The 144,179-nt window shown below is 51.6% G+C and overlaps 1 protein-coding gene and 1 long non-coding RNA gene across 2 annotated transcripts; one reads left to right on the plus strand and one right to left on the minus strand.

Annotated features, from left to right (window-relative positions):
* Window positions 1-41,906: 41,906 nt before the first annotated feature.
* SH3BP4 (SH3 domain binding protein 4) lies at window positions 41,907-84,950 on the minus strand. The gene is given in 9 exon segments (XM_032637134.1): window positions 41,907-43,780; window positions 43,782-43,811; window positions 43,813-43,953; window positions 44,986-45,005; window positions 45,008-45,026; window positions 45,029-45,175; window positions 55,030-57,377; window positions 62,162-62,409; window positions 84,311-84,950. Coding segments are annotated over 8 exon segments (2,877 nt in total). The 5' UTR covers window positions 62,280-62,409; window positions 84,311-84,950; the 3' UTR covers window positions 41,907-43,726.
* A 12,981-nt stretch (window positions 84,951-97,931) lies between these two features.
* Window positions 97,932-102,037, plus strand: LOC116756553. Its single transcript, XR_004350680.1, has 2 exons — window positions 97,932-99,386; window positions 100,522-102,037. It is a non-coding gene; the product is annotated as an uncharacterized LOC116756553 (long non-coding RNA).
* Window positions 102,038-144,179: the final 42,142 nt, after the last annotated feature.

Raw genomic sequence — 144,179 nt, forward strand, 5'->3', positions numbered from 1 at the left:
CACCACATAAATTCCAGTCTGAACTAGAAACAACTAGAAATAGCTAGAGACAGGCTGCAAATCCAGCATCCAGCAAGTCACCCTGCCAACCAAGTCCACCCCTGGAACCTCAGTCTTCCCCCAGAAACCTCGTGGAAGTTCTGTGCTCACCACTGGGCGGCAGTGGGGCTGGACCTGCCCCTGGAGTGACAGGCGGCCGTGTGACACTGTAAAGTCACACTCCCTACTGCTCACCCCGCACGGATATAAGTATAAACCTCCGCTCACGTGTGATGCACACACGTGCATCCTCACAGCAAATTTCCAGGAACACTGACAACAAATTCTCACAAACCCACAGGCTGAGATACCGCCATTGATTGTATCGTCCAGAAATCAGAATCCAGCCTGGTTGAGAGTCTCCCAAAGTCGGAAGCAGGTGGCAGTAGGGCCAGGTGCCTTTCTGGAGGCTCCGGATAAATGAGCTGCCAAACCCACTCAAGGTTTGGACGAATGCAGTTCCTTGCTGGGTGGAGGTCCCTGCTTCCTTGCTGGCTGTCAGCCAGGCGCCAGTCTGTCCCTCAGAGGCTGCCCACATTCCTTCTCGTGCTTTCCATGCGGCTTCCCTGCCAGTAACAGGGATGGACCTCCCATCACACTCCACCTGGCCCTGCTTCCTCTTCTGTGGCATCTTCTGCCTCGGAGAAAATTCTCTGCTCTTAAGGACTCGTGTGATTAGATTGGACCTGCCCGTATAATCGAGGATAACCTCCCTATTTTAAGGGGCACCACTCTAATCACTTCTGCAAAGTCCCCTTTGCCATGTCGTGTAATATAGTCACTGATACTAGGGGTTAGAGTGTGGACATCTTTGGAGGGAGAGTGGATTCTGCCCCCAGTGGGTTTGGAGCAAGATTTTATGGACCGCACTGATTTGAGATGATAAAAATATTTTTCCAGGTTGAACGTGGCCTGTAAGACTCCCCCACTTTTCAAGTCTTTTCTTCAAACAGATTCTAGTATTCGTGGTTGCCTCCAGGGAGGGAGGATGGGGTGGTCAGAGAGAAGCAAGGCAGGCGACCTCCTTTCTCTGTTTTCTTTTTTGTATTTTTTGACTTATTCCACAGCACTTTATCACCTGTTTAAATATTGTTTGTTTTTTAAGTTTTTTTTAGTGGAGCATAATTGCTTTACAACGTTGCATTCGTTTCTGCTGTACAGTAAGTGAATCAGCTGTCTGTATACCAATATCCCCTCCCGCGGGGACCTCCCTCCCACCCACCCCCATCCCACCCATCTGGGTCGTCACAGAGCACCGAGCAGTGAGCTTCCTGTGCTTTATAGCAGGTTCCCGCTAGCTATCTGCTTTACGCGTGGTAGTGTATACATGTCAATCCTCATCTCCCAATCCGTCCCACCCTCCCCTTCCCGCCCTGTGTCCACACGTCCATTCTCTATGTCTACGCCTCTATTCCTGCCCTGCAAATAGGTTCATCTCTACCAGTTTTCTAGATTCCACATATATGCATTAATATATGACATTTGTTTTTCTCTTTCTGGCTTATTTCACTCTGTATGACAGACTCGAGGTCCACCCGCACCACTACAAATGACCCCAGAATTGTTTCTTTTTTAAATTCCACCTTCTGCATGGCTATGATTCATTTCTCATTATCAATGATGCCCTCCCCCAGAGGATACACCCCCCAAACGTGACTGCTATTTGGAGTCGAAAGTTGTTGGCTTTCATAAAAATTGCGGCCTCTGGTGTGGGAGGAGGAACTGTTTAATTCTTTCATAACTATTAGGATACCGACTCTTACATTTATTTTAAAAATCACTTAGGGAATTCGTTGAAAGTGTAAGTTCCTAGACTTCATTTAGGAGCCCTGGAGGTTCTGATGCAGGTGGTCCACGGACCCCACTTTTAGAAATGTTACTTGGATGAGCTTTTCACCGCTCATCCCAACTAGCTGTGAGACCGGACAAAGTCTTCATGTCTTCGCATCTCCAGGACTCAGTTGCCTCACCTGAAATATTGGGGTTAAAATACAGTTGCTGCCTGTGAACAGGGGGACGGGCTCCAGATGCAGAGCACAGGGTCCCGGCACCACCGGTCTGTGGTAAGTCAACACAACATATGCTGTCTGGGGGAACTAAGACACCCAGGATAGGGATCCTTCACAGGATGGTTCAAGAAAGAACAGATTAGCAAGTGACTCACAAGTTCAGAAGCAGAATGATCAAGCAGCGGTTCATTGTAGAAAACTGTCTTTGGCAAAGCAATTAGTAAGAAAGGAAGAGAGGGAGAAAGAAAAGCAACCACGCTGGATGATTCAAGTACGGAAACCATAAGAGCCAGGGCTTTGCTCCTCTGCGCAGTGTCCTCGGGCGTCAGTGTGGAGTTGGGCATCAGCCAGCGAGCTGGGAGAAGCTGGTCAGCTGGTGAGCGCTCCTCTGGGGCCACATCCTATGCCCAGAATCCCGAAGCATCCCTGGAAGCCACGCACGTAGACTCTTCCCTTTGAAGTGAGTTTTCCCAGGATGCCATCTTCCTCTTCCATAGATAAGCGTTTACATCCTCCCTGTCCGCATGCCTTAAATAGAAACACTGATCAACAAAGTCCAAACTTCAGCTCTGTTGACTCAAACATGATCCCCCGTCTCCGAGGGCCAAGGAGAGAGCTGGACTAGGTCCCATATTTATGCGACTCGGCTTAAAGTAACTTGAAATGCCCTGATTAGATCTTCTCCTCGTTTATCGGTCTAGTGTAAAACAAAATAAAGAAGGAAAAGAAAACAACCCCCAAGAGAAGGCCAGCTTGAGACACTTCTCTGCACAATAATTTCCTCTTCAAGAGAAATGCCTGCCTGAAAACTGCCAGATGAAACACATGTTACCAGGCAGAAGGACTCAGCCCTTGGCATCCTCGGAAAAACATGAATTCAGGTGTCAATTCCTCCAAGGACAGATGTGCGTCCCCCGATTCCTCACACCCGGAGAAGGCTCTGCTGTCAGAGCGCTGCCTTCTGACGGGAGCTCCCACTCCCCTGATTATCCTGGCCTTTCTCTCTAGGACCCTCGGCCTCTTTCTCATCAGAAGAGGTGGGAGGGCAGATTGGTAGGAGTTTAGAAGCAATTTCCCTCCTTTTTTCCTTCGCAGACTCCATTTCTTTAAATGCAGAAATCAGCATTTAAGAGGTGGAGGGCAGGGCTTCCCTGGTGGCACAGTGGTTGAGAGTCCGCCTGCCGATGCAGGGGACGCGGGTTCGTGCCCCGGTCCGGGAAGATCCCACATGCCGCGGAGCGGCTGGGCCCGTGAGCCGTGGCCGCCGAGCCTGCGCGTCCGGAGCCTGTGCTCCGCGGCGGAGGGCAGTTTCTTAGTAGCGCGCTGGGAGCTCTTGCCCTGCATCTCTGGGCGGTGTTACTCTTTACGGTGGACTGATGTTTCACAGGATGCCGGGAACTAAGTCCATTGATTCAAAAGTGGTACCTTTGCCCCATAAATAGCATTTATGGACAGACAGTCTCAGGTGGGTAAGAGTTGTGAGTCTGCTGTGCTGCAGGGGAGGGAACAAAGCATTCCTGGATGTTGGACAAGGAAGGGCCCGGATGATGCTGGAGGGACCTTGGAAACTCTTTAGCCCCCCGTCCCCAAGGATCCTTTGGTCATGGTCCTTCCTTTACAAAGAACCTCTGCTGGACAAACGTTCTTGTTAAGTAATAATTATGTGTCTGTTTCCAATGCCTCAGTTACACAGGTGAAGGGCATAATAAGATAACCAGCATTAGATCAGAGCTGCTGTGGATCCAGCCCCAAACAACAAACGTCAGGTTTAAACTGGAATGTCTTTGCTTCTCTCATGTGAGCCCCCCGTGCTGCCCCACCGCCCCTCACCTCCGTATGGAGGGTCAGGAGGGGCAAGAAACGTCTCCCACTTGCAGCTGCCCTCAAGCTTCCTGGCCTGTCCCACCTTGGACCCTGCCTGTGTCACACCTGCTCGTTGCCCGGAAGTCCAGGGTGGCCCCCTTGAGGGCGACACGCCCACACTTCCCGGCAAGGACAGGGCACGGCGTGCGGTGCGTGGAAGGAGCGAGTGGCTGGGATGAACGTGAGCCTGGCGCCGGGCTCGCCACGGACCCCTTGTTCTCTAACTGTCCCACCACTGCCCCTGGGCTGTGCCTGATAACAGACGGGGCGCTGGTCATGACTCTACTACGGGGAGACGCTCCAACCTGTGATTCTAAGGATCACTCTTCCCAGCGTCCAGGAAAAATGAGATTCGCCGTGACGGAGGAGTCTAAGGAACCTCCCCCTTTCTTCCGCCTCTAAGACACGCCTCTTCTGAGGCCGTCAATGCTTTTCCCTTCCCTAGGGCACATCACCCCTGCCTCTGGGGCTGGAATCCGCCTAGATCAGTTCCCCTCCCTTCAGCTGTGCGTCTGGACACGATCGTGAACGCCCAGGACAGGCCATTTCCAGAGTCTTTGAGTAACTGACCTAGGAAGCCATGTGGCACTTTTGCACTGCGGAGCCCCTCGGCTGGCTGGGGGCCTCCCAGCCTAGTCTCCTGGGGGGTTTACCAGCCCCTCAATCTCCCTCTGCTTTCCTTGTCTTCTGTGGGCAGCTAGAAATACACACACACTCCCCACATATGTATATACACAGAGACCACACATATGTACACACAGCTACATACCTACCCTACATATGTACCCACACATAACCACACACCCCACGTATGTACACACACATAACCATACACACTCCTCACATATGTACACACATAACCACATACGTACACAACTATGCACACAGACCACACATAGGTTACACACAGAGACCACACATATGTACACACACATCACCACCTGCACCACACATACACATGCACATAACTACATACATGCCCCACATGTGTATACACACAACTACCCACACCACACTTATACACACACAACTACCCACACAGACCACACATATATACACACAAACCACACATATGTACACACACAACTGTATACCTATCCTACATATGTATACATATAACTACACACCCCACGTATGTACACATAACCACACGCACTCCTCACGTATGTACACACACAACCACATACACCACATATGGACAAAACTACACACACAGACCACACATAGGTTACACACAGGAACCACGCATATGTATACACACATCACCTCCTGCACCGCACATACATACACACATAACTACATACCTACCCCACATATGCACACACATATAACTACGTACTTACCTGACATGTGTACACACACAACTACACACAGCACACATATATGCACACACAACTACACAGAGGCCACACATATGTACACACACAACTACACACAGACCACACACACAGACCACACACACAACTACATATATGCCCCACATATGCACACACATATAACTACATAGCTACCTGACATGTACACACACAACTACACACAGAGACCACACATGTGTACACACACAACTACATACACAGGCCACACATACATATGCACACAACACACATAGTACGCACACATAACTACATACATACCCCATATATATACATACACATAACTATACACACACCCCACGTATGTATACACACATAACCACACAGATGTACATATACATGTGCACACTCACACATGTATACACACACACACACACACACATACACCCCTCAGAAGAACAGTAACACTCAGAGATAGTACAGTCTAATGTTCCTTTGAAGGAAGAGAATATGTTTCTGGAGGCAGCATGCACTACAGGTCTCTCCCCACAGAGGTGGTGGTCTGCACCCCCGCACACGGTCTTGCCCAGCATTTTCTCTTCCTCAGCCTTTGACCACGTGGGAAGACCCACCTTGCACGAGGGCCATTGCCTTTCAACAGCAGTCCCTTTTCCCTACTGACCCTCTCAGATACACAAAGCTCAGTGGAAGCTTTGGCAGGATGGGCTTCGCTTTACATGGGGCTGAGTCAATGCTCGGGGACCCCAACAGCTCTTCACAGCACTGACAACTGGTCTCTTTCCATCGCTATTTTGTTTGTGGAGCCCGCGTCCCCAGGTTGGAAATCACTGCTTGAGCCCAATGCCTTCCTTGGACAAATGGGAGAAAGAAGGCTCAGAGAGGCACAGCAATTTTCTTGGGGTTGCACAGCAAGCCAGTGGCAATGAAGATAGCTTATCAGTAATGGGTTGGGACTGTCACCCCCTGAACTACATCTCATCATTTGGCAAAGCTCTCTGATCCCCTTTGAAGAGTAACAACTTCCTACCATCGCTCAACAGAGGCGGTTACTCGGGGACTTCGTTCCTTTTCAATCATAAGTACTCCTCCCAGGGACAGTCCCCAGGACCCAGGCCAAGCTGCTTTAAGCTGTTCAGCACAGAACGATCTCGGTTCCTACAAAATCATGGAAGCTTCCCGCCCATCCCCCCACCCGGCCTCCTGCTGCTGCACCGCCACATGCACAGCTGGGCCTCGGTCCACGCCGCTCCTGGACGCCCTCCCCAGGGGTCTGCGTGGCTGCGACCTCACTTCTCTCAGGCTTTGTCCCAATTCCATCTCATGAGAGAGGGCTTCCTGGACCACCCTGTCTAGAACACAAGCTAAGAGGGCAGGGGATTGGGTGGTGTTTGCTCACTGCTGTAACCCCAGCATCCCATGCATGAGCTGCCCAGTGGAGGTGCTTAATACGCGATCGCTGGATGGATGAACCGTCCTATCAGGAAGACAAGGCAGCCTTATTGCATATTTCATAGACGAGAAAAATGAGACCCAAAGAGGTTATGCAGCTTGTCCGAGGCCCCTACTTGGTCACCTGTCAGGGCCAAGCGGTGGATGCACAGGTGTGGAAAGGGGCACACGCATGGTGGGAACGGACGGACAAAAGACGGGCTGGAAACTCGGACGAGGCCACGTGATTTGGACTTTTAAATAAACCAGAGGAGCTGGCTGCAGCCAGGGTTTAAGCAGGTGAGTGAATGTTCACAGGAATAACTTACAATTGAAAGAGACAGGCTAGGGGGTTATTGACAGTGTTTTAAAACAAGAAGAAAACTTAGGGAGCAATTAACCTCATTTCCTCATTTAATAAGGTGTAAAATTGGCACCAGAAGTAATAAACTTACTGGTCCAAGTTAGCCTGCCAGTAAAGAAAGGGCCAGACCGAGGTTTTTTAAAAAACTCTCAACACGTGCTGTTTGTTGTATATGATGCATTGAGATTGTTCCAGCTTTTAATCGAACACCAGCGATTCTCTGTCCTATAATAGATACATACAGTTCTTTTAAAGAACTCTTACTGAGATAAATTGTGCTGGCTTTCTGATGTGACCTGTGTTCTTTTTCTACTGTCATGTAAGAAACTGGGCCCCACTCGGCAGCTCAAAGCAGCCCCTTTCTTAACTCGTAGTTTCCGTGATGACGGTTGGCTGGGTTCTCTGCTCAAGGTCTCACCAGGCTGAACTCAGGGTATGGCCACAGGGGCTGACAAAGTCTCAGGGTGCTCTTCCAAGCTCTCCTGGTTGTTGGGAGAGCCCAGTACCAGCCGCCTATAGCCCCGAGGCCCCGGTTTTCTCGCTGACTGTCAGCTCCTGGAACCTCCCCCAGGTCCTTGCCATGTGGCTCACAGCTGTTTGCTTCTCACAGTGGTTTGCTTCTTCCAGGAGGTGGGGAGCCTTAGAGAAGGTCACACAATCACCTTGTCATGTAATGTAACCAAGCATCCATCCTCTCCCCCATCCTCACGCATCCACCGGGAGGGGGTGTCAGTGAAAAACAACGTTGCCTGCCATATCAGTGAACAAAGGACGCTGCAGCCGTCAAGCCATCACATTCCAGCCATCCCAACGGCGAGCCCCAAGGGAGCTCAGGATGGAAACAGAATGCCTGCTCTGGAGGCATCAGCCACTGCAGCCGTCCCTATCCAGCGCACCCTGGGGAGACTCAGGTTGAGAAAGCTCAGGAAACTGGCCCCAGGGAGCTGAGCTGCATATCAAAGGAAGGATTTCCAAGAGCCCAGAGTTTTGCATCCTCCCATACAAAGAAAAGCACTAAATTCCTTATCTTAAGGTATCTGTGGTTTTATTTTTTAATTTATTTATTTAATTTATTTTTAAATTTTTGGCTGCGTTGGGTCTCCGTTGCTGCACGCGGGCTTTTCTCTAGTTACAGCGAGTGGGGGCCACTCTTCCCTGCGTTTCGCGGGCCTCTCATTGCGGTGGGCTCTCTTGTTGCGGAGCACGGGCTCCAGGCACACGGGCTTCAGTAGCTGTGGCTTGCGGCTCCAGAGCACAGGCCCGGTAGCTGTGGTGCCCGGGCCCAGTTGCTCCGCAGCATGTGGGATCCTCCCGGACCAGGGCTCGAACCCGTGACCCCTGCACTGGCAGGTGGACTCCCGACCACTGTGCCACCACGGAAGTCCCTGGTTTTCTTTAATTAACAGTAATCTTTTGATGTTCCTACACCTGGTCTTTGTTGCAAAAACTCTAGCTCCTGGCTTCTCCCTTCCCTCTTTGGAGCAATCCCTCAGAGCTATGAGAGGCCGTGTCCTGGGCTTAAGTCCTCAGTTTTGTCTGCCAAATAAAACATAATTCTCAGCTTTCATGTTGTGCACTTTGTTTCAGTAGACAGGGGTTATACCCAGGAGTACCCCGGCGGGCTGGAATCTTGCAGGCACCCTAAAATCCTGCTATAACACAACTGGTGTAAGTACTCTCCTTCTGTAGCATTTCATCAGGATTCTTCTGAGTTCATTTCCTACCTGATTTCTGAGAAAAACTTCTGGGGGCAAATTGATGAAAACCTCCAAGTCGACCTTTGCAAGAATTTAACAACATTCCTTGCGGATGTTAATGCTGACCTCTCCTTGAACCTCAGTACATTGACTCCCCACCAGAAACGGCATGTTTGGAATGCAATTTTGTTTTATATCATCCATATACCCAGCTGCTGCACCAGCACAGGTATCTCTCTGGGCTGCTCAAAGCTTTAACTTTCAAAACCCATTTCTACCACATTTGCCAGAGCCCCCGCCCCTCTGTGAGTCTGTGAGTTGTCCTGCCCGCTTCTGGGGGCCCCTCCGCCCCAGGTTGACCTCTAGCCTCCTTCCCTGGTGGAGGCCTCGACCGGAGAGGAAGATGGGGAGAATGAAAGAGCTTCTGAAAACTTCTTTGTTCGCTTTGATGTTTTGGAAATTCCATAAGGAAGGAATACAAAGTTGTTTTGTTTCTAGGGCACTTAATTAATGAAGAATCACCGAGAGGCAGAACTGAGGGATTAAACCAACAAATACCGAATCTAGGAAGCAGATGCCTGGGCAACCTATTTATTTATTCAGCCTTTGTGCTGTTTGTGACTGCGCTCCATAAACGCTCTTACAAGAGGGGGAAATCCTCCACCAAGAGGGTTTCATACAAGAGAGGGAAAGAAGAGTCTGTTCTCCTGTCCCTCCCGGCTTCCCAGATGTTCCTTTGATGCAAACACCCTGGCTCTGTGTCCCTACCTTCAGCTGATGACCCAGCTTGTCACAGTAAATGCCCCCGAGAATAACGCAGCTTATAAACAACTACAGTGGCTTCTGTTTGTGTTTGTCTCTAAGAAGAAACTGTATTTCTCTATTAAAGTGGTTATTCTACCATAAACTATCTCCAGCTAAAATTATTTTAACGGAGTATTAAGCAATGATTTTAGAAAGTTTAAGGAATTATGGGGAGCAGCCATTATAAATCCGTAAAAGAATGATTTTTAGGGCTTCCCTGGTGTCGCAGTGGTTGAGAGTCCGCCTGCCGATGCGGGGGACACGGGTTCGTGCCCCGGTCAGGGAAGATCCCACACGCCGCGGAGCGGCTGGGCCCGTGAGCCATGGCCGCTGAGCCTGCGCGTCCGGAGCCTGTGCTCCACAACGGGAGAGGCCGCAACAGTGAGAGGCCTGCGCACCGCAAAAAAAAAAAGAATGATTTTTATTCTGCAGCTCTGGATTGATAATAAAATCAAACTCTGATTCTCAGAATGCTTTCTGATTTGATGCTCTGGTTAATGTAATTTTCAGGTGACATAAAAGCCAGTCTAAATATTTGTTTCAGTGCTGATGTGGAAACCGTTCCTAAAATGTGACGGTTGGAAAACGTAGACACTCCCCTTTTGGAAAAGAAAAGGTGGTTAATTCTCTTGCCTCCCAAGTTTACTGGACTGAATAGGAGCCCTTTAAGGACTTTTGTGATAGCTACGTTTTAGGATGTCTTCCCAGCTCAGAAGGACTGCTTTACACTGTCCTACCCTGGTGAGCTCTGGCCGTGCTTACGGAAATGACCTTGGCCTCTGGTGGCGCGGAGCAAGTATCCACCCAGGAGACCCAGGCAGAACCTTTTCCCTGGGAATTCGGGACTAGGACCAATAGCAAGAGGTCAGCTTCTCCCAGCAGCAGTGATAGCCCGTGAACTTGGGAGCTGACACAGCCATTTTCTGTAGAAAGTCCACCGTGTGAGCTAAGGAACAGAGAAAGCCGGTCTGTTAGGGAAGAGGATTGAAATAAAGGTGAAAGTCGGAGAGTGTGTTCACCCTGGTCCCAGCTCCAGCTCTTCCTGAGGCCCAACTGAATTTCTGCCTCTACCTTCCATGGTCCCCCTTCTAGCCTTCCAGGAAATTGCTCATTTCCACTGAAGCTCATTCCTGTTACCTGATGTTACGGACGTTACCAGCATCCCAAAGGAAGAGAACCCAGTCCCTGAGGCCGTCATGCTGACCGCTAGTCCCCTGGGGGGCTGGGTTTAGCTCCTCTTCCCCGTCCTCTGTTTTCTGGTTCCACCATCTCCCACCATCCTGGCATGAAACTGGGATGTCGCCTTCAACGTCTCCCTCTGTCCCAGAGCCGATCAGATGCCAGGACCCATGGATTCCTCCTCTCTCCATCTCTCCCTGTGCCGACTTAAAATTTTTTTTTAGTTTGAGATAATTGCATACTCATAACCAGTTGCAAGAAATAAGACAGAGAGATCTTGTAAACCTTTTAGCCATTTCCCCAAAGGTAGCGCCTTGCATAACTATAGTATAATATGGCGCTGATACAGAGACACAGAGGAGACCATGGGAAGACCAGGCAGAGGTTGGCGTGATGCTTCCAGAAGCCAAGGAAGCTGTGGCCACCTGAAGCTGGAAGAGACAAGGATTCTCCCCGAGACCTTTCAGAAGGAGCACAGCCCTGCCGACACCTCGATTGCAGACTTCTGTCCACCAGAACCAGGAGAGAACAGCCACCTGACTGTGCTGGTTTGTCACAGCAGGTCCCAGGAAACCGATGCTAACCTCACTCAGGGTTCCTCACTTGTGAAATGCGCCGTGTGTGTGCTTTTTTTCGTGCAATTTTATTTCGTGTGTAGATTCGTGTGACCACCACGATAAGACAAAGAAAAATCAAAGAAAAATCCCATCCCAAGGATCCCTTGTGCTGCCCTGTCATAGCCAAAGCCACTTCCCTCCCTTCACTCACCCCGGTCCCTGGCAATCACTCATCTGTTCTCATCTCCATAACTGTGTGCTGTAAGGAATACAATATAAATGGACTCACACAGCATATAACCTTTGAGACTGGCTTCTTCCACTCAGCGTGGCTCCCTTGGGATCTTTCCAAGTTGTGTGGGTACCAATGGTTGGGTCCTCCTTATTGCTGGGTAGGATTCCAGGGTATGGACGTGTCTCCGCTTTTTAACCATATTCACCTGTGAGGGACATTCTGTTGTTCCCAGTTTGGGGTATTACGAATAAATCGACAATGAACATTTATGTAATCATGAGTGTGGAAAGAAGTTTTCGTGTCTCTGGGATAAATGCCCAAGAGTGCAATGCCGGGTCATACGGTGAGTGCATGTTGAGTTCTGTAAACAGCTGCCCACGCTCTTTCCCAGGGTGGCCGCGTATCATTTTACATTCCCACCAGCCACGTGTGAGTGACCTGGTTTCCTCTCATCCTCATCAGCCTTTGGTGCTGTCATTATTTTTTGTTTTAGCCATTCTGGTTGGTGTTTAGTCTCCTAACTCATTGTGGTTTCAGTCTGCATCTTTCTGGCTAACGGTGTTGAGTATCTTTTTATGTGTTTATTTGTCACCTGTATGTCCTCGACTGTGAAATATCTGTTCATGTCTTTTGCCCATTTTCCAGTTGGATTGTCTATCTTGTTACTGATGAGTTTTGAGAGTTCTTAATTTATTCTAGATGCAAGTCCTTTGTCAGATATGTGGTTTGCAAATCTTTTCTCCCAGTCTGTAGCTTGTCTTTTCAATCTCTTAACAGTGTCTTCTGCAAAGCAAAAGTTTTAAATTTTGATGAGGTCCAACTTTTCACTTTTTCCTTTTATAGACTGTGCAATTGATGTCAAGGCTAAGATCTCTGCCCATCTTTAGATCCTGAAGACTTTCACCTAGGTTTTTTCTAAAAATATTTTTTTCTTTCTTTCTTAGATTGTTTTTTTTCTGTTTGTTTTGTTTTTTGTGGTACGCGGGCCTCTCCCATTGTGGAGCACAGGCTCCGGACGCACAGGATCAGCGACCATGGCTCACGGGCCCAGCCGCTCCATGGCATGCGGGATCCTCCTGGACCAGGGCACGAACCCGCGTCCCCTGCATCGGCAGGCGGACTCTCAACCACCAGGGAAACCCCTTAGATTGTTTTTTAATTGAATTATAGTTAATTTACAATGTTGTGTTAGTTTCAAGCGTACAGCAAAGTGATTCAGTCATATATATATTCTTTTTCTGATTCTTTTCCCTTACAGGTTATTATAAGATATTGAGTATAGATCCCTGTACTATACTGTAGGCCCTGTGGCTTATCTATTTTATATATAGTAGTGTGTATATGTTAATCCCAAACCCCTAATTTATCTCCCCGCTTCCCCTTTGGTAACCATAAGTTTGTTTTCTATGTCTGTGAGTCTATCTGTTTTGTAAATAAGTTTATTTGTATTATTTTTTTAGATTCCGCATATAAGCAATACCATAGTATATTTGTCTTTCTCTGACTGACTTACTTCACTTAATGTGATAATCTCTAGGTCCATCCATGTTGCTAAAATGTTTTAAATTTTACATGTTAAGTCCATGGTCCACTTTGAGTTAATTATATAAGATGTTAGGTTTAGGGAGAGGTTTGTTTGGCTTTTTGGTTTTCATGTCCACAGTTGCTCTGTGCTAACTTTTAATAATTGGTCCCTGTCCTGTTAGTGTTCCTTTGTATTTCACTCCCATAAAAACCCCTTGCTCTGCGTGTGGCGTGGAGGGTCAGGAGGGTGGAAGGTGGGATGAAGGGATGGGAAGGAGAAAAGAGGAGCGGAAAAAAGGGGTGACTAGCTGGTCATGGTTCAGGCATTCTTGAATCAAATGACATAACATTCTAACCCTAATTCGTGAAACTAACTTATAACCATACAGCCCTTAGCAGACCTGGAGTTCTTTTTGTTGTGAGTCCCGTGTGTGGTCAGTCAGTGTTATAATGGAATCCCACCGGGTCACTTACAATCCTCCCGTATTTATAAAGCACACTTCTAAAGTGCTTTCATATACTATCTGCCTTTGCTCTCATAGATATTTATTCATTTTCAGTCAAAAACATTGAGGCTATTACTCACCCATCCATTTATTAAATGAGCATGTAGTGAACACATTTTTTGTGCTTGCAGTGAAATAAGAGGGAAAATAGACACAGGAAGCAAAGTAAAAGGACAGATATTTACAAAAAGAATTGGAAATGTTAAAAAAGTGATTCTTCAGTGATCAGACACTGAGTTTCAAGGGCGAGTGAATGGCCTCCGGGGCTGCAGAGTTGGCCACACAAGCAGGTGCCCCTGGGGGGCTCTGACTCTGGTGAATTCTCTGTACTTGGTTTCCAGTTCTAGTTTCCAGAAACCTGATTCTGTTACTGCCCTGAGAGTGGTTCTATCTCGCAAGGACAGACACAAGTTAACTAGACTCACAGCGACTGATGTATAAACCTGAAACCGCTTTCCCCGTCAATCATGGGAGATGGGATTGTTGAAGGGGTGGCATGTCTCAACTTACAAGGCTCATTCTTCTGCAGGCTGGTCCCACGGCAGCTGGATGACACACGCTGCTCTGTCCAGATAGAACTGAAGCCAGGCCGGTCTGGGGGTGTGGAAGGTCTCTCAGCCACTCCTGGGCAGTGAACCGAGAACGCTTAGCCAAGCTCCCCTCACCCCCGGCGGGGCTGGCGTGGTCCTGCCCATGTTTGAGACCAGATTTCTATGCCTGATCAACAGCTTTCTTCCTCTGACACGGCCTGATACAATTCATCAGGTTTCTGTCGCTTAACTTAAAATCTGGTCTGCCTCGCTTCCCCCGCCAGTGTCTCCCAGCTCATCCTCCTTCCGATTTGGGCGATCCTCCAGGTTGGCTGCCTCAGTGGCTGGTGATGTCCAGTGTACGGAATTGACCAGCTCGACCCCTGGCTTTTAGGAAACCGTGTCAGCGCAGCCCTGAGTTCTAGCTACAGATTGACACACAGGGTTTCTATTACATTGGGATAGGCTTTTCAAAATGAAAAATTGGGACTTTGGAGAAGCTGTGAGCTTTATAACAGCACTTTCTCTTCTCTTTTTCACCGCCATGTGTGGACCTCTAGGGATTCATCCGTACGCCTCGTTCCAAAGCAAGAAGAGGTACACGGGCTGAGAAGGAAGAAGCACAGGGGTGCAGACAGACAGGAGGGCCGGCCGCTCTGGAGGTGCCCATACGTTACCTGGCGAACACTTTTCCTTGTTTATGTCAAATCACTCTGGCGCCGGGCATCTGAAGAATTCCGGCCATTAACCCCAAATCCGGATAGGACGGCTCCTAGGAAGGCTTCACACTGCGAGGAGACCCACCTCTGACTATCACTCACTTTCTGCCAGAGACAGGCATCCCCTGCGGCCCGGCTGCAGCTCTATGTGCAGAGAAGGAGGCATTTTCAAATGCTCTTTCACTAACTTATTTCACTCAGTTTACAAGCGCCCCAAAGGGCAGACAGAAGTATCCATCACATGCGAGAAAGTAGGGCACTGTGACTAAAAAAAAGATTGCCCAAGGTCACTCTGCAGCTGGGACTAGAGTCTGAGCATCGGGTCCCACTCTCCTCGGGGTGACCCGGGGAAAGCCCTGCACGTTCTCAGTCTGCCTGACCTTGACCTGATGTGCAGGGCAACAGCAGAAGTAATGTCATTTGCCTTGTCTACATGGCCTTCCTGCCGATTGGAAAATGTTTGCTGGTGGGTGTGAACAGGAGCTGGGGATGGGGTAGGGTGCTGGTGGACACCATCAAAAGTCTGTGTCTTGGGACTTCCCTGGTGGGACAGTGGTTCAGACTCTGTGCTCCCAATGCAGGGAGCCTGGGTTCGATCCCTGGTCAGGGAATTAGATCCCACATCATGCCGCAACTAAGAGTTCGCATGCCACAACTAAGGGGCCCGCCTGCTGCAACTGAGACTCAGTGCAACCAAATAAATTTTAAAAAAAAAGTTTGTGTCTTTGCAAAGTTATTAAACTTGTGAAATTTGCACAGTGTCCAGCAGATATATATTGCGATTTGGGCCCTCTTCTGCCAACACGGGGTCCTAAGAAAAACTAAAAAATTGGAATGGGGATTCTAAACGGGCCTGGAGAAAATCAGCCGAGGATCCTCAGGGTAGAGTCTTCACGTCCTCCTTCTGGGGCAAATGGGTCAGGGGCCTGTGGCCGCTCCCTTACCCTTCTTGGGCCTTGAGTGGAGGGTTTAGAGTTGACTCCAAGCCCTCAGTGGCACCCGCAGACCCAGTTTTCTGTGCATTTGAGCTCTGGGCTTCTTTGCCGCGTGGCTTTCCTGGTGTTGTGTGTGGGGAGGGCTACCATCTGTCCCTGTGCCCGTTTTCAAGGACTCTTAGGATGGGAAAACCAGTGATGCGATCCTCCCACCTCTGACCTGCATGCCTGAGCCCTCACACATACAAAGCACGTGACGAATCACACTTGCCCGTGTATATGGGGGTGGGGTGGGGGGAGCAGGGTGTCACCAGGAGGTGCCGGAGGCCAGTTCAGTTCATGCTCAGAAGCTTCTCATCCCTGGGCCCTGCCGTCCTTGTCCTTTCTTGGCCAGCCTGAGGGTGGGCACCAGCTCCCTCAAATCTGAGTTACAGAGAAAGCACCTCTTCTGTGACCTGTAGGACGCTGTGTCAGGGATATGAAAGATAAGATAGCTTTCAACTTTCCCAACTTTTTGTATTGAAAATTTTCTAACTTACGGCAGAGTTGAAAGAATAATCTTGACATTGATTCATCACTTAACATTTGGCCTCATTTGTTCTCTCCCTGTATGTGTGTATACATACAGACATTATTTTGCATATATCTTATGTATGTATATGTACACGTACGTATGTCTGTACCTATATATCTGTATGAACTTGAACTACTTGATATTTGGAAGTCACAGGTATCCTGATGCTTTACTCTTAAATATTGGCTTGGCCAAAAAGTTCGTTCGGGTGTTTCGTAAAATGTTACGAAAACCCAAACGAACTTTTTGGCCAACCCAAACTAAAAATAAAGACATTATCTGTTATCACCATTTATACTACTGTTGCACGCAAGATGTTTAACTTTAATATAATAATACTATCTAATATTCAATCCATATTCAATGTGCCCCAATTATGTCCTTTATAGATTGTTTTAAAATCCAGGATTCAATCAAGAATCATGAATTATATTCAGTTGTCATGGCTCTTTCACCTTCTCTAATCTAAAGCAGCCCACTGTTCTCTTGTCTTTCATGAATGATATTTTCAGAGTCCAGGCTGGGCTCCGTTTTTTCCCTAGTGTCCCATAATTTGGGACAATGTTTTCTCATGATAGATTTGAGGATGGACGTTTTCGGCAGGAATGCCACATGGATAAGGTGTGTGGACAAGTGCACCCCACCAGGAGACACACACGATGACATGCGTTTGTCCCGTTGTTGGAGACGTTAAATTACCATTTTAAAATATACCTTATCCTTTAGTAAGTAATCTGTGAAGTGACATTTTGAGATGATGTGAATATCTTGTTCCTCAAAAGCCTTCTACCTAATGGTTTAAGCATCAATTATGATCCACACCTGAACGGGTTATTACATCAGTGGCTCTAAAATGGCGCTTTTTCTAATTCTATTGTTTCTTCTCTATTAATTAGCTGGCTTTATTCCTTAAAGAAGACCTGTCCCTTCACCACTTTTTAAAGGTATTATTTTGGAATCATGTGTACTTTTCTAAAAAATTCAATGTGTTACAATCAAAAATCTTTTTACACCCAAATCATTCCAAATTTGTACAGTGAGAAACCCTTCACGTCTGCTGTTTTCATGTGCCCTCATACGTCTTTAGACACTTCCTTCTTTCTGACATTGTAAGAGGTTTCGGACTGACCTTGTACTTTCCCTGATCCAGGCCTGGAGTCTCATTTTTCCCTTTGGTGGAGAAAAGTGTTTAGAAACCAAGATCTGGGTACTAGGTGTGCTCCCTGCAGCTGTGTCATTGTTTCCTTCTCTCTTCAATGGAAAAGGACTATATATATATAGATAGATAGATACATAGTTTTTTGGGTTTTTTTGTTTTTGTTTTTGTTTTTTTGCGGTACGCGGGCCTCTCACTCTTGTGGCCTCTCCCGTTGCGGAGCACAGGCTCCGGACGCGCAGGCTCAGCGGCCATGGCTCACGGGCCCAGCCGCTCCGCGGCATGTGGGATCTTCCCGGACGGGGGCACGAAGCCGCGTCCCCTGCATCGGCAGGCAGACTCTCAACCACTGCGCCACCAGGGAAGCCCCAAAGTATATATTTTTTTAAAAATCATGAGCTCATACTGATGGTGCCTTTACCTCCAATGCAATGTCAGAGGGTTTGTCCTCACATTCCCACACCTCATATTAGTTTATCTCCCATCACAGCAAGAATCCTTGTTTCAAGAATCCTTGTTTCCCGACTTCCCTGGCGGTGCAGTGGTTAAGAATCCGCCTGCCAAGGCAGGGGACACAGGTTTGAGCCCTGGTCCGGGAAGATCCCACATACCACGGAGCAACTAAGCCCGTGCACCACAACTACTGAAGCCCGCGTGCCTAGAGCCCGTGCTCCACAACAGGAGAAGCCACCGCAGTTAGAAGCCCATGCACCACAACGAAGAGTAGCCCCCGCTTGCCGCAACTAGAGAAAGCCCGCGCACAGCACTGAAGACCCAGTGCAGCCAAAAATAAATAAATAAATTTATTTTAAAAAAAAGAATCCTTGTTTCCGACATTTATATATTAACTCATTTGCCCAGTCCTAGAATATATGCAAAATAGGTTTGTAATTACTACCCCAATATCACTACTGAAAACAAACTTATTAAGTAAATTCCAACTTTTTTGTGGTTCTTTTGTCCTTAAAATATATCCCACTGGAGGGTCCATAGTCAGAGAAAACTTTTCAAAGGTTACTTGAATTCACTGTTTTTTTTAATGTGGTTATGATATCAATTTGATCTATAGTTAGACTCACCATTTCTGCTTGTAGTCAATTGTATTTGATCCCAGTAACAAAAGCCCAGAAAAATAGAATCACTTTATATAAAATATGTATACAGCACCATGACAATGAAAGATATTATTCAGGAATTTAAAATTAATTTCAAGTAAACAGAAGATATTTCTCAAGAGGTTTGGTAACATAAGGTTGACCAGACTTAGAGGATGTATTTTTCCATCACTGTTCTTGTTGAGCTATCTTTGGAGGTGTAGGGACACTTCCTAAATAGTCACACAATAAACAAGGGCAAAGACGAATTTGAGATGCAGGAGTAAACCCTCAAAGATGATCATGGACCAACCGAGAAAGGAAAAATAGTGTCTGCTGAAGGAATACGCAAGCGCCTAGTAATCTCAATGGATGCAAAATAAAATAAAAGAAAAGAAACCCTAGGATGCACTGGATATTAAGACTTGCCAGGCATTTTGTATTTTTTTTGACTGGTAAATAAGGTATAGAAGTAACTGACAAGATAGGGTCACAGTCAGGATGGTCTGTATGAAACATCAATGTTTTGGGTCATTTTTCCACTGACGTAATATGCTGTTGCATTGTTTCTGCTGGAGACGCTGCTGCCTTTCGATTTACAAATTGTTTTGACCAAAATTTGGCAACTCAGTGACTACCTTACATCTTTATTTTCCCAAAGTGTGATACGTAATATTAATTAAGATTTCGATTCTCATGTGATTCATAAATTCCATAATTTTTTAAACTTTGTGATACAAATAACTCCAACCTCCCCAAGGAGCTACTGCACATACAATAGAATTAAAATGTCAGATGTGAGTGAAATATGCTTTTCTGCCTTAATAAATAACTGAATACATGCGTACTGTGAATTCAAATAAATTTCCCTGTGCCTCTTCTTCAAGTTACCTAGCAAGACGGTGATTCATCATCCCGGGTTTCCCTGGAAACCATTGATAAGATTTCAAAACACTTCAAAACAGTATAACCCTCCTCTTGAGATGTTTCCTTGCTTGCCTAGGAAACCTGTCTCTTATTTTGACTCGGGAGTGGACGGAATGGAAATTCTTATGCCAGGAGCAAGACGGTTTCTGAAAATTCCTGAGAGGAGGGTCAGCCCCGAGCATGAGGGTCCACAGATGTTTCCATCTCTCCACCCACTGGATTTAGTCCACCGCCCTCCTGTTAGGGGCCTTCACGTCCAGGATGACAGGGCTGTGGGAGATCTCTGCCCCGAAGGCCACAGCCCTCATTCCTCACCATCCTCCCGCACAGCTGGAGGTGTCAACTTTTGGGAAACATGGAGGTGATGCAGTGTGTAGTATCGTGGGTCCCTCTTCTAGGTTTCTTGCTGTTACCCAGATAATTCATAGAAACCAAGCCCGGAAAAGCACGTCCCACCCTCTCCTTCTCCTCCAGCCCAGAAGCTGTGTGGTAGGCAAAGGTCTGGGGGAGGGGGTTGTCAATCAGAGCCTCCCCTGTCCCTTCCAGCCAAGGTCCGGTCCATGCTCCCAGCTCCCCAGGGAGTAGAGGGAGTGCAGCACTGAGGTCAAGGTCAGCCTCTCCCCCTGGTCTTATCAGAAGGTGCCTCAGGGCTGCAGGGTGCGCGAAGGGGGGGGGGGAGGGCGTGGCGCGTGTCCCGTGGGGATGAAGACAGGGAGACAAGTGGAGGGAACTGTGTGGAGACCCGACCGGCCATGTGTGTCCAGGAGTGGGCATGACTGGGCAGTGGGCCAGGACGGGCTGAGACCAGGAGGAGAGGAGTCCAGCCGCCACTGGTGGGAGGCTCCATGGGGGAGGGGAGGGAGGGAAGCCCAAAAGGAATGTTCCAGAAGGAGCTGGAAGCATCAGTTTCCAGCCACAGGGTGAAGAGCCTCCTTACAAACACATAAATCCCCTTTTTAGAGAAAGCACAATGATTTTCAGGAAAGTAAAACTGTGTCACTCAGGCTCAATTTTGGTTTTTTGGGTTTTTTAAAGATTTATTTCTTTTCTTTTTGAGGTGGACCACTTTTAAAGTCTTTACTGAATTTGTTACATTGTTGCTTCTGTTTTATGTCTTGGCTTTTTGACCACGAGGCAGGTGGGATCTCAGCTCCCCAACCAGGGATCGAACCCACAACCCCTGCCTTGGAAGGTGAAGTCCCAACCACTGGACCGCCAGGGAAGTCCTTCAGGCTCAATTCTGAGTGATGAGTTTGCCTCAGGGTGAGGCCTGATTCCCGGCCGCCCCAGCCCTGTCAGAGGGAGAACCAGGGCCCCGGTGCTTGGGAGGGTAGAGGAGGGTTTGGGGAGCCTGGCTGCCCCCGGGCACACAAGGTGACCGGACACCACTGAGTCCTTGGGAGACGTGGGTGGGGACCTGGGGAGCCTGCGTGTGGGACGCAGCAACTGCAGGAAGCCTGAGGTCGTATGAACTGTTTCTTACCTTCGAGAAGGAAGGAAGACACCCCCGGAGCAGCGTGTTGGAAGAGTTGAAGGCCCAGTGTCTGGAGCTCAGGGTTCTGAAGGGGGAGATACAGGTGGGTCCCAGCAGGTACAGCGAGCCTTGGGGTCCCTCTGCAGACAGCTGGGGGAGCCCACAAGCCTGGTGGTGGCTTAAGGGTGGCTGAATGTGCCCTCCTTGGAAAAGTGGGAGATACTCCTTTCCCCAGGAGAATGGGGATACAGGCTGGATTTGGAGGAACTGCAGGCAGGTGGAGGGCATAGCTTGCGTCTGGGGCTTTTCACATCCCTGCAGGTGCGGCCAAGTCGGCCATGCGCCCGCAGGCCGGTGTGTAAGGGAGCCGCGAGGTCTCAGTTCACACCTGGCACCACGCTCCCCTGATGGAGGACCACACCTGGTCAGGTGGGGACGGGCTCCTTCACAGGCGGCTCTGCTGCTTGGGAAGGAGAGTGGGTTTGCTCCCCTAGCTCCAGGTCACACTCCCTCTCACCTCCTCAGGGATGTCAGTCCTGAATCTCCCTTGATCCTGCATCCTCCGTGTTTCCAGCTACTGGGTGATTCCCATTAGCAAATAAACTAAAAACAAACACACACAAAACCACCTGGGGACCTTACCTGCTCCTCTGGCTGCTCCCTTGTTTTCTTCTCCCCTTCACTGCCCAGCCTCTTGAAAGAGCTGCTTTTTACACCTTCTCTCCTCCCATATCCATAGTCTCCTTCTGTGCCCTGTTGGGCCTCGTGGACACAGAATCGGATTCACCACGGTCCCCGATTCCTGGCCTACCCTCGTGGTCGATCCGTGGCTGCCCCGCACTTGTTTATTTACTTACTAGTTATTGTTAAGCACCTTTGAACTCACCACCCAAAATGAAAGCTGGCACATTGACAATGACCTGCATGTCACCACATGGTCTTTCTACACCTGCCCATCCTCCTGGCTTCTGCCACCGGAAGCTGATCATCACCCTGAACCCTGGGTGCGTCTTTCCCCAGCTTTCCTTTCTGTATAGTTTTATCACCTTGCTGGGTAATAATGAAGAGGTCTCCTCTCCCATTCCCACGTCTTTGCTAAGGCCCTAGGGCCTCAATGAACATTCCTGTAAAAGCTTCCTGTTGTATGCGAGCACCGTCTCCAGGGTTTGTCTCTCTTCTTTTTAAATTACTTTATCCAGAACTATTTTCAGTGAGCACATATCTGTCTCCCTTAGGAAATGCACACAACAGCATGTCCTGTTTCTACTGTCCTCATGTAAAGTTGTCACAAGGTCCACTGCAAGGATGTGGCCCTTTACCTGCCACCTTCCTTACTGGATGGCTCACGGCTGACGCAAATGACTCCACCATGAGCGTACTGATGGCATAACTTCCTCTGAACTCAGAATCTTTGAATCCAGGATCTTCTGGAAGCTTCTTCACGCACACGTCTGGTGCTTGGGCTGGGGTAATTTGAAGGCTGATGTTTGACCAGAGCTCTTCTCATGGCCCCCCGTGTGGCTTGGGCTTCCTGCCAGCATGGCAGCCCCACAGGACCCCGTACATGGCAGGATTTCAAGAGCAAATGTTCCAGAGAAATGGCAGAAAGTAGGTGGTCCCTTCTGTCCCGCTTCAGACATCACACAGCATCACTTGGCCATACTCTGCTGGGTGAAGCAGTTTCAGTTCTTGTAGCTTCGAGGGGAGGGTGCAGAGAATGCACATCTGGATGGGAGGGGTGGGTTGGTGCCATTTTTAAACCACAGACAGCAAGGGAAGGAAGCTCAGTCTGAAAGAAAGGGCAGCTCTGCTGTTCTGAGAGTTTCAGGAGAGAGCACGGTGGGCTGGAGGTGGGGTGGTGGGAGCCCAGCCTGGGAAACTCTGCAGACTTGGTGCTTTGGTCACATTCTCCCAGAACCTGAGAGCTGGGCAGCTCCACAGTGCCCTTAATCCAGCCACACAGGCAGAAGGACCGACTGTCCAGACTCAAAATTGCTGAGGGGTCCATGCCTCGTGCCCTTCAAGTGTCTTCCCCACTGTCATCGGGGCTTGACAGCTGCTCCCAGAGTAAGATCAAATGAGTTGAGATTTACCTGGAATAAATCCATTCTAATGAGAAAGAAGAGGATCGGGCAACTCTAGCAAAAGAGTGTTTGGGATCCATTGGCTGTTTGTCTGGAGAGAAGGAAGCAGGCTGGAGCTGGCAGAGGGGAAACAGACTGAGGACGGGGGCGGCCAGTGGCCTCAACGGGGCCGTGGGGTCAGGAGCTGAGCGGGAACTGATAGTTTCTTAATTGTGAAAATGGGAACCAACACCTCTACATTACTTTTCCAAAGATAAAATAAGCATCTATGTGAATGATTAGTAAGAGAATCCCGTGTCCTTCATTTTGCTGTTTTTAAAGTGCAAATAATTTCCCCTTGGGGGCCTCTTTGAGAGAGGGGTCTGGGACCCAGGGCCACTCAGTGACAAAATTCTGCCTTCACAGCACTCCAAACTCAACCGTTATCCCCCTCTGTGCTCCGTGGATGTGTAAATGTTACTGCTGCCATGGTCACTAGCTGGAGTCCATCCCTGTGCCCTTCACCATTCAAGCGGGGACTCTGTATGGGAATCCCCTCCAACCAGTAGATGCCAAAAACTGGTAAAAAACAAAAGACACCAAATTCCAAAACATGTCCTCGATCAGGACCTGTAGTTCAAGAGGGTTTCTCGTGGCAGGGAACGGAAATGCCTGCCTCGTAGTTGTTCTCCACGCCCCCCGTGCGTGAGGGGTGGGTGTGGGCAGCAGTCAAAACAGGGTTTCTCAGGTCTTTCTTTCCTACAGAGTCCCGCGGGGGATTTTCAACATTTTTCACAAAGATACCTGGATTACTAAGAAGATTTCTTACATTGTTTTCCTTTTAAAAAACCTTTTGGTAGCAGTGCCTCACAGCTCTGAGAATACCGACCACATTGCTCTATGTCACTGTTTAGTGGGGACAGGGTTCCCGAGGCACAGACTAACTTGTGCTCATCCCAAGAGTCAGACAGATTTGGGCATGTCTCTGTGGACTCTGGGCTGATGTCACCAAGGTCATGTTCGTTGAGAGCCTTTGGAGCTTCCTGGGAGATAAGTCGTCTGAAGGGGAAGAGCACGGGGTGACCCAAAGCCAACTCGGGAGGGGAGGGGCCGTTGTGATGCAGGACAGTGTCTATTCCACAAACTGCTCATGGCCCAGCCCATACAGACTCATGCCTGTGTCTTAGAAAGAGGATCTGGAAATTAAGAAGTGAACTAGGAATGAACAGACTTAATGTTCCACTAAACTTCTCCCATTCTGCAGTGTGGACCATGACAGGGACAGGATGTAGAATTGGTGGCTTTGCAGCCTGTCCATCAGTGAGCTGGAATCAGGGGCTGACATCTCATACCTACCCGTGGCTCAGAGTGTGGAGACAATTCCTAGGAGCTGTGCATGGAATGGTTTCTGCATCAGGCAGTTCAAAGGGCTTGAGGAGAAGGGCAAGACAAGGAATAGGCCAGAGATGATCAAGACCCAGCAAGGAGACCTGGCAAGGAGGCAGGGAGATGAATCGTGGAGGAATCCCTTGACTTGAAAACTAAGCAACAAATAACATCAACCAACTAAAACAGACGGCTCTCATTTCTCAGCTATCCAAGTGGCAAAGATAATTTAAAACGATCATTCCAAGGGGAAGCTAAAACCATTAGGTGAAGAGTTGACAGGCTAACAGCTGATGCCTTTCATCTACCTTAATGTTGCCAAAAGTGGGGCCACTAGTCATCGTGTACCCCCTGAAGCTCTGCAATAGGAAGGTCTCAGACCCACCTGAGAAGTACTATTGTTGATAGATCGAACCTGAACCCAGTCAAGCCTTTAGACCTAACTGCCCATTCACAGCAAATGGGAAGTTGAGAAGAGATTTAAATGATGCCCCAATGCGTCAGCCAGCCAGAGCCAGAAGTGAGACATTCTGCTGGACAAGTGACCCGGAAAATGATCAGATTGTTTCTAAGAAGTAAGTGGCATGGAAAAACCAGAAGAGGAGGTAAACTCTTAAGATTACAAAAGAATTAAGAGTCATATTATCTGAAAGCAAAGAGTAGGGCAAATGAACCATAAAGGCACTTCTGAGACAATCAGGAAAACTAAAGGTAGATTGGTTATCAGGCAATACAAAGAAATTACTGCTAAATTTTGGGTGTGATAATGGTATTATGTGTGTGTGTTCAGCTTTGATCAACTATTTGGTAGAGATGAACACTGGAGTATTTATGAGTGGAATGATATGCTATCTGAGATTTGTTTTCAATACTCCAGAGTTTTTTAAAAAGCTTTAAGAGGTCAAATGACACACAGTAGAATTTGGGTGAAACGTTGACGTGAGTGGTGAGCTCAGGGAGTTCATCATACCCTTTTCTATACTTTTGTGTGTGTTTGAGATATTTTCATATTAAAAGGTAAAAAGAAATTAGTTCCTCTGGATTAGCAAAGGTGTGGAGAATGTTTTGGTCTCTCCCGTTGCGGAGCACAGGCTCCGGACGCGCAGGCTCAGCGGCCATGGTTCACGGGCCCAGCCGCTCTGCGGCATGTGGGATCCTCCCGGACCGGGGCACGAACCCGGGTCCCCCGCATCAGGCAGGCGGACTCTCAACCACTGCGCCACCAGGGAAGCCCTATTTCAGATCTGTATTATCCAGCTTATCAGTTTCCTTTGGTTTTATCTTCTATTTCTCTCTTCATTATGTTCTTATTTTCCTTAAAATTCTTAAGCATATTTATAACAACTGTTTTAAAGTCCTTCTCTGCTAATTCCATCATTTCTTCATCATCTACATCATTTCTGGGTCTGTCTCCATGAGTGATCTTTATCACGGTGATGTGTCACATTTTTTCACACCTTTGCATGTAGTGAATCTTGACTGGATATTGGACATTGTGACTATTGCATTATTGAATGTCCAGTTTTTTGGGGGTTTCTTTGGTCTTCCTTTAAATAGTATTGCAGGGCTTTTTGGCAGTCCGTTAAATTAATTTTGAATCAGATTGATATTTTTGAGTCTTGCTGTTAAGTTTTTAATGACAGGTTTAGAGCAGCCTTTACTGTTGGGCTAGTTTTATCTATGACTAATGCATGACCTTTCTGAGCTCTTTTCTGAATGCCCTGTACGTTCTGTGAGTTCTCTCCACTTGACTGGTTGGAACTGTGTGAGGTCTGGAAATGGTTAACCTTACAAACCCCCTAATAGTTGTTTCTCTGACCTTGGAGAGTTGGTCCTATGCAGGCATGTTATGATTTTCACCCAGAGACTCAAGGGCACGGAAGGAGGCCTCGCAAAGAGCATTTTTTTCTGTGTAGCTCATTCCACTCCAGTAGTCTGCTCCACAAATTCTGGCCTCCTTGGCCTCTCTGAACTCCAATCCCTGATGCTCAAGTCAGCGAGATCTTTACGACCTGCTCGGATTCCCTCTCCCTGTGCTGTGGTCCAGAAAGTGCCTCCCGGTGGAAATCTGGGGCAATGGTGGAATTCACCTCATTTGTTTTCCTTCTCTCAAAATCCTGCACTGACACACTGACTTTGGTCCAGTGTCTGAAAACTGCTGTTTCCTGTATTTTGTCCAGTTTTCTCGTTGTTTATGGTAGGCAGGCAAGTTCAGAGCTGGTTACACCTCCTGGCTAGAAACAAGAGTCCAACTTTATCATTTCTTTTTAAAAAGTCATATAACCAGTGTAGAAGCTTCTTCTACAAAATGAACCAAGAAAGAAATGAGATCTAGTCAAAAATAGAATCAGTGTTTTATGTCCAATATGAGGGACACCGAAGGGAAGAAGTGACCATGACTCATTATTTCTTCATGTGTTATCTTTACAGGAAGAAAAAAAAAAAGTGGACGAAACGAAACAACAATAAACCAGAATAGGAGACGGAATCAGTTCCTATATGCCTGAAAGACTTTTAAAGAAATCCATCCTTAGAATGAATAATCAACAAGCTCACTGGTTAAAAACAAAACCAAAAATAGAAACAGACGTATCCTTTGCTCCCCAGCCACTGACCAAGAGCAAGTCCGGAAGACTTGGTCTACTACCCACATATAATAGTATCTGGATTCAATACATTGCAAACTTGCATTGATCTCCATGGCAGGCACAGAGGGCTTTGAATTTCCAACAACAGTGCTTGAGTGGAGAGGTGTTGGTACAAAACCACTTTTACTGACAGTGTGAATTCAAAACCAATGAACCTGTTCGAGAGCAGTCAACAAGAAGGGAGGATGAACAGTGAAATGCCCACTCATTTTCTCTTTAGGAAACTCCCCACTCTCCTCTCTCTCTCTCTCTCTCGCTCTCTCTCTCTCTCTCTCTCTCTCTCTCTCTCTCTCAAGCGCTCAGGTGCAGGGCAAAGCAGGCTTCTCTAAGTGCTGGGAGAGCGGTTGGCCTGGTGGAGATCACATCTGATCTTCCAGGGTGGAAGTGGGTTTTCTAGAATGTGGTTCAGGCCAGCCAGGGGGATACGAGCTAGCCACAGCCACCCATGTTCGCAGCTGCAGCTGTATCTCCAACATTCTGAGCTGACCTCCTCATGGACTTCCACTTGTAACACAAAGAATCAAGCGTTTCCCCTGATGTGAGGTTCAGGTTGACTTTGCAGAACTCAGGCAACATTTTGTCTTTCTTCATTTAACACTGGATGTGTATGGATAACTCAGGAGGAAAAAGCAGCAGTGGAAGATATTTGTTTTGCACAGCAAAAGGCTGGTAAGAGCAGTTAAAGTTCCTAAGTTTTTCCAGAAGACTAAAAGGAACTTCAGCTGAGCTCCTGTTGGTCTATGGCAGCCCCTCTATTTTGGTGAAGTTGAGCTGTAAAGTCACAGGCAATGGTATTCAAACCAGACGCCTGTGGGCAATTTTCAGAAACGTACCGTACATTCAGATCTCTGGGTGTAAAATTATTTTTATAAAACGTGATGGCGGTTTCGTTCCTTTAAGCAACTCTAGGCACGACAGACGATGCTGCTTGAAAGCGACATTAAAAATGGTGCAGGAGCCGCAAGGAGGTTGGCCGAGTTCTCCAAACGAGGGAAATTCTTGCTCTCCGGCTGGCAGCGGCTGGCTGTCTGCCTTTGGATATAATCAAAGCACGCAGCCAAATTAATTCTGTGTTCAGTTCCAATTTTGAGCTCTGTAGGGGCCGTCAGACCAGACCATCCATGCGGGAATTCGGGTGGCTCAGCAATGTGACCGCCCCCCCGACCACCGCCCCACCCTGTCCCGTCCCCAGCAACCCTCTCCCCTTCCCTTCCTTTCTTCCTCCACAAGTGTTTATTGTGCAGTCAGGGCTGCAGTGGGGAGCAGAGCCCCGAGTCTCATGGGGGTGCAGACGTCACAGAAACAATCATATTAGAGAAGGTGTAATTACAAAGTGAGATCAGTTCTCTGGAGGAAAGGGTCATGGGTCTAACAGAGGAAACAACCAAGGCCAGGGTTGGAAGAGCATCTCTAGGACATGCTGGGGAAGAAGCTCCCTGGGGGTGGGGCAGGAAGGAGACGATGGAGAGAGACCTGTCTCCAAGGAGGGGACCCCACGCATGCCAAGGAGGTGTCAGGGAACCGAGAGCAGCTCCACATGTGATTTTTCAGGTCTCAAATGTGACCCTCTGTTCATCTTGTCCCCAAAGAGTTCTCTGCTAAGGTATGGCACTCTATGGCCTGACAATGTGTTATTTTGGTCCTCCTGGGTCTGTCCAGATAAGGAAATTCTGGCTGTCTCTCATCGGAGAGAACGGAGCACCTTGAGGAGAAGCTGTGCCAGACACCCAGCACATGTTCGTGGGCTGACTTCACCCATGGCACTCACGGCGCATACATTTTTTTCCCGGGTATCTCTTTAGTTTCGTGTGCAGCTCCCACCGGGACATTTTAAAGATTCACAGGCTGTCGTAGAATGCTTCGAAATACTCTTAAAGAATCAGACTACATGAAATCTACCTCTACAAAAATATTTTAGAGCCGTGATAAACAAAGAATATTTATGTTAAAGAAACAGGGATTTAAATTTATCCTCAGAAACTAAATGAAAGGTCTGACATTTCCCAAAATTACAGCTTTGGAATCACTTTACAGTTATTCCTTTGGATGTAGAGAAAACATAAATCAAAGGTACTTTGGAAGACTTAAAACATACCATCACGTGTCACCATGAAAGAGAAGCTATGATCTGAGTTCATTCTCCAATAATCTCTCTAAAAGCCTGAGCAAGTATCCATGTATTTTGAGTTTTCTCTTCTGGAAACAAAGAAAATCTGACTCTTTTTTCTTAAGCTGTGGGTACTTCTGTAAGGATATTACACTCGGTATTTTTTCCCTCATGTATTATATTTTGAACCAGACACATCTACCATGTTCAGGACAACTATCATATAGTCATAAACAGGAGGGAAAATCTGAGCACTACATTTTCCAGGAGCATCTCTTTAAAATACAAGGTTTTCAAATGAAAACTTCAGAGTTAATGTAAAGAAAATGGAAGTTTCCCAAGGGACAGAATGCTTTCAAGTTTATATTCATACTTAGTTTCTGGTGAAACGCTACCATTAATTAGTGGGTGCTTGGTCTTTGGAAAAACACCACATTGCAAAAGTTTCTTAACAAAACGTCCCCCCAAACAGAGAGAGAGACGGGCAATGGTAGGTGTGATCCCAGGAGGCTGCTGTTATCCTGTGCGGAGAAGGCTTTTAGTTAGAATTCGAGGCATCATCACGATGATAATGTCAGTATTATTTCCTGCAACTCAAATTCTATATCACCGTCTGAACAGTCACTCTCTGTGCATTTGTACACCCGTTTGGTCATTTGGTCCAAGACCTACATCTCATCATTTCCGGCACCCACTTTTCTTCCATCAAAATTCTTCGCGGGTGACCCACATCATTGCCGGCCCCAGCCCCAGGCGTAGGGTCCTAGCTCGGAGGCTCATGGCATTTTTTGTTGATAACAGAGGTGCCCTGGAGAGTCTGCGCAGAATTGGAACTTTGGCTGAATCAGGCACAGGTGGTTGCTTCATTTATTCTTGTAGGTCACTTTTTTTTGCGATACACGGGCCTCTCACCGTTGTGGCCGCTCCCGTTGCGGAGCACAGGATCCGGACACGCAGGCTCAGCGGCCATGGCTCACGGGCCCAGCCGCTCCGCTGGGATCTTCCCGGACCGGGGCACGAACCCGCATCCCCTGCATCGGCAGGCGGACTCTCAACCACTGCGCCACCAGGGAAGCCCTGTAGGTCATTTTTATTAAAATGTATTTTCTATTAAACTTATAAGCTTAACTCGCTAAACTCATAAACCTTCAACTTAGACGGTGCTGTACGTCAATTATATCTCAATAAAACTGAAAAAGAAATGCAGTTTGCTTCCATCAGGAATGTTTCACCACGTCCCGAGCTGTGTCATGCACTTTTGTTGGAGTTACATTGGAATAGTTTAAAATCATATGATATTCAGCTTTGACTCTAACGGCATTAATGGATGCAGGTCTGTAAGTTACAGCCCCAGGCTGTACTTTCACAATGAAAGTATTAGGCCAGTTTTCAGGCCCAACTGACCGAATAATGCATGCTTGCTGCTTCACGGTGCAGGAATAGGTCCAGACACACATGCTCCCGTGCATATGTACGGGCTCCACTTGGGGTCGTGCAATTGGCACTGGTCCCTATTCCTCCATCCTATAGCAGGATTTCTAGTTGGTTTATGGTTACACGACAACCAATTAGTGAACAGAATGCTCCCCGCACCAGGCTCCCTTATAGCTGGGCGGGGGGCTGTTTGAGTGTGCGATAATGAAACACAAAGGAATTCTACTGAGTGCAGTTGCCAGGAAGGTTCTTGTTTCCCTTGTGAGAAAAACTGGCAGATCCCATACCCTTTGCCCTCTCCCCCTCTTGCTGACTGGAAAATGGACCTGGTACCCAGAGATGCAGCATGCAGCCACAGCCGAAGGATGGCTGTGAAGGGAGCTGAAAGTCTAGTTCCCTGAGCTTGTGCATCAGCCCTGGACCGTGCACTCAGCCTGGGAACTGGTCAGGTCAGAAAAATAAACCCCTTCTTCGGCATAGCCGCTTTCCGCCAGGTTTCAGCTGCATTCAGCCAAAAGCGGTCCCGGCAGACTGACAGAATGATGCATGTCATATATGTGATATGCACAAGACGCAGTTGCTAGAAACATCCGGGAAGGGCATGCCCTGGGCGTGGGTGGGCTTCATTTGATCAAGGCCAGTACCTATGAGTCCCTCTCATACTCATTAATGCTCTGCATACGAGAGTCTTTTAAATGGACATCGCCTTTTTTTCACAGCCTCTAGGCTCATGGTTGTTGAACTTTGGGGGTCATGAACCTGTGTGAGAATCTAAAAAAGAAAACCTCCGGACATCCTCCTCGGAGGACACACAGACCAAAGTAAAGAAAAAATAAGCGCACCATTTGAGGGTTCCAGAGAACTTCCTAAAACCCATCGAGGGGCGCTGGCTGCAAACGTTCTGTTCTGTTGAATCAGTTTTTGATGATCCCTGTCTAAAGGCTCACCGTGCTAATTAACAGGATGCCTAATTAGGTACTTGTTTGATTTTTCATTTTGCAAATTGGGGTATTCGTTTTATTCCTTGCAATTTACTAATTCTAAATTATTCTCATTTCATAAATCATTATCTATAGCAAAAAAAAAAAAAAAATCACTGGTACAGCGTAGGAAATCAAATGGCACAAAAACATATACAATGAAAACTGAGTTCTTCCCCCAAAGGCAGGACTCCAGGCCCTAGCAACCCCATGACGGAGCTTCTTGGGTGTCATTCCAGGAATGTTTTGTGTGTAACTTCCATAAATGGGAGATTTTATAGTCACTGTTCTATTTTGTTTCCCACTTAGTATATCTTGGAGATCCTTTCACACCAATTATTATAGATCTGCCTCCTCCTTTTAATGGTCGAACAGTATTCCACTGTGTAAGCGTACTGTGATTTATTGAACCACCTCGGTATGAATGGACATTTCTGTTGAGGCAGATTTTAAAGTCACTCTCGGTTCGGCAGGCTCTGTGCTGTCTCCATGCCAGCCATTGAAATATGTGGAGAGAATACAAACTAATTACATCTGCTTAACCAAAGGAAATTAAAAACAAAAAGCCTGTTACAAACCCCTCCCTACTTTTCATCATGTCCATGTAGAACATTCTGAAGTCAGAAATACAATTTTTGCTCTTTACCACTTCCAGTTATGCAAGTCCCCATTTCCTCCTCTTGCTGGGGTTTTTGACTCACAGGAAAACATCACCTGGGTATGGTAGGAATGGGGTTCAGCAAAGACCTTGGAGCCAGACTGCCTGGGTTTGAATCTCAGCTTCACACTTTGTAGCCATGTGACCTTGGGAAAGTTACTTAACCTCTCTGTGCCTTACTTTCTCATCTGTAAGTGAGGATAATAATTTTACCGGTTGCACAGGGGTGTCAAGGGGATCAAATGAGTTAAAAGCTCTAAAGTTCTTAGGACTGTGACACACAGAGAAAGCGCTAAGCGTTGGCTGTAACTTGTCTAGGTGGCCGTGGAATAAAACTGAGGGGTCAGTGGCTTCTGCAGTGGTGGTGTTGCCCACGGTAAGGAATGCCTGGAGTCTGTCTCAGAAGCCTCCTTGACCTCTGGCGCAGAGGCCCACATGTGTGCTTGCACACTTGTGCACACATAAGTACACCCCGCACACACCGCCCAGGCCCATCCGAGGTCTATTGAGCCAGGGATGGTGTGCAGGAGGGAGGGACTTCTGCAAAGTCCTCCTGGGGACCAGCATTAACCAAATGAGAGACTGTGCGTCTGCCTGCACGGTGCCTCCCATGGGGACAGGAAATCCCTACAGCCCTGGACATTAGCCCCTGAATGCAGAACACGGAGTAAGGCCCAAACCCCGGCCTGGCCTGGGGGGCACAGTGACCAGCGGGGATAAACATCACTACCCCTGATGAATAGGAGGTCTGAGAAGGCCCAGGATTGAGGGAGGTGGGCCCATGGCTGAGCACTGCCCCATTTATTCCTCCCATCGGGGATAGTCCAACAAGCCCTAGAGACATCATTCGTACCAGAGAAGCCTCCCTGAAAATAACTGCCTGGATTTTAATTAAGGTTCAGCAGGAGGTGACTGAAAAGTGGGCCAGTGAGGAGAAGCCAGGATGCCCAGGAGAGGAGTCTGGAGCCAAAGCTGGGAAATATTTAGAAATCACAAAGCGAAATCCATACCCATCCCCTCCTACTCAGATATCATTTACATTTCTTTTCTGTCTACTGTTTTACCATAAAATGAAAAACTGAGCTTGTCCTCATGCTTCAGAGCGCCCAAGAATCAGATGGAAAGCTTGGTAAATACAGATTTCCTGCACAGGTCCCACAGCATCTGACTCAAAAGCCCTGGGAAATCTTGGAATCTGCATTTTTAATACAGATGAAAATGCCTGCTGGAGAGGCCTATTCAGGTGGCCCGTGGATCACACATAAAACATTAGGCCAGGGTTTCCTGGTGGCGCAGTGGCTGAGAGTCCGCCTGCCGATGCAGGGGACGTGGGTTCGTGCCCCGGTCCGGGAAGATCCCACATGCCGCGGAGCGGCTGTGCCCGTGAGCCATGGCCGCTGAGCCTGCGCATCCGGAGCCTGTGCTCCGCAGCGGGAGAGGCCACAACGGTGAGAGGCCCGTGCACCGGAAAAAAAAAAAAAATCAGGTCAGTGGTCACAGCAATTACGTTTTTAAAAATGTCCTTAAATAGTGGAGTTATTTCATTTTCTCAAGGTTACCAAGCTGGTACTCACTTCACTTCCTCCCAGAGTTGTGGATCCAAACCTATGGGAATCCCGAATAATAAGGATATTTTAGCTAGAGCTCTGTTCTGATCTGATTGACTTGCAAAATACCCAAGTAAGAGTAAATATTATAAACCTTTGAATAATGTATATATTTTGAAGGCATTTTGAGAATAATTATACTAATAAACCACCTTGTTTGAAGTGAAACGTATGAGTACTGTGCAAAGTTCTTTCTTTCAGGGACAGAGTGCTACCTGATACATCAAAGGTATCCAATCATACTTCCGGCAGAATTTTGGAATATATCACGTCACAAACAGAAAATGGAGTCGCTTTTACTTGGGTATGAATTTCGGAACGCAAAACCAATTTATCTTTGTTTTGATAGTTTTAGATACATCATGCATGGCATCGTGACACCAGCCATCAGGACATCTCTATGCGTTTTCCACAAAGCTAATATTTGAAAAATGATCCCTGTCGCCCAGGTCCTGGGAAAAATACATAAACCTCCAAGGTCTGTGTAAATTATTTCTAACTAGGTCAAGTGCCCTGAGTCCCTCAATACACATTCAGCACCTTTTCTGTCTTTAATTTCTCAACTCATCTACCACATAGAAAATGTGATAATTAGAAATATGTAAAGGTGTTTTGAAAAATGACTTGCAGAACTGGAATATGATTTTCCAAATTATTTTAACCCATAAGTGTTTTCCCATTAATTCACCAGTTGCACAAAGAATACACCTTCATACAGCACTTCCCTCTACACACAGGAGGTTGCATTTGTACATTTCGACCTCACACGTCATTAAGCTGACTTGGCAGCGAGGATTTTACTATAAATCCTTCATTCTGCAGATGGTGATTCTAACCAGGCTCAGGGTCAAAAATGAAAGTGACTCAGTTCTCCAGACCCCTTCTCTTCTAGGACGGCCCTGTGATTCCTTAGAGCCGCCAGGCAACCACCCTGCCTGCTTTACTCAGGTGACCGTCCAGGGAGGCCTGTGACACCAGGACAGCTCACCTGAGGCTGCAGGTGTTGGCCTTGTGTACCCACGCCTGCTATTCTCACCTAGGTGTGATCATCCACACCTTGGGTGTGAACTGGTTTTGTGCTTGGAGTGTAGAAAGTATGCTGTTGTGTGGAAAATAAAGCAAACACTTTTTTTTTTTTGCCCTAAAGTGTGAGCTTCAGCTGAGCTGAACATATGTAATGCTATAGTGGAAAGACCAGTGAACTAAAACAAGTAGAGATAGAACTTTCTAGAATAAAATCCAAAATGGACTCGCCACAAAACTTACATTTGTTTGATTTTTTAAACATCATTACAATGACACACAAACCTGTTCAGGCACTTGGTACTTGGCCTCCATCCTCCCAAGAGAATCGGTCAGCAGTGGTCATTGGGAAGTTGTTTATTCAACAAGCCATTCATCCAAGAATGTATTGAGTGTGTGTGCATTTCTTGAGCGTGAGCTGGACACTGTCGCATCTTCCTTGCCCAGTTTACAGTCTGTGAGGGCACAACAAGCAAACACACGGCTCTAACATGGACAGATTCGGGTTATATCTGTGGTAAGGGCAGAGGGCTGGCACGTGGGTTTGCGTTTTCTGGGTTCCACGCATAGCAAGAGTGTCCTCAAGAGGAGGACAAACTGACCACCTGGAAAGCATAATAAAGCCGCTAGCTCAGTGAGGTCGAAACAGCCACAAGAGCAAAGAGCCACGGAAACAGTTCACCTTGTATCTCCCTTATTTGTCCAACGATCTGAGTCGTGAGGGATGCACGGGTGTTTGTCATCAGCCAACATTGTACTTTGCCAAGAAAGGCATTAAAACAACTACGACAATTTACTATCGTTATCAGTTGCCCCAATAAAGGGCACGTTAACACTAAAAAGGCTTAATCTCAGGATCAGGGAGCGTGATCTGCTTTCTGTAAATCTGGCTTTCAGGAAAGCCCTCCGGGCACTGTCCTCATTCCTCTCATTTTGGGGGGACAGGTGGAAGCTTAGCAGGGCCAACAAGAACCTGTGCGCCAGCGTCTGGGAGACACTCCTTCGTCGGCCCACAAGGGTGGGGGTTACGGGCATGGGTTTCTAGTTCACAAGGACCATGCTGGCGGCCGTGTGGAGGATGAGCCAGGGGGCGGGGCTGGAGTTGCAGGTACAGGGAGAGGTGATGGTGGCCAGGACCAAGGTGGAGCCCCGGAGAGAGAGGAGAGGAAATGAGGGGGCGCGACCCAGAAGCCTTAGAGGTCCATGTGATGGCACGGGTGTTGGGAGGGGAAGCCCCGTGGAGGGTGTCCGTTCAGGTTTCCACACTGTCTGCTCCAGCTTCTCACTGGCTTTTTTGGTCTAAAATATCTCAGTGACGCCTTCCATTCTTCTGTTTGGAGCCTAGAACTGCTCACCCCTCACTGCTCCCCACGACAGCCACGCCCTCCACAGCTTCCCTCCCCGACCACGATGCTTAACCAACCCCTCCCCACTTCCCAGTGAAGCCGTTCGTCAACGCCTGGGACCCCCGGTCCTGACCCGCCGTGTTCTCAGACGCCCCTCTTGGCCTCACTGCAGCTGCGCAAACAAAAGCCACACCGAGTCCGTCTCCCCCTTCCGTCGCCCACACCCTCCGGCCCCTGACATCCAGGGCAGTGCAGGGGCTTTGGGACCCCGGGCTTCTCTGCGGCTGATCTGACCAACACCTCCCGTCCGGGTCTGTCACCTCCTCACCCCAATCCCCCAAAGCCTTCCCTTCCCTCTGGGTCTAACCTGGCATCGAGCCTGCACACGACCCTTCGTAGAGCAGCGTAATCCCCAGCGCCTCTGAACCCCTCACTTGTCCCCAGACTTCGCCTCATCAGAGGCCTTCCAGGCCGTCCTGATCTACACCCGCTCCTTCCCCTAAGGTCACGGTTTTCTCAGTGTCCCTCATAGCGCTTAACCTCCACCTGACCTCACACTGAACACTGATCTAGTTTACTGGCTGTTTCCCCACTAGCGCGTGGGCTCCATGGGGACACGGATTACACCCCCGGGGCCTGGAACAGTGCCGGGCAAACAGAAGGTACTCAATCAGCATCTCTTAGTAACCCCCATCCCCTGCCCTTCCAGAATCTTCTCAGGAGTTCCCCTCCACCTCGGGGTTTCTTCTCAGAACCCCCAAATATACAGCCAGACTCTCATTCAAAGCCCCGTCACCCGACAGGCTCCCCGCTCCCTGGAATTCTTTCTTGGTCCAATCTCATGACAGTGCCTCCATCTCCCTTGAGTGTTGAATATTTGCCCCTGCTCTGGGTTACAAACTCCTGGAAGCCCGGGAACTGACTCCTCTCCCTTGATGGGTCGCCCTTGAGCCTCTGCGTGCCCATGACGGCACCCAGACCACATATACCGATGAGCAGCCTGCCGGCCCTTCTGCCAAGCTGCCTGCAGTCCCGCTGAGGTCCATGCTGCTCCCTCAGTTTTGGTGGTTCTTTTGCTGTCCCCAAAGTGGAAATTGCCTTGAAAATTGTACCATATACATAGGACATGAATATAGATATTCTTGTATTGATAAAAAGTAAACCAATTGAAATAGAAAGTTGAGAAAAATGACTTGAGATATTAAGTCACAGACACAACCAGCTAATTTCTTCCAGTTTTTCTTCTCCCCTGTTAGGTACGCTACTGGCTCAGAGAAGCAAAGCTTTAAAAAGACGATTCTTGCCAACCTGGAGCAGAAAATATTAATACAAGCAATTCAAACAACAGGTAGAGCAAATCTTGGTGATTCACTTTCCTTAGGAGGGGCTTTTTTTTTTTTTTTTTAAATAAGGGAAAAAATTGCATCTTTATTTTCATGAACTTTTAACTGAACGCTAGCATTTCCTTCAAGTATGATGGAGGCAACGAACCTCTGTGATATTAGAAAGCCCTGTGATTTTGTAAACAACTTCTAAATCTCAGATATTTTTATGTCCATGAATGTTTTTGCAGCTACTGAAATCCCCATCACTACCTGGAGCTTATGGGGGATACGAGACCTGCTACTAGACAGTGCTCTGTGGTACATAAAGCACATCACAATTTAAAAAAATCTTTGGGTAACTGTATGTAAGAACAATTGCTTTCATTTGTGATCCCAGGTCCCGAATGCACATCACTTGATGGATTTATGTGATTCTGAGGTGTCTACAGACTTCAACAAACGGTCAAGGGGGTCATGGCACAAAAAAGAGTTAAGAGCCCTGAATCTCACTCCCTAGTTTTCATAACCAGACCCTGGGGGTGCAGGGAACTGGAGCTATAACTTTTTTCCTTCACATTAAAAAAATTGTGGTAAAATGAACATAAATTTACCATCTTCCTGATTTTTAAGTGGTTCCCTAAGTTCAGCAGCATCAAGCACACGCATATTGCTGTGCAACCCACCAAGGAGGAGCTCTCGGGCGGAAATGACTGAATCTTAAAAAAGGAAAACTTTGTTTATATGTTCACCGTAACTCAATAAAGCTAAAATCCCAAAAACAAACCCAAAAGGGAAAACTTTGGCTAAGTGCAAATATATTAAATACTCCTGATTTTAGGGAAACGACCACAAAATAGTAATGCCCAGCGTGCACACACATCCCGCCAGAGATCTGTGAGGGCAGAGTGGAGACACCCGTCTAACCCTGACCCACAGCCGGGTGGTCAGTGAAACTGTCCCGGCTCTGGCTTTGGGCATTTGCTTCTCAAGCAACGGCTTTTACGCCGTTTCCCGCTTCTGATGTGGCACGGCTCGGGGTAGACAGAGCTGGGCGTTGGCCACTGGGCCAGCTGGGCCTGTTCGCTTTCCCTGAGTCTCAGGGTTCCCATTTGTGAAACCAAGGTGGTCCGGGGGGTTAAAGAGAACCAACCTTTCATAGAGCACAGGCGCTAAGCAAAGCCTGGGCACTTGGCATTCCCTTTTGCCCCAACATTCAGGTTACTTGACTATTTAGGATGAGGTCATTTCAATCTATTATTCTATGCAAAACTCAATTCTTATTACAGCAAACACCAAGGCCCAAATATACGTTGCCCTTGTGCCAGGAAATGAATCATTAGGGCGTGTCGTTGTTGGTGTACACTCCATTGAGTTCCATCCCTGCCATGCTTTTCCCTTTGAACTCTTTTAATTAATTTATTTATTTTGCGGTTCACGGGCCTCTCACTGTTGTGGCCTCTCCCGTTGTGGAGCACAGGCTCCGGACGCGCAGGCTCAGCGGCCATGGCTCACGGGCCCAGCCGCTCCGCGGCATGTGGGATCTTCCCGGACCGGGGCACGAACCCGTGTCCCTTGCATTGGGAATGCGGAGTCTTAACCACTGGACCACCAGGGAAGTCCCTGAAATCTTTTTAAAATATGAGCTGGGTTTGATGCCTTCACTGCTGGACAAGTTCCACTTATTTTTAACCCTGGTTGTAAACCCAGCACAAAGCCCATTCTACGCACCCCAGTAGCCAGTCATCCACATTCTGAGATGCATTCTTATGGCAGAGATATGGGTAGTTCCCTCATGCAACACACATTTATTGCACAAAGCTCTGGGGACTCAGAGCCGAGTTTAGACACGGTCACTGCCCCAAGGAGCTCGGTGTGGCTGATGAAGGAAGGACAGGTGTTTCACCTCAAGAAGAGCCCAGGCAAAAGCAGGGAGCTCTGAGAAGGGGAGATAGCCAAGGGAGCTCTGCAATTGGGGGTGGGGAAACCCAGAGCTGACTGCACAACGGGCACTAGGAGTGTCTCTGGGTCTTCCTTGGTATCCCATGGAGGGGGGAGGAGCCTGGGCAGGTGGACTTAGGTGAGAGGGTGCTGGAGTAGCTTGGCCATAAAAAGGAATGAGAGCAGAGACACAAGGCAGAGGTCGTTAAGTCCAGGCATGGCAGTAGGAATGGTTGGAGGACCAACTATGGGCTGCGGGGATCTGCAGACCAGACCCCTGGAGGGGAGGGTCCCAGGACTAAAACGGGGCTTGGCGGCTGTGGCCAGGTGACCGGAGACGACCTGAGGGGTGAGGTCTTGGTGACCACAAAGTAAACGATTTGGCGCACGCCCCGTCTGAGGTGACCGCCCGACAGTCAGGCCAAGGCCAAGGCAGGAACCGACCATGCGCAAAGTTGCCCTTCTCCTGGGAAATCAGAGCACAGCTTTTTTCAACGAAGTCTTTCTTCTGAATGTGTGGTCCTCAAAAACACCTACAAATACCATAACTGTGTATGCCAATTATTACCATTATCAATGTCAAAATCAACATCAATAAAGGACTGGCAATTTTAACCAAGCTTCTTGGAGTAGCCTAGAGAATATTCAGTACAAGTAGAAAAGTCGTTCATGTTCAGACTAGTGCCCAATTCCGGACGTGCGTAAGCCAAGGAAAACTAGTGTGACTAAGTTCTCTTCATCTCTACCTGACATCATCCAGGTGTGAGCGGGATGTTTCCCTTTTCAGAGCAAACCCGTCATCCCTCCAGCTTTCCCGTTTACAGCAGTCATCTGGGAATACGGGACCTGAGATTAAAGGGATGCCGGCCGCCATAACGCCACAGCCTCCGGGGCTTGGAGGTAAACTCTGGTTGCTGCAAGGAAAGCCTTCAAAGGGGTCATTCGGGGACCTGGGCTTTGCTGCCTGACTCTTCCTCACCTTTAGGTCCCTGGAATTCCTTCTGTTCAATTGGGACAGTGGAGGGCTGCCCGGAAGGTTCTATGGGACCGGCCTGATGGCGCCTGTATCACCAACACTCATGTACCACTCGCCGAGTCACTCGGCCGCACTTACTTGCAAGGGAAGCTGGAAAACACGAGCTGTTTGCTCAGGAAGAAAGTAGGTTTGGTGACCTAGCCAGTCCCATCCCAAGTAGTTTCCCCTTTTAAATAAAGATTTACCTTCCTCTGCCCCTCTGACTTTTGCATTAACCTGGGCAGAGACCTCCAGATACTTCCAGCTGGATTCCTTCCCTACCTTGCCCCAAGCAAGCCACATGCAAAGGCCTCGGAGAAGGAGGCGGGGCTGTGAGTTGAACCCTGTCCTTCAAGATCTGCTGGAGGTCCCATCCCCCCAACCTGTGAATGTGACCTTATTTGGAAATAGTGTCTTTGTAGAAGTAATCGAGTCAAGATGAGGTCACACTCGATTCACGTGGGCCCTCATCCATGACTAGGGTCCTTAAGAAGAGAGGTTTGGATGCAGACACAGGGCAGACGGCCAAGCGATGCCTTGATCTTGGATTTCTGGCCATCGGAACCTCAAGAAAATAGATTTGTTATTTTACGCCACCCGGTATGTGGCACTTTGAGACAGCAGCTCTGGATTAAAACCTCCACTTCTGCCACTGGCCGTGCAAGTCAGTCAACTGCAAAATGGGTGTCAGGATATGGCTGGCGGGGCTGGAACTGAGAAGCACGGAGGGTACAGGTGCACCCCGAGGTTCTTGCTTGTACAACACGCCCCAGGCCCGTGGTGGGGAGGGGCTGAGCCTTTTGTGGTCCCTGTACTCTCTCTCAGTGCTGCAGACACCCTGTTCCCCAGGTCTGGCCTGGCCTTGGGCTCACTGGTGCCTACTCAGCCTTTGGCCTCGGATTAAAGTTACTTCTCAAGGGGGATCTCCTTAGCCCCACTCCTCCCTACCACCTGCAGGTGGGGCTGGTCTCCATCAGTTGCCCCCCTACCCTCATCCTGTTCTCTCCCTGGGCTTGGTTCAGAGGGCTTGGTGAGCGCAGGGCCCGTGGGAATCCGGCTTGTTATAACCTAATGAAGATGCCCGGCCCTCAGAAATGGCTCGGCCCTCAGCTGTGTATTGTGGGTTTGGGACTGGCCAATTCCAGGTACACAGGACCAAGTAAAAGGAAAGCCACCCACTTGCACCCTTTGGGTGCTCTAGGCAACACTGATTCCCATTAGTTAGTTGATGACTGAGATCCCTATATTTCAAGAACAATTAAATCAATAGCAAGAAAACAGATACCCACTAAACCAACTGTCACACTGTCACCTAGGGGAGACCGGGTTGGGACGGAGCCATGGTTCTATGCACAGATACTTACACTAGGTTTTGTGTTTTACTAGAAGTCTGGGTGCGTACAGGAAAAAAACACACACACACTTATGTTAAAATATCCAAAGAAAATTTACTGCAACTTTCGTAGAATTGAATTTGTGCTACAAGACATGTTGCATAGGAAACTATTTAAAGCCCCTGAGGAAAAAAAATCTCAGTATTTAAGGTGCGACTGGCTTTGTTTCTTCTTTGGGGAAGAGTGAGAGACGCTCTCTGGGAAGACTGACGGCGGAGAGTGAAGAACCAGTACGTAAGGTGATTTGTGATGATTTGGGGGAACTGTGTATCTTGGTTCCTGCAGCATAAAACATGTAGTGTTTCTTTTTTATTGTTGTTGTTTTCTAGCCAGTTGGCCTTCCGTATTTGAATCAATAGATATATAAGAATGTTTTAGCCCAGTAAGGGATTTACATTGATTATACTAAGTAATTAGCATGTTTCCAGAAAGCAGATTTAGAGAATGAGATGCCAGAACCCCAGATGGCCCAGTATCACTCATGTAAGCACAGCGCATATCCTGGCCCCTTCCTGGGGATCAGCGCTATTGATCTGCCCGTATTTCTTCATCCCTGTCCCTCACTCCCTTCCGAGATGCACGCACAACGCAATTGTAGAATTCAGCGCAATTTGTTCTCCGACCATCAAGGTTACCAATGCAACAGTCCGCCAAGTCCCAGATTTTATGTGGGAAACATTTTCAGATGACATTCATCCTGCTCAGATGATCTTCATATTGTTTAAACAAAAGAGATTCCTCTATGCTATTTATTTCCAAGGAGAGACGGGCACACCGGGAGGGGAGAGGGGTTACGTTTTAGGTGGAATGAAGTAGAGAGTTTGGCAAATGGCAGCAGGCACCTCTGGGCGTCAGCGTAGGGTGTGCTTGTGGTGACGTTTTCTTCGTGCCCAGAGGAGAGGCTTCGAGCTCTGCAGCGAGCACTCCCCTGTCCCCGGGGAGAAGCAGGACCTCTCAGAGCTGCAGGGGCCACCTCTCTCCACATGGCGTAGCTCTTTTTTGCATTAAGGGCGCACAGGCAGGGGCCGTAGAGAATGCCACCTGCCCGCTGCCTTCTCATCTCAAGTGCACCCAATCGCTCCTGCTAAAGCTCGAAAAAGCTTCCCCTGTGCTGTGGCCATTCCTTTACTGCAACACGAGGCCAAGGTACAGAAGGTAATAAAAATCACAGGGAATCGCAGGCCTAGGACAGCCTCAGAAAGAATGCGCACGGACCACACTCATTTACTGAAACACCACGTTTCCTATTTGATTTCTTTCTTTCTTTTTTTTTTTTTTACAAGTACAGAGGCAAAAAGGTCCAACATCTGAACGAGTGTCTTTCCGTGCTAAGTGTTGAAATGCAAAGAGAATCCGGCAATCAGAAATGCCCCCATGACCCTTAAATACATATATACATCTGTAACATAATTAAAAAGGTCTTTATAGAACATAAAACCTCAACAGTATCTGCCCCTATGAAGTATTTTCTTTTTCTTTTTCTTTTTTTTTTTTTTTTACCTTTATGGTCCATTAAAAAATTAGATACCACCTTTCTCGTACGCCGCCCCCCCATACTTTAAAAAAAAAGTTATTTAAATTTAAATTTATACTTAACAAATAGAAAGCTATTTGATTGGCAACAACCTGCAGTAGAAATTCCCTCCAGGTCTCTCCCGTGAGAGAGGAGGCAGGGGGAACATCGCGTGTGCTCGGTCCTGGGTGTGGATCCAGCCAGGAGGGAACCCTGGGTCTGTCTGAGCTGACCTTCCCTCCCTCCCCAGCTCTAAGTGCCTGCCTGGGCATCCGGGGCAGACAGAGGGCACGCACCCCGGAGCAGCCCTCTGGGAGGGCGTCAGAAGGTCGCAGACCCGTTCAAATCACGAGGTCGTCGTGGTCCACGGGACTGAAAGCGGCCGCTCGCAGGATGTTCCAGGGAGTTGACCATGATCAGGGTCCCCTGTGAGGTGTTTCCAGCGCTTGGTGATGGGGTTTTTCATCTTATCCAGGCCAGTGTGCAGCTCCTGGATGACATCCCGGTAGCTGTCCCCGACCTGGTGGCTCCAGGTGAGTAGAAAGTCGTACGCAGGCTTCCACATGGCCTGGGTAGTGGAGTTGTCCAAAACCAAAAGAGAGAGAAAAGATTAGGGGACACTGAGAGACTGGGTCCTAGAACCTCTCCTAGTACCAGTATCTCTGTTCATCACTGACACAACTTTTTTTTTTTCCAGTACGCGGGCCTCTCACCGTTGTGGCCTCTTCCGTTGCGGAGCACAGGATCCGGATGCGCAGGCTCAGCGGCCATGGCTCACGGGCCCAGCCGCTCCGCAGCATGTGGGATCCTCCCAGACCGGGGCACGAACCCGCATCCCCCGTATCGGCAGGCGGACCCTCAACCACTGCGCCACCAGGGAAGTCCCCTGATGCTACTTTTTAAAGAGTGAAATGAACCCAAAGAAGCCGCCTCCGTCCCGGGCCAGCACATTTCAGAGGGAAGAACCACACACCTTGTGTAAGAGCAGGTGTATAGTACCAAGTAGTGACCAAACAAATAGAAAGGTTTCTCTTTCCTTCCAACCTCCCGTAGCACTTTCCGTTTATTTAGAAACTCATCACATCCATCAAGGATGCCCTTATTCTTGGGACTCCAGCTTCCGAGGTCTTGCAAGCCTGACTGTCTTTCCAGAAACTTAAAGTGACCACCACTAGACAAGTGAGAAAACAAAGACTCCCTGAGCAGGAACCCAACCAGCCTTGGCTGAAGCTGACAACATCCCAGGTATGCAATTTCACACCGTGGGGGCAGAGCCCCAACCAGAACTGATCACGAAGGGCTCCGTCAAGCACCATCGGGCGGAAGGTAATGTAAGATCAGGATCAGGGCCGGATGGGCAGCTCCGAGGATGCTGTTCCAACGCCCCACTTGATGGGAGAGTGGCCTTGCCGCCGCCAGGGCCCGGGCTCACAACTAAGGATCCCGGGAAGGATGAGACTCGCTCCCGCTCAGCGAGAGCCTGCTATGTGCCAAGCACCTGCCTTCACGTTTTACCTATGTTGTCCTCGTAAAAACGCTGTACAGTAGACATTGTCATCACTGAATTTTACAGGTGGAGGGAAGGGCAGCCCCCACTCACCTCGCTGTCCACCACCCCATCCTGTCCCGGTGAGGAGACTCGGTATGCGTTCCATCTGCTGCTTGGACACCTTGGCGAGCTTCTCGGCCAGCTCCCTCCAGCGCTGGGCCACCTCGACCGCCGTGGTCAGAAGCACGAAGTCCTGGATGAGTCTGACCACCAGGCCCTGGCAGTCCATCTTCAGTAAGGCCTAAGGAGGAAGGAGCAGGCATGAGGCAAGACACAGGGCAGGCTCTGGTTTCACGGGAAGCCTGCACCGCAGAGACCACGAGCCAGCACCCTCAACACTGCAAGGCCTGAGCGCCAGCACTGCCGGGACTCCCAGGTGCAGGAAAAACCACGATCTGTGGGAGGTACTGGGTCCCCCGCCCACAAATTCTCGTCCTTCTGGAACCTCCCAACGTGACCGAATGTCAAAGTAGGGATCTTTGCAGATGTAATTAGCTAACATGAGGCCCCACTGGACTAGGGTGGGTCCCTAATCCAATGACTGGTGTTCTCATAAAGAGAGAAACAGACATGCAGAGACAGAGAGAAGGAGTCCACGTAAAGATGGAGGCAGACATGGGGTGATGCAGCCACGTCACTGGAGCCACCAGGAGCCGGGAGAGGGGCACAGGCCAGACCCCCTCAGAGCCTCCAGGAGGAGCCAGCCCTGCCGACACCTCCAGACCTGTCACAGGATAAACCTCTGCGGCTCAGAGCCTCCCAGCCTGTGGTACTTTTTCGCGGCAGCCCCGGGACGCTGACAGGCAGGGTGCGTGGGATGACAGCTGTTCATCTGTTCCCTCCCCGACCGGGGCACCTGGAGAGGTGATGCCCTTTGCCCAGACAGCCAGCTCGGCACGGCCTGGGGCTCAGGGCAGGACAAGCTGATGTCAGCAGGTGGGGAGCCCCAGCGGGCAGAAGAGGTGCAGGTGAGGGCTCAGATCCAGGCCTCTCAGGTTCTCGAGGCACACGAAGGCCTCGCGTGGAGGGGAGGCTAACAGGACCATCAAGAAAGTCTCCAGAATTGATGGGACTGTTCCCTTGACAAAGCTGCGAGAGCCTTCTAGTGTCTCTAGGATGGGGATCACTAACTATGGAGGGACAGGGGCTCAGGAGGGAAACAAACGCCCGTCAGCCAGGAAGGAGGCAACGGGCAGAGCCTTGCCCAAGTCCCGGCTCGGCCCGAGCAGCACAGGGCCACCTTGGACTCGACCCCCGTCCAGGAAAGGGGCTGGTCAGTCAGGTGGGCTTCCAGCACAGGGCTCGACGGCCTGTGGGTTCTGTGCGGCCCCAGGCTGGAGGCTGTGTCACATTAGCATTTCTGGCTCACATCAGTAGCACAAACCCGCAGCCCTCCTGTCCGCACGCATCACCCCAAGCTACGAGCTACACGGACGGCTGCTGGGTGTCGGGCTGCGGGTCCGGTGAGAGTGTGCAGCTTTGGGCGGCCAGGATGGAGCCCCAGGCAGGGGGAGAAGGCGCGGTGAGAGCCAGACTCTCATCCGCGGAGTCTCTGCCGTCCAGCACATCCTCGGGCTACAGCCTGACACCTGCAGAAGCGACGGGGTCTGAGACCCCCTCGGGTCCTCAGACGTCGAGGATGCAACCAAAGAGATGCTGCTACTGGTCACCGGGCCCGGCCTTCTTTCTGTTCCTCTATGCTCTGTCCAAGCACCTGACGTCACTTCAAGGCTCCGAAGAGAAAGTGTTAAAAACAGCAACTGACCAAGCAGCAAGCCCCCCCGCAGCTGAGCCAAACACACCGCTCACGCGCTCCCTTCAAACGTCCCGTGAAGACGCAGGCGGCCTGGCATCTGGGCAGCGTCAATCTGCTCCTTGAAAGAACGCCGCTATTTCTGAGTATTCTCACCTGCGTTTTATGTCTATTTGGGGGGAACTTAACAAATGAAGAAATGGTGACTTTTGGGGGGAGTCCCTGAACGCAGAGGCCGATGCCCCAGCCTCTCGATCTTTGCCTTTAAAACATAAGATCCATCTGAGGCCGTCCTGGGTCCGAGGGGGCCATAAAGGTGGGAAGGCAGAAGGGGGCTTGAGGACCCCATGGTCCTTTTCTGATTTTTGTTTTTGATTTTAAATAAACTATCTTCATTGAGTATTTCCAGTGAGCCGGGTGCAGGGCGCATCTACCTCTCAGAACCCCCATGAAGGGAAGCCAAGCTCACCCCAACCTGCAGGTAAAATCGGAAGGAAAGGGAGGGGCTCCCATACCTGGTGAGGGGCTCCAGGCAGCCTGTCCCCAGCTGCTACCCACCGTGTGGGTTGCACGGTGTCTGTTTTACAGACCCCGAAGAGGCTGGGTGGCTTGTCCAGGGTCCCACAGCTCGAGGGCACAGAAGTGGAGGCAGGCCCAGACTTCCCGGTGCTCAGGCCAGTGGCCTTTCCAACTGTGTGGGCACCACGTGACATCAGGAACCGAGCACGAGGCGTCACCTCAACGATGTACAGACTTCAGAACATGGTCTCTGAACTTGGGTATCTTCAAGTGAAATTGTTTGAAAGAACTTAAATGTTTACTAGATTTGTGGCGCAGAAGATGTGAAGAGTATACAGGGGTGTGTTTGTGGTATGGGGGAGACATGTGATAAACTGGTAGAATTCTGGATTTAAGTTCTTTTGCCTGAATAAAAAACAACAACAAGGTCCTACTTATAGCACAGGGAACTATATTCAATATCCTGTGATAAACCATAATAGAAAAGAATATGAAAAACAATGTAGATACATGCATAACCGAGCCCCTTTGCTGTACAGCAGAAATTAACACAACAATGTAATTCAACTCTAATTAAAGAAAATAAATTTTAAAAAAAAGTGAAAAAAAAATTCTTTTGGCGTGGTGTGGTTTGAGCCCAGACACACAGGAGAGGCAGGGTGCCCTCCAGCCACGCCTGGTGTCCTGAGAAGGCGTCTGGCCAACCTCCCGTGACAATGGTCCCACCCAGGCTTCCTCACAGTGTCCCAGCAGTGTCTGTGTGCTCAGTTACCAGACTCCGCAGGTGGCCTTGTTTTCTAGGTAACAGAACACTTCAGAGTCACCTGCTTCTGATTCGGGTATCCCTGGCGGGGGCGATCAAAGCTGCTCTCTCCCAGGACACCGGGTGCAGGCACAAAAGTCCTGAGAAACTCAAACCCTCTCTCTGGCCCCGAGCGGTCACAGCTGGGGCAGAGCGCTGCCCACACCACCGCCAAGGGGCAGTTCATGCATTTTTTTTTTCTGAACGGCACATTTTGGGTGCCCACCAAGTCTCAGCAATAGAAAATCCCTTTCTCAGGGGCAGGGATACGGTGCTGGAACCTTTTCCCCGTAGCATCCCCTTTAATTCCCGCACACACACCAGTATGCACAGGTGATACCAGAAATAAAGCACAAGGCTGGTTCCAGCTGGACTCTCACGAGCTGGAGCGACCCATGACTTAAGTCAGGGTGGCCAAGTCTGTTCCAAGGGCAAGACAGGACCTATTTTTGGCTTTGCGGGCATGGCGTCTCTGCCTCAGCCACTTGACTCTGCCAGTGGGGCGTGAGAACAGCACGACAACACTTGAACGAGTGGGCAGGGCTGCGTTCCAGTAAAATTTCATTTACCAAAGCAGGTGGCCCGCAGGCCAGTGTGTCAATCCCTGTTTGCAGAGACATTCTTATGAAAATACAACAAAACATCACTTTGCTGTATGTTCACTTCACCCCAGTCGTGCTCCCATTCCTGAGATGCTGAAACACCAGAAGGGCAGTCGCCATGGCAACCCTGCTCCTCCCTGTGGTAGCAGCCTTGGGCTGTGCGACCACCTGGCAGGAAGTCCCCAGGAACCTCCCTAAGTGCACAGCAGGTAGTTAACTGTGTCCGTCCTCTTCTGGGGGATAAAGAGATTTTGCTCCTGATTCAGAGAATCCCTCCACACCGTCCTCTCCAGCCCTAGCTCTCCGCGATCTCAACATCCCCCCTTATTTCCATTAGTTTTCAAGGTTCTCGGTGGTGTTGATTTCACCTCACACCTCACTCCTAAAGCAACCACCCACCTTGACTTATATCCTACAGTAACTTTCCCTTTTTCAGAGAAACTTCACCGAGAGCCCAGAGCATCCTTCCTTCCTTCCTTCCTTCCTTCCTTCCCTCCCTCCCTCCCTCCTTCCCTCCCTCCCTCCCTCCTTCCCTCCCTCCCTCCCTCCCTCCCTCCCGGCCTGGAGGACAGACACTGTGCCTCTCGTAATCCCCAAAGTTGGGAATAATCTCTTACACTGAAAGCGTGTTGTTGAACGAAAATACTTCCCGTTCTCGGAGACCTGGGTTCCTCAGGGTTCTGTCTGCCACCCTCCACACACACACACACACACACACACACACACACACACACACACACGAGATGGCCATCACCCAAATCCACGCAGCTCTGCGGCACGAGCCAAATCCTCCTCTCTCCTCAGCGTTGTCATTAAGTCCTGGTACAAACACATAGCAACGTCTTCTGCTTGGGCTTTCGACCACACTCAGAAAACCCTTCCCCAAACCCACAAAGTGTATGAGAAGCAACATTAATGCCCTAAAAACAGAGGAACGTACTCTGTCGTTTCTTGCCTTCATGAAACAAAACAAAAACCGACATCGAAATCCAAGGCTCAGAGAGGTGAGGAGAGTATATACACACCAGCAGGGCTATTCAGTCTGGTCGCTGCAGTGATATTTCTTGACACCAGCAGGGCTGTTAAGGCATCCCCTGTCATTCTCAGGCCTTGCACGCCCCGAAGTGACACCCGCTGCCATGCGCCAACGCTGGCTCCTCCTGTCTCCAGAGGGCTCCTACAGCTCGCAGAATGTTGTCATGGAACGAACAGGGACAAGCGTGCAGAGCCACGGGGCCGGGACCCGGCTCGGAGCAGCGCTGGTAATGGTGAGACCAGGCACCACTGCCCTACCGGAGACCGAGGACCAGAGCACCTGCCCAGCTGCGGGGCACGCAGGCTCCACGCAGACACAGAGCCACCTGTACATGCTCTCCAGGCGCGTACAGAATGCAGAATATGGACAGCGCAGGGCGAACTCAGGGGACTGAGGAATATCGGCAGTGTCTACACTGCAGACCACTAACACGGGCCGCCTCTGGGAGACGGGCCGGGCACTTCTGCTGCTGGCCCTCAGGACAGGCAAACAGCACCGCAAAAAGCAGCATCTGCTGTTTTCACAAACAGAAAAGTCAACGAGGATGATCTTCAGTCTGGAGAAAAGCGAAACCCGGGGTGAGCCTCGGCAGCGGGGCCGACCCCAGGACCCCAGGGGCTCTGACAGCCAGCACCGGTGTGCACGTGGCCTGGGAACTGCCGCAACCCAGACCCAGGGCCATCAGCCATCCAATCCCCACCCGTCAGGGCAGGATGGAAGAACACCCCGGGCTACTGCACAGGGCGCCCTCTTGCTAAGGTCGGCCAGGTCTGAAGGCAGATGTGGGTAAAAGCCAAGGGATCCAGGCACAAGCCTGTGAGGGGCTCCCCGCCTTACAGCACTTCCTGGATCCCCAAGGGGCAGGGACACACCTGGATCCCCAAGGCGCAGGGACACACCTGGATCCCCAAGGAGCAGGACACACCTGGGTAGATGCCCAAGGAGCAGGGACACACCTGGATCTCCAAGGAGCAGCACACACCTGGATCCCCAAGGAGCAGGACACACCTAGATCCCCAAGGAGCAGGGACACACCTGGATCCCCAAGGAGCAGGGACACACCTGGATCTCCAAGGCGCAGGGACACACCTGGATCTCCAAGGAGCAGGGACACACCTGGATCCCCAAGGGGCAGGGACACACCTGGATCCCCAAGGCGCAGGGACACACCTGGATCCCCAAGGGGCAGGGACACACCTGGATCCCCAAGGCGCAGGGACACACCTGGATCCCCAAGGGGCAGGGACACACCTGGATCCCCAAGGCGCAGGCACACACCTGGATCCCCAAGGAGCAGGACGTACCTGGATCCCCAAGGGGCAGGGACACACCTGGATCCCCAAGGAGCAGGACACACCTGGGTAGATCCCTAAGGTGCAGGGACACACCTGGATCCACCTGGCTCCCCTTCACGTCCCCTAAACACTTAACACCCCCCTCCCCAATGCCCACAGAATAAAGCACAAGCATTATCCAGCCCAGGTGGCTGCGTGCCTCCCTCCCATCCCCCCATGTATCGTCGTCTTGATTCAACCCAGCCTCCGGCCTCTCCCAGCCTCTGGTTCTACCCCATCCCGTTCCTCTGCACCCTTGGCCCTTGCCCATACTGTACTTTCAACCCGACAGCCCCTCCCTGTTGGATGGGATTCTGCACATCCCTCCCTGAGTCAGGGGCATCTTTGCCTTTCCCTGGTCCACCCATGCCAAGGGGATCTTTTCTTCGGGGCCCATTACGAGTCTGTCTTGCACTCCTGTGGTTGTCCACTTGGCATCTCCCTCAGGGGAAGGCCCAGCACCCAGCACCCGCACTAAGCACACAGTAGGCACCCAAGAAATGCTGAATGAGTACGGAGCACCAACACCTGCCCCTGGCTGGCCGTGATGGCTCTTCCGAGCTCCGTTAGAAGCTGCAGCCATACACCTGCCACCTGTTCTCGCTGGCCTGTTTCTGACAACACAATTGGACTTCAAAAGCTCTTCAAATAGGTGGTGCCCGGTCCAACCCACAAGTCCCCCCAGCTAAGAGATCCCCAGGGGTTCATTCAATGATCTCTAATGCCTGGGGACTCTGGGAGCTCCGTCCACCCTGGTCCCTCCCCCCGTTTTCATTATAGTCGGGGAGGGCATCATCGGTGTTGGATGGCCATCCTCCGTCACAGACGTGCATGGCTTCTACTGGAGAGCTGGGCGGACCGGGGACAGAGGGGCATTTTCCACGGTGGTCACACCATGCGGGGGGGCAACGCAGCAGAGGCACAGCAGGAGGTCATACGGGTACGTAAGATGCCTCTGGACCAGCTCTGAGATTGAAAATATGCACTAAAACAACAGGAAGAGGGGACGGAACCAGAGAACGGAAACATGTCTGACCTCACAAGACTGCGTCCAGATCAGATTCTTAGCCTGCGTCCATTCATTCATTCACTCGTCAACTATCTGGTTGTTTCCTATGTGCCAGCATCCCTTCCCTCGTGGAGTTCATATCCAGTTAGGGTAATGACAAGAACCATGAATACAAGTAAACAAGACCATTTCAGATTCGAGAAAGTACCGTGAAGACAATGCTACAGTAACACAGACGGTCAGTGACCCAGAGACACAAGGTTGCTTTATCCAGGGTTGCAGGAAAGGTCTGACAAGAGGACATTTGAGCTGGAATCTGAAGGACGATAAAAAGCCACGACGTGAAACTGAGGGAAGAGAATTCCAGGCAGAGGGAACAGCACGTGCAAAGGCCTGGGGCAGGGCAGCTGGCTGTGTCCAAGATACAGAGAAAAGGCCAGAGTGGCCGGTGTGCAGGGGCAGGTAGGGGCCCTCGGGCTGTGGTAGGCGGGGCCGGGTCTTACAGGGCCCGTGGGGCAGAGGAAGGGGCTGGACCTCGTGCTGAGAGCAGTGGAGGGATGGACAACTCAGTTCTTGATTCTTTCTTCCTTCCCATCTCCCCACAAATTTACCATCCAAAACCTTCACCACTTCTAATTCGTTCAATCACTGCTTCCAAACCAAGGAGCCATACTAAACAGAAAACTACCTTCAAAATGAGAGCGGTGGGGAAGAGGTGGTCTGGCTGCGACACGGCTGGAGCGGGGGCGGGTGGTTAGATCAGTGGCTGAGGCCCCAGGAAGCCTGACTGCTCAGTGGTTTGTTACGTCTCTGGAAATAAAACACCTGGTTTCCAGTGACTCCTGAGACACGCTGGGATAAATCAGCCTGTGGTCTCTAGAAGTCTGGCCAACCATTCAGATCTGCCAGCCCACAAGATGAAGAGATAGGAGAGGGGGTGGTGGGGGGGAATGCTGCAAAACCAGTTTCACTTCTGTACCACAAATCTAACCTGTCTCAGGGCCACGTTCCTGCCAAGGTCAAGGTTCATTTCCTCCTCTCTGGGAGTCCTGGTGGCTGTGGGCCTGGCGGGGGGTGGGGGGAGGGGGGGCAGCGGGGGCAGGGAGAGGGTCTTGGACGCACACAGATCCCCGTCCTCACACACAGTAACCCAAGGAAGCCACCTGAAAAACCTGCTCTCAGAGAAAGTTCTCCAGGTTGAATAAAACAAGACGAAAAGAAATGAGCAGGAAATGGACGTGAGAGCCGCCTCTGTGCCGCCCAGGTTGATGCAGCCTGAACCTCTGCCGGTTCCAGGTGAGCATCTTCTAGCTGTGACTAAGGAGCGGTCGATACCCTTTATGTTCCATGAATGCACACCATTCCACCGTCCACAGAGGATCCCGGCTGGACGCTCACCCCGGCCCGCTGTGCGAGGTCCATCACGAGGGCACCGGGCAGCTCGGGCTGGAAGCAAGCTCCGGGAATCGCTCTCACAGGTGGGCCGGCGAGGCGAGCCCCTGAAGGGAGGGTCCTGGGTCCCAGCTGTGCAGGAGCCCCATCCAGCGCAGGGGGAGCTTCCTCTGCTGCCCATCCCCACCCCCGCCTCACCCCTCCCCGTTGCCATGACAACCGGCTTCCTCCCCACCTCCCCCAACTGAAGCTGCCATCGGCGACCCATCAGCGACGGATGCCCCCAGCGACCCCCTGGATGCCACCTCCAGTTCCCGTCTCCCTCCTCCGGGCAATGTCAGGTCCTCACCTTGCTCCACGCATCCGGCACTTTCTAGTATCTCGGGGCCACCGATAAGGGGTCTTTCTTCATGCCCCGATCCCTTGCCGGACTGCAATGCATACTCCCTGCAGCAGGGGCCATGCCACTGTGGACCGTATTCCCTTCTGTCCCCCCAGCCCCACGGGGCAGCCCAGGACGTGCATGCAGTGATGACCCTCGGCTGTACACCTCCGTCCACGCGTGCATCCTCACTCATGCAGACACGCCTGGCCCATCCGTTCCAACAGGCATTCACTCAGGATGGCAAGTGCTGGGGGGGAAGGAGGGGAGTTGAAGCGGCAGAAGTTCAGGGGCGCTGGGAGTCACACCTCACAGAGATAAGGAGGCGAAAAGGACTGTGTGGGGTCGGAGGAACACGAGAGAAGAGCCTGTGACCGAGGCCTGGGGGTTTCCCGTGGGAACAAAAACTAGGGGCGTGTCCACATCACGAGGACCAGGGAGAGACCCGAGTCGGCTTCTATCACAGAAAGAAGTCGACAGAGAATGTCCGGCACACATCTGACTAGGGATGCCCAGAGGACATTAGGCTTCTCCCAGGTACAACTCCTCCAAGGCCACCACAGCCGAACTGTGGTGAACAGTTAAGAGTGGACTACCTGAGGGCGTCATGACCGGCACAGAGCCCAAGCCTGTTGGAGGCCGTGATCGGGTCCAGAAAGCTTCCCATTTGGCTTGCGGGCCGGCTGTGCCCAGCAGTGGGACTACCCCCTCTTTACTTCTTAGTTCCCAGTTGTGCTGGCAAAACAGAGGCCGTCCTCACCCCAACTCAAACACACGCAAGAAGGAGAAAGAGGAAATGACACAGAGAGAGGGGAGAACCTTCATTCAAGTAAGGCCTGGAGAGAAAAATTCACAGCAAGATAAAGTCAGACTTTGGGGTGAGTCACAGATCCCGCTGGGAATCTGATGAAAGGATGGATCTTGTCCCAAGAGATCTAAACAGGGGCGGGTGGCGCACAGGGTCCCCCCTTGCGTCCCCGACCGGGCAGGCGGAGGTGCATTCCGGACCTCCAGAGGAGCTCACAAATTCAGCAGGAGGAGACCTGCACGACCCTCACCGCAGTGGCTCCGAGTTGTCTGGGGGCCCCTACCGGTCCCACGTCAATGCCTATCCCCAGGCGTGTGTGAGTTTCAGGGAGCAGAACGGGGGCCCAGACCCCGGTCCACTGACTCCCGACACCACACCCGTTCCCACACGCGCAAGGGCAAGGCTGAGGCTGGACTGAGCCCCATCCTCTAGGGATCCAAGCCCCACCGGGCACTCACCATCATGAGCTCCTTCTGGAAGGACTTCCGGTCTTTGTTCTCCGTGCTGTTGCAGTCCTCCTTCAGCTTCTCCAGGACCGATGCCACCCGCTCGGGCTCGCTGTCCAGCTCGGCCCTGCAGAAGAAGGTGAGCGGCAGGTTCCCGTAGCCCAGGGCGTCGGCGAAGGAGCGCCAGCTGCTGATGTTCTCCATGAGCAGCGTGCGGACGGAGGCGTAGATGTAGGTGAGGAACTTGCATGGGCGCAGGATCTGTTCCAGCAGCAGCGACGTGCTCAGCTCGGGCCCGGAGAGGAGGCTGGGCCGCGCCTTGCCCACCACCAGCACGTTCTTGGCGTGCACGAGGCCGACCCTGCCCTGGTGGTAGCCGATGTACCACTCCTTGGTCCACAGCTGCCCCTTCAGCCGGATCTTCTCCTCGCTGAGCAGGGCGATGGCGTCCCCCTTCTTGTACTCCAGCAGGTAGTGGTTCTTGCTCTGCCGTACCACTGTCTTGAGTAACTTGCCGAACTTGAGGCTGGACACAGGGCGGTCCTGGAAAGTCGGGTACTTGGTGGTGGCAGCAAACGGGGACAGGATGATCTTCCCGACCTCGTTCTTCTTGAGGAACCGTCTCTGCCCGGACGGCTTGACGGCACTTTTCGGGGGTGGCTGTGGGGTCTGGACGCAGAACTGGGTCAGGATGGCCTCCTGGTCGTCTTTCACCTGGACCCGCAAGGTGAAGTCGGAGAGCTCGCTGGCGTTGGAGCAGCTGATGGAGAAGATGAGACGGCTCACCTTGCCCAGCTTCACCTGGAAGCCTCTCACGGCCTTGGCCTGCTCGCTGGCTTTGACCTCGTAGTTGGTCATGTTGGAAAACATGCAGACTCGGAGGTCCTGGGGCCTGGACAAGACGAACTGGTGCTTGCCCCAGAGCTGCAGGGCCACTGGGGCCGGGCTCGGGGCCTGGCGGGTGACCTCGCTGACCAGTAGGGTCTTGGGGGCACAGTCATGCCCGAAAATGGTCACCACCGTCTTGAAGGACGGGTGGATGTGTTTGGGGCCATAGAGACCCACGGTGACTTTCTTATTGATGAAGTCCCAGACCGTGGAAGGGTAGAGGATGTTCGGGCCGTGGGCAACGATGGCCAGGTACATACAGGGCTCCAGGTTGTCCAGCTGGGCCTGGACCGTGTCCCCATAGCTGTAGGTGTGTGGGATGGGGACATAGGGCCCCTCCTTTGAGTCGCTCCTCAGGCACTGGAGGCCCACTGTGCTTTTGCTGAAAATGTCACTTTTCACCTCAGCTGAAACCTTCATCTCCAAGATGATGTGGGTTTTCACCTCCAGGGTGCTCAGCTTCACCTCCAGCACCGGGCTGACGCAGCTGCACCTGTCGCTGTTGAGCTCCAGCGGGGGGTCCAGCAGAGCCTTCATGGAGATCTGCTGCGTCTCCCCTGGAGCCACGTGGCCTTCGGGCACGTGGATGCTGATGCTGGTGTCGGGAAGCTGCACGGCGCCCCCCGAACTCTCCAGCTTGCACACGATGTTCGTCTCCACCGCTTGGGTCTGGCCCCAGCCGGGACTTTGGCCCAGCAAGTCCAGGTCGTGGCAAGACCGGGCCAGCTTCCGGTGGCTCAGCCAGGCAGCCCGGAAGTCCTCCCGGCTCTGGAACTGCTCGGGGGCCGGCGATTTCAAGCCCGTGAAAAACCCCGAGGATGCGGGAGTGTCGGACTTAGCTTGGAGGACGGAGAGTTCCGAGAGGCTGTAGGAACGCTTGCTCCGGAAGAAAGGGTTGTCCCGCCTGACCGTCGGCTCCGCGTGAAGGCGGCTGGTGGCCGGCAGCTCGTCGAAGATGTTGGTCGTCGCTGAGCTGGACTCGGTGAACGAAGATGTGCCCGTATCAAAGAGGAGCAAGTCCACGGTGCTTTGGGGAGTCGGTAGGTCCGCGCTGGGCAGCGCTGGCACATTCCCATTGAGAAACGGGTTTGTTTGGACACCGTTCCAGAAAGGATTATTACTGTAGGTTTTGCTCGACTCCCTCCTGTCATCTGTCCATCCTCCGAGCAAATCTAACTCCTTGGCTACTTCGTCCGGGCTGTCTGGAAGATTGTCGATCATCCCACTGTCACTTAAGGTGGAGTTCCGGTAGTTTAAGGGCTGCACGTAAGAGGAAGGGATGTAGCCCATCTCCGTGGTGTTGTGTGCGTACCACCACTCCCCGCCTGACGTATCCAGGACGTAGAGGTGGTCGCCCTTGGAGAACTTGAGGGTGGTGAAGTTGGTTGGGCAGTAGTCCTTGATTGCGATCACTTCCTTTGCATTTCCAAAGGGCGTGGGATTGTCTACTAGCAAGGCACTGGGAGAAGGCACTGCGTAAAACACAAAGAACAGGAGGTGAGGGCGGGCCCTCAGGGCGAGGCAGAGCATCGTCAAAACCAGGGAGAAGAGAGGTCTGGAAAACCATCACCCCCAACAGGGAGACAACGTGTCCGGCAAGTAAACGACAGAAACAAACCAAAGTAAAATCTGGTGGGCGATTCACCCGACCGACAGCCTAAATCGAGCGTTGTCTCCCCGGATTCTATCACATCCCAACGCACGGTCTGAGTCAGGTGGAAAGGCCACAGAGGGTCTCTCCACCATCCACAGAGACATGAATCAGCATAATGGAATTATCAATATGTCCCAGGTTTTAAACATCTCATTTTGACCCAACTTTTCTTTACTGTTGCTAACTTACCGGGACTGCTGCTAGGTCGAAAGAGAAGCTCAATGTGATTTACTTAGAAAACACAGTGATGCTGCGTTCAGTGACCCACTGATGTAACCAGGGACTGGAAAAGACCTGCAACAGAATCTCTCGGTGCCTAAGAGCTGATTCCATGTCCTGCCTTCAGCATAAAATACATAAGCCAAGGGGAAGGTTCCCTTGACTATCAGGCCCGTTTCCTAGTTTCCAAGTTGAACCCATTCTTCATCAAACTGTTTATATGAAATAAGATTTTTGAGGTTAGTCTCTTGCAACGTCTTTTTTTTTTTTTTTTTTCTGTACGCAGGCTTCTCACTGCTGTGGCCTCTCCCGTTGCGGAGCACAGGCTCCGGACGCGCAGGATCAGCGGCCATGGCTCACGGGCCCAGCCGCTCCGCGGCATGTGGGATCTTCCCGGACCGGGGCGCGAACCCGTGTCCCCTGCATCGGCAGGCGGACTCTCAACCGCTGCGCCACCAGGGAAGCCCTCTTTCAACCTCTTTTAAACGATCATTCAGAACAACATGGAAATGCTCTCTGTTACCCCTTGAAAATCAAAGGTTTGGGTCTGGTTGTAATTCACATTCTTTTTGAGCAACTCTTTAAGCAATCTGAAAAATGCCAACACGTTAAACAGCGACTCAAGCTAATTTATGGTTCTTGGCGTTCAACTGCGTGTTACCAAGGTAGACAGCAATTGGAACAGCAAAAAAAAAAAAAAAAGTCATCTAAACAAGTACGGTGTGTTTTGAAAAATAACAGATAACTAGAAACCTAAGGGTTTTCTCTCCCTCCCATACATAACAAAGTACATATACTCAGAGGATGAAGAAACTTCTTTCTGATGGAAATAAGCCCATATAATTCTCTCCAACCCTCCCATCCCAACTGTCCCTTGTTTTATGGAGTTTGCTGCCTTCCTGTAACAACCAAATGAAAGTAAACTTTTTTTAGCTGCTTATGTAAACAAAGAAAGGACTACATTTTTAGTGGAACTACACCTACATCTTGTCTAATACAGGATTAAGTCAACAGACATCCTATTCTACCAAATTGGCTCTCCTCCCCCACCCCCAAAATCATTTGCCAGTTTCCTTTTCCTTTAAAAGGAAATAGTGAGGGGACTTCCCTGGTGGTCCAGCGGTTAAGACTTCCCCTTCTCATGCAGGGGTTGTGCGTTTGATCCCTGGTGGGGGAGCGAAGATCCCACACACACACAAAACCCAAAACATAAAACAGAAGCAATATTGTAACAAATTCAATAAACACTTAAAAAAATAAAAAAGGTCCACATTAAAAAAAAAACTTTAAAAATAAATAAAAGGAAATAATGAAAATTAATTTGCACGTCCTCAGCAAAGTCTCAGGCAATAAAGTAGGAAGCTGCTATTTATTTACACTAACTAAAGTACAGAGATATGCTTATTAGCAGGGTGTGAACCTGGGCCTCGAAGGCTGTCACCTACCACCCTGTCTGGGGTGTTGGGGAGAAGCTGGTACTGGGATCACCAGACCTGGGATTTGAATCTACACCCTTAGCAGCGGTGTGATCTCCGGAGCCTGACATTCTTCACAATGGACGAACCACCTTCCCTCGACGGGCTCTGGCGAGGATTAAGCAAGATGATGGTGATGACGTGATTAGCACTGTGATGCTTTGTACGAGGTAAAGACTCACAAAATGTTATGTTTAAATAGACGTCTCCGGCCCCCTCCTAATTTAATTTTTCTCCATAGCATTGATCGTTAACCAATATAAAATGTACCATGCATATCTGTGTTGGTTTTGTCGGGGAGGGCTCCATTGCCCCACTAGGCTGTAAGCTCTGTTCGGCTATGTTTTGCTCGCAGTGGTGCCCTTGGAACAGGGCCTGTGTCACATAGCAGGTGCCCAATAGACACCCGTGGAATGAATGCTCATCCTGTAAGCTTACAACAGAGACGCCATATCCATGTTACTGGGACAAGGTGTTGTCCAAAGGTTAAGTTAGAATCCCCCTGGGCTGTGCCCTTCTGCTATAAAATCACACTTAACCCTGAAGGGGGGCAGTGACTAAAAACAGCCAAGTCAAAGATAATGGCTTCGAGGGGAGGTAGCAGAAGGCAGATGGGTCAGCTGGGGAACAGGGGATAATATAAGATTTCCCCTCCCACTTTGTTTTCCAGTCACAGGCTCCAGTTTCCTTGACACATCTAATGAAAATGTCACGTCAAAATCAAAACCAAATGAAAATCAAAGAAAGCTGGCCAGCTACTAAAATCTTGTTAGAATTCCTCAAAAGTTATATCCCTATTATGTTCCTCCAGAATAATTCCCTTACAGTAATATTTTTTGAATTAAAAACCAAAGCTATTAGGCAGGCTGTGTACATAACCTGAGAAAACGTATCAGTGCAAATGATCACTTTAAGTCTTCTTACCAGACCAGAGAAGAAAACTGGTTTTACTCAAAATTGCAAGCACTGTCCTTAGGAGAGGAGCAGTAATAGATGTTTCACTCAAGGATGAGGCTTGTCTGACGGGAGACGGCGCCCCTTCCTGTTGGGCCCCCCGTGGAAGTGGACCGCGGCGTGAGCTCCCTTCCAAGACCGGCCCTCTGTCAGACAAGGGCCACACAGACACCTGGGGTGTACACAAGGCTGGGGCTTCCAGCCAGTCAAATGCAGTAAAATCCGTATCGAATTCCATCTTAATGAATTCTGGAGAGTGTTGCCAGATTCCCAGGTACCTTGATTTTCATACAAGAAAAATATGCCTGGGTGTCAGGAGGTTCAGTTCACTGAATAATACATTTCCTACCCTCTGCCTCGGGTCTTATGCAGGAAAAACATTCATTAGGGAGGAAGATTCTGTAGCAGATACTCTGGCTGGAATAGATCCCCACCTTGAAGCCGTTTTTACCATCGGCACGTGTGGGGAGCAAATGCTGCCTGGGCCACAGCCTGCCCCTCGGGAGTGGAGTCAGGGGGTCTCTCTCCCCCCCTCCGACCCCCCCAAGCTAACCAGCCCCTCCTCAGCCTTCCTCCCCCAGCTGCAGTGTTCTTTGAGGAATAACAGCTCCTCCTAGATCAACATGTCATCATCGCCATCTTTTAAAATTCAGCTCTCTGCCCCTCGTTTCAAAATCCCAGCCCAAACTGCATGACTTGAGCTCCCAGTTTCCCACTTCAGCCATGACTAGCTGGGTTACAAAGAAACAATGCCCATTACCAGACTACGAAAAACAAACGGCGTGATTATTAACAGCAACGCCCAATAGGTCCGCTGCCCTTATTAATAAAACCTCATGGTTCCCTTGCTAGTCTTTTGTTTAAAAGAACATTTTAAGCGATGCTCAGGGCCACAACCCTAAAGGACAGACAGGAAGAAGGGGAAGTTGAGGATAACTGGAAGAGAGAAGAAGAAAGGCAGAAACGGGCACGGTATGACTTTAGTACATCGGGGTCGGGCATCGTGATTTTGTCTGGGAGGTAGCAGGTTAGCTCCAGAAATATTTATTTAGCACCGATTTTGTGCCAGGGGCTAACGATACAAAGGTAAAGCGAAAGCTCTTGCCGTTGAGCTGTCTGTGGGCAGCGCAATGGATCATTTCAACAGAATTCGGTGAACGTGGTGGGAAAGTCAACTGACGGTGGTGATGGTGATGAGGGCGATGATGTACAGGATGCCAGGAAGCTCACGGGAGACACTGACCGTGGCCAGTGAGGGCAGGATGGACTCTAGAAGGAAAATGACCTGCTGGCATCCACCTCGGTGTCCAAAAGATAGGCTTTATCACCAGCCCAGTTTTACGTGGCTGTTAGGGTAACCCCGGGGCCACCTCTAAACCAGGGGTTGGCAAACTCTGGCCCCCGGGCCAAATTCAGCCGGCCGTTTCTGTAAAGTTCTGCCGGAACACAGCCATGCCCATTTGTTTTCTCTCTTCCGTGACTGCTTTCTCGTTACAATCTCGGAGTTAAACAGCTGTGACAGAGGCCGTAGGGCCTACACAGATTCAAGTATTCACTCTCTGACCTTCTGCAGAGAAAGCGTGCTGACCCCTGTCCCCGGACCCCCTTTTATTCTGCAGTGGCTCTCAGGACCTCATCAACTTAGTACACTCTCCTTCCCCCTACTTTTGTACACCACCAAGATCTTACCTTAATGTCACCAAAACTCATGGAAAGAGAAACATGTTCTCCATTAAGAAGAAGTTTCATTACAAAGAGGAAAATTCAAAACCACCTCCCAACCCATCAAAACAAAACAAGTGGGTATTGTTCCAGGGCTGAATTCATAACACGATGAAGTTTACAGGGCTAACATTTAATTATCTGAACGTGAACTTGGCAGCCTGTAAGTAGAGGAGTCCTTGGGCCTTAGAGCTCTTGCAAACCCCAGCCAGCGCTATTCCCAGGAGCTCACCTTTGACATCATTAAAGCTTGTTTCTGAAAACCCTTCACTCAGGTCAATCAAGGTCCCCTCGGACTTGCACCGCGGGAGGCCGCTGGAGTTGGCAGCTCGGATGCGCTGAGCTGCCATCTTGAAACTCTCTTGCCGGGTGAACGGCTAAGGTTTCATATTTCCCCTCCAGTTATTCCAGCAATTGCTGAAGCTTCTGTCTCAGGCAACCATGCTGCGCTACGGCATCAGCTGTGCAATGTGCTTCTTCCTGTGAGCAGGGGAAGAAGAAAGGAATTTCCCTTGATCAAGTGAAACACGGTTAAAGAGTAAACTGATGGCAAGTGGGAATCCTCTTTCTTCCAGAGGCCGTGTCACTTTTCCTGGCCCAAGGGAGCAGAGCAGGGCTCACTCCCCGGATTCTATGCCCACTTTATGCCCGTCTCATCTGTTCTCTCGCTGCACACAGCCCCGGCAGTGTTCCCTATCCTGCTGTTTGCACTCTCTCCTCCTGGGGCACAATGAGGCTTGTGAGATCTGCTTGAGCACCTGGCCGGCCCATTCATTACAGTCAAAGAGGAGGACAAAACAGGATCTGTCCACACCGCGAGTTCCAGGGTTCAGGGAAGGGGAACTAAATCTCCTTCTGCCCAGAAAGTGGCTGGTCCCATCATAGGAACAGCCACTGCTGGGCAAGCAGCACTTGGCATCGCTGCAGTGGGTTTGAGGGGACGGCTCCCTGCCCACACGCTCCCTAAATCCTCCCTGGACCCCAAATAAACAAACACAAATAAGACACACATGGCCACTTGTGGATATAAGGTAGTCTTGTGTGACTTCTGCGGACGAAACGTGGTATATTCACTGGGTCACTGTGCTGTTACCAAGCCAGCAAAGGAGATGTTTGTGGGAAAGAACACAGATTCCCCTAAGGCCTCGGTTTCTCTGGGAAACGGGCACCCGGGCATGTGGCGGGTTCTGTGGGTGAACAAGGTGACTGGCTCCAAGCAGACCTCTCACCAGGGCCAACGGACAGGAAAGGACCTGCCAGGAGCCAATTTCAGCAGGGAACTTCACATGCTCTCCCAGAGCAGACCTGGGCAGACAACGCTCCAGCGGGCCACAGCTGGGCCACAGCACTCGGAGCAGAGGGGTACCCAAGAGCAGGTGAATTTCACCCCAGTATGGCTGGGTTCATGTAACCTGTCCTCAGGTCCCTTGTTCTTTGACTGCTGTCCACAGGCAGCTGGAAATTCGTCTTCTGACACAGGTGGGTGGCCCTACTCATGCGAGGAACCTGGGGGCCCAGCACCACCCTCTGCAGCTTCTGCAGTGGGGATGACACAGCCCGGCCCCAGGCTCTGCGTGCAGTAACCATGCAGCAAGCAGACCGAGTTTGCACCCACACTCTATGGCTCCCGGGGATGACCCTGTGTTAAATAGCTTACACAAGATTCATTTTCATCTTTGTAACATGGGGTAGTAATAGCACTGTTCTGATTTGATTTGCGTGAAGGAGAAAAAGAGAACCCAGGCAAGGCACTGAGAACAAGGGGCAGGGCTCAGTGACCAGGAACCCCCCCTGCCTCGGCCAACACAGGCACGCGTCAGCAGCCCCAGTCCTGGCTCTGAGGGACCCGCTGGCAGAGGCTCCAAGGTGGATTCCAGGTCATCGCGAGGTCACAGAGGTCGCATTCCTGCACCTGAACACCCTGGAGAGAAGACCTGAGTTATGGGCTGAACGCGTCCCCCTCCAAATTCATTTGTTAAAGTTCTAACACCCAGTGTGGTTATATTTGGAGGAGAGGTCTTTGCCGGGGGGCGGGGAGGGATGAGGTTAGATGAGGTGGGTGGAATCAGGGCTCTTACAGGAGGAGGCACCAGAGAGCTCGCTTCTCTCTCTGCTGTTTGCCAGGTGAGGACACGGCAAGAAGGCAGCCGTCTGCAAGCCAGGAATCGGGCCCTCACCCAAGATCCAAATCAGCACCTTGGTCCTGGGCTTCGCAAACTCCAGAAATGTGAGGAAATAAATTTCCATTGTGCAAGCCCTCATCCTACGGCATTTTGTTACAGCAGCCCTAGCTGACTCATACAGTGTGTGAGGAGGGCAGAAGGGGAGAGCAAGGGCCCTGTCATCCCCAGGGCCAGGGGGCCTAGACACACATGCACAGGAGGCAGGACAGCCTCTCTGGGGAGGGAGCAAAGGTGGGCCTGGGGGTGACACGTCCCTTAAAAACATGTCCAACCTGCGCCCAGACCGCCGTTCCTCCCACCCACATCCCATCCTGGAGTTCTCCAGTCCATCCGGAACACCCCCTGCAAAATACACAGACACACAGACACACAGACACACACACACACACACACACACACACACACACACACACACACTTCTATTTTGTGACTCATGGATCAGCACTCACAAACATGCCAGTTATTTGAAGGAAGGGGTGAAGCACCTGGATGGTTTCCCCAGCTGAGTGGGATCCCAGATTACTTCCATGCCTGCCCTGTGAGGTTACAACGGATGTGACCACGCGCTCGGACTCCCTTTCTCGCCCCCGAGCTCCTCTTTGCACAGAACTGTGCACGGAGCTGGGCCTCCAGGAGAGGACAGCACTGACCCAGCTGGAGGCACGAGGCAGCTGTGGCCGGGAAGCGCTGCCGGGCTTTGTCTCCCGGTCCCCACGCAGTTGCATGGCTCCTCCGCGCCCAGCGTCCACCCTCTAGCCAGGGACACCGGCCCCCACCCATCAGCCGCGGTGGCCGCACGGCTCTGTCCGCACAGGCTGTGTCAGAGCCGGACCAGATACCTGGTCACCGGGCTGTCAAGGCTCTGCCCCGACCAGGCAGCCTGTGGCCGCGTGTGGAGCTGTTTACTGAGACGAGAGAACGTGAAAATACTTCGGATCCAAAAGATGAAGCCTCGTTTCCTGGCGGGAATCAACGCAGAGGATAAAATGGGATTCGTGGGCGGGCGGACGGGGAGGAGAGCTTTATGATGGTTTTGAGCCCGCAGCCTGTGTGTGACGGGTGGGCTGTCACATTAATGACAATTCCTACCTGAGATTCTGGGTCTGACCGGGCCTCTTGGGAGGCGGCAGCCGGACACAGGGGAAGGAGCTGGGAGGTGGCACAGGGGAAGGAGCTGTGGGTTATGGCCAGGGGATGCGGGTTACGGCCAGGGGATGCGGTTAGCTGCGGGATCTGACGGCCCCTGCCCAGGCCAGGCTGCTCCCGGGACTGGGACTGAGAGGCACGCCCAGAGAGGGGACCACCCTTCCTGCTGCACGTCCTCCAGGCCCCCCACCCCACAGGCTCCTGCTCAGGACACGGGAACCCCAGCAGTGGGGTGCGTCAGGACAAAGGACGCCAGGGCTCTCCCACAGCAGCTCATCCTGACCACGCTTCGAGAGATGGAGTGAAAGAGGCCCCGGCCCTGGCCCCCACCGCCCTTGGGAGTATTACCGAGTCCCACTCACTAGGGGGGTGCGGAGCATCTAGTGGAGGGTTTTAGAAGAAGTCGAGATGGGTACAGTCTCGAGGTCTTACTGCACAGCCCTGCTCCCAAGGACCCCAAGGCCTGCTGTAGCAGCGAGGCTCCGAAGAACCGGGCCAGCTGCCCAGAGGAGGTGAGGTGCGCCTGGGTTCTAAGCGGGGTGGGCGGGGGGCACAGCCAGGCAGAGCAGGGCACGCAGGCCTGGAGGACACGGCGGGCTGAGCATTGCAGAAGCTGGAGGGCAGGGGCCAGATCGTGACGGCCAAGGGTCTGGCCTCGGCCCTGGACGCTCCGGGAAGCCACAGGAGGCTTCTGATGACATAAATGGAAGCAGCAATGCCGTTCTGTCTTTGAAAACTACGGACACCGTTTAGGAGAAGCTGCTGAGAGAGCTGGTGGAGGGGAGAGACACAGGTGGACATGGCAACGGAGAGGGGACATCCAGACGAGCCCCAGCCCGCCTCAAAGCCCCGCACAGACGGCCACGTCCTCAACAGAGGAGCTGGCTGAAGTCCGGATGGGCTGGATTTTACCCAGGGCTGGGAGAGTGATAGCTGAGAACTCAGCTGAGGCCCCTACAGGACACTGGAACAGCTTGCCAAGGGCGGCCAAGGAAAGCGGAAATTAACATTTAAGAGCGATCAGATTCCTGCCGCCCCTGCCAAGAAGGCAGGAGGGCTGGGGGTGAGGTGGGGGAGGGCTGCGGAAAGCAGGGCCTCAGGGCTGGGCAGGGAGAACAGAGCACAGACCACCACTGGGACTCTGGGAGACAGATCCTTGTTTCTGTTTTGTCACTGATGGGGGATACAGTGATTACCCTGAGCCACTGTGTGTTAGCAGCTACATAAAGAGATGTGCAGTCCTTTTAAAACACAGATACACGCACTGAGCTTGCCATTCAAGGAAGGTGGAAGCCACTAATTGCACGGCCCTGACAATGTCGCCACTTACCAGCCAGCGACCGAAGTCTGAGTCTGATTCCCGGACCACCAGAAGCCTCGTTCACAGGAGCCTCGATGCACCCATTCACTCTCTCTTCCTCGGGACCAGGACCCTTTCGTCCCCTGATGCTCAATGCCCCGTGGGCAGCCCAGAATGGCAACTTTTCCCAGGGGCAGGGGGAGACCGTCCTTGGAGCCAGTCCTGACATCCACCAATACATTTGCAGAGGGTGCGGTCCTGACATCCACCAATACATTTGCAGAGGGTGCGGACACCAACCTTCGCCTCGGGCATGTTACTTTACAGCAGAGAAAGACAGGCAGGCAGCCTGGCTGGGCCACGCCTGGGGGCTCGCCCCTCCTGGCACCTCCACGAGCTGATGCCCTCAGGGTGAGGGCTCAGGGCTGAGGCTCTCTGTCTCCACCTCCTCCAGACCCCAGCGGAGGCACAGCTACAAGATGCTGTCAGCTTCCCGCCCTGCTGCACAGAGCTCACCACACCTTTGCGGCTGCCTGTGGCAGTCAGATCCCTGAATACTCCCTCCCTGGTGCAATCCATATGTGACCTGAATTTTCTCAAAGGTCCCTCTTGCAGCTCAAAACCCTCCAGGTGTGACTTGCTTTTAAAGGTGGACATCCCGCCCTGGCACTCAGAGCCCTCCACTGCTAGGCTTACCTGGGCACCCAGGTTTATCACTTACCTCCACCCCCATGTGAACCAGGGACACACTTCTCAAGCATGTGCTTCACCTTCCAGAGCTCGCTGCCCTCACCTGTGGCACCAGTAAAAGCGCCTTCTCTCTCCCCACCCTCTTTCTGCTCCGCCCTCCTCCCCACAGCCCTGCAAGCTCCAGGTTGACTCAATGTGCTGACCTCAGCTCTGTAGCCAGTATCCTGGAGCCTCAAATTCAAGTGGCCCAAGTTCAAGGCCACGCCACTTGAATTAATCCCTGCTTCATTAGAAAATAATGTGGGAAATTGAGTTATCTGTAGTGAGGCGGATGGACCCAGAGTCTGTCATACAGAGTGAAGTAAGTCAGAAAGAGAAAAACAAATACCGTATGGTAACACATATATATGGAATCTAAAAAACGGTACTGATGAACCTAGTGGCAGGGCAGGAATAAAGACGCAGACATAGAGAATGGACTTGAGGATGCGGGGAGGGGGAAGGGGAAGCTGGGACGAAGTGAGAGAGTGGCATGGACATATACACACTACCAGATGTAAAATAGCTAGCTAGTGGGAAGCAGCTGCATAGCACAGGACATCAGCTCCTTGCTTTGTGACCACCTGGAGGGGTGGGATAGGGAGGGTGGGAGGGAGGGAGACCCAAGAGGGAGGAGATATGGGGATATATGTATATGTATAGCTGACTCACTTTGTTATACAGCAGCAACTAACACACCATTGTAAAGCAATTATACTCCAATAAAGATGTTAAAAAAAGAAAAGAACGTGGGGGTAGATGACCTGATGCTCTGATCTGGTTTATAACGAGCTCACAAAGGTTCACTAACACTGCACGTTATACTACTAGTATATGTTACTATACGCTATGCTGTTTTTTCTATTTTTTAACCATTTCTCTATTTTCTTAATTTTTATTATTATTACTTTCACTATTATTTTTACCATTTTCTTATTTATGTACATATTTCAAAATGTTCACAACAAAACATTTTTTAAAATTAGGAAAGTAATACTAGGAAAACTTCATCACCTGCCTTTCCACGAGGGACATGTCAGGAATGAAGGGGTGTGTGTGTCTGTGTGTGTCTTCTTTTGACTGGGAAAAACTCTAAGCAGCCCTAAATCCAAATGCCCAGGCGGTCTGAGCCCCCTCACAGCACAAGTGGACGTGGTTGGGTTCCCACTTACCGACAAGTGACCCTTGAACGCCAGATTCAATCACCGAGGGCTCCCCTTTAGGACTGATGGACATCCAGCACCTCCCAGGTCCAAACCCAACTTGGGGTTTGCCCCTAACCTCCTCCCCAACTTCACCATCTCAGCCCACAGGTGAAGGGCTCACTCAGCCAGCCCCAAAGCCCGTGTCCCTCCCCAGCGGCCCCTCCCTTACCCCCTCGCTGTGGAGGGTGTGCACTGCATGTGTGCACGCCACCCCACGCCACCACGGGCAGCTCCGGCTGAGCGCCCCTCAGCGCCTCCACGCCACTGTCACCTCAGCTCATCAATCAGCTCCCTTCCACCAGGTCTAACGTGCCCAGCTCCGCCTTCCCACAGTCCACCCTCAATTAGCAGTCAGGACTTTAAAAAAAGCCAGTCGGGACTCTGTTCAAAACCCTCCAAAGCTCCTCAGGTCTTCGTGCTTACAGTACCCTCAAGGCCAGCATCCTGGGTCCTGCTGGCTCTTTGGTCCTGTCTCTCCCACCGCAGGGCCTTTGCACATGCTGTTCCTGCATCCTGGGAGGCCCCTGCCTATTATTCGCCAGACTGGATCCCGCACTGCATTCAAGTGTCTGCAACAGCAACATCCCTCAGCCCACCCTCTTCCCCTACTTTCCTTTTTAACACTAGATATATGCTGTGCTCTTCGCTTTCTAGCCTGATTTCTCCAAGAGAACGTAAGCTCCCAGAGGCCACGGGACTCAGCCTGTTTCCTCACTCCCTGGGTTGTGACAGGCCTGTACAGAGCAGGCTCTCAAACGTGAATGAGCAAATGCACTCCATTTAAATAAAGAATACAGCTTTGGAGCTATCTGGTAGGTATCCCTGGGATAATCTCCTTGAAAGAGCCCAAATCCCCCAAAAGTGTCAAATGTCCCCCCAGATGGCTGATGTGACTTAATTATACTCGGCAGGCTAAATTTAGGAATCTTACCCTCTTTTGGAAATCCAAGTTATACATTTCTGAAACACTGATGGGCTAGCTGCATGGGCACCTGGGATGTACCTGGGCAGCTTGGCCTACAGGTTTGGCCACCCTCCACTAGGGCCTGGACTTCACCCACGGGCCCCAGGAGCCATCACCTCTCCGGGACAGCCCGCAGCTGCATGCACTCTTGGCCAGGGCGGCCGGCACTGGACCTCAGGACAGCTCAGAAAGGTAGTCTGTGGCAGCCCCTGCATCCCCCATCCCCGAAACCACGCCTCGACTCGGGAAGCCTCCACTCCCCCCTTCACCTCCACATGGTAGGAGTCAGGTCTAAGAAGTCGGGACGCTAAAGCTTACTAATGTCTGAGTCACAACTAATGAGGTTTTCTTATCTTTAGTATAAAGGCCAATTCACTTAGAGAGAAAAGAGCCTGCTGCCAGCTCCTCCCTGGTAACGACGGGGCTGGCCTCTGAACAGACAACACCGTTGTACAAGGACAGACTTACTTACAGATTCCGGTGGCAAACTCGCGACCCCGCACACAGCCCCTCAGCTACCCCTGTGGATCTGCCACTCCCCAGATCCTAGAATCCCAAAATATTCTTGTGGGGGCCTGTATGCCAACGTTCTGCCTGAGAAACAGTTAAAAAACAAACCAACCAAGAAAAATAACGGAACGCGAGCATCTGCAGGATGGAGAACACCCTGGTCGGGACCCCAGCGTGTGCACAGCCAAGCGCCAGGTCCTCCGGGTGGCCCAGACCCAGGAAGGTGCAGAAGGAAGGCGCTGGGCCTGGACCCCTCCCGCAGGAGGGCATTGCACATCGAGACTGCCTTTGGCTACTCCCTGGAGAATTCTGTTCCTGCCTTGTTTAAGATGACTCATTCTCCACATTTGACTTTAATTTCTGGAGTAGGAGTTTCATGTTGATTTCATCAGCTTTCCTCCGGGTTAAAAAGAAAGCATGAGTTTCTACCCGCTCCCGGGGGATGTCAGTCACCAGGCTCTGTGGACAGACACTCCATCCCATCTGTCCCCACCTCACTCTCTCCCCAAGAAAGAACATGTTCCCAAGGATGAAAGTAATCCAGAGATACCCTCCCTCCCAAGCTGATCTGCTTCCTGTGAGCAACTGCCCGAAACCCAACGCCCTGGGCTCCCAACCCAACGGGCCGCCACGGAGAAGCTGACATGCCCGGTCAGGCTGCAGGGATGGACCAGGGACATCTGGTTTCACACCCCCCCACGTCGAGGAAGAGCCCGCGAGGAAGGCGAGCTGGTGGTGACCCAGCGGGGTGACAGTGAGCCTGTCTGCGCGCCTGTGGACGTCTACGGCATCCTTTTCCCTCCAAAGCAAACTGCCCTGGAGGGAGGCCCATCCCACAGACTCCAAACAGCACCCCAGCTCCCCCCGCCTCCTGATCTTTGACCCGACCGGTCTGGGCAACGGCCCAAGTGGAAAGGCAAAACGTGACTGGTGTCCCCTTTCCAGGCTCTCCTCTCTTGGCAGGGAAGGCACAGGCTCCGGTTTCGAGAGCACGGTCCTACACAGCGAAACTCGAACCTTCCCATTGCGGTGGCGGGACACTTCCTCCCACCTACAGGAGGAGCCTGATCTCCAGAACCCTTCTGTATCCACCTGGAACAGAGCCGAAAGCACTGCCCGGTGGCCTGGAGGAGGGCTGCCTCCTTTGGGGGGAAAGCGCATGGCCCCATGGGAGAGAGGGGACCACAGGGAATGAGCTAGCCGTTCCAGTGTTTGGGATGTATTTCACTTTGGTTCAACAGTGACCTCAATTGATGAGCAGCAGCTATTGGAGGGCCCCCAGCCGGCCATCTGGGCAGAGCGATGAGGTTCACAGGCAGAATCGTGTGTCCTGGTCCCCGGGCACCTCCCGAGCAGGGGACCACATTGCCTGGGTGAGCAGCCCACGAGAGCTGCACCTACTTCTAGGAACAGGCTCTTGTGTGCAGGCGCTGGGCTGGCAACATGCACATGTTCAAGGCCTTCTCTGTCCACGCAAAGCTGGTGACTCAAGCTCAACACCCCCTCAGGCTCTATGGGGTGCGTGGGAGGGGACCCCGCAGTTGTGGGTGCCCACTTCTCACTTGCTGCTTTTATGGTGTAAAGTGTGATCGTTGGAGAGAGCTGGCCCAATAACTCGGGGTGTTTTCACCAGCCAGTGACAAAGTAAGAAAATCAGAGTCTGGAGAATCACGGGTTGTGGGTAAGGGTCAGGGAGGGGGAGGGGTGGCCAAGCCCCTCTCCACCGCCTCTGCGGGGCCTGAGCCTCTTACGCCCTGGCCTCTTGTCTCCAGCCTACTTGATGCCCAGCTGCGAGACTGTGCTTCAGGGTGGGCTGGACCAACCTCATCATTTTCTTGGGTAAAAACAACAATCTCAGACTTCCCTGGTGGCACAGTGGTTAAGAATCCGCCTGCCAATTCAGGGGACACGGTTCGATCCCTGGTCTGGGAAGATCTCACATGCCGCGGAGCAAATAAGCCTGCGAGCCACAACTACTGAGCCCACATGCCACAACTACTGAAGCTCACGCGCCTAGAGCCCGTGCTCCGCAACAAGAGAAGCCACTGCAATGAGAAGCCCGTGCACTGCAACAAAGTGTGGCCCCTGCTCGCCACGACTAGAGAAAGCCCGCGCACAGCAACGAAGACCCAAAGCAGCCAAAAATAAAATAAAATAAAAAATAAATAAATTAAAAAAACAAAACAACAATCTCAGCCTCTTCAGAGGCTCCTACAGTCTGCAGACGTCAATCCAAACCTGGCTTCTTTCCAGACCCTCCTTGCACTAACTCACCCTCCATGTCCATGTCACACTCTCATTTGGATGCCCTGAGCTCTCCAAGCACAGCGACTGTTTCTTTCACTCTGCTCCAAACACCCCCAAGCCATCCCCCGACCTTAAGCCTCCATCTCTCTCCACACCCCACTGACTTGAAGACCCAACAGTGCCCCCAGTTTCTGCTACATTAGAACCTACCCATTTGAGAGAGACCCCTGTCAAACAGTGCCTTTGTAGACGGAATCCTACCTCTTCTCTGAGCTCTCTGGAGACTCATCCGTCATCTTCTCTGGACACTTAACTGCTTGCAATCTGGGCATCACAGCTGTGATTCTGCACGTGATTTCTTAGTTCCCTGACAACTACCCTCGTTTCCTCGAAAGCCAACTGGATACCTGGCTCCTCTGTAATCCTCCAAGCACAGTGCCTGGCCCAAGCTGGTGTGTGGTGCCATCTGTTGAAAGGACAAATGCTCCACCCAAACATTTAGTCAGCATCACCGTGCAGCAGGGACCACCAAAGACACAAGTGGATGGAGACCTGGTCTTTTCCCTCAACTGCTGATCATTTAGTTGGGATGACAATGTGTATGAAACTGACCCCAAGAGGAGGGGGAGGGGTGATGCCTCCACCACACCTTCCGGGCCTGCTCGGGACCTTCTGGGCCTGCACGGACCTTCTGGGCCTGCATGGGGCTGGAAGCCCAGACACCTCGGTTTGCCCAACACACCGTGTGTGCTATGTGGATGCCTTCCACCCACATGTCCTCCTGTCCCATCACCCTGCTGCTGACAAACAATGGCAAGGAGTTCAAAGATGACCCAACACGTGCATGTCAAGTGCTCCCCAAGCATGGGGTTTAGGAGGTCTGGTGGGGTGGGGTCAGCCTCCCCGAGTCACATGGGAAGAGCTGCAGCAGACAGGCTGGGAAGTAAAATCTTGTGATCAACCCGGACTAGAAAAACTTCCCCACTCTGGTCCCCAGCCAGCGACTAGAAAGAAAAAGCGTGATTATCTCTGCAGATGTTACAAAAGACATGAGAAGAGAGGCCCATTCACTTGACGGGCTGGTTGGGGGTAGACTCAGATTCCTGACCCCCGTTTGATGAGTTCAACAAAACTGCAAAACACAAGCACTGGAAGGACTTGTGGTTCCCAAACATTAACCATTGATCTACTGTCTTCCTTAAAAAAAAATCAAATTACTGGGCTTCCCTGGTGGTCCAGTGGTTAAGACTCCGTGCTCCCAATTCAGAGGGCCCAGGTTCGATCCCTGGTCAGAGAACTAGATCCCGCACGCCAGAACTAAGACCCGGAGCAGCTAGCTAGCTAGCTAGCTAAATAAATAGATAGATAGATAAATAAATAAATGTTTAAAAAAATCAAATTATTTAATATTTCTCTTTAAACCAACCTACTTTAACAATGTAAGTTTATTCAAGAAAGTTATTTTAAAGGCAGCTTTCTATATCTTTAAAAAGGAAGCTTCTATCCTTTAAAAAGAAAGGTGTTCCTTAGATATACTGATAAATCTTTTCTAGTATATATTAACTTAAAACATTTTTTTAAAGTTCATCTTAGCTACCATTCTGGGAAACACAAAGTAGCTGGTTCCATTCATTTTACAGGTGAGGAAACTGAGGGTTTTTATTGAAAGAGGTTTTCCCCGGGGTTCATTTCTGAGACTCAGATGAAAATGCCGGGTTCAGACAAGCTAGCTTGCCTGGGGAGGCAGCTCCTAAGCCTTCGTGATGCCCCCAAATCTACTGATGGTTCTCATTAATGATACATGTGCCACATCTGAGGCTCAAGTTCAAGTGAAGACGGGGGAGGAGGCAAGAGTTGCAGAGACCAAAGTGGTAGGGGGGTGGGGGGCGGGTGATGAGCAGGGTGAGAACACTCCCCAGGCAGAGACCAGAGCCACGCCCACCAGATGGCACCACTGGAAACAACCAGCAAATGCCGTGAGAGCCTGTCGATGGGCCCCCAGAGCTGGGAGACAGACGGCTACATGCGGCCCAACTCCTGAGGACCCAGGCGAGGTCAGTGCTCAGCTGACTGGTTCACTGCTGCCTCTCAGCCAGAGCCTCCCCTGGATGGAAGAACTGTTTCAGTTTTATCCACCCATTTATCGAGGATCTGGCATCTAGCCCAGTAAGCAACCAATGAAACTCATGGAATGAACGAATTTCTTCACAGAAGTTCTATGGTGTCCATGAACTACGAATTGAGATATCCAGGGTAATAAACCAATCACTGATCTATATACTTCATCAATATTTATTCAGGGAAGTAGAGAGGACAGGATTCTTATTCTGTCTCCCATCCCAATACCCCTCAAACTATCTGTCCTTGGGAAATCAAAGATGTAGGTGAGGTGACTTACGTACAGCACCGTTTACAGTGACCCAGGAGGGGGTTCTACCTCCAGGACGGGTTACGTAGTTGTTAAAATTTGTTTTCTAATACTCAACAGAATGGAAAACGCACACAACAGAACGCTGAGAAAAATGAAATCCACAAACTTCACAATAAAACTCATTCCACTTTGTTCTTAGAAATGTATATTTACTAGAAAAAAGAAGAGTAATTTTCACACCAAATGCTGACAGCAACCGTGTCCAGGTATGGCAATCGTATGGATCATTTTGTTCTTTATTTTTACTAAGTTTTCTACTTTTTGTAATTAAAAAAAAAAAACACACACACATTTTATAAAATCAACTTCCAGTCTCCTTCCCAAACACCATGTGTCCAGCAGGTCCTTTCCAGCCTTGAAAGGCCATTTTCTGAGCATGTATAACAGTATGCCATCTGTGGGGTTAATTCCGAACACTTTCAAACACTTGACTGAGCGCCTAGAATGATGTATTAATCCCAGTGGATCTAAATCCAGCCTTCCCAATTCCAGCTCCATGACTTGGGGAAAGTCATTTTCCCAATAACTGAAAAAAATGCACCCCTATTCCTCCTGGCCTCAAGATTCTACTAACTAGGAAACAGAGGATACCTGACTGTGATATTGTGATTTATAGTATATAATATATATAGTAAATATAAATATAAATATATATATATATATATATATATACACATATATAGGTCTGTGTTCTATTTCTGGCACAGAGCTCCTAAAACCCTGGGGGATTTCTTAAGCAAATAGAGCAGTAAAGGTATCTTTTGTTATGTTAATGAGGTGGCTTTGGGGCCGCCCCCGGGTAACCTAAGGATGGGGGCTTTCAGTCCTGCCCTCTGACTTCTGCGGAGGGGAGAGAGGCTGCACAGTTGCATAAATTACAGGTGGTCGATGATTTAATCAATCATGTCTGTATAATGAGCCCCCGGTAAAAGCCCAAGGCTGGAGTTCTGAACGCTTCTGGGCTGGTGAACACACGGAGATTTGGGGAGGAGTTGCTAGGAGAGGGCGTGGAAGCTCCCCACTCTTTCTCGATGCCTTGCCTTACGTGTCTCTCCCATCTGGCTGTTCCAGAGTTATATCTTGTTATACTAAACCTGTAATCTAATTAGTAAAATGTTTGACTTCTGTGAGCTGCTCTGGCAAATTAATCAAACCCAAGGAGGGAGGGTCACGGCAAGCTCCAATCTATAGCCGGTTGGTCAGAAGCACAGGTGACAACCTGGACTTGTCATGGGCGTCTGAAGTGGGGAGGTGGGGGGCAGTCTTGTGGGACTGAGCCCTCAACCTGTGGGACCAGACTTCATCTCCAGGTAGAGAGTGTCCGAATTGAGCTGACCGGCTGGACAGCCAGCCGGTGTCTGAGAACTGGCAGCCGTTTTTGGCAGGAGAAAGCCCTTTGCAGGAAAGAGCTCTCTGCAGGAGGCCCCTCCGTCCCGTCACTAACCTTAAAGCAGGTGCCCCCATGCACTACTCACCTCTGGCCCTAGCACACCTTTCAAATCTTTTGATCACGAAATACTCTGCCTAACCTGTTGGTTCCTTCCGTAGATGGAAGAAGTAGAAATGAAGAATAAGTAATTAACGGATGACGAGATCTCTTCCCTAGCTCCCCCTTCAGTAATTTCGCCAACAAACTGTGAACAAAATAGTATCTAAAGATAGACCACGAGGAGCTGACAAGCCTGTACACAAGCCTGCATGCAAGCCTGCACACAGTGGGGGATGGCCACAGCGCTGACCCCCCTACCTCAGTGATTAACTGAGATGATTTCCCTGTTTCCCTTCAAAAGCTTTCATGGCTAAGCAGAATCTCTGGAGGTGGTTTTTGGGGGACGCTGAGTCCACCATCCCCCCAGACTGCCAGCATTCCGATTAAGGGCATCTTTCCTTTGTACCAACACTTGTGAGCACTGATTTCGTATGTGGCGAGCAGCGGGACCTGATTCAATAACAGAATCATTCCTGATGGAAAGTCATCACTAAAGCTCCGACCAGCGGGGCTCGTTTTCAGGTCTGGGGGTGGGGGCACCCTGACCTGCTGCTCACAGAAGGCTCCCAACTTTCCACCACTATAAACGGCAGGGTGGTTGGCGGCCATCTTTATCCCTAATCTTCCTCTGAATTGTGGATTATTTTCTTAAGATGACTTTCTAGCAGAGGACAAAGCACTGCCAAATGCTTTCCTGGAAAGCTGCAGACATTTATCCTTGCAACAGCACTGGGGGTCCCTTTTCACCCTTCTGCCAGCCATTTGAGAAAACCTTCCCTAATATGACAACTGGGCAACGAAATACCAAGTTTAAATTCACATTCCTTTGACCATCGGTCAGAAACTTTCAAATATGGACTACGTCTTATTTCCTGCTTCGTGACTCTCATTTTGCATCCTTTGCTTGATTCGAGTCTGAAATTTCATATCAGTTTCAAATATCTTCCCCACTGTTGCTCACACACACCCATCCATTTGCTAACTTTAGGTAAAGGCTCAGTTCTCTGACCCTATCAATCCTTCCTTTGTAATTTCACCCTGAAGCACAGAAAAGGCTCCCCTAATGAAAAATTTGATAAACATTTCACATCTATTTTCCTCTATTTAAAAAAAAAATGGTGTGTGGACTGACATCAATGTACAAAGAATTTATTTTGCTGCTTAGCAAGGAACTTTACAAAATTAATTAGCAAACAGCTAAGCGATGACTCCTTTATCGGTTCCCGAACAATCTGTCCCCTCCGTGACGTCATCTTAATGCTTTTTAAATGTGTATAGAGACACCAGGGTTTGAATCTGGCCAATTCCATGTCATGAGTCTGCCTATTTTTATAACAACACCAGCCCTTATGTAACTCCGGGAGCTTTACCAAGTTTGGCCATCTGGAAGGACCAGCCCCCAAGAACCATTCTATTCCAAAGTCTCCTATCAGTTATTTGAACCTGTTTTTTTTTTCCCCTCCAAATGAACTTGGGAGTAATTAAGTAATATGTCTTCCCACCTCTTCATTCCTTCAAAACAGTTACCCCACTGGGTTTTTGTTTTTCTTGGCACAGCAATGGTAAGAACTGACATATTTATACTATTGTATCTTTTCTTCCAGAAATATGGTGGGTCTCTGTTTATTTAAAAATGAGTGCCAGGGGGCTTCCCTGGTGGCGCGGTGGTTGGGAGTCTGCCTGCTAGTGCAGGGGATGCGGGTTCGAGCCCTGGTCTGGGAGGATCCCACATGCCGCGGAGCAACTGGGCCCGTGAGCCACAACTACTGAGCCTGCGCGTCTGGAGCCTGTGCTCCGCAACAAGAGAGGCCGCGATAGTAAGAGGCCCGCGCACCGTGATGAAGAATGGCCCCCGCTTGCCACAACTAGAGAAAGCCCTCGCACAGAAACGAAGATGCAACACAGCAAAAATAAATAAATTAAAAAAAAAGAAAAAATGAGTGCCAGGACAGTGTATAGGGACTGGCACACTCTTCCTGTAAAGGGGCTGAGTGTAAATTACGCTCTGGGGACCATACGGACTCTGTCAAAACCCCTCAAATCCAGGCAGTTCCACAAGTCCAAGCGATTCCACCTCCGAAGTATGTGGATCTGACTTCTGCTCTCTGCTCTCTGCTCCCAGCTGAGCACCTCATCTCTCTCTGGACTCACCTCAGCAGCCTCCCACCTGGTCTCCCTGCTCCTCCGACCCCCAAAACACACCCCGAAACCATTCTCCTTAGAGCAGCTGGGCCCCTCAGCAAAGTAAGTCTCTCCAGGGGCATTTCCCTGCAGTCTCGAACCTCCTTATTGGGACTATGTGACTATGGCCCCACCTGCTCTTCCACGGCCCCGTTTCCTTCTAGTGCACTCAGTTTCTGAATTTAACTCATTTCTGTCCCAGGACCCTTGCACCGGCAGTTCCCTCTGGCTGGCAAGCTCTGTCCTGCAAACTTCACTTGCTGACAACTCTTGCCACTCAGGTTGACTCAGGTCAAGGTCACACTTCAGAAGAAACCCACCTGACCACTCACCAACATACCCATGCTCAGTCTGACCTTTGTGCCTCACTGTTCCCTAGTGCAAGAGGACCAGAGAGAGAGCTTGCACATGGGAATCACGTGTGCACACACAGGGCACGGGGGCCCCCAGGCATGGTACCCACCCCCACAGAGTTTGTGGTCTTGCTGTTTACACTGACCCAGTTCACGCATAAGCCCTGTACTTTTCACTAAGTTCGAGACACACCTCTTTTTTTTACACACCGCCATGGTCTGGAATGCTATGAGTTTCACTGCAGCAAAGAACTAAACTTCTTTGGCTCATAGGTGCTTTACTAAATGAGGTAGTATAATTTCTTTATAAACCACTAATCACTCCATAAATTCTATCTCCATTGCTAGTTACGACAACTGTGGGTTGTGGGTAGTGAAAGTTCAGTATCACTGTACCTTTTTTCCATTTGCTTGAGCTATTTAAGGCCCGACCACGGGGTTCAGGTCAAGCACTTAAGGAAGCATCTTTTGGCTAAAACCTAAAAGCCACCAGGCTGGGGAGAGGACGGCACTGAGAAGTCACATATGCTCACGTTTTTCTAATACCCTCTTGTTATGAGTTGAACTGTGTCCCCCGCAAAGGATGCTGAAGTCCTAACTTCCACTACCTGCAAATACAACCTTATTCGGAAACAGGGTCTTTGCGGATGACCACGTTCAGATAAAGTGCTACGGGTGGGCCCTCCTCCAATATGACAGGTGTCCTCACAAAATGGGGAACTGTGGGCACAGAGTGAAGATGACATGGAGACAGGGAGAAGGCGGCCGTCTGCAAGCCAAGGAGAGAGGCCCGGGACAGCCTCTCCCTCACGGCCTCAGAAGGAGCCAGCCCTCCCGACACCTCAATCCCGGACTTCAGGCCTCCAGAGCCATGAGGGAATGGATTTCGGTTGTGTTGAGTGACCCAGTTTGTGGCAGTATGTTCTGGCGGTCTCAGGAAAGTCACACACCCTCCTAGGGGTGTGGACACAGATTCGGCTTCTCAGACCTTCCTTCACTCTCCCTGGCCGGCGTGGCCTCCTGCCCCCAGTGAACTTCTCCCCGGCTTCCTCTCTTTCTGTCACATCTAACAAATGGAACTCCATGAAGCAAATGAAAGCCAAGACCCCAAAACAGAGTCCCGGCCTCTGCAAAGTGTGGTCTTGCCTCCACACTTCAGGAGCACTCTCTCCTACGATCCCAAACTACCTGGCCATCACCCAACCGCCACTCACCTCACATTCCTGACGGCTGAGTCTGATGCCGGGGGCAATCGGACCTCTATATCCCGAGTGTTGCTGTGGGAAATCCTGCTAAGTCACCGCAAGCGCCCCGCAGAGGCATTTCTCGGTGGCAACCAAGTAAGTCGGGGTGTGCAACAAGCTACTCTCACCAAGATTCCGGAGCTCTCCGAACATTTCGACTCACTGAGAACACACTGGAACCATTAGAAAATAGGAGGCCAATGCTCCCTAAGCTGCGGGGAGAACCGGGGACAGCCCCCCGCCCCGGGCTCCACCGCAGGGGCTCCGAGGCCACGAGGTCAGGTTCCTTCTGAGGGGGCCCAACCGGTCTGCAGCAGGACATGTGCCAAAGGAACAAACATTTAGTAACACGGAAAGACACCCAACGTAGTCACAGTGAAGAGGCACAACCCTGACAGAAATTTCCAGCCGCTGGTAGAAGCCGAGTGGGAAAGCAGCTGAGGGCGACAGATAAGGCTGCAGGGGGCACTCGGGCTCCCCAGGGCCATGGAGACGGAGAGCACAGCTCCGGATACAACAGAGATTCGATCGATGGGACCCGCTGTCCGGAAGGAGAAAGGCCGGCTGAGGGAGTGACAGGCCGGCGGGGAGGGCAGAGGCCTGCAGGCCAGACAGCCTGCTGATGGGCATTTAGGGGGTTAATATGTCTTCTGGCACAAGCCGAATCCCACCTCATTCCTCGACTTACAAGAATACTGGGAAAACACCAGGGAGGAAAAGGCTGCTTTGGAAACATTTGTTGTGAGCGGATACAAGCTCATCCTCTCCCCCCAGGCCAACCGTCTCTACAGCCTAGGAGATAAGCAGTTCCTTTCATCCGGCACCACAAAGGGGAGACACGGCAGGTTTGCACGCTCAGCACCTCGCCTCCAGCCTGGATGTGGAAAGGCCCAGCTCTGTTCCCTGAGGCCCTGCTTGGCCGGCTAGCGCGTTCCTCACCTGATCCTTTATCACCAGAGTCTTCCTCCTCTGACTCCTCCCCTGTAGGCAGGACTAAATTAAGGCTGACAGCATCCTGCAAAGAAGGAAGAAACACAGGGTTTTGGGGCCAGATCAGAGTGTGACCAGCAGCTCCAGCTGTGTGCTCTTGGACAAGTGACTTAACCTCTCTGAGCGTCTGTTTGTATCACCTGCAGCAGGAAGATAGTAAAATCTGGCTCACCAGGTGAGCGCCTAGGAGGCGCTCAATAAGGACCATTCCTCGTCATCGTGCCTGGAGATGAACGCCGGCCGGCCCAGCACTGATGTCCCCAAAGAGTGATGTACCAGGGACTCAAACCAACTTACAAAGTCTCCTGCACACCACAGAGTCTCTGCATTTTCACTTGGAGGCGTTGGCATTTACTCAAAACCCAGGTCACCACCCGCTCACCTTCGATGACTTCCCCTTCATCCCTGGTGGAACCCCTCAGGTGGGCGTAACTTAACTTCCTGGGGCCTCCACTTCCTTGTCTATAACTTGGGGAAAATTACACTCTTGACCTCTTCAGAGTGTGTGGATAAAATCTGCTGGTTCATGCCGAGTGCGTAGGGAAGAGCCGGCACACAGCTCTCCCCAAGGCAGGGTTTCCTGCTCTTGGTGCCAGAAACACTCTGGGTGGGACCATGCTCTGCGGGTCGGGACCGCCTTGCCCACTGCAGGATGCCTGGCAGCACCCCTGGCCTCCACCCGCCAGAAGCTGGAGGCATCCCCACCCCCAGACAACCCTAATGTCTCCAGGCACTGCCAAGTGTCCCCCAATATCGCCCCTCTGATAACCACTGTCCTCGGTGAGGGCTATTGTTATTAATGCTATTTATCCTCTTCCTTTACCTTTAAGTCTGAGCCCCGCTGGTGTGTTGACACCTCTTCTCTCTGGCTCCCTTCCTTCCATTTCCAATCTCCACCTCCCACGCTCCACCCCATGGTCACGCCCGGCACCCCTGCACCCCAAAGGGCTCCTCTTAACAGTTTCTCCACCCTGGATGCCAATGCCAACCACCTGGAGAGGCTTTTGAATAACACAGTCCCACCCTGGAGATTCAGCAGTATTTTTAAAAAGCTCTTCCGTAATTCTAATGCACACACAGGGCAGAGAATCACCGTGCAGCCCGGACTCACTCACCAGCCACCAAAGAACCTACAACAGTCCTTTCACTTAGAACCCAGGCGCTATTGCCTCAACTTCAAATGGTGGTCCGAGGTGCCCCCCGACCTCTTGGAAAAAAGCCCACTTGTTCAACCCCCTGCTTCATTCCCACCCAACCCCCAGCTACCAGGGTCCCAAAGGCCAGCTAACAGGTCCCCTCCCCAAATTCGGCACACTCAGCTGGGCATGCTACTCACCTTACCTGGAAGGCTCCCTCTGGCTCCTCTAACCCTGGCCAAACCCATCTACCCTTCAACAAATCCTCCCCGGATGGCTCTGCTGTCACTGATCCCACACCTCGACCCATCACAAAACCACCCAAGGGCAGTTTCTGGGTCTTACACACAAGGTCCTGGGTCCACACACCCAGGGAACTAAAGTCCTGGAGGCAAGTTCTGCAGACGTACACGAGGCACAGACACAGGGACGCTCCAGATGGATGACTCATCCCCCACAGGGCACAAGCCCGCAATGCGGGTGATGTAAGCTCTTCGAATCCATGGGCCACTGTGCCCTAAAAAACATTTGACCTTGAAGGGATCAACATGTGTTTTTATTTTTAAAAATTAATTAATTTATTTATTTTTGGCTGTGTTGGGTCTTCGTTTCTGCGCGAGGGCTTTCTCTAGTTGCGGCAAGTGGGGGCCACTCCTCAGGGCGGCGCGCGGGCCTCTCACTGCGGTGGCCTCTCCTGCTGCGGAGCACAGGCTCCAGACGCGCAGGCTCAGTAGTTGTGGCTCACGGGCCTAGTTGCTCCGCGGCATGTGGGACATTCCCAGACCAGGGCTCGAACCCGTGTCCCCTGCACTGGCAGGCAGATTCTCAACCACTGCACCACCAGGGAAGCCCTCCACATGTGTTTTAACAGGTAAGTGACGGCTGGAGGCCAGACAGAGGGCCCAGTACGGAGCAGCCTGATGTGGCCTCAGGAATCCCAGGACCTCTTCATGGCCTTCAACCCCAATTCGTGGTGTCAGTGTCGCTGCTTCCAGAACAGATCCAACCGCACTTCGCTGGGCGTTGAGTCTGAATTGAAGCAGATCACAGGAATACCAAGCACCTGGGAGAACTCCCTGCATCAGAAGGGCCCCGGGAGCATCAAGGTTTTATTTTTAGAAGCAGGACACATTCTTCAAAGAAAATCTTTGCAGAAACCTTGAGCCAGAACTAGGTAAATACGAAGCAGCTCTGTCAGAAGGGCGGAAAGGGGAGGCGTGAGAACAGGTCTGGGGAGGAGACGGGTCCACCCGCTAGCCCACCTGCTGCCTGCCCAGCCCCATCACTTCCTACCCCAGATGGAGGAATCATTCACTGACCATCCACCTGCACGAAGGGCAGCGTGAACTCTTTACATGCACCAGACATAGCCATTCCACCCCAGGCACACGCACCCAAGGGAAAAGGAAGTGGATGTCCACAGAAGGGCTCGCGTACAGATGTTTGGACTGGATTCATTTTTCATAATGGCCCCAAACTGCAAACAACCGTGACGTCCCGCAATAGGATAAAATGAACCAATGGCGGCACATTCACACGGCGCCACTGACAGGAAATACACATCCACGCCACACCGGGTGGCCCACGGCCATGAAGCTGAACACGGAAGCCAAACCCAGGAGCACGCGTCTTATAGGATGTATGAGGACAGGCAGGTGGACCCTCAGACGTCAGCAAGAGTGGATGGCAGGAGGAGGCGGGGCCAGATGGGGAGGGGCACAGGGAGCCACTGGGTGATGGGGACACAGCTTGAAGGAGTGTGGGTGACACAGGCGTCAAACCTCAAGGATGCATGACGTACGAAAGTGCAGCGATGACATGACACACCTTTCAGAGTATAAAGAAGGATAAAGAAGCGTGGGGTTTCTGCCTGCAGTTAGGGAGCTAATCACAGAGCTGGGCTGAGAACCAGGCCTCCGGGGAGCCTCCACTGACTGGAGGGTTTCACTGAGTCGGACGGAATTGTCTGGCACCACCTGCGGCCGATGCCCCAAGCCTGGCCCCCGTGTGCCTACACGCACCAGGGTCTTCGATGACCTGTTTCCCATCCACACAGACAAAGGCCTACCTGACCGCCCCTCCCCCTCTCCCTCCCCCTCCCCACGTGGCCGCTCTGAGTCCCCAGGGGCCCCCGGGATGTGCTGTGCTGGCTAACACCTCGCCAAGGTGCCCTGGGGTCAGCGAGGCCTCGGACGGACGGGCTGGTTCCCAAGCTGCTGTAACAAATCACCCCAAATGTGGTGGCTTAAAACAAAGAAACCGTTCTCTCCCACCTCTGGATGCTAGAGGTCTGCAATCAAGGTCTCTGCAGGGCCCTGCTCCCAGAGGCTCGGGAAGAATGCGATCCAGGCCTCTCTCCTGGCTCGTGGCGTCACAGGCAAGCCTTGTCTCTCCTTGGCTTGCAGGTGCCCCCAAATCTGCCTCCATCTCACGTGGCCTTCTTCCCTGTGTCTCCACTTGGCTGTCTTCTGAGGACACCAGTCATGGGATTAGGGTCCACTCACTTTGACTAAGCCAGTTACATCTGCAAAGGCCCTATTTCCACAAAATGTCACATTCCGAGGTGCCAGTAGACGTGACCTTCCAGGGACACGATAGCACTTGGACATCGAGTAACAAGGGAAGGCAGGTCGGGGGAAGGCCAGGCAAGAGGCAGGCGGCGGGCTGGTTCCTGCCCAGAGCAGCCCCGCAGGGACTTTGGCCCAGCCGGCCGGGCAGGTGAGACCTGAGCCCTTGTGAGAGTGGCCTGGGACTTTGTGGGACGCTGGCTGGGAGTTAAGGGAACGTCCCTCTTGTCTAGTGAAGTGGTCACATGCCCAGTTAGACGCAGAGGCGTCAACCCCTTTGGGGCCTTCTTTACCTAAGACATGCACATAAGGGAATCCAGTGACAATACGGGTGAAAACTTGGCAGGTAACTCGGGTTTCACCCTCAGCTCCAGTTAAAAGAACTTCAAGGAGCACGTTCTTAACTGTTACGCTTCTCACCGGGGCAAACAGAGCCTACTCTGATGACAGACTGTCTGGTGAAGATGCTGGGTCAATCGCTGCGTCAGTCACTAAACTTTGCTGTACCGCGGGGGCCCGCGGGACCCGTGGGCAGGTGCAGGGACGTTCCCGTCCCCTGTGTGCCCATGCTAGGGCAAAAGGGGAGCTGCCAGAGTCTGAGGGACGTCCCAAGTCCTTAAAGCAATAGGCTGCCCTCTGCCAACACCACATCTGTGGTCACCAGCCCTGGCACCCCGGGCTCCCCTACAACAGGACCTAATCGCGTGCCTCTAACTGCTCATTTAATTGTGTGTCTCTCCAACCAGGCCGTGAGCTTGAGATCAGCAAGGACCTCCAGCATCCCTGGCGCACAGCAACAATCTCTCAATGAGTAGCACTTACACCAACCAAGGGCTTACAGGTTGCTCCAATCTCACAGTATATGAACGGGGCGGCTTCTCCCAAGCAAGATTTCTTATGTTCATAGCCTTCTTCACGTCTGTCCTGAAAACCTGAAGGTTATCAGAAGTGGAGTCTTTTTTTTTTGTGTGTGGTACGCGGGCCTCTCACTATTGTGGCCACTCCAGTTGCGGAGCACAGGCTCCGGACGCGCAGGCTCAGCGGCCATGGCTCACGGGCCCAGCCGCTCCGCGGCATGTGGGATCTTCCCGGACCGGGGCACGAACCCGCGTCCGCTGCATCGGCAGGCGGACTCTCAACCACTGCGCCACCAGGGAAGCCCAGTGGAGTCCTCTTTAATTTAAGTCACTAACTACAGTGGTGCTAAGCACTTGTCACGCACCTTGTTAGCGGCTACAAGAACACAAAGAAAAGCAAGACCATCCTGCTTTTAGCAGGCTCGCGGAAATGATGAAGACACAGACGCGAACTACAACAGAAACCATAATACAGGTAAAACAGCCAACCCCGTCCATCCACTGCTGCCAGCTGAATGGTGTCCCCCCAAAAAAGATATGCTCGAATCCTAAATCACAGACAGGCCCTAAATCAATCACTGGTGTCCCTGTAAGACACTGGGATACAGAGACACAGACACGCAGAGAGAAGATGGCCACGTGACGATGGAGACAGAGACGGAAGTGATGCAGCTCATGCCAGAGGGCGTCAAGATGATGGGTAAGCGACCAGAGCTGGAGGGAGGCCAGGAGGAGTCCTCCTTGAGCCCTCAGGGGGACACCTGCAGACATCTTGACTTCAGACTTGCAGCCTCCAGATCGGAGAGGATCCATTTCTGTTGTTCAAAGCCATGCAGTTTATGGTCATTTGTTATGCAGCCCTGGGAAACTACAGGTAGACCTCCAAGATAACACAGGTTCAGTTCCAGACCACTGCAATAAAGCACATATCAAGATAAAGCGAGTCACATGAATTTTTTGGTTTCCTGGTGCATAGAAAAGTTACTCTACACCCTGTACTGTAGTCTACTGACTGTGCGACAGCATTGTCTAAAAAATGTGCAGGGGCTTCCCTGGTGGCGCAGCGGTTAGGAGTCCGCCTGCCAACGCAGGGGACATGGGTTCAAGCCCTGGTTCGGGAAGACCCACGTGCCGCGGAGCAACTAAGCCCACGTGCCACAACTACCGAGCCTGCGCTCTAGAGCCCACGCGGCACAACTGCTGAGCCCGTGTGCCTAGAGCCCATGTTCCGCTACAAGAAAAGCCAACGCAATGAGAAGCCTGCGCACCGCAACGAAGAGCAGACCCTGCTCGCCACGAGAGAAAGCCCGTGTGCAGCCACGAAGACCCAACGCAGCCAAAAATAAAATAAATAGAATAAATACATGTATTAAAAAAAATAATACATTTTAAAATGTGCAGGCCTTTATTAAAAAAATACTTTATTGCTAAGAAATGTCAACCATCATCTGAGCCTTCAGCGAATCGTCTTTTTGCCATCGTCACATCAAAGATCACGGGATCATGGATCCCCGGCACAAAGAGTTATTATGTGAAATAGTTAAATAAATATTTATTTTAAAAAGTAACAAAAAGTTTGAAATAGTTGAAGAATTACTGGAACGTGACTCAGAGACACAAAGTGAGGAACTTTTGCTGGAAAAAGGACGCCAACAGACTTGCTCGACGCGCGGTCGTCACAAACCTTCAATTGGTTAAAAAAAAAAAAAAGTATCAGCGAAGTGCAATAAAACGAGGTGTGCCTGTCGCCCCGCCCTACCCCCACAGCACTTGTTGGTCGTGTGTCAGGCACTATTCTAAGTGCTTCTTAGAATCAGGCACTGATTTACATGTCACAGCCACCCCACGACACAGACGGTTGACCCTTCCCTCCAACCCCACGACACAGACGGTGGATCCTTCCCTCCAACCCCACGACACAGACGGTTGATCCTTCCCTCCAACCCCACGACACAGACGGTTGATCCTTCCCTCCAACCCCACGACACAGACGGTTGATCCTTCCCTCCAACCCCACGACACAGACGGTGGATCCTTCCCTCCAACCTCACGACACAGACGGTGGATCCTTCCCTCCAACCCCACGACACAGACGGTTGATCCTTCCCTCCAACCCCACGACACAGACGGTTGATCCTTCCCTCCAACCCCACGACACAGACGGTTGATCCTTCCCTCCAACCCCACGACACAGACGGTTGATCCTTCCCTCCAACCACAGTCGAGAAAACCGAGGTGCAGAGGAGCTAGGTCACTGGTCCGTTTCCCAGCTGGGTGGCCGCAGGGCCTGCTGCGTGAGCCCGAGGCTGGTGTGAGCCCAGCACAAAGATGGCAGGGTTGGAGCAGCTCCTTTCTAGACCATTCTGAGACCACCAGCTGCTCCTCCCCTGTCCGCTGGGCCAACAGCAGCCCGGCTCCTGGAGACCAGAGCAGGACCCCCGAGCTGGGCTGCTGGGCAGAGCTAGCAGGATAGTCTAAGTGTCTGCTCTGTGGTTTTGTTCTGTTTTTGTAATCAATGCATAAATTAACAAACCTGGCGTGAATTCACTCCCTGTTTTTCTGCAGAGCCTCTGCTACAAGTCTGTACCAGGCAGAGACGAAATGGAATCCAACCGACCTGACGGGTTTCCTGCGGGGAGGGTGAGTTCACCAGAGGCCCTGGAATCCAGGTCCCTGGCCTTTTGATAATCAGCTAATTTCCTTCCAGTTCTGAGGATGACACAGGAGAGGCGCTTGGCCAGGGAGAAAGTGGGACCTGGTTCCAGAGGGCAGTCGGAGAAGCTTTCCTTTCGCCTCCAACTAAAAAGTGCCCAAGGATGATTATTTTATACAGAGGGTAAGAAAAAGGATCGGGGAAGAAAGAAATGACCCACAGTAGGAAGGGGCTTCTCCTCAACCGTTCCGTCCTCTGCTTTGTTTTGTCACCATTCATACCCAGCCGTCTAGCGGCATCTTCTTAGCGGCATCTTCTCCCTGCTGCCACCCCTCCCCCATCCTTCCTCCTCCTCCTGGTCCACAGGAAGGCTGTGCCCTCTGTCACCCAGAGCCTCGGCTTGGACCAGAGCCCCGGGCGGCACCGGCAGCTGGCTCGAGCCCAGGGCTCATTTCTGCACGGCCCCTGAGCTGCTGCTCTCCTCCCCTCACCACCCCCGAGGCGGCTCCCGCCCCAAGCCTTGGACACACTGTTCCCATTGGGGTTGGTGACGAGGCCACCGGAGCCCCAGGTCCTGAGGGCATTTTCCTACGTGCGTCTCACCGGGCCGCTTTCTAACCACTGACCTCTCCATGGCCTCCCAGGGTGACGGCCCTCTCCTTCCTCTCTGAGCTGGCCTTTGAGGCTTGTCTTGCAGGTGTCTCCCCAGCACCTGCATGGCTGGTCCTTCCCCCTTCCTTACGAGATTTCCCCTCCTCTGTCTGCCTTCAAGTGTCCAATGTCCCACGTCCATCCTTGCCCTTCTGCTCTTGTCGCTTGCAGCATTCTCCATAGGCGGCCTAGCCACCCCAGGGAACAGGGCGGGGATGGGACCACCTAGTCTCTGCTGATGCCCAAAGCCTGGTCGGCCTGGCAGCCCTGTCTCTGCAGCACCTCCCACATGCCCTCAGGATGGCGACCTCAGGGCCAGCATGCCTGTCTCATCTTCCCCCACCCGAGCCTGCCCCATTTCCTGCATCCCCATTCCAACAAAAGCATCGCCCACCTCCCCCGAACCAGTCCGTTCTCTAGTTGAAACAGGAATTTTTTTTTTCTGGAAAGCATCGTTTCTCAACCTTGGCACTACTGACATTTGGGGCCGGATCATGTTTTGCTGTGGGGCCCGTCCTGGGCACTGCACATGGCCAGCAGCACACCTGCCTCCACCTTCTAGATGCCAGTAGCTGCCCCCAGCCTCAGCTGTGACAAGCAAAAATGTCTCCAGACGCTGCCAATGTCCCCTGGGGACACCACTGCTGCAAAGGGCCAGACAGGGAAGATCGTGGGCTTCGTGGGCCACTTGGCCTCAACTCCAGCCACTCAGCTCTGCCCCTGAAAGGCAAAGACGGCCAGAGACAGTGAGTGCGCATGGCTGGGTCCCAATAAAACCTTATTTACAAAAGCAGGGTGCATGCAGGATTTGGTCCTGAGGCCACACGCCACTGGCTCCTACTCCGGGCGTCACCTGCTCTCTGGCCGGCTCCCGTCCCCTCCGTGCCTTCTTTGGGGCACTACCCATGCCTCACCTGGACACCCACGTCCTTCAAGTTGCCTGCCACCTGGACCCCCTACTCAATTTCTCAGGTACGAGCCTACCCTGACCCTACAAAAACAGAAATCGTTTGAATCCTAACTAGGAAGATGGCCCCCTTTATCGTGGGCCAGGCCCTGTGCTACAGGCTTTACCAACTAATTTAAATCTCCAAAGCGGATCCGGTGAGTAGAGATAACGAAGCAGATGTGAAGAACGAACGTGTCCTAGGACACACAGATACCGCGTGGACCCCACACATTCATCCTACCTGGATCCCACGTGGACAATTCGCTGCTGTCACTGCCCGACACTCCCCCCACCCCCCACGGTGCCCTCCTCCCCCATCTCCTGTCTCGGCCCCTCTGGGTCCACAGGCAGGGCCACGGGACCGAGGGGTGGCGCTGGAGGCCCGCGGCAGCACAGACCGACACTGGCATCCTCGGAGGGGCTCACGCCCTCCTGGGGACACGGGCCCAGCAGGTATCCAGGCCGGCAGCCCCGGGCAGCATCTCAGAGTGAGACCCATGGTTCTCAACATCCGGTGGTCCTGGCTGCCTCTGTCTGGCTGGTTTCCTTTCTGGGAGGTTTGTATTACACTTAAAAATCATTAAAAACGAAAAAGAATATACTTTGTTTCCCATAAAAATGCTAAGCCAGAGGTTTCTGGTTGATCTATTCTTTATCGAAACCTAGGAATGTCAGGCATAATACTCCCGAAGCAGCGAGTCGCCCTTATGAGGTTTTCTGAACGTGCCCAGGCCCAAAGGAAAAGAAACAAGAAAAGAAACGAAGCAGCAGCTCCCTATGGGAACAAAGCAGGAAGAGATGGGGGGGGGGCCCGAGCCTGAGCCCCCCTCCCACATGCCATCCTTTCTCTGTTTCGCGCCCCCCCGCAGGAAGAGAGAGCAGGCTCCCAGCACGGCTTCGCAGTACAGAGAAGGCAGCTTTCTCGGGTGCCCCCGCTCGGCCAGCCCAGGACAGGATTAGGGTCGGAGCCAGAGGGCTGGAGCCGGACAGCGGCAGGGACTCTACCCGCTCCCCACCCACCCGGAGGTCAAAACCCCTCCCTCGCAGGATACAGGCTCCTGGGCCCACCTTGAGGTTCTCACTGGGTAGGGACAGACAGGCTGAGCTGTCACTCAGATACGCACCATTTGAGTTGAGTTTAGTAAAGGGACAATGACAGCAAGGTGGGAGGTTGCAGGAATGCCCTAGGGTAGTGGCAGCAGCGGGGTGGTGGAGGGGGAGGAAGGTACTGGAATCTGGGGAGACAGGGAAGGGCTGCTCCAACCCCCCCCCACCGCCCGCCTTTCTACTGGAGGTAAGGGAGCCCACCTGATGCACTGATTTCAGATGAACCGCCCAGGCCAACACCCCCATTCCCCCGCAGGTGTGGAAAGAACACGAGGGGCAGCCCCAAGGCAGCCACCGCATGTGAGGCCCAGGAGGCTGCTTTCTCGCAACAAGTCTCCCTTTGGTCCTGATGCAGGCGACCGAGGGGCCACATCTGGAGCCACATCTGGAGAGATGCCTGGCCTGACGCCCCTCACTCAGTAAAGCAGCACTTCCCGGCACTGCTGTGTTAGCTCACAGATGGGTGAATCCACAGGGGACAGCACCAGACCTGCCACAGCACGACAGTGACCCAAGCCAGTCCACGCCAAGGGCGACTTCAAGTCCAGGGAAAGCCCTGGCTCTTGGGAGATCTGTAAGATGCCAGGGACAGGTGTGCAGGCGGAGGGACAGGGCTGGTGGGGGCAGGGAACTGGAGTCTAAAACTAGGGGTCTCGACAAGAACTTGGAAATGAGAGAAGATGGCTCTTAAAATTAAATCAGAACATCACAGGATGATGGATCCTAGCAGCGCTATTCACAACAGCCCAAAGGCAGAAACAACCCGAGCATCCGGCGACAGATGAACAGACCCACACAGCGGGGTCCCTCCATACGGTGAATATCACTCAGTGCGAAAAGGAAGGACATTCTGACACATGCCGCAATGTGGGTGAACCTTGAACACACTGCGATAAGTGGAAGAAGACTGTCACAAAGTCATGTATTGTACAGTTCCGCTTATAAGAAATACCCAGAAGAGGTAAATCAAGAGAGACAGAAGCAGGTCAGTGGCTGCCAGCAGCTGGGGATGGGAGGGATGCCCCGTGGCTGCTCCCAGGTCTCCTGTTGGGTTGGTAAAAGGCTTTGGAACTAGAGGTGGTGGTGGTGCAACTTCTTGAATATACTAAGTAACACCACATCGGGACACCTGAAAATGTGCCCACCAGAAACCCAATTCAGGCTAATATGTGTGTGTGCACGGAAAACAGTCTGAAAAGATACCTTTACTTAAAACATTGTATACGTTGAAATATAGCTTTGTTATAATCGGGGTAAACTACTAAGGGATGGAGAAAAAAATTCCTACATGTGGTCAGGAGGGAGGCTGGTCCAGCAAAGGGAAGAAGCCGTAACAGGAGGAATCAAGGTGAACTGCACCCCAGTTACGGCCAGGAGGCAGCCGCTGGTCAAGGGTGCTGACCCAGAGCCCCCAGGCACTGTGGTCCCACTAGGGCAAGGCATCCCCAGTAGGGACAGGTGCAGGGAATTGGGGGGGGGGCAGGGCGGGGCGGGTTGAGGACTCTAAACACGCAACTCAAACGCGCTAAGCAAAGATGGGAACAGACTGGGGCAGTCAAAGCAAGCTGCGGGAGGACGGGATGGGGGCCTGGAGTCACCTGGATGCAGAGACTCAGGCCTCCCAGCCTGCGGGCCCTCGTCCTCACCCCTGTGGGTTCACCTTCATTACACCAGATCCACTGCTCCACCACGATGTGGGAGCGAACTGTGAAGGCACTGCCCTCCCCAACTGCAGCCCCCATCCCCATTCTGCAGAAGAGCAAACTAAGGCACCACTAAGGGCCGGTGGGCAGAGCCACACAGCTTTAGTGACTGAGATTTGCATGTGGACGGGTTTGTTTCAGAGTCCAGGCCACACCCTGTGGCCAGGACCCCATCCACCGGAGCTTAGTGAGATTCACTCTGAAGCCCACTCTTCAGTGGTACCCTGAAGAATGTCTACCAAAACTTAGCATCCCAAGGAGAGCAAACTGTTTCCTAGCGACATATGCAAACTTGCCTCGTGACAAATATTTATGCCCAAGCAGATGGAGGCCTGGTTCTCAAGTTACGTTAAGTCCACTGGAAATCTAGAGATCCCTGGGGTGTCCTCTGATGGAGCCCGATGGTCTGGGCCTTGGCCCATTGAACACAATCTTTATCAATAACAGGTGTGTCCCCGTGGGGTTTAAGGATCTCTAGCTATCAGTCCATTTAGAGGGTCCTCAAGACCCTGAAATGATAGGTACAACGTTACAGGTATAGAGCTGCTTTTCTAAAGGGAAAGCTCAGAGCCCTTATCAGAGTCCTCAAAAGATTTTTGCCCTGGAAACCCCTGACTTGGAGGAAGGCCTAAGACCGGCTTGGAGATAAGGTGACCGGGAGATAAGCCCGTGTTGGGTCTGACTGAGGGCCTGAAGGTCTGCCCTTGACCAAGAGTGTTCAGCCCAAGCCCAGATGAAACTCTTCTTTCCTTTATCTGGTTATTATTTCTGTTGCTTTTGGTTCAGTCCCCATGATATTTGCTCCTTTATAGAATGGGGAGGACCTGGCTTATGAAAATTACCTTTGGACTGTAGCTGAGCTGGGTTTGCTCTGATTCATACCTGAAAATCGGAGATGCTGTGCGGGTGGTCAACAGGGGCAACTGAGCCCGTGCGTGCTGCAACAACTGAACCCTCGAGCCATCTCCTCACTCTCTGGGAGTTTCACTGCCCGGCCCAGGCACACCCCCAGCCTGGACACCCCATGGCCCCGGCCCCTCCGATGTGTCAGCAACAGATACCACGTACAGGTGAACCAATCCACTGTCTGCCTGCCGACCCAGAATTGAGGACCAGCTCAGAAGGGTCAGTGGGGCCCAACCCACTTCTAAGAGCAGGGAGCTGAGAAAGTCAAAAGTGGCCCAGGGGCACGTCCTGCACGGGACGTGCTGGCTGGTGGGCATTCCTAGGCCAGGAGCACACTGGCTGAGCAGCAGGGGCCGGGTGACCGGGGAACGTGCAATTCGATTCTTGAAGAGCAGCTTCACTTCTCAAATCCCGGATCCCAGGTCTTCTGCGATCTGGGGGCTTGATCTCTGGATCTTTCCAACAATCCTCCCACTTTTTCTCTTGAGCAAGTTTTGAGCGCATATTCGATCCCTTTTTATCTCTGAGAACCTTCTGAGACTGGCTCCATCTTTACAGATGAGGAAACCGAGGACAAGGAAATTAATTTATGCAGAATGCTTATGTGCTCCTAATTGAAATTTGTCTCTGCTTGGAAAAGACCAATGCGATAAGCTCTCTGCGTAGACATTTTTCTGACCCAAGAATGAAACACAGTCACTCAGTCCTTCCTAAATTGCAGCCGGCCCAGTCAACTTTAAATAATGAACAAAAGGGGAAAACTCCAGCCAGAGATAGGGAAACTGCGGTTTTCTGATTAGATTGGGAAGTTCTTTGTAGTCTAAACAGGTTTCATCGAGAGACTGGAAGGCTCTGGGAATAAACAACAGTGGAATCTTTCTTTGACTCACCTCTTTTATCTCCAGAGCCTCAAGTATGTTAAAAATGTCTCAGCGGTCCTAATGACACGCCTGCTTTTAAGAAGGGTGAAGAGGCAGGCTGGTGATGAGATTAAAACACAAGACCTGTAAGGATGCAGACGCCGTTTCTGGGGGAGCGCGTGGGTTTCTCACCCACCCGCATTCTCCAGGCTTCACTCCGTGGCACCCGACCTCACAGTCAACCGCAGCCTTTATTTAATGAGGCAGCACTTATGTCAGGCTTATTCATACAGAGGTTTTGAAAGAGGCTGAACACAGCCTTACATCCAGGCCATGCGTAGCCGGGTCCCCATCCCCCCAGTGGATCACCTGCCGACCACTGTGACGTCAGACCTCACCTCCAGAGGGACCCTGCAGGCCTGGGATGCCAGCCTTGGTTGCTCCGTCCTGAGGACACCTGAAAGCCAGGATCTCCCTTACATACAGACCGGCCCCCGATTCAAACCTCAAAAGTAAACCAGTTAGTGGTGGCCAGGGCATGGGGACAGGGGGCAATGGTAGTAGTTACTTAATGGGGAGGGCGGTCTTCTTCTGGGGTGATGAAAATGTTTTGAGACCAGAGACAGGGGGTGGTCACACAACACTGTGAATGCTCTAAATGCCAACCAATCTGTACCCTTTTAAATGGTCGACTGAATGCTGTGTGAATTTCAGATCAAAAAACAAGACAAACTCACGTAATCAGAAACTGCGGAGATCCCGGGTCTGAAAAGTAACCCCTGCAGAGCAAGAATTTGTCAGTGACTGTACATGTGGTCCAGACGGTGCCCGGCCAGAGTCCCCTGACAGGAAGCATGGACAAGTCCAGGCAGCTGGACAGCACCAGCCTTTGAGATCAGCCAGCTTACTTCCTAACTGTATCCTGTTCGAAGGAAATGTACCGTTCAAAGAGAAAAACTCTAATTCCATCTGTTTATTTTTACTCTAAAAATCACCTACGTGGCTCACGTTTCTGACTCACAGTTGATAGCTACCGGCCGGAGTGGGACTCGGGGATACTGGCCCACGTAGCTCATGTGTCCTCCCAATAAGGAAGGATGGCTTGGGGCACACACACAGGCTTATTAATAACTCTCTGAACTTGAACTTGAATGAGGCACTCTCTGAGCCTCACTTCTTGTCTGTAAAATGGGCAGGACATATGGAGTGTTCCTGGGCTGGAGGAGATACGACAGAGGAGGGTGAGCGGAGGCTGGAGCTCCCGCTTTCACGGCCACTGGCAGGATCACGGGAACCAGCCTTGACCTCCGTCTCCCCACAGAGCTCCTCCTTGGCTGGCACCGCCCCCCCCACCCGCCCCGCACAAGGAGCTGTCGGGCCAAGCTGTTACTTGCCGGTTACACTGGTCCTTCACAGGGGTCTTAAAGTGAAGGGAACTGGAGCCAGGCATCTTTCCTGCTCCCTCACCTGGTCCATCACCTTGAATAGCAGCTTCCACCGGCCCTTCAATAAACTATTCCTAACAGTGATAACAGAGGGGGAATTACATTCAAATCACAAAATTAGGCACCAGCAAAACCCTGGGAAGCTCTGCCTCACAATGGACTTGAGATAAATCAGATCCTGAATGTTAAGAAGCAAAGAGGAAGCACTGCGTTTACGTTTCTGGGGGAAAAAAAGCCACACAAATTGGCCAGATGTCAAGATCCCATTTTGGTCACAGCCAGTGGGTGGTCTCTTTAAATGCTGGGAGACACATGCCCACTCCCCTAAATTCCACACAGAGCCCATCTGTCATCTCCAAGGCAAGCAGAGGTGATCCTCCAGCCTCCCAGGAACCCCTAAGGACAAGATGAGAACAGCAGGCACTGCTTCAGCTCATCTTGAGATGGAAGGCTGTCCGTCTCAACCTCCTGTTTCCTCTTCCCAGAGGTCCTGCTGCCCCGGGTACCCTGGCTCAGTGCCGGAAAAAGCAAACCACATAAATGACACCCAGGGGAGTGCCAGAGCCAGAGAGGGGTCCCAGGTGGGGCCCCACCGACCTCCTTTTCTGCTTTGCTCAGGAGGGGGTCTGCAACCAGACCCCCAGTGCAAACGCAGAGGTGGGATCCTGTGGGGGTCAGGCAGGGAGCCCAGCCGCACCACCGCTGGCACCTATCACGTTTATCTACAGAAAAGAACCCAGCTGCATACTTGCTTGCTGGACTTCAGAAACCCCAGCGTTCAGCCCCTTGCCAGTCCAAAAGAATGTGAGGAATGTGGATGCCTTTCACTGGGTTTCACTGCAACCCAAACAGACCACAGCCTCCGGGGCTTGCTGATGGCTGCTTCCTGGGCAGAAATATTTTAAGTCTCTAAGACCTCAGCGGGGCGAGGATTAGCCCTGGGACAAGAACACTCCTGAATTCCTCACTCACCGTTAAAAGTCCCCGGGTCATAACCTGCAAATGTCCCCAAACATTCTTTCGGTCCTAGAGCACAGGCTGATACTGGAAAACAAAGAAATGTGATATAAAAGGTGGGGAGGGAAGAAAGTTGAACCAAAGCCAATCATCTTCCCCCAGGTGAACAGAAGGCGCCCGGGACGTAAAGAATAACCTTCACTAATTCAAGCACTTTATTTGGAACGGCTTTTATTATTCACACCTGACCCTGAAAGGAAGCAGCCTCTGCGCTGTTCCGTCTCAACTCCCCTCTTCACCCCGGGTCTGCAAATGACCCCGTTAATTTACACCCACTCCTTTCACCCGGAGAGGAAAGTCCCATTGTTTTTAAACTCATGAAGTCTGCACTGTATCATGTAGATGATCTTACTCGACTGGTTTCACAGAAGATGGCTCTTCCTACTAGCATTGCCAGCCGCGGGAATAAAAACCAAAAACGGCCGAGAGTGTATCCGCGAGCGTTCTACCCGGCCACCCTTTACGCTCCCTTCTGCTGGGAGTTGCCGGATGCCTCCCATTCTTACTCCTGAACACGGGCTAATGCTTCCTGTTAACATTTTCTGCCATCGCACTCCTTCCCAGGACTAACCTCTCCCAGACCCACACAGCCAAACGGGTCGCACCTCGTCACTGGTGGCCATTGTTCGGGAAACTCAGAACCTCTTAGGTTTTAAGAATAACTCCTTTGTGTAAACACACAGGACAGCCAACCTGGGCTCCTCCGTCCCCAGGCTGTTCCAGGAGGAGGACAAGCTGCCCGGCTGGTTTCTGGGGAGAGTGAGAACGTTCCACCGGTGGCCACAGAGAGGAACGTCGCGGAGGTAAACAGAAACCAGGGGCTGTTCTGGGAACTCGCCGGTGCCAGGCACACCGGCGACATCTGACCTTCCCACGTGGGGACACGGACAGCTGACGAGGATGTGAAGACAGGGCTGCAGAGCGGGGAAGGGCCGAGAAGGGTCATGGGGAAGCGACCCCTCCCTCCCGAGGCTCTGCGGGCACACGGGGCCCGTCTCCCAACATGGGTCTGTGCCTCTCGGTCACGACACAGCCGCCTCCATGCGGCAGGCCCCGGTCCGGCTGCTTCTCAGACGCCTTGTCTGCAGCACTCACCTGCAACCGGGCCCAGCGACGTCAGAGGACCAGTCCCAGGGCCCGGCCTTCTGTCCAGAGGAGGAAGATGCTACCAGACAAAAGGGGGAAACGTGACTAAGATTTAGAGTCTCGTTCAGCTGAAGAACTCATTTCCACCTCTTCCCTCCAAGACTCTTCCACACCAAGAGCAGATTATGTTCTAAACTGCATTTATCGGGAAGGTGAGGACGGCGGTGGATGGCTGGGATGGGGCACCGGGACCCCTTTGCACCCCGGCTGCTGCGAGTGTGGCCGGCTTCCCAGAACTGCCTCCTGGAAAGAGGCACTCCTCCCCCCAGATCACGGCCCCGCCCTGGGGCGGCTACGAAGGGGTGAAAGGATGCCCGCCACCCCTCTCCCAACCCGTATGAGTGGGAAGTGCAGTCCCAGGGCCGGAGTGTCTGTGGGGTCTCCAAGGGCTTCCCTCTGCCCCCAACCCCCGGTCTCTTCCAAGGGGGCCGACCCCAAGAGGGCGTCACAGTAAACCTGCATGGTGACCTGTGTCACCGTTGGCTTCTGGGAGCCCAGCCTGCCACAAGGGCTCTTTTCTGCTTGTGTCTCCCCCACGGTGCACCGTCTTCCCTCACCTGCTGTTACTTCTGCTGCAGAGACGGGCAGTGCTGGCTCAACAGAATCATCTTATCAGCTGAACCCAAAAGATGTATTCCTGGTGCCTTCCCAGCAGTGGGGTTTCCTCCCCACTTGCTGGTCATTTAGGAGGTGGTTACTAACAAGTAACCATGGAGGCCATGTCTGTGACAGATTCCTTAAACAAGGATGCTGATGGATGGTGGAATTGAAGGTACCACCACCGCGTGGCAGCCCCCCGCCACCCCGATGTTCTGGACGGCAGTAACAGAGCTGCTCCGAGCTTTACAGGAACCCTGCACCTGGCCAGACTGTGAAACAGGAGGAAATTTCATCCTGGATACCTTCCCTAAATCACTGTCCTTGCCGGAACAGACCCTCGGCTGCCTAAATGATTCACATGCAATTACAAGGAGCATCACCAGAGGGCAAGAATTACCCCTGAGATGCCGGGGCAGCTGGCCCCGGTCTTCAGAACACCGGTTCCCCTTGGCACTCCCATGATTAAATGAATTCCGGATGTACCGAAAGCCCAGAGGGAGGGAGAGGGAGGCACGGAAGGAAATCAACCAGAAGCAAAGAGAAAATCCGGCAGGTGTACAGTTAACTCTCGAGGTAGAGACAGACCTAAGCGCGCAAGCAACGTATGAAACCACAAAGGCAAAAGCAAAAGCTCCAGTGAAATCGATGCACGCCACGAAAAAGGCAGCAACGGCAACGGCCGAGGAAACATATTCAAATGTGACAAAAGGTTTAGATCCTGAGAAGATGAGAAAATGCGGGGATGGGGGAGAATGTTCAGGACTCAGAGGCCGCTGTCCACCCATCACGTGGATTTTGGATGCGTCCACCATGCAGCTCTCGGGTCCAAGGACCTCGGGGTGTCATCAGATGGCTCGCAGTACCCCAAAGACTGTCAAGACAGAGCAGGTGGGAACCTCGTTGTATTAAGGGGGCGGAGGCACTGAAAAGGCCCGGGGCAGGTGAAACATTGCAGAGGTGGCCTCTCCGAAGCGGGTTCATGGTTTTTGTCTGCTTTTTCTGACTTCTCTAAGCTTTCCACTTTGTTCTACGGTGAGAATAGTATGCATTTATTGTATTCTTTTTTGTTTTCAAGTCACTATACCAGCCTAAAAACTTGGATGTCTCCTTTCCTTTATAAACCCCAAAGCCCCCGTATCTAGGCTGGGGGATGGGACTTTCTATCTACCCTACATCCCGACCAGGGGCCCACACTGCTGGGCCTCTGACCCCTGCACGGGTCCATCTGCAGGCCCTTCAGGAAGGGCAAGAAGTGGCTGGGGGCTGGCGAGGCCACGGGGTCTCCCTGCAAAGAGCATCTCCGTGCAGCTAACGGCCTTGGCCTCTGGCATCCACGTTACGGCTCACGCTAAGGCCCATCCCCCAGACACAGGGTGTGACTGTACGCTCTGCGGAACCAGAGCCGACCGCCACCAGGTCTTTCTGAAGAGAAAAGTATGTTTCCCCTCTCAGTCCTTTTGCACATCCTCATTCACTGCGGCTTTAGGCGCCGGGCCGCTCAGCACTTGGGGCAAGGGCCTAGGGAGCCACTGGGCTTTTCTCTTGTCTACTCCAGCAGGCTCCTGGGTACAGAGCTTCTGTTTACAGCCCAACGGCCCTGAAGCTGAGCTCTATTCCCTCAAATGGACCCTGGCAGGTTCCTGGATGGGCCATGGGCAGGTACAAGTGCACACCTGGAGCGCTCTACCCACTCGGTGTTCACAACTCTGGCCGTGAACAGTCATGCCGATGAGGTCCAGGGTGGGGGGGATTAGGTGAACAGGACCAGCTGGCCCCTTTCCACCTCCCCAGCTCCAGGTTCTACCTCTCTGGAAGCCCCAGTCTTCTGCACAAAGACCAGCTTTCCTGACAGGAGAGGGGTGTGGTCCTTCACCCAAAGAGGGAGCCGCCAGTCACCAGGGGGCCCATCAGTCCCCATGGCCCCCAAAAGGAAACACGGGACTTAGTGTATGTGGACCAAGTTAGCCCAAAGCTCTGGAGTGTAGAACATGCCTAATTCCCTGATTTTCTCGTTGGTTTCCAGACACATCAGTGCTTTTATTAGCCGAAGTTTGGGGGAAATCTCCGAGAACCAAAGAGCTGTAAAAAGCAATGCTGAGAAGACTCTGTTGTCTTCCAGAGCCTCCAAGCATGAGTACGGTCCAGTGAGAACAGCACTGAGGGCGCCCTCATGCATCACTTAGTAGCTGTTTTAGCCACAGCTTACAATCTCGGCTGACGATGTAGCTACAGAGTTAGTCCTACCTGAGGAAGTCTGGAAAGCTCCGTAGGTAAACTTAGAGGTTCAAGAAACGTAGACAGTAGACTCTATTCCAGCAAAGACAGAGATGACGGCCCTGTCTTCAATTCTCACCCCAGGACAGGCCCCAACAAGACACTCAACCATTCTCTCCACTTGCCCTATGTCATGAATCAAATTATGCCCCCCAGCCCATGCCTATGTTGAAGCCCTAACCCCCAGACCCTCAGAATGTGACCATATTTGGAGAAAGGGTCTTTATAGAGGTAATCAAGTTATAATGGGGTCATTAGGGTGACTCTAAACCCAATATGACTGGTGTCTTTACAAAGGGGGAAATTTGGAGGCAGATACACGCACACAGGGAAAACTCCACATGAAGGCAGGGGTCAGGGTGATGCTTCTACAAGCCAAGGGCTGCCAGCAAACCACCAGAAGCCGGAGAGAGGCCTGGGACAGCTTCTCCGGGACAGCTTCAGAAGGAACCAACCCCGCGGACACTCAGTCTTAGAGTTCCAGCCTCCAGAACTGTGAGACAATAAATCTCCGGTGTTTAAGCACCCCCGCTTGTGGTCCTTTGCTACAGCACCCTGGCAAACGAATACAACCTATCTGCAAAACGGGATTAGGAATTCTCACCATGCTGCCTGTCTTCAGAGCTGAAAGTGACAGATTCAAAAATGCTCTGTAACCCCGGATCCACCTGGACCGACAGCTCGGCCTGTGTTAACCCCACGAGAGCCGTCCGTGCTGCAGGACCAAGCCTCTCGGGGCGGGACCTACGTGGTCCTTTGATGTCACTGAACACCCACACCTGCGTGCTTTGTTCCTACAATCCCAGTATGCGCTCAGTGGCCCTATATCCACGCAGACGCCCAACACAGCTCTTCAAAGCTGGAGGGGAAGCGTTTCCAGGGGGGTTTTGGGGAGACTGGAAAACCAGGAAGCTTTTTCCTTAGGTTTCCAACCGTCACGACGGAGACAGACGGATCCACCAGCCAAAGGATGCTTTATATCCCGCATCTGACAATAGCTAGACTAGGATCTCTCCGCGGCAGGGCTCGGTTCTCGCCCACCCCTGACCCACCACACCTGGAAACACCAAAAGTAGCAGCGCTAAAGCACAAAGCAGAAGCCAAACCCAGCCCGACACACGTCTCTGCCCGTGAATGAAGAACAGATTTCAACAGTTGGAGGAGAAAATCAAGACTACTTCATGACATAAAAACTATATGAAATTCAGGTCGCAGGGTCCAGAAATATAATTTTATTAAACACAGGCACACCCGTCGTTCCTTTACGGTTTGTCTGTGGTTCTTTTGCGTGTCAATGACCGAAATACTTACTGCCTGGCCTTTTACAGTAGAAGTGTGCCGACCCCTGCTCTACACCAGCCCTACACAGACAGGCCACGGGGCAGAGGGCCAGGCCGGGGTAGGCTCAAGCCACAGAGAAGTGGGCAGCACCCGCGGCGGGTGCATAGCCGAATGGCCGAGGGCTGGCCAGGTAGCGGGTAGGATCTGAGACGGCAAAAGGGAAGGGAAGGCGAACAGAGGGAGGTGTGGCTCCAAACGGAAACAGGAATGGCCCAAAGGTAAAATCATCCACTGGAAACTGTTTACTGGAGCTGGCTCCAACCTCCAGTGAGGAGCGTTCCCGGGCCCCAGCCCTGAGCACAGGTTAGCAGCATTGCAGCGCTATGGGATGCTCAAGGCACGTCGGGGTCCTGTGGCCTGGCCGTGGACTTCGCCCTCGGTTTTTCATTGTTTATGGAAGAAACTACAGGGCCACAATTGACAAAACTGAGAAAAATCACGCTTCTGCAGACTGACCTTTGTATTTAATGCTAACAAAATAAACACTAGTAAAACTGTTCACTGAAACAGTATTTAGGTACGTGGTGGGTGATGTAGCCAAGTGAAATCATGCCTGATCTATGGGGCAGAATCTTCTTACACAGAATACGGAACTGGTTCACCTACCTCTCCTAAAATTTCACAACATTTCAAATGGTATAGATGGTGCGGTAAGGAATACCCTTTCCCCTCTCGTGTATGAAACCAATATTGAATATGAAGCACAAAGGGGGTATTATTGAGACACACATCAACCAGACGCCCACAGTGGTTTCACCCTGTACATCTGTGGGCTCCCACCTGGTGCCTGACATGGTATCAAGTGGGTGGTTTAGTTCATTGTGCGCGGCCGGCGTCTCTGAGCATCCTTCCTCCCTGGCAGGGCGGGGAAGAGGTCTCTCAGGTATGTGGGCGCCCACACCTGTGGCCAGAAGGCTGCCGTCTCCTCCTCCTTTAGGCTTCTTCTCCCACTGGATGGAGCTGGTGGGCCTTGTTACGGACATTTTAATGGATTTAATTATCACATAAATAATTATGTGAGATGAGCAGTTTCCAGGACTGGTCAGGTGGAATATTTTGTAAAAGACTCGATAATGGGGAATCGCTTAAAAACAGGCTGGTAAACTAGACCACGTTAAACATTTAAGGAAAAAACAATAAAACTCCAGAAGAACTCTGGACTCAAGACAGCTTTGCCAGCCTTTGTGTTGTCACTTGACTTTAAATGGGGAATCAAGAGGATGTACTAGGCTGTGGTCCATGCCAGACACAGCCATGAAACAAACGCACACTCAGAGAAAGACCTTCACCCCATATAGGAAGACCGGAAGATCCACGGACACTGGCTTTTAACATTAAAAAAAAAAAAAAATTCTATTTCTTCCAGGCTTAGACTAACTTTTTCTACTCACTGACCAATGACTTAGGGACTTTTACAGTCTGACCCGGGTCACAGTTCTGGGCTCCCAGCGGGGCTGGAGGCTTAAATCCAGTGTCTTGATGGTCACCACTTAAAAGCTGATGAGGGGGCTTCCCTGGTGGTGCAGTGGTTGAGAGTCCGCCTGCCGATGCAGGGGACACGGGTTCGTGCCCCGGTCTGGGAAGATCCCACATGCCGCGGAGCAGCTGGGCCCGTGAGCCATGGCCGCTGAGCCTGCGCGTCCGGAGCCTCTGCAATGGGAGAGGCCGCAGCAGTGAGTGGCCCTCGTACGGCAAAAAAAAAAAAAAAAAAAAAAAAAAGCTGATGAGGGAGTGCTGCCGGGGGAAGTCCTAGGGGTTTTTTTTTGTTTGTTTTTTACATCTTTATTGGAGTATAATTGCTTTACAATGGTGTGTTAGTTTCTGCTTTATAACAAAGTGAATCAGTTATACATATACATATGTTCCCACATCTCTTCCCTCTTGCGTCTCCCTCCCACCCCTCCAGGCGGTCACAAACCACCTAGCTGATCTCCCTGTGCTATGCGGCTGCTTCCCACTAGCTATCTATTTTACGTTTGGTGGTGCACATGTGTCCATGTCACTCTCTCACTTTGTCACAGCTTACCCTTCTCCCTCCCCATATCCTCAAGTCCATTTTCTAGTAGGTCTGCGTCTTTATTACCATCTTGCCCCTAGGTTCTTCATGACATTTTCTTTTTCTTAGATTCCATATATATGTGTTTGATGCTGACCGTAACCTCCTCCTTTGAATAATCGGGGAGCCGGCGCCAGCCCGGGGCTGGGTGTGGGAGCTACCACTTGAAGAAAGGCAGCCTGGAAACGGAGGCTTCTGAGATGGTCCCCAGTCAGACCTGTGGGCTCACAGGTCAGCGCCGCCCTTCACTGGCCTGATGACCTTTGCTCCATGACCTAAGTTGACTCTGGGCCTTGGCTTCCTCAAGTGTAAAAGGGCTCTCATATCATGCGAGAGATTACTCTCTTCTCTCTTTTTTCCTACTTTATCATCTTTTTTCTCCATATCACATGAGAGTATACTCTTTCCTTCTCTTCTACTAGCCTATGGACCACCTTGAGGGCAGGGACCCTGCCTTTCGCTTCCTTGAAACATAAAAGTCCAGAGATTTAAGCCAAATACACAGCGGAAAACTCACAAAATGCTTGTGGCATAAATGGCTGAGAACTTAACTTCTTACACGTGAATAAAGCAGTGGTTCTCAAACACGGGCACGTATCAGACTCACCTAGAGGGTTTGTTCAAACCCAGACTGCCCGTCTCCACCCACCGAGGCCTGAGCCGGGCCTGAGAATATACATTTCTAACTTGCACCCAGGTGATGCTGGTGCAGCTGGTCCCTCGACCACACTGTGGAAACTACTGATATCATGCACGGTAGCTGACAAGGTGCTTCTCCATCTGGCCTCCTGGTGGTTGGAGGTGGGCAAGGCCGGCATCACCGTGTCCTTTTCAGCAGACCAGGGAACTGAGGTTCAACAAGGGTTTCAATGACTGACTGAGGTCAAGAAATGGGAAGCTGGGATCATAACCCCCGGTGCAAAGCAGCCCCCATGACCTTGACGAAGAGACTAACAGTCAAGTGCAGAGAAAACAAAGGCAGAAAAAGGAGATTGCAGGGACTTCCCTGGCAGTCCAGCGGTTAAGACTCTGTGCTTTCCATGTAGGAGGCGCGGGTTCGATCCCTGATCAGGGAACTAGGATTCCACATGTCACGTGGCTTGGCCAAAAACTACAAAAAGAAAATATTAAAAAAGAAAAAGACGAAGCAGGCTGCAGTCAGACCAGATGTCTCCACATGAGGGTATAAAATGCCGGCCTGGGTTCCAACACTGAACGCCTTCCTTCTTTCCTTCTTCCAAGACAGCAATTAGAACCACACGCCCCCTTCCCAAGTCTACTAAAGTAGGAAGAAGTGCAGTATCCTGCCTGACGTTTATGAGCCACAGGAAGGGAGTTTCTGTGCCAGTCCTGGGAGATGGCACAGAAAGAGCCTCCCGACAAACGTAGAAGAGGCTGAAAATCCTGGGACAAGTCGGTGGTGCAAGCTCAGACTCCGTTGGAACAGGGCCTCAAATCCCAGCTCGGCCCCTGAACGTGTGCCCCCGGGATGTGTACCCTTGTTCCTCGGTGCCGGGTGGGGCGGGGAATTACCCGGCCTTGTGTGAGTGGCAGCCTCGGCCCCTGCACACATGGTGTCCAGCGCTGGTCCCTTTCTGCCAGAATCCCAACAGCTACCTCCTTCCTCAAAGCTGCCCTCCTGCTGGCTCACCCCTCCTGACCTCGGGCAGAGCTGGGGCAGAGCTGTCACGATGAGGACCACCCACCCTCTGACCTATTGGATTCTTCTTCCTGGGGACCTTCACCCAGGCAACCTCTCACCTTAGCAACTGTGAAAGAGGCAGGAGGTGGGAAGTGCAGCTGGAGCCACCCTAGCGGGCCTTTCCAGCTGACCCAAATTCCCCTCCACGCCCGACTCACCCAGAATAAGACCCCCGAGAGGCCCCTTCCCCGCTGAGCTTTGCAAAGAGGGCTAATTTCAGTTCCATAAGCCTAGGCAAAGCGGTGGAGAAAGGGCGGAATAGCTACTTTATAAGAGCATCGAGTGATTTGTCATGCGTTAATCTGCTACGTATTGCAATATCACAGACCACCCCCTACTTTTAGATAACAAGTCCTACTCTCAAAGACATGTAGAAACTGGGTCAGAAACAGAATCACTGCAACAAAACATTTTCTGAAGCCCAAGACCCCATTCTGGTTATAAGAGGACCATTCTGTATTTTTATTTTTTTCCCCCAAAGTGAATCCTCAGCTTCTTAATCACCTCTCTGAGATAAGCACAACGCTAGCGCAGAAATGCAAGGCGGTCCCCAACCTCGGAATATCCTACTTTTTGAACGAGGCTTTTTAAAAAAATGCAATCTTCCCCAAAAACAGTTTAAAAAAAAAAAAAAGCCAACTTGAAGAAGCCATTTCAATGGCCGGCTGTCCACTGGAGTGGTGGGTATTTGGGCAGATTATTGCATTACTGGACACAGGGTTGGGGGACCACACTTCCCCACCACCAGCAAGGCTGGGCAAAGGGTGCAGCTCCATGGGGTCATTTCTCTCCGATCCCCCAGCTCCTAACTACAGGCTGGAACGAGTGCGCAAGTGTGGAATCAGGTCCTGGTCAGAACCCTCCAGCCCAGGTAGTTATTATGCGACATGAGAGGTGGGTCGTGTTTACCATCCCTCACTCCCCGCCAGAGCTATCTGAAGCTCTATGATGGGTCTCTCCTCTCGCTGATTGCTCTGCATACCTACTTATCCTTACCTTCGTCACAAGCAACCACCGGTTAGGTGTAAAAGGGTAACACAACTTTAAACACAGTTCAAGCTCTCCTGGCTGGTGATCATTTGGCTTTGAGGGACATGAGGTTAGAGTGTCAACAGATCCCTCCGCCGTCTCCCAAATCCTCACTCCGGCTCTGCTCCTTGCAAGCTACAGAGGGATGGACGACATAAATACAACATGTGGGTCCTGCGCTCTAGAATGGAAGTTTAAGAGAAAGCAGGTACCTAAATAAAAGACAAGGCTGAAAACAGAAGATGCCAGGACATAAAGCTGCTGGTGTGAGTACAGAACTAGATGGAGAGAGAACCCCTGGATGGAGAAGGGGTCCCTGGGACACGGAGAGGGTACCATCTGGGCTGACCGGGCTCCAAACAGGTATCGAGAGGATGCTACACACGGGGTCAAAAGTCCTTCTGCGGGTGAGGTGCTCGGTACCTCTGGGTCCCCATCACTCCCCACACACACCTGAAATTTCTCCAATGATCTTCTGAACACTCTTTGCTTTGCTGGACACTGATAGTCATGAGGACAGACCTTGGTGGCTGTCTCAGCTCTCGCTGGGCGGGGCTGAAATACCTGCCTTTCTCACGACCCACAGGGAACAGTCAAGCCTGGATTTCGTGGAGGCCACACCGTACTGGACTTGTGTGCAATCAGTTACCCCCTTGCTGTGCTGTCAAGATGCCCTCCAAATGGGCGGCTACAACCCCTCCACAGCAGCCAGGCCCACCGCCCTCACTCAGCCTGCAGGGACATGCTCCCCAGGACAGCCCCTGCCCTCCAGAGGGACGATGCTAAGGTTCCTCGGGAGCGTCCCCAGCAGTCACGGGGACCACGAGCTCAGCAGTAACTCACCCTGCACTTGCTTCCCCAACGTCCTCATGTCGCCCTCCTGCATCCCATTCCTGCTTCTGGGGACCACCTCTCCCCAGAATACCAATCCCCAAGTCCTCGCCTCAGGCTCTGCATTCGAGGGTCCCAAACGAGAACAGACGGCCAACGTCAAGCTCGCACTAGGCCACTGGGGGCCTTCTGGTCAAGACACGAGCCCAGCTGAGTGAGGCGTGTACACACTCCTGGTCATTTCTGGTCAAAGCCGGTGGGCTATTTTGTACTGTTAGAAATTCCCGATTTAGAAAGCCAAGGAAATACTTGGTTCCATTAATAAGATACACTTACACTCAGCTAAAACTGGAGAAAAGCAAAGGGTATTCATATCCCGACTGACATTTTTACATTAAAAACGTATAAAGGCACTGCGGCTCACTCAGGTCCAGGCTGGAGGCCATCAGAGTTCATGGTTCCCGAGGAACTTCTGACTCTAAGCTGGGCCTGTATCCCGGTTCAGGCCCCGCTTCAGACCCCTGTGGGTCCCAGCCCACAGGTCAGCAGGGAAGCCCACCCCCACCTTCTGAAAGCATCACGAGTTAGGACCTTCGGTCACCCACACCTAGGGCTCTGCTCGAAGGTCACCTCCTCAAATCCCCAGGCTTCAGTGTTACTCTCCTAGGCTGCTGTTACAAACTGCTACAAACTTGGTGGCTTAAGACCAATTTATTCTTACAGTCTGGAGGCCAGAAATCTGAAACCAGTTTCACTGGGCGAAAGTCAAGGTATTGCTGGGTCTGGTGCTTTGTGGAGGCTCTAAAAGGAGACTCCGTTTCCCTGCTGGCATCCTAGCAGCCACCTGGATTCCCTGCATGTGGCCCCTTCCTCCATCTTCAAAGCCCATCACTCTGTCTCTGTTTCCATCATCACATGGCCTTCTGCTCCATAATCACATCGCCCTCTGCCTCTCTCATAAAATGACAATGGTCATTACATTACATTCAGGGCCCCTCCAGATACACAGGGTAATCTCTCGTCCCAAGATCCTTAGATTATCACACCTGCCAAGTCCTTTTTGCCATCTAAAGTCACATGCACAGGTTCTGGGAATTAGCATGTGACAGTCCCTGGGGGGCCATTATTCAGCCTACTACACACCCTCTCAAAACAACACAGCTCTTCTGCCCACGCCTCCACCTGGCTTCAGGGATCACCTCCAACATTCTTTGTTTATCATCTGTTTATTTCCTTTCTCCTCCACCAGAGAAAATGCTCCTTGAAGGCAAGGACTCCATGCTGTACATCCGGAACCACCTGGAACACAGCAGGCACTCAGCGAATTGCTACAGAATCCCCTCAAGGAATCAGCATTTGTACCTTTCACAAGCTCATCTGTAGGGTCCATGGGCAGGAATCCACCCTCCTGACTCAATGTTGCATCCCAGTCCCTGCACGGAGCACGAGGTAAGATGCTCTTAGTACCTGCTGCTTGAACATAAAAGAAAAGTCCCCCCAGGTACCTGTGATCTGCATCCCAGTTTTGGAGCAAATGATCAGCTATCTCCCGGATGGTCCCAGCTGCACCTACACCATCCATACTCCGGCTCCCTCACCTTCAGCGATTATTCCCCTACCCATGAACACACAGTGCCCTTCTCCCTCCTGCCACCACCCCACCCGGGGGCCAGGCTTCTCTGCCCCAGCTTAAGCTCTCCCCAGCTTGGCCCCATCCCACCAGCCTCCTTAGCACCCACTGCCAATTCCCTTCACTCCGGCCAGATCAGCCACCCACCAGAAAACTCCTACACACACATCCCACCTCCTCCTTCAAGGCCCAGTGGCTAGCCAGGGCTCCCACAAAGAGACCTGTGATTCCAGGTCTTGGTGACACGCACGCCTCCTCCCCCCCACCCCCGCCCCGGTTAAGGGACGGCACTTCCGGGCAGTCCGGTGCAGGTGAGCTTGTGATGCCTCTGGTCCCCTGGGCGTGAGCCTCTGATGAGCACTTCTGTTCTCCAGGGAAGATGACGCTCCATTTCTCCTGTGCCCTCCAGCCTCTGGGCTTCGAGTGACAAAGCAGGAGGACTCTGACGTTTATGAGCTACTTGAGCCGTCCAGCACGCCCTCCGTCCATAAAATGGGCGCAACATGACCGCCTGACCGCAAGCTTTACCCCAGCAGGTGAGAGCGACCGGCCCAGCGCCGGCACAAATAAGTGTCCAAACACAAAAGGGACAACCCTGGAAAAGCCACAGGTACCACCAGCCAGCCAAGAGCAGGCGACATCCCTCCTCATCTGGGAGAGACCAAGAGAGACCAAGCCCGAGGACCACAAAGTATCACCGGGGGTGAGGTGGGGGAGGTGTTAGGGCCTCCAGATAAAATCCAGGACACCCAGTTAAATTTGAACTTCAGATACGCAACAAATAATTTTATTACTCTAAGTATGTCTCGAAGAGTCAAACATACTGGGATGTAGTACATTTTTACTTGCTAAACCTGGAGGAAGGGGGGTGTGAGGGTGGGCCCCCAGTCTGTACCAATCAGAGGGGGCTCCCCAAGAAGTCCAACCTCAAGGGGAGAGGTGGGAGGTGGCCACCCTGGGAGGGGGCAGGGTGAGCGAAGCCCCCATGGGTCCAGGTCCTCTCCTTCCAGAGTTCACTGACAAAGAGATGCACTCCACGGTATCAACTTCCCATGAAAGAGCTTTCTCAAAAAAGAAAACCTTTCTTGCTAGCTATAAAAAGGAGGCGTTTCAAGAATATTTTTTCATGCCGGCATAATTCTACAAGAAACCACAAACAAAGCCGTGATTCTGACAACAAAGATTGCCATGGAAACGAATCACCTCGATCCTGAAAATCATGACTTCACCTCACATTCCACCAGAAACCGACCCCAGATTGTTAGCAGAAGAATCCTTGTGCAAACAAACACCAGCCAACTGTGGCTGAATGGCAGGAAGTGTAGCCGCTTTTTCTAATTTTAACTTCCTCCAGGAATGCATTCGTTCTAAACAGGCTGGGCCCAGGCTCCCCAGACCCCGCGTTCCTTTCGTAAAACACCCACCTCCAGGGGCCACAGTGAAATGCAGATTTAAAGCTGCAGGGCCGGGAGGAAGTGCACCCCACGCCCGCCCGATGTCCAGTGCTGACTCAGATTTTCTCCAAAAATGACTAAGAGACTAAAGCAAGCAGTTTGAGCAGGAAAGCACTCCCAGACCAGGGGGCGAGCCAAGAGGGGAACAGAAAGGGAGAGACGCCTTGTGAAGGCAGCAACAAATAATTACAATAAGCGGGACCTAATCTCCCAGCCACGATGCCTTGGCCAAGACCAAGGACCCATGGGCCAGAACTGGAAACGCCTGGAAAACGGTTCTGCAAATTATCGCCCAGGACTGGATTCGGGAAGTGCCTCGCTGGATATCTGAAGCCCGTGTGGGCAAGTAAACTGGGAGGCAATATTTGCAATGCTCACAGCCAAGAAAGGCCTATTTTCCAGAAAATTCAAAGAACTACGATACGGTAAGAAAAATAGGAAAAACCATGAAAACGATCTTCAGATCAGAAGAAACTGGAGCGGCCAATAAACATTAGTTTACGGCTGATAATGAAGATAGCGTAAATTAAAAGCCCTCTCACCTCCGTCAGGCCTCCTCCCAAAACGAACAGTCAGACAACATCAGGGATGGAGGGACGGTGAGGATGTGGAACAACATGAATGACCTGGAATGTGGTTGGTGGGACGTGAAGGGGACACCCTCCATCCCCTGGCCAGATTTGTCCCATAGATGGGTACAGAGATGCTGTGCTGAAAAGGTGACTTGTAACAGCAAAGTGCTGAAAAGAGCTCTGATGCCCAAGAGCAGAAGGAATAAGGAAACTGAGGTCCAGTACACGTGGAAAACCATGTCAGAGAACTGCAGCTGTGGACCTCAAGAACACATGAGCCAGGAGGGAACACTCAGAAGGATGTCTATCAGTTACCTACTGCTGGGTAACAAAAGACCACAAACAGGAATCCAGGTGTGACTTAGCTGGATCCTTTGCTTCAGGCTGCGGTCAATGCCTAGGCCGGGCTGGGGTCTCACTGAAGGCTCGACTGGGGAAGGTTCTCCTCCTACACTCCCATGCTTCATGGCAGCACTCGGTCCCTGGCTGGCTGTTGGACTGAGGGCCTCAGCTCCTTGCCACGTGGGCCCCTCTATATGGAAGCTTGCTTCGCCATAGCTAGCCAGAGAGAAAGTCCGTTCTCAAGAAGGACGTTATAATCTTATGTAGCCTGTTCGTGGCAGGGACACCCATCACTTTGGACGAATTCCGTCAGTTAGAAGCAGGTTGCTAGGCTGGCCACATCCTGGGGAGGATGACACAAGGCTGTGAATGCCTGCAGGTGGGGACCACAGGGGCCACATTAGGGATGGCCAGCCACAGACAGATAGCGCGTGGCTCCATTTACATAAATGAGAAGACGTGGAAAACAAACGATATTGCTTGAGGAGACGATGCTAGCTATGCTGTACAACTATAAATAGCAAGGGAATGACAGCCACAGAATTCCTGAGGGACTACTTTGAACACCTATATGGCACATCAGATAAAACACATTCGGAAGGGGGCAGGTGAGAGGGTGTTGGGATTGCGGAGGGGCCCCAGAACTCCAAAGTCAAGGTAAAGATCCACTTCTTGGCCTTGGTAGAGGCTATACCAGTCTATACGAGTGTTCACTGTTTCTGCAATTTGCTATTCATCCCAGATATTTAAGTTTTATTTGTATCTATTCAAGATTTAGGGACCACATGGCTTGGCCCTGATACCCCACGGAATAGAAGGGGCAAAGCACTTCAGGGCTGGGGATCGAGCCACTGCTTCCCGTTCGCCTCGCCCTGCAGAGAAACAGACCAGCTGTGACCTGAAGTAGGGCCCCACCTAGAAGTCCTCCTCCCAAACCAAACTCACAGGCCTCCAGCTTCACCTGGAAGCCATGTCCTCCTGGGCTGGATTAGGACTCTCAGAATTCACCCCGCCTCTTCCCACTCACTCCCCTGCAATTAAAGGCGCAGGTCCTAGACGCTGCTGAGCTGGGCTCTTCATTAATCCAGGGCTCCCCACAGGGCCCTGAAATGCCCTGTGATTGTGGGGTTTGTCCCTCTTCAGGCAGCAGAAAACAAGAACCTTTGGTTTCTGGAAGTTGGGAGTGACCCAGACCACATCCTGTTTGGCTGCGGCATGGATTCAATCACGGCAATATCATGGAACAAAAGAACTTTCTACGCGGGCTGATGGGCGAGACTGCAGCCTGCAGCAGGGAAGGAGCCCAGCCAGAGGTCCGCGCACAGGGTGACCCTGTTCGGTGAGCACACACGGCCAAGTAAGTGCACACCAGCTGGGCCTGGGGGGTCGTGAGATGCAGGGAAAGGGTATCTGGTCCCTGCTGCCCACAGACGGAAAGCAGACTGTGCAGGGAGCCCTGCCCCTTGCCCACGCCCTACACCCCCGGACGCAGCGGGCTCTCAAGTACTTGTTGAATGAATGGGTGACAAAGCACGTTCCAGATGGAGTGAGGAAGGAAGGTGAAGCTGCTCTTGGCCGTGAGAGCAAAGCCCGAGGACCACGGCAAGGCGGCCACCCTGCTCCTGGGGCTCCTGTCCCACAGCCGGCAGAGGCACAGGGAACATTCAGTACCGAAAAATCAGGCCCTCTGTAGAAAATCCTCCACAAGCTGCACAGCCTGCTTGCACTGAAGAGCTGAAAAGACCAGAAAAGGTGTTTTCACAGCACACCCGAAGCGTGTAAGGAATCTGGAGGAGTTTCTTCCAGGAAGGCCTGGGGAATGTGGTGGTATTATCTCAAACGGGGGATGAGATCGGCACACCTGAGTTTGGGAAGCAAAGAGTGGTGAAGAGAGAACCTTTGGGAAAGCCCAGACAGCAAGGAAGAGGCCCCAGGTGGGATCAGAACACCAAAGCGGCCATCCCGGCTCTACGTCCATCACGTACGTGAGCCTCCGGACCCAGCGCTCGTCTGAGAGAAGGGTGACCCCAGAAGTTCCCAGGACCCGGAGCTCACCCAGTGCAGGGACCCTAAGCTCCGGTCTGATGCTCGTCCGTGTAAACACATCGGCTGGGAAACCCCACCTGAGCAGGTGCCGGGCTGGGTGGGTTGCCCGGGGTCCAGAAGCACAGCTCCCACCCTCGTCCCACCAGTGGGACTAAAGCAAGGAGCAGACCTGCCCTCATCTCTAAAAAGGTGCAAAAGGGGCCTCCCTGGCGGTCCAGTGGTTAGGATTCTGCGCTTCCACTGCAGGCGGCACGAGTGCGATCCCTGATCAGGGAACTAAGATCCCTCATGCTGCACGGCATGGCAAAAAAATTAATTAAAATAAATAAATAAAAAGGCGCAAAAACGGCATCCAAATGGACATCCAACTCGCAGGCTGCTGTGGGGAGTGAATGGTACACGTGAAGCGCTTCGAACAGCTCCGGGTCCTCGGTCGACACTACCTAGGTGCTCGCGGTTTTACTCTCCAATGAGGGACCACGTGTGCACACAAGGGCCGCCCAGGACGGCTGCCATCTCTCCTGCTCTCCCACCTGCCACCCCCTGGTCGCTTGCCAGCTGAATCTCATCCCTGTTCTCACGTTCAGGCTTACCTCCCGATTTATCCACCTGAAAAAATTTCAGTCCCGGCCCCCAAGGAGAAGCATGGGCCCCACTCCTTGCAGAAGTCACCCCCCACCAGCCCAGACTGAGCCTCTGCCACTCAGAGTGCGGTCCCCACGCCGGCCACCTCCTTCCTGTCACTCGGGAGCTGGTCAGGAACGCCCGGGCGATTCCTGGGCACGTAAGATTGGCCGGAGGACGGCAGGTCCAGCTGGAGATGGACATTTGTCCCCACGCCGTCCTGGAGCTCGGTCCTCTAGGAAAGCCTTCTGGCCTAAGAAGATTACAAGCTCCAGGGCATGCAGGGGCCCTGTGCCCGCGTGCGTGTGTATGCGTGTGCATGTGAGTTCGGTGACTTCCCCAGTGCTGGGCGTGTAACAGCACTCACTCCCTGAGCCCTGACTCACCGCATCAGCAGACGCCTCGATGCAGCCGTGCATACTTTAATCAGCCATCTTCAGAGGAGAGACAGTCTCACCATCTCATGCCATTTTCCGTGCATCAACCCCTGAGCCGCTAACAGGATTAGGGGGACCCTCGGTCACCACCGCAACTCCCACCGCCAGCCTAATGCTCCACATTCTGAATCTGAGAGCAGTTTATAAACAGGCCCATTGTCCCTGCTGCTCTGCTGCCTTTCTCAAGTTCACCTGGCAGAGATGACCTGTGTTTGTGTTTGGAAGCCGGCTGCCTCGCTGGCTGGGAGAGCAGCTCACCGTTCAAAGTCTGGTCCAGGAGAGAACAAAGAACACGCTGGCCGGAAGAGACAGGCCATGGCCTCACCTCGAGGGGGCTGGGCACCATGTTTGGCAGAAAAGGCAACTACTAGCCCGGGTGTGGAGGCCTGGGCTTCTCCCTGGCAGGGGGCGGCCGGTACCACTGGCCGGCACCGCAGGGCACCCTCCGGACACCAGCTGCGGTCACTGTGTAAAGCAGATGTAAGAGCAGAGGGCCATTCCTGGCCTGAGAGCCGTGCCATGGAATCCCTGCCACCACTGGCCTTCCCTTCCGCTGTTTTGTCTCTTTTCTAAAATAAACTTTCTTTCAGAATAGGTTTAGATTTACAGAAAGGATAGCACAGGGCATTCCCATACGCCAAGCAACACCTAATTTCCCAATGATTAAATCGCGCACTAGGACAGCCCGTTCGCCAACGAATGAGGATGACATGTTATTACGATCTAAAGTCCGCCCTTTGTTCAGATTCCCTTAGTTTCTCCCTAATGTCCTTCTTCTGCTCCAGGATCCCGTCCAAGTGCCACATGACATTCAGCCCTGTCTCCTGAGGCTCCTCTGGGCTGTGACAATTCCATAGACGCTCTTTGTTTTCAACGACCTTGACAGTTTTGAGCAGGACCAGGCAGGTAGCTTGTAAGTGTCCCTCAGCTGGAATGTGTCTGATGGTTTTTTTTCATGGTGAGACTAGGTTTGTGGATTCAGGGGAGGAAGGGGGCAGAGGTGAAGTACCCTCATCACACCGTATCAAGGGCACGTACTGTCAACGGGTACTTAATACTGGTGATGTTGACCTTGGTCACCTGGCCTGGCATCTATGAGCCCCCTTCTCCAGGTCCCTCCCTCCTTCTCCGCTGAAAGTCCCCCTACATCCATTGCCAGCCAGAAGGGAAAAAAATACAAGCTTTTCTATTTATTATAAAACAAGCAACAGAAGTGCTCAGCCCAAGTGCAAGAGAACAAAAGCCTAGCACGGCTGCAGGAAGCTCTATGTAAAGGCCTCTCAACCACACACACACTGCCCTCCGCCCTCCTAAGGATTTAAGTTGGCGACTCAGAGCTTTCAGTTGACTATAACATCATCAGGAAGTCACAACCTGAGAGGCCTGGATAAATAAATAGAGGTGAAAACCAGGCCTGTATTTATAAAAAAGCAATTTCTAGGAGAAGGGCCCAAATACCACCTGTCCTGTTTGGGCCTTTATACATACCTGGCCAGGTGACCTGGGGGGCCCCCCTGCACGGATGGATGGATTACCTGATGAGGTCCCTCAAGTCTGTGGGCGTCCTTCAGAGGGGTCACTGGATGAGAGCTGGGCCCCGAACCCTAGGAGACGCCGGCATGTATGGGGACATACACTGTCCCTGACACTGAACTCTGCCCCAGACCCCTGTGCTCTGGAGTCATCAGTTTAGAGAATTGCTCAGCGTCTGTGTGCGACCTGGAAACTTTGGGTGGAGGAGCCCCGAGGATGAGACGGGAGGAAAGAAACACATCCACTTTTAGCTCCTTTCTGGAAGAGAAGCAGCAGAGTGGCTGGGGGGTGGGGAGGGAAGTGAGAAGGCTCCAAGTCAAACCACTTTTGTTCGATTTTTGACCCTCCAAGTTCGGGGGAACTTCTTGATGCCTCGGTTTCCCCAAACGCTGCATGAAGAAGCTCACAGTGCCTGCTTCCTAGGTAGGATTCTAGAACCAGGCATGAGCCTCCAGGCAAAGGAAGGTAAAAGCTGGTTACAGGATGGAATTCAGGCCCTGGATGGAAGGGGCCCCAAGCTCGGGGGCAGCAGGATGTCTGGGTTCAGGTCTGCCACGGTGGCCTTGGCACGTGACTGAACTTCCCCAGGGAAGTTTTTCCAACTGTGAAAGTGACAAGGGGCAGAGGGCTCAGTACCGCGCTGCCCCAGAGCTCACAGGCTGGAAGGATTCCTGTTGGGGAAAACAACTCAACCCAAACCGAGCTCCTTTCTCCCGAAGAGCTCTCCAAAACAGAGCTGCTGGACACTGGCAGGCACGTCCAGCTCTGCACCAAGCCAATCCCAAGAAATCACCGTACCCCCAGCCAACACACACCCATGTCCCTGCCCTGTCTCCTCGGGGTGCCAGGCCGCTACCAGCTGGGCTGAGATGTGAGCCAGGCACACTTCACACGCGCCTGTAATCGGGGTTAAGTTTTACGATTATCCCCATCACAAATCACCACGTGTCTCGGGCAGCAGGCCTGAGCGGTTAAGGATGAGCTGCATGCCCCGGGGTGGGCACACGGACTGGCTCAGAGCCACCTAATTCCTGCCCCTCCTCCCACCCAGCGGCCAAAAGCAACCCAGTACCTGCCAGTGAATGGGGAAGCCGGTGGGGGGGCTACAGAGAAGCCGGAGCAGCTGTGCTGGGCACGAACCCCTCACTCTTTCTGAGCTAGGGAAGCTGGTCCATGCAGCGAGGGAACAGAGCTCCAGCCTCGCGGAGCAGCTGAAGGGCCAGCCCATCAAAGCAGAAGCCTCAGGGCCAAGTGGAGCTAAAGATTCCGGAAGCTTCTGGGCTCCCAGCGGGCCTGGCAAACCCAGAGTTGCATTTCAGGTTAACTGTTAGCCAAGAGCTGTGAGTCCACAGGGCCGCCCACCCTACCCGCCCCCGACACTGCACATTTTAGGGGGCAGCAAAGGATCCAGTTCACGCCTTTCCCGAATCTCCAACTGACCTTCCCCCAGGTGAGGAGCTGACCCACTGAGGCAAGTGAAAACATTCCTTCTCGAAGGTTCCAAACCACACCTACCAAAGTGGACGCAGGAAAAACACTTCGAGATTGGCTCGCACTCGTGTGGGCAGTGCGAGCTACAGTCCCCAAATTCAGGCTTCAGAAAAAGGAGGGGTCTCTGGGAAGCGTCCAGCTGAAGGGGCGAGGCAGCCTCCCTGTCCCAGAGGGTGTGTAACGTGCATTTCTTCTCCGGAAGCTGGAATCGCTTTCAGCCTGGTGCCACCACAGAACAGGCAGTGATGAGATAGCTCCTTGCCGGCTCCATTTCGGAACAGAGCGCTGAAACTACCAACCTGCACCTCATTCTGCAGAGAAGTGAAGTGAAGAAGGTGCTTCTCCTGCCGGAGGACGCCTGCTACAATTCCACCTTAGGCAGCGAGGCTGGGAGGGAGATGTCCAAACTGGAATGCACAGGAGTGGGTGAGCTACTGCTTTCAATCAATGCAGGGGTCGTGAAGAAGTGCCGACATCACGTCCTCAGACCACGGCACTCAACTCGTCCCAGGGACGGCTAAGGAGCCGCATGGCATGGGTGACATTGGTGTGGCCAGAGAACGCTGTTCCACACAGCTGCCGAGTGAAAAAAGCAGGCTGCAGGAGTGAGCACGAATGACCCCGTTTCTAACACCACATCCATGTGACAGTGATGGGGTGACAGGCAGTCAGATGCCTTTTCATTTCTCCTGCAGGCTGTATTTTCTAAATCAGTGATAAGCATGGATTACATGTAAAGAAACAGAGAAGACAACCGATGGCCCCTCTTTTAGAGGCACTGGGTGGCTTCAATTCTTACATTTCAAGTCTACAGGGTGACAGTCGTCACGACACACTTGAACTATATCAACTCCTTAAAGAACCCGCAAAGGGGAACGTAACTTTCCGGGATGAATGCGGGGAAGAGGGCGGGTGGGAGCGGGGCTGTGCCCACTTTTCACAAGGAGCTCCCCCTTCTAAATGGTCTATTCAGAAATAAGCTCCCCCAGCACATGTACGTGGGAGAACCCCTCAAAATCTCCATCAATTCACTTGAGTTTTCATTTTTACCACAAGTACCTATAAAGAAAAAGGCTCCTCAAAAACGCTGTAAAGAAAATCTAACTAAATACTGTTTAAAAAGGGCAGGCTAAGCCAATAAGCGTATGAAAAGATGCTCAGTACCACTGTAGAGAATGCAAATCAAAACCATGGGCTGTCACCTCACACCCCTTAGGCTGGCTACGGGCAAAAAACGGAAACTGACAAGTGTGGACGAGAATGGAAAAACCGGAACCCTTGTGCGGCGTTGGTGGGAATGTAAACTGGTACAACCGCCGTGGAAAATGGTATGGAGGATCCTCAGAAAGTTAAACATAAAACTATCCCATGATAAAGTAACCCCACCTCTGGGTGTCCGTCCAAAGGAAGTGAAGGCAGCATCTCAAAGAGATATCTGCCCACCCACATTCATAGTAGCGCGATTCGCAACAGCCAAGAGGTACAAAACAAATGTCCAAGAACAGAGGGATGGATAAACAAATTGTGGTCTCTCCATATAACAGAATATCTTTCAGCCTTAAGAAGGAAGGCAGTTGTCATGTGCTACAACCTGGATGAACCTTGAGGACATTATAAGTGAAATAAACACCAGTCACAAAAAGACAAATACTATATGATTCCACCTATATGGGCTGTGTAAAAGAGTCAGAGTCACAGAAACAGAAAGTAGAACGGTGGTTAGTTATCAGGTGGTGCTAGGGGAGAGGGGGAAATGGGGAAAAGTTTAATGGGTAAGTTTCAGTTTTCCAAGAGGAAAAAGTTTTAATGACCTGTTGTACCACCATGTGAATACAATTTACACTACTCAACTGTACACTTTGAAGAACTGTTAAGATGGTAAATTTTTTACTAGGTTTTTCTTTTTTAAACCACAATTCAAAATAAATAAAATTTTTAAAAAGAGAGGGAGGGGGCTTCCCTGGTGGCGCAGTGGTTGAGAGTCCGCCTGCCGATGCAGGGGACGCGGGTCCGTGCCCCGGTCCGGGAAGATCCCACATGCCGCGGAGCGGCTGGGCCCGTGAGCCATGGCCGCTGAGCCTGTGCGTCCGGAGCCTGTGCTCCGCAACGGGAGAGGCCACAACAGTGAGAGGCCCGCGTACCGCAAAAAAAAAAAAAAAAAAGCAAGATAAATGCACTAATATCAATATGATTAAAACATGAATATAAACTTGGAAGATCAATCATTACAGCACTGAGGTTTAAAATGTTAGATAACCAGGGACTTCCCTGGTAGTGCAGTGGTCAAGGCTCTGCACTCCCAACGCAGTGGGCCCGCGCTTCGATCCCTGGTCAGGGAACTAGATCCTGCATGCCGCAACTAAGAGTTTGCATGCCGCAACTAAGGAGCTGGCGAGCTGCAACTAAGGAGCCCATGAGCCACAGCTAAGGAGCCTGCCTGCTGCAACTAAGACCCAGTGCAACCAAATAAGTAAGTAAATAATTAACTAATTAATTAATTAAAAACAAAACAAAAGCCCACTTTGAAGAGGGCTTAAGGAACAGAAAAATAGAAAATGAAAAAGAGGGGAGTAGGGAACCTTTGCTTTTAAGGCTGGAGAGTTTCCAGAGAATTTCTCTTTCAAAGAGTTGTGGGTGGGGCTTCCCTGGTGGCGCAGTGGTTGAGAGTCCGCCTGCCGATGCAGGGGACGCGGGTCCGTGCCCCGGTCCGGGAAGATCCCACATGCCGCGGAGCGGCTGGGCCCGTGAGCCATGGCCGCTGAGCCTGCGCGTCCGGAGCCTGTGCTCCGCAACGGGAGAGGCCGCAACAGTGAGAGGCCCCCGTACCACAAAAAAAAAAAAAGAAAGAAAGAAAAAAGAAAAGAGAGGGAGGTCCTATACAGTAGCCTATTTTGTTTTCTTCAAGTAGTTTCTGCAATTTCAGTCTGGCAACGCCCCGCAGCAACACACATGGAACTCCTTTCCACTGGGGCCTGGGGCCCCACAAGACAGGTCTAAAGCACTTTACAAAAAAGTCTCCTTGCCAATCGCTTTATGAGGCAAAAAGTGATCCTGACCCCTAAAGCTAACAAACCAAAAAGGAAACTATACCCAAGCCCCGCTTGGGAATACAGACTCGGAAACCTGAGCGATACAGGTCGGCAGAAGAATCCGCAACACAATGGAATTAGCCCGAGGAAGGTGGTTAAAAGCAGAGACACAGCCTGCTCCAGTGGGGACGAGTGACTCACTTTTCACTTGCCAGGTGTCGGTAATATTTGGAATTGTTACAAAAGCACCCTATTCTGACGATAAAACAATTTAATAAGCACTGCGACATTTTTGAAAAACCATCATCTAAGGAATGATGCCATTCAAGACATGGGTTCCAATGGGGGTCACTCTAAGCTGGGCATAGAGTCACCTAGGATGCTTTTAAAACGAAGGATGCAAGGGGCCCAGCCCAAGGCCAACTGACTGTAAGGGAGGGACCTGCGCAACCCTTACAGGTGAATGTGATGCTCGGAGGACAAGAGAAGCCCAGCTGAGGTACAGAGGTTCACCAAGACCCCCCCTTAAGTTCAGGAGCAAAGGAAGGATGGCATCCAGGCCAGTCCTCAATACCAATGACTGCGACTGTTGTGACCAACGTAGCCGGAGCTAACACAGGAAGACATTAGGGGCTACAGTGAGTGAGAGAGAGAGGGAGAGAGTGAGTGTGAGTGTGTGTGTGTGTGTGTGTGTGTGTGTGTGTGTGTGTGTGACATTTAGCCTGAAGGCCTGAGGAGGCGGGTGTACACGCATCAGGTAGGGGGCCACTGTGGCATCTCAGGGACCGGCGGGCAGCTGCAGAGACGGGCAGGCCAGACAGAAAGCTCGAAGGCCGGCCTGTCAGACCCAATGCTGTGCTGAAGAGCTCAGGCTTACTCTGTGAAACCAGGAAGGCCTTGGAGTGTGCAGGTCAGGAAGAAACACGATCAGCTTGTGTTCTCAGTTCTTGGCAAAGGGCAAAGGGCATGGCTGAACCGTGTCCAGCATGCTGAAGCCACCAGGAGTGTCCGCTGAGGGAACCAAGAAATGAGCAGCAAGGACGGGGGTGGGGGGGAGGGTCGGCCTCCCAGGCAAAGGCAGGTCACAGAGCCACGCCAGGCACAACTGAGGCCAGCACCCGGTGCCACGTGACCATGGGGTCCCACCGAAACCCTGTCCACGTGACAACACACAACCTCCCAGACACACAGAAGGGACCGAGCGCTGGGGAGGGGGCCCCGAAAGTCTACAGGCCAGGCTCTGACTGCACCTCAGTCATCCCCAGATCCAAGTGTTACACACACAAAATCAAACCACACTCAAGACTGCAAACCCCAACTGATTAGAGAACCAGAGAGCTCGGCAGCATCACGGATGCAACGTCACAGGAGGAAAACAGCACCCGTGGACCCTGGGAAGAGGGGACCTGGGGGAGGAAGCCTGGCTGAAACGCTCACTTTGTCCGGGGAGCAGCAGACCCGAGTCCTGACACGGCTCTCAACACGCACCAAGCACTTACAGCAGGAATTTCTCCTTTTCAATGAATGTAACTAAGCCACGGGCCACGGGTCTGCCTTCCAAACCACAGTCAGCAAGAGGACACGAGAAGCAAGCCCTTCAAGGAACAGGGCAGCAATGGAACCGAGCGTATGAGTTAGTACACCAAACGTGAATCACCCAGGAAGGGGCTCTAACCCAGTGAGGAGAAGCATTTGTCTCTGCGTGAAACACACCTGAAAATGACCCAGAAGGGGTGACAGTAAAGCGGTATCAGGAAAGGTAAAATTCAGGCCACAAACACTGAATACACACACAAGAGCATTTTTTGATTGACAAAATGGTGAAGCGATCAAAAGATCCAATTATGCTGAAAGAACAACTAACACGTACGAAGGAGAAGCTGCTACAGTTGATCCAGAGAACTTGACAAAACCGCAGTCACGTCGGGAAACAGGAGCCCGACCCTCGAATCTGACAGCACAGCGGACAGAGCATCATCTAGTTACAACGTGAAACATAACATAATCAACGAGCATAATTTAAATGACCCACACCCACCTCCACGTCCTGGACAAGATGCAAAAGGCCGTGCGAGTATCCAAGGAACATCCGCAAACACTCAGAAGCATTCTTGACACCCGAAAAACCCTCCAAATTAGAAAACTGTATGGGACAGCCCCTGGCCCCAGTGCAGTCAAACCAGAAGTTAACTAGAAAGTAAGAGGGAGGAAAAAGGGGAAAATAGACGAGGAAAAAAATTAAATACTTAACCAAATAACTCTTGGGTTAAAGAGGATATTAAAATAGAAACGAGAGATGCCTTAGAAAACAACAAGGACGGCACTGGGGTCCACCTGGCGCCAGGCACTCAGGTGCCTCTCCAGAGTACCCCAGCACGGAAACACCACTGTAAAGCCACCCACCCCACGGCCCACCAATGGTTCTACTGATGTTGCTGCTTCCAAATATTCCCCCATGAGTTCAAGCGGCCAAAGAGGCAAGATCTGGAACCTTTCATCAGTCATCACTGTGGTCACCAAGGTAACCGGGGTCCCAGATCCCTTGGTGGACCAAAGCCCACCTTTCATCCCATCAGCCGTGGATGGATGGGTCCCAGAGGACCAGACGGCCACCCTCGCTTGACAGAGGGAAGTCCAGTGGGGCTCCTCCATGGCTGGCAGGCAGGAAAACCGGAGGCACCATGACGGTAAGCAGGGAGCTTCCCACACTGCACTAATTCTTAGTTGAACATGTCATGGCTAATCAGAAAAGCACCATAAAACAGAGTTACTTGAGTACAAGCTCTTTAGGTACAAAGATTTACCTCTAAAACATTTACCACGCAGAGTCATGAAGACACCTTGACCGAATGTCTGGCACAGGGCCTGATGGGTGTAGATCTTGATAAACGACAGCTTTGAAGGAGGCAGGAGAGGACTGGGCCACAGCAGGAGGGCTCACATGTGTGCCAAGTGTGACAGTGCAGTGCGGGGGGGGGGGGTGGATTGAGACCCCCCCCCTTCCTGCCCAGTTCCCCTGCCGCCCCCCAGCATTAAGGTCTCTCTCCTGTGCTCAAGCCTTGGCTCCGGCTGGGGGTTGGGAATCGTCCCCGTCAGACGGGCCACCTGGCTGTTACCTGCCCATCCTCATCTCACCTGAGACCTCACATTTCCTGACCTGTCCGCCCCCCGCCCCCGACCTGGTTCCCATAAGCAACTTGTTGGCCCCAGGATTTCCCTGCCTGGGGGAGACCTGGCCCCCGGTGCGGGGCAGAACAGGTAAAAGTTGATGGCTCAGACCCAAATCCTGGCTTCTGCACTCATGGGTCAGACAAGTCCCTTCCCCTTTGGCACCCTAGCTTCCCTGTGATCCAGACATGCTAAGTGTCCCTCCCATCATAGGTTGGAAAGATGAATAGTTTAGAGGTAAAATGCTGAAGACGTTGGCTGGCATACGGCAGATGCTACTGGTGTCCTAATTATTACCACCGTTATGAGCACAGCATAAAGGAGCTACACAAGAACGCCAGACCAGGACCCAAAGGAGAGGGGATGCGTAAACACGGTTTGTTAGCAAAGTGGGATTACATATCTTTGTACTACTCCTATTATCAAGGGTAATGTCAGCTTCGTTAAGGAGAGCATGTATGCTTTCTCCACAGACAGGCAATGTGTAATTAGTTTGATACGGGCGCTATTTACCATCAATGAAAAGAACTATTTCCGAAGTTTCTGATCCTTGTAATTCAGAGGAAGATAAGAGAGTCAAGGCACAGGCGTCCTCAAATGCAGGACGTGAGAAAGAGTCGATATAACGTTAAAAACAAGATGCCGCTGTCTAAGACGGGCCCACAGGGGCGAGAAGTGGGAGGCGTGTGGCAGCGCTGATCTGACAGGTGCTCGGGAATGAATACCCTCCAGGGCAACGTCTGGTTCTGTGTCATTTTCAATGCACTTAATCCTCCCACTCCAATAGTCCACGTATCCACAATGGGACAGCTGCATGTACGGCCCGGCATTCATGTTTTGGGTAAATAACCCCCTCAGTTAATATCCAGGCATAAAGACCACATAAAAGTTTACTCCCTGGTATATTCCGATACTCGCTGTGTCCATGGACACGATAACTATCCTTTGGGTTTCAGTTTCATCATCGGTTAAGATGTGAACAATGCCACCTACCCCTCTGTGTTTTGGGAGGATCTCATGTGTAAGTGAGAGGACCTGGTATACTGACTGCCTGTAGGTGTTTTACAAATATTAGCTGTCATTTCTCCTTTTTCTCCCCAAAACATGTTAAATTTACAGTTTACTTTGTTTTGTTAAAGACAACGGAGGGGGGTGCGGTTGGGTGGGAGATGACAGCCCCAGACCTGCCCACCAATTTTCACACCCAAACCACTGTTATTTCTGTTCACTCCCTTCCAGCCCTGTGTGCAAGCTCTACAGAGCTGCCCATCTGCAATTCCCAGCACTAAAACCTGAAGGCAAAGGACAACCGCAAACAACCTGACATATTCAAAGTCACACATGCTCAAGTTTTCCCCTTATGCCTAATTTACAATCATCTGCTAAACCGTAACGGCTTGTCCTGAACGCCTTACTCACCTGTTACTCTCAGGCTGCCAACACCGGACCCCCAGGGAATCACTACTACTCTTTCCATTTTCCTGCTCATATAACCCCGCTTCTTTCCAGAATAATAATGACCCTCAATTTAGCAAGCAGCCAACTTCTTGACAATTTCACTAATGACAGAAAAAGCGGTGTTTATGACATCATTTTCCAGCTTTCAGTTCTGTCCCTTTTAACCTTGATAAAGTCACGGTGTTACCCCAAGCAAGTTGAGGACAGCTGGTTGTCCAACTGGAGCAGAAGTTTTTCCCCAGAAGTAGACACAGGATTAGCCAGGTTAATGTGGGGTAGACACAGAAATCCTCCAGAAGGCCAGCAAAGCTCCAACTCTGCAGTGACCAACTCAAGTGGGGTAGAGAAGGGGGATGTCAGGCGGGGAATGACTGCCCGGCCTGGTGAGGTTTGCAACCTGACAAGGAAAACCAGGACTCGCCCCGCCTGCGCTCCCGAGCCGTGTCCTGGGGGGACAGCCACGCTCAGAGACCGCCAGGGACTCAACCGACCAGGGCCAGGTTGCTCTGATCTGTCTCACTGGGTCCCTCTGATGTGGTTTTATCTGGAAAATCTCCACACCTTCATCAGTACCTTTTCCTTTCTGGAATATAAGATGCTGGGACTCTTAACGACCTGACAGTTGGCTCAGTTTCTAAGTGTCATTTTGGGTAAGAAGCGTAACTCTTAAAACTGAACAGGTTGGTCATTTAATCAATCGGATGATTCTATGAGACTCTCACAGCAGGTCAGGAGGGAGAGGTACCCCGTGTGGGTCGCAGAGTGGGGTACCAGGAGCCCCAGGAGGGGAACCCAAGGCGGCTGTGGGGCAGCAAGGCTGTGAAAGGGAGGCCCCGGTCATCAGCTCACCTCCCGGGCCCCTTGCAAGTCGGGCTCACACGTGTAATCGTCTTCCTGGTGGCTGAGATAAAAGTTCAAAGCTGACTGAAGCCCAGAAGGACCTGCCCTTCCAGCCACCTGCCACCTGCCTCTCGTATCCCCACCCGGTGCTCCCAGAAAGCCGGCACCCCTATCGGTTCCTGGCACTCACTCAACCACCCGCTGCCCCCAAGTCCCCCCTGTGAGCACCACCCAATTCCTTCCAGTCCCCCTACTTAGTAGGGCTTCTTTGGGGAGCCAGTCCCGAACCCCAGCACACCCGGGGAAACTCGACCTCTTCTCCTGGGGCACTGGTGGCCGACTCCCTGCACAGAGGCTGTCCCTGATGGTCTCTCCATCCCCCCAATCCCCCACAGCCCATCTGGCACACACTGGATTCAGAGTGAGGGAGGGAATGAATGAGTTCAAGTCAAACACGAGCTAACGGGGGGCGGGGGGGGGGGTGGCTAGGGCAACGTCCCAGAGAGTTACAAGAGGGCCTGGCTCTCAAGCCCCCCAAAACTCCATGAGGTGGACCTGGCACCCAGAGCAAACAGCCAGCACGAAAGGACAGCCCGAAAAGTGCCGCCTCATCTAACACCAGCGAACAATGACTCATGGATACCTCGGAGCCAAGACACGAGGAGGCAGCCAGGCCCCCTGCAGAACCACAGGCAGGACACAGGCCAACAAATATTCCGCCCGTAACTCAGCTTCCCTCTCCTGCCAGAATGAAGAAGTCCTGTGACACCAGACCACAGAAATCAAAATTACGGCCTTCCCATCAGCGGAAGGTATTAAGCACCTTCTCCTCTTACTGAACCCAAAGGTCTCAAAAATCAAGTCTGTGCCGTCACCGTGTGCCAAGTCAAACTGCAGCTCCTCAAGGGACGCAGCTCCACGAATCACTCAACGGCCACAGTGACAGGGCCCTGGGGAGCCTGGAGTGCCAGTTCCTGAAGCCGAGCGCGTGGAAATCAGACTCGTCCGCTTCTGGGAAGGAGTGAGCCCTTGAAGACGCCCCCCAGAAACATCTCCTAAGTTTTAGGACACACGGTTTCCCCCCATGTTACTGTTTCTGAAAGTGGCATGTATGTGCTGTCCCTAAAATTGAGATGTGCACTTCCAACCCCTGCCCGCGAAGCTCACGCTGCAGAGAACATTAGCACTCTTGATGATCAGAAATCAGTTTCCCCCAAAGGAGTCCCAGCAAGGCTAAGACTGGTCTCAAAGTTCACCAAGTCTTCTTCAAAGTACTTATTACCTTCCACTGATGGAACTTTCCTGAATATCACTACCTTTGGACATGCTTTTCTGAGCAGCAATTATACAGTTCACTCAACCGTTAATACAGTTAAAAGTTCTTTATACATTTTAAGGATAAAAGCACAAAACTCACTGGAAGAAGAAACTTGCATGTAGTGAAAGATGTTCACTGCAGTGCTGTTTATAATTTCAAAGTCACTGGAAACTGTCCATGAATGCGGACTTGTTAAAGAGGGTGCATCCCCGAACAAATGTGACACAAAGTACAGGATGCAAACCTGTACTTATTGATCTGGAGATAGGTCAACAATTTTCAATAAAAAGCATAATGTTCATTCAACAATGAGTGACTGATTGAAGGATTACTACACATCAGGTATCTAGTGAACTAAAAACGAGTTCCCACTCCACCATCCTGTTTTGTTTGGAAGAGTCTAGATTTACATGTGAAAATACCTGAAAGACACAAAAATGCCCAGAGCAGTTACCATGAGTGGCAGAATTCCACTGATGAAACTTTTTTCTCCTTTTGCATTTTCTAAGGTTTCTAAGATGAACATACGATTACTTGAGTAACTGTGGGGGGGTGGCAGGGGGGACTTAAGCAGACAGGGTTTTTTTAAGAAAAGAATGAAAAATCACAGCAAACTCTTTCCCTCTTCCCATAACAATTCGTATCTAGAAAGGACATATGTTGAACACAAGATGCTTCACCTCCCTCCCCCACCCCCAAGGTAGCTAGGGCAGGTAAGGCCTTCTTGCAAAGAGGCACAGAGGCCTCCAGCCACTGGCTGCTGGTCCCCCCAGCCTACCAGCCAGGGCCATTCTGGATCTCAGGTCTCGGACTGGGGTGTCACTTGCTGACTCCACCCCTCTCCTCACTTGTCACCTTCCAGTCCGTGAAAACTTATTTCAGCTATTTCTGTTCCCTGACGATGCGTTGGGTACAAAAAACAGTGTTTAGAAGAACACGATGGATGGTTAGTCACTTAATTCTTGAATCACCTATAATGAATTTCAGTTGTGCAAATCGTGTTGCTTCATATTTGATTGACGGAAAAGAAAGAGCCATGTACAGAAGACTCCAACGTGGGCCTGAAATGCGACCAAAATTTGAAATGTTGGTTTCCTAATCCAGCACATAAAAGTGAGATAGCCAAATGGCTGCCAACCGGCACAAAACCAGAACAGAGCTGTCCTCCTAAAAATGTCGGAAACACTGATTTCCGAAGTCACAAGGGGGAAAAACCCACAACTTCTGCAAGAGGATATTTGGGACGGGATGATGGGGAGGAAAAGTGAGACCAGACCATAGTAGGTGACTGCTTTTACACCATCACTACCACCACCACAGGCTGCCAAGTGGCCCTGGATCACAGGCCCTGGCCCAGCCCTTTACATGAATTACTTATATGTGCTATCAATACACCAGCTCCAACCATTATTCCCAGTTAAATTCAAACACGGACCTTTATTTTCTACTTCTGTAAGGGACATATACAAATATTTGACACCACTTGTCAAAACAATGATTCTCAGGGTAATTTTAAAATGCTTAAAGGTACCTGCATTTTTCAGATACTCCATTTACAGATGGTCCCTGACTTACATCTCTTGACTTTACGAGGGTGTGAAAGCAATATGCATTCAGTAGAAACGGTACTTCGAATTTTGAATTTTGCTCTTTTCTGGAGCCAGCGTATGTGGGTTTGACGCTTTCCCATGATGCTGGGCAGGGCAGGGAGTGATCATCGGGGCCAGGAACCGACACACTTAAAATGATTCTGCACCCCGACAATCATTGTTTTTCACTTTCAGTACAATATTCAATCAATTACGTGAGATATTCAAAACTCGATCACCAAACAGGCTTTGTGTTCGATGATTCTGTCGGCTACTCTAAGCGTTTGGAGAACGTTTAAGTTAGAGAAGGCTAAACTATGATGTTGGGTAGTTTAGGTGTAATTAAATGCACTTTCAACTGACGATATTTTCAGTGTACGATGGATTTATCGGGACACAACCCCATCCTAAGTTGAGGAAGAGTTGTATTTCTCTGTATCCGAAAGCTATAAACATTAAAATCCTTCCCAAAAGGGCCACAGCACGAACGGGTAAACAAAGGCGGGAAGCCGGACTCAATGAAACGGTAAAGGGCAGAGCTGCAAGGGGGCCACTGAACAGCGTTTACAAGTCAGCTGATCATTATTCATAGAAATTACTTCTATCCTCTAGCGTAATTTTTAGCTGTGAAGATGTCTAAGAAGGCTCTCAGCGTTGCCGCTGTCTGGTTACTTGGTAAGGCACCACCCTCGGTCTTCATCCTGGCTGGTCCCTCTTCGCTCACGGAATGTGCTGTCTGTGCGGCGAGGATGCAGAGATAAAGATGCAAGCCCCATGCCTAGCAGAGCCCTGCCTAGGGGGACAACGGACAGGTGAGGAAGCAGCTGTCAGCTCCTGGCCTGGGCAGTCAGGAAAGCCTTCGTTGAGGAGCCTCAGGGAGCTGGGACTTCGGGGCAAATGAGGCCCCCAGCCAACCCCCAAAAAAGGCTGGTGAAAAGGCACGGGGGCGAGGGAGTCTTCTAACCAGTTGCTCCCAATGACAACCACTTACACCTACCTCTATCCCTCACAGTCCACGGGGCCGCCACACCCCCTCACTGGACCCTGCATCTCTCCGCGCTGGTCCTAACACTCCGTCAGCCCCCGGCCAGGCCTCCGCAGCCCGGAGCATCCCAGGCCCTCTGACGCAACTCTGGGTCCTTCCTGCCTTGATATCCTCAAAAGACAGTCCTTTTTCTTTTATCACTAACTCAGTGGCCTATGCCCCTTGTCCTTGGTTTTCTAGAAGCTTCCCCACTACCACAGTCACACGGCTCTAACAAGCCAAACCCAGTGGCCCCTAGACTTCCGGGTGTTACTTCTCTGATGATTCGTAACCAGAACTGTCCTGTTTGCACGGGGCTCCCTTCCCCCACACCCCAACCTTCTCCTCGGCTTCAGGGACACGCGGTACACATTCTCCCACCATAGCTGCTTCTTTCCCCCGCCCCCTTGGCCTTCCCGCCCCTCTTCATGGGGTGACTGAGAAGCGTGCTCCCAGGCCCACTCCACACTCAAGGCTGCAGTGAGCTCTTCCACGATCACGGGTTCGGCTCTAAGGAAGTGAGGCCCGAGCCAGCCCTCTCTCACACGGGTGACCCCTGACCAGCAGGGCGGACCCTGCGTGTGTACAACCCAAGGGTGATGCCTCCTTAAGTCTGCACCTGAGGGCCTGGCTGGCCCCTCCCGGCTCACAAGGCTGGCTCAGAAGTTCAGTGACACTCCCCTTCCCACGCGCCTGCTGCCTCTCAAGGAAGCTCTTACATTTTAAATAATTGGACTGCTAATTATGACAGAGAAAAAGCAATCAGCTTACGTGAGCCACCAAGCTCAGATGCTTGAAGAGCCCTCAGCCATCGAGTTTCTCCTTTCTTCACTTGGACGGTCCTGGGAAGCTCCTCTAGACGCCGGCTCTCTGCTGCAACATCCGAGGTCAACTCACCAAACCCACCCAAGGAGCCGTCTCCCCAAGGAGCGATCTCTCACTTCGTCCTGAACCCTCCCTTCCTCCGCAAAGGCCCATCTCTGTTCCAGACCAGCAGAAGCAACCAAGGCCCAACAATGTCGTCCGCCCCCGTGGAGGGCCACTGGAGTCAGACCGGCGACTGGCAACTGGGAACATGTGGGCCCTTCCTCCACTCCGAGGCTTCTGCTGGAAAACCTTCCCTCACCCCACACGGAAAACGTTCAACTCCTTGGCCTCAAATACAGGGTCTGCCATGCCTCATCTCAAACCACACCTCTAATTTTCTTCTTACACAAATTCCCTGCATCCGTGGAGTTCAACCCTGGACACACACAGAATGCCGATTCCACTGGGCAGCTTTGAAAATCCCCCGGGTGATTTTAATGTGGAGTCTGAGTTTTGAAGCACTCAACTCTTGCTGGCCAAACTAGGCTACTCAGTGACATCCAAACCCTCTCAGTACATACAGCTCCTGGGCAGCCGTGGTCCAAGCAGAAGCCCAGGCAACCATTTCATCCATTCTACAAGGGGGGCTGTGCTGCTGGGCTCAGTGCGATGAAAGGCAAGCTGCAGCCCACTCTAACTGGCTACACGGATTGTCAAATACTTAGTAATACTGCCAGACCCGACTGGCAGCTTGAAGTCAGCCATGGTGGGAGGATTTACACCAGGGCAGTTGACGGATGCCACCATCAAGACGCTTTGTTTTTTTCCGGGGAGCAGGTTGCCCAGCACACTTCGGGCTCAGGGACCTGCAACATGGAAAAAGCCACGAAAAGGAACATGTGAATTCCTTCCAGGCCTACAGAGCTTAGGAGGCTTCCCTGTTTCGTAAGAACAGGGCAGGGTTTTCCTCAGTGAAGCAGACTGGGAGAACAGGGAAGGGGAGAGAGATGAGAGGGAGATTTAGTGAGAATACGGAACCACAAAAATCCTTTCACGGAAAGGATTCTTTTCAATTTGTTCAGAAGAGTTGGGCTACCAGGCATCAGCTCTGAGAGTTCCCCGAAGACCTAGCTTTGATGGAGCAGGTAGGAATAATCTCATTAGTATACCCTTTATTTGATTGTAAAGTGGAAGGCGGACCCTTATCTTACATTTACTCCACAGCCTTCCCATAATCTTAATCTTATTCTAGTAACCTCATCTGCCCAGAATACCCTCTTTTCATGGTACAAGGACAAACTTCAGAGCAAATTCTGTCTGAGTTGTCCCACCTCCAAAATCGCAATCTTCCAAATACATCAAACTTTACCTTGCACTTCAGAGCAGATTCTGTCTGAGTTGTCCCACCTCCAAAATCGCAATCTTCCAAATACATCAAACTTTACCTTGCAGACCGGGCGCAAGGGCACGGCTCCCGGGGAGCAAAGGTGCAAACGGGTCGCTTTCCATTTAGACGACGAAGATTCCTAGGGTTTTAAAGATTTCATCACCTTTTTTTGGTCATTGTGTAAGGGAGACAGGCACTCTGCTATCTCCATCCCTGTGTCTTCACGCTCCCGAAGTTGTGACCTGTTTCTTTCTTTCTGGCACACTGGGAGTTATGACGAAGAGCTCTGGGCCCAGGCAGGTCCAGAATCAAATCAAGCACTTACTGGGACGATTAGATTGGAGCAACTACTTCAATTCTAGCTTCCCTGTAAAATGGAACCCCTAGCTGTTTTTGCAAGGATAAAAGTGTGCACACCGGGGCTTCCCTGGTGGCGCAGCGGTTGAGAGTCCGCCTGCCGATGCAGGGGACACGGGTTCGTGCCCCGGTCCGGGAAGATCCCACATGCCGCGGAGCGGCTGGGCCCGTGAACCACGGCCGCTGAGCCTGTGCGTCCGGAGCCTGTGCTCCGCAACGGGAGAAGCCGCAACAGTGAGAGGCCCGTGTACCGCAAAAAAAAAAGTGTGCACACTGGACCTGGTCTATCACAAACCCTCAGCAAGCTATGCCCGTTAAAAAACACCCCGAATCTCGACTTAAATTAGTTGAACTCAGTACACCATTCTATTCCCACAAGCCCATATTTTCTTACTGAAGGTTTGGGAAGCTACTTTCTACACCTGGTGAATGGGAAGCAGTGAGGCACGATAAGGAATTTCACCCTTCCTAGAAACACATCACACACACTGTTTCTAAAATACCTTCGGCATTCTCTTGCCTTCTAAAGGCTGAACACCGCGACACCCTTTCCCCTGAGACGCTGATACTCATGGCATCAGACACGTGGTCCAGTAACACACGATGCCCTCGGGGCCCACGGAGAAGCAGGCTCGGGCTCCCCGGAAGACCCTGAGTAAGTAGCTGGATGGTTCCCTTGTGTGTGAGGGCTGGCTGAACTGTTTTTTTGTTACTCTCCAGGGTGTGATGGGAGAACATGGGACTTCTATTGTGCAAACAGCTGGGGAGGTGGGGGACCCAGCTCGCTGGAAGCCCAGTGCAACACTGGATGGCCCCCGGGTTCCCCTCCAGGCCACGCAGTCATGGTGAAGTCTACTTAGCTGCACGGTGACCCTTCCTAGTTCCTGGTTATCAGGCAGTGACCTCAGGGCAAAGAAGTCCTAGTGTCCATCTCCAGGGCCTTAGGAAATATCCCAGGGGCCTGAATCCAATTCTCAGAAGAAAAACTGCGACGTGGCCCAATTCCAGTGTCGAATTTGAAAATAACAAAGCTAAGGGAGACCCACGTGGATGGAGCAAGGCCCACTGGCTGAACAACGGCTTCTCCTCAGTTGAGTATCGGGCAGGCACACGGCTGGTTCCTCAAACACGGAGCCATGGAGGTTTGCCCCGAGCATGGGGTGAGGTCAGCCAGGGCCCAGCACAGAGGTTAACTCCTAACCTTGTTCGGGCCAAGGGCTCCCCTTAAGAAGCTGAGGGAAGCCAGCTGGCCTCCTCCCCGGGAAGAAGGAAGCGCACAACACCCTCCCACACCTCACAGGCCTGAGTGCCAGGACTTAAACTCAGGAATGGCCTCCCAGAACCCGGGGTGCAAACCCCATTGACCTCAGCAAGTCTTATCCTCACACTACAACTATTAGAATAAGGAAAAGGTCTGTTGAAGCAACCGGCAGGAAAACAATTCCAGGCTGCTGGGTAACCAGAAATCCAGTTAGCAAACAGCTGCAGAGAAGAAAATCCAGGAAGACTCCCCCTCTCCCCCCTACGCGGAGAAAATTCGGGGCACAGTACTAAGAGCCGATGAGCCCCGGAAGGACACTTATCAGCAACTTGTCCAGACCATTTTCTGGGTCCCCCCTGTGTCTGGGCTGTGGTCAGCTACTAGACACTGGGCAGAACAAAGTGCTGGTGGGAGCGACAATGAAAAAAAAATGAAACTATCGAATGACAAACTGGAGCCCTGGAGACCTGCTAAAGAAAGAGGAGCTTCCTTCACGGCTGCTTTGCAAGGGGAACAAAAGGCAACCTGTGTGGCACCTCCGGCTCTCGGTATCAGACGTTAACAAATGATATGAGTTTCTCTCAATTGTTTAAAAAGCCCCGTAAAGCACGATGCCAGAGGCTTGGGACAACAGGAAAAAAATTAAAGCTCACAGAAGCTTCTCAGGCCCCGCAGATCTGAGCTAGTCATTGTTCATTTCGTAAACAAGGGAGCCATAAAACAAATGCCTAGGAAGCCAGGGTTGTTCACAGCCTGAGCCCTTCTCCCAGAACTAACTGTTCCCTCTTGGATCAGCAGGCCTCGTCATTCTGGATGGCCGGGCATCAGGCCTGTGAATCCTGGGGCCCGTCTTAACGTCAAAGCCCCCTTACACATCTGCCCACGTGCAGAAAGCAGACAGGGAAGGTGGATTGGGGAGTTCTGTCTCCTTCCAAGCCCCCCATTTTCTGAGGGGCTTAGCCTGGGCCGACTGTACTGAACAGGGAACCAGGAACCTTCTCCAGACCCCACCGGTCACTCCTGGCGCCCGTTTCCTGGTCAGGATGGCCAAGTAGGAGACAGACTGTTTTATTTGATGACGAAAGCAAGGGACACCCCCAGCCCCGCAAAGTACAGCGGCTGTCCACCCAAGGGTGTCAAAACGCTTTGCAAACCACCCATTAACTTTTATGGTGCTCTGAGCAGCAGATTGAGAATCATTACCTTCATTTTTTCAAGGCAAGGAACCAAAACCACAGCCAATCCAGTCTGAGCCAGTGGTCTAGCTGACTGCTGGCTTCTCTCTCCACCTCCAGCCTACAGAAGGCATGGAGAACACCACACACTGGAAAGGGGACTCAGCCTGAGAAGGGAGCCTGGCCGATACACCCAAACTTTGGTGCTCGGAGACAAACCCATTTAGAAGGGTGGGAAGGGGAGAGTTGCACAAAGGGATTGCTTTCATTTAGTCAAGAGAGCCTCCACTGGTAAACTTACCGATTAGATCGGCAAGCCTGTGAAATGTGAATATCAAAGAGTGTAAATACTGAGGCCGGTAGGAACTGTGGGATCAATGATGGTTTGTTTTACTGTTTATACTTCTGATTTCTACCCAGAGAATATACTGCTTTTGTGATCGGAACAAAAGTTATGCGAACTTCTTACTACTGACAAAGCACACGGTACCGATCTGCTGCACTAACTTGGAAAGAATAAGCACGGATAAGATCCAGCCCGGCGTTCCCTTTTTAAATCTCATTGACCGGTGAGGCTCCACCGGCCTCTCCGCACGCAGGAAGCCCGGCCGCCGTCCCGCTGCGCCCCCCTGGCGGCACCGCCGGCCGCCCAACACCCCGGGGAAGGGCCAGCGCGGCCCGGTCCCACTGGCTGCACGACCGGCCCCGGGCTAGGAGTCGCCGCACTGCAAGGCAGGGATCCTACAGACCACCAATCCGCACCGCGGAGCGGGCTTCCCGGGAAACACCACTCAGCAACGTGCGTCTCTGCCGGCCGTCCCCACCCGCCCGCCGCCGGCGCTGTCACCTCGCGGCTGCTCGGTCCCCGGACGGCTAAGCCAGAAATCGGGGTTTTCATTTCCATCCTAAAATGAAAGGTCTCCGAAGAAGTTGAAATATGCATTGTCACCAAGTTTAACCCGGGACCGCGCGCCCTTCCCTCCTCCCCAGGGCCGCGCCAGTGGACGCCCCGGCCCCTCCAGCCCTCAGAGCGCCCAAGCCCCCCGAGCTGAGCGCCCCGAGGACGCGTCCGGTCGCCGAGGGGGGCCACCCTTCAGGGCCAGCCTCGGGAAGCGCTAGGGCCAGGGGAGAGGGATCCCCCGGGCGTACGCGGGGGCCATGAGTGCCGCTCCGGGCCCGGAACCCCGGCTCGCCCGCCTGCGCCGGGGTGACTGGGTCCCCCAGGAGCACGAGGGGCGCGAGAGGCTTCCCGAAGCCGTCCGGCGCCAGCCGCGCCCGGGCACCCCGGAGCCCCGAACTCAGGCGGCAGGGGAACGAGCAGCGCCCGCGAGGCGTGCAAACCCGCCGAGCCCCAGCAGGCGCCGCGGGAGAGAGGCTGGGAGCGGGGCTGGAGCGGCCCGCAGCGGAGAGCCCGGAGTGCAGCCTGCCTACCTGGCTCGCATTGCGTCCCACGGGTTCCTGCGGCTCGCCTCGCGGTCTGAGAGCTCTCCCGGCCGGCGGCGCGCGCGGATCCGCGGGAACCACCGCGCGGCGGCGGTGGCGGCGAAGGGCCGGGACAGCCGAGAGTGCCCCGAGCGCTTGGCCCCCGCCTCCGCGGGCGGAGGGTGGTCCCCGCACCGGGGCGGGGCCGCGGGGGCGGGGGCGGGGCGCGGGAGACCAGGTCCAAGGAGCCAGCTGCAGGGGTGGTCTCCCGACCCGGGCGGGGTCCAGGGGGCGGGGGTTCGGAGGCGGGGCCACGGGCGAGGGGTGGTCCTGAGCCGGCGCTGGGCCTTGGGCGGCGGGGGCAGAGTCTGAGCCGAGCCCCCTGGGGAAACTGGGGTGGGAGGAAAACCTGGAGAAGGAGGTGACCGGTCCTAGCCTGGGCCTCCGGGAGGCAGGGGCGGAGTGTGGACTAGCAGAGGGAGGGGCAAGCTCAGAGGGGGCGGGGTCTAGAAGGCGGCCGAAAGGCGGGGCGGGGTGTGAATAATTAGTGGGTGAGGCTATAGTGGAGGGGCGGGGCCTATGTGAGGATGCCGAGGGGAGGGCGGGGGTGAGGGGTGGAAAAGCAGGGGGTGGGGCCGAGCCTTTGTCGCCTGGAGGCTGGGGGAGGGGCAAGCGGCGGCGGCCGGTAGGCGGGGGTGGGGTGTGGTCCGCGGGGGCGGGGCGAGGGATGAGGGGCGTGGCCGAGCCGGGGCGCGCGGGGAGGCCGGGCGGGGGAGCGCGCGCAGGCTAGGTCTGGCGCCGCGTCTCCCCGAGCCCCGGCGGGGATCCGGCCTGGGCGTCTCCTCCTCTTCCTCCTTTAGGCGCCGGCCAGGGAGCGAGGTCCAGGCGGCCGGGCGCCCCCGGGATCGTGGTCCTTGATACCGAGCAAATCTAGAAGTGGCTGTTGCATATCGACATTTTGGCAGCGCTCTTAAGCCCCTGGCATCTCCATCCTCCCACTCCTTCTCTGGGAGCCCCACGCGGAGACCCCTGGGTGAGGTTTGGATCCAAAAGCTGGCGTTGACCAGGCCGCGGACGGTGGCGCCTAATTCTCAAAATCCTTCTTACAATACACTTGTCTAGGACCGTGGAAAAAAAGCAGGTGCGAGACTGCGGACCAGCGCAAAGTTTAAGAAGTAAGAACTAGAAAAAGGCAGTCGCATCGAGAATTACAAAGAACTTCCTGCGAAACAGATCGCAAATGGAATACATAGCGTCTAGCCATTTACACTTTCAATGGCCGGTACACCGCTGGGTCACCAGCGCCTAGAACATGCCTGACACGTAGCAGGTACTCAATAAATGCTCTGTGAATGAACGCACCACTTACTGTGTGGCAAGCACTTTCCATGGACTGGAACATTTAATCCTCAAGAAATCCCACACTTGGCTACCCTCCTTAGTCCATTTCACGTATGAGTAGCCTGAACCTTGGAGAATTAATTTGACAGCAACAAACTGGTAGAACCAGAATTTGACCCAAGGCCACTCCAGAGGTTAGGCTCTAACCACTTCGGGGACCACCAACTACCCTACTGCAGGCCTGGAAGCCTCCTGCAACGCAGAAACCAGAGGGAAGCACAGGTCTTTAGCAGGAGAAACGCCAACATTTGTTGTTCCGTGGCCAGAACTAGACACTCCTTGAGTCATTCATCACCATTACCTAGCAAAGCCAAGAGTATTACTCTTCCCATTTTGTAGGTGACTTTAGACCTATGTACTGTGTCATGATCCCTTGGGGCATGAGTCTAAATTTAAACCCAGTATTTTCTGGATCCCAAGCCCTTGCAGCTCCGTTGGTCTTGGAGACCTCCCTTTACCTCAGGGATCTGCTTTTCTACCACCTAAACTTGAAGTCCGTGTTGAATTTTCAGAAGGAGACACAGGAAGATAGAGACATGGATCTGGAAGGGTGGAGACTGGTGTTCTGATTTGGGTGTCATCTATGTGTTAGGACAATTGAATTTCTGAAAATGGATACAATTAGCCCTAAAATATATGTTGCAGATTTCAAAAGGAAGCAGTCACCCTGAAAGGACAGGTAGAAAAACCTCGGAGAGGAGGAGGGTGTCTAGGGCGTATGAGGGCCCAGGATGTCCTTAGTGGTATAAGAACACGTTTGGAGCACTAACCTGGGAGCCAGACTGCTGGGCTTGAATCTCTGTGACTGAGGTTCCTAAATGAGAATGAAAATTCAGTGGAGCATGCAAAGTGCGTAGCAGAGGGCCTGACGCAGAGTAGCATTCGTTATGCTTTAGCTACTATCATTACTGCTTCTCCCAACGACTAATAGCCTTACTGTGTAAACATGCCTGTAAAGCACTGAACAAGACATGTCGGTAGAGAATGGACAAAGGGTATGAAAAGACAATTCCCAGAAGCACACAAATGGCCCAACGCATGGAAAAGCTTGCAAGGGCAAAACACAAAAACAATCAAATAAGAAAGTCAAGGTCCAGTCTGGGAAAAGCTGAGTTCACTGATCAGTGAGGGAGGAAGAGGTGTTAAAATGCACAAAGAACAAATTGCGGTAGAAATGCAGGGTACGGTGCAAGTAAGCAAAGCATCTGCTGCGTTCACCTTGAGGGACAAATAGCATGTCTCATGGTGTCCACAGCTGTCCCAGCCCAGTACTTGGTATCGTGGTGCCACGAGCATCTTCAAACCAGCCGGCATCCTTCGAGAGGATGAATTTATGGAAGTCAGAATGTTTTGTTTGTTTGTTTTTGCTTTTTGCAGTACGTGGGCCTCTCACCGCTGTGGCCTCTCCCGTTGCAGAGCACAGGCTCCGGACGCGCAGGCTCAGCAGCCATGGCTCACGGGCCCAGCCGCTCTGCGGCATGTGGGATCTTCCGGACCGGGGCACGAACCCGCGTCCCCTGCATCGGCAGGCGGACTCCCAATCACTGCGCTACCAGGGAAGCCCTGGAAGTCAGAATGTTTAAAGAGAGTTGCGAAAAAGACATGAACAGATTCTCTTGTACTCTCTTACTGCCGAAGCTCTTGGATTTGAGGCAGGAATGAGCTGGAGAGACAGTGTCCCATGGCCAGGGGTAAGTCGTCTGCGGACTGTTCTGTCCTTGGTGTTCTGGAAGGCAGGGAGGTCTCAAGATGCTACTGCTGTTAACATTATGCTTTCTCATCCTGCCAGCTTTTCCTACCTGCCCTTCCAAAGGCAAAAGAAGAGAAAAAAAATGAGCCATACTTAACATTCAGCGACTCAGTAAGCATTTCTAGTGGAGACATTCCGCAAAATCGATAACTTGGTTTTTGAAGTACAGAAATAATCCATATTTGTTTCAAAGGATTCAAATGATTAGAGGAGTAGGGTAACAAGTAGGCATCGACCCCCAATTTCATACCCTTTCCCACAGTTAACAGAGTACTGTGTCCACCCAGAAACTTTTCTTAAGCATTTACATATATGTTAGCATGTGTGTATGTATACATGATACATGTGTGTGATGTGGATGTGTGTCCATATACATATAGGAATGTACATATGCACAAATAAATAGAGTACTGAAATCAAGCTGCCTGGGGTCGAATGCCAGCCCCACCACTTAATGGCTGGGTGTTTTCTCATCTTGAGATGGGCACAATACTTGCGAGGATTAAATGAAATATTTTGTGAAGATTGCTCGGCGTAGAGCATACAGCATTTATAAATATAAGCTATTGTTATCATGTACACACACACATACTTACAAGTTATTCTTTCATTCCTGGTTTTTTATCAGCAATACATAGACATACCTTTTGGCAAGCCACCTTAGTTCCCAAGGAGCCGACCTCATTACCCTGAGGGAAAAGTGTTGATGAGAGAGTCCAAGAAAGTGACCTTCAGACTTCACAAAATGACTTCACCTGCCAAATTTCTCCAGGAGTGTGGGCTCCTCTATAACGGCATGTACTCAGTGTATCAGAGAAAATACCATTTTAGGAAGTCTCCTGTGTGTAGGAAAGTGAAGTTAGAGGAGGCTGGAGTGGATCTGGGCCGTCAACATGCCAGCGCTTTCATTTAAGGCAGCGGTGGTGTGAGCTTAATCCACACCAACCATCACCATCAAAGATTCCTTCCTGGGGCTTCCCAAAGTACATACAGCACAGCCAGAAATAGCAGCTCAAACAAGAATAACTCCTAAGGGATATACACTGCCCTGAACTCTACCAAAGCTTGCTAATGTTGTAGCATTCTAGCCACCTGTAAAAATATTCTTCACATTAGAAGTAACTACTCAGAAATCTCAGGTGGGCTCATGGTGAAAGTATCTTTCTATGTACAAGGGCATTCTCAACAAGGAAATAAGAATAATGTTCTTTTGGTGAAGTGAAATCAGTAATGACCAAATGGCCACGTCATGGGGAAAAGAGAATAAAAAGATACAAAACACACCAGCTAAGGGAGAAAAGACGAGCGTGAGGCATAAGGTATTTTTCCAGTGGAATCTATATCATCAATGTGGCCGAATGGAATTTCAAATTTGCTGTCTCTGACTCCGAATGTGAAGAGGGGGTCCTTGGGAAAACCCTAGCCTGGCTGAGTACCCTCTGTGGATTGCAGTTGAGGGAGAAGATGCTCCCGGCATGAGCCACAAGCCTAAAGAGTGACAGTTGTGCACTTGAGAAATATTTATTGAACACCTGTGTGCTAGGCCCTGGGCTCAGCCCTGAGGATAGGAGGTTGGGCGAGACAGCATCAGCTCTGCCCCCTTGGTGCTGAGAGTCCAGTGGCGGTTTGAGACAGAAGGAGAGGACAGGCCTGTGGGTGGTACATGCTCTAAAGGAGATCACCTGAGCCAAGAGGTAATGAGACGCCTGACTTAGGTAGGACAGCTAGAGAGGGCCCTCAGGGGAGGGGACATCAGGCCCAAAGTGAAAGAAATCAGGGAGGGGCACGCCAGGCAGAGAGAACAGCATATGCGAAGACTCTGAGGTGTCGATGGAAAAAAATGGCACAACCTAAAAGTTGAGTGTTATGTTTTATTTGGCAGACATTCCGAGGACTTCAAGCCCAGGATACAGCATCTCAGATAACGCTAAGGAACTGTTCTGAAGAGGCAAGGGCGCTGGAGGGAGCCAGGATATATAGGAGTTTTTGCAACAAAGACCAGGTAGTCGGAACATCAAAAGATTACTTACTGTTAATAAAGGAAAACCAGGTATCTCGAGTCAAGGAGCGTAGCGCATTTTTACGTATGGGAAGATGCAAGAGTCTGGGCGTACTGAAATCAATCCTTTGATATGCACCTCAGCTATCTGGGGCCAGTATCCTGGGCTCTCTTATCCTGAGTCTCCTCTGGTGCACCATGCGTGAAGTGGGTGGCTGCAGCCTGATAATTCGATGGGGGGGCGGGGCATCCTGCCTCCATTCAGAGTTCCCTTGGGGCTCACCATCAGGGTAGCTTTAATGTGATGGCTTGATGGCTGCAACGTCCTTTGTGTACTGATACAACAGGCAATAATTTAGTTCACAGAGGCTAGAAAAAGCTTCATGCCCTTCTGGAACTGCCATGACAGCAGTGCAGTTGGAATGAAAGAGTGAGGTGGAGAACTGTGAGAGGTGTCGGTGGAGAGATTCACAGGTGCTGGGCCCCCAAAGCCCAGCGACTGTGCAGGGATGCGGGGAATCAAGGGGCGTTCAGATGCTGCTCCATCCTCAGCTGCTCCCCCACTCAGCTCAGAATTCAACAAGTCACGAGCTGCAAGAGTGTCTCTGGTCAGAAAATGTTGGGTGACCTATTTGCCATTCTCGGAAGCCTCTATCCTTCCCACCCTAAAATGCTGTGACACTGAGCCCTCCATCCTGCTGGCTGTCCTTGATCAATTCATACGCACAGGGGCATGACTAGGATGTCAGGGGTGCACGTGCAGAATCCAGAAGGGAGAGAGACAAAAAAGTCAGCTGAAAGGAGTTCTGTGGCTTTCCAGAAACTTCTAGAAATACTTCTAAATAAATATTCATTTCTTTCCTCATTTATTCAGTTACTCATTTAACAAATATGTCTAGAATTCTTATTATATAGCAGGCAGTGTGCTAGGAGCCCGGGATAAGAACGTAAGTACAACCTAGATCCTTTTATCTAAGAATCAGACAGCCGTGGGAACAAGAAATTACTCTGTATGGTGTTAAGCAGTCAGTTAGGTGTCAGGGTGCACACAGGACAGCCACCTGACCCAGCCTGGACGCAGGTCGGGGTGGGCACCCTCAGGGCTGGATTGCAAAGGGCAAGTATAATTTGTCTTAGGCTTAGAAGCCGGGAAGAGGGGCAGAGTCCCAAGCAGAACCTGCTCTGGGAAGGAAACAAGCTGTTTACTGGGTGTCGTGCCAGGTGGGATGTGTGACCCCAGGGACGCTGTGGCTGGGCAGACAGGCTAGCTCCAATCCTGGGGTGTCCTGCACAGCACAGAACCCCAATTGCATAAGGCTGTCCTCACCACAGTGAATATTTCAATGTCAAACTATGGGAGTTTAACAAAATTCAGTCAGTTTGAGAATTTAAGGGTGAGGTCAGTTTGGGAATTGCAAGCGGTACTTAGGAAGCAGCACAAAGAGCAGAAAAGTCTGTCTGGAGGTCTGAGATTTGCCTGGACTTGTCCCTGTTGTGCGCACATGGCTTTCCACGTGACCAGGGGCATGCTGGTTTCTTCTTTTTCAAAAAAATCAGTTCCTACTGGTCATATCAACATGGGTTTAAATTAGGCTTAAATATGGGTTCAAATTGGGATTAGAATTTTCCAGAACCAGTAAAAATTGTTGCACTGCTGCTGTAGGGAGTGCTGATTCCTTTTCGCAGTGCCCTTGCAGTAAAACACGTAGTCCACTGCTTTCTGTTCAGGAGTCCGTTGGGAAAGACCCTTGGGTGGATTTCAAATATGTCAGCATGGTGGGAAGGAGAGCCTTAGAATCCTTAGAATCCTAGGTGTCTAAAACCTTCCAGGGGGAAGTCATTGTTTATAAGAATTCATTGTTTGTACGAAAAAGAGAATTACACTGGAAAATAGTACCTTGGTCCAAAACCCACCAAGTCTTTCATAAAACTCAACTATCAACATACATTTTTCAATTTGTATAGAGCATGAACGGCCACAAGCAGCGTTAGACTCTTCCTAATGACAGAGAATTGATGTGGACACAGATTCCTTAGCAAAGTTTTTCTTCTGTTTTGCTGTTATGTCTCCTGGTGGAGTGGGTTTTTCTATGTATAAGATTTTAAGAAGAGCATTCTTCTCCTTCCCTCCCTCCCTCCCTCCTTTCCTTCCTTCTTCTTTCCTTTCTCTTTTTCTCTTCTGTGATAGGAAGCTTTTCTTCACATTGTACCCATCTTAGCCACATTTTTGTTTTCATAGTCTTTTTTGGGGTCAGAGAGAAAAATGGACTTGAGGTGACTATTTAAATAGAATGTTTCTGACTGGATAGAGATAAAGTTCTGGTCATCATGTGG

This window comes from Phocoena sinus, chromosome 7, assembly GCF_008692025.1.
Source record: "Phocoena sinus isolate mPhoSin1 chromosome 7, mPhoSin1.pri, whole genome shotgun sequence".
NCBI lineage: Eukaryota > Metazoa > Chordata > Mammalia > Artiodactyla > Phocoenidae > Phocoena > Phocoena sinus.